The sequence below is a fragment of the Gobius niger genome, assembly GCF_951799975.1.
Source record: "Gobius niger genome assembly, chromosome: 2".
NCBI classification, from domain to species: Eukaryota; Metazoa; Chordata; class Actinopteri; order Gobiiformes; family Gobiidae; genus Gobius; species Gobius niger.
In genome coordinates this window covers 11,653,782-11,797,960 of record NC_136853.1, presented here as the reverse complement: position 1 = coordinate 11,797,960, position 144,179 = coordinate 11,653,782, and the positions used below count along the sequence as shown (strand labels likewise).

General features: G+C 40.9%; 4 protein-coding genes across 5 annotated transcripts; 3 read left to right on the top strand and 1 right to left on the bottom strand.

Moving 5' to 3' along the window:
• The first annotated feature begins 35,577 nt into the window (after positions 1 to 35,577).
• Positions 35,578 to 105,953, top strand: phf24 (PHD finger protein 24). 2 transcript variants are annotated; one of them, XM_079582622.1, is made up of 9 exons: positions 35,578 to 36,136; positions 70,673 to 71,103; positions 81,688 to 81,873; positions 92,904 to 92,982; positions 94,342 to 94,544; positions 95,854 to 96,020; positions 98,930 to 98,962; positions 101,998 to 102,075; positions 105,269 to 105,953. In XM_079582622.1, exons 2-9 carry the CDS (start codon positions 70,675 to 70,677, stop codon positions 105,363 to 105,365), a joined length of 1,272 nt encoding a protein of 423 aa, XP_079438748.1. In that variant the 5' UTR covers positions 35,578 to 36,136; positions 70,673 to 70,674; the 3' UTR covers positions 105,366 to 105,953. The 2 variants fall into 2 exon arrangements, with proteins under 2 accessions (XP_079438748.1, XP_079438749.1); XM_079582623.1 differs by lacking the exon at positions 98,930 to 98,962 and having other exon boundaries at positions 35,584 to 36,136.
• A 14,905-nt stretch (positions 105,954 to 120,858) lies between these two features.
• Positions 120,859 to 128,844, top strand: prkab1a (protein kinase, AMP-activated, beta 1 non-catalytic subunit, a). Its single transcript, XM_079551879.1, has 8 exons — positions 120,859 to 120,906; positions 122,553 to 122,721; positions 122,787 to 122,956; positions 123,150 to 123,243; positions 124,169 to 124,283; positions 124,436 to 124,569; positions 126,053 to 126,121; positions 128,682 to 128,844. Exons 2-8 carry the CDS (start codon positions 122,572 to 122,574, stop codon positions 128,757 to 128,759), a joined length of 810 nt encoding a protein of 269 aa, XP_079408005.1. The 5' UTR covers positions 120,859 to 120,906; positions 122,553 to 122,571; the 3' UTR covers positions 128,760 to 128,844.
• A 4,485-nt stretch (positions 128,845 to 133,329) lies between these two features.
• LOC306959844 (phospholipase A2-like) lies at positions 133,330 to 135,594 on the top strand. Its single transcript, XM_079552072.1, has 4 exons — positions 133,330 to 133,395; positions 133,543 to 133,690; positions 134,391 to 134,524; positions 135,229 to 135,594. Exons 1-4 carry the CDS (start codon positions 133,347 to 133,349, stop codon positions 135,345 to 135,347), a joined length of 450 nt encoding a protein of 149 aa, XP_079408198.1. The 5' UTR covers positions 133,330 to 133,346; the 3' UTR covers positions 135,348 to 135,594.
• A 3,323-nt stretch (positions 135,595 to 138,917) lies between these two features.
• ppp1r3c2a (protein phosphatase 1 regulatory subunit 3C2, duplicate a) lies at positions 138,918 to 141,135 on the bottom strand. Its single transcript, XM_079582644.1, has 3 exons — positions 141,034 to 141,135; positions 140,847 to 140,943; positions 138,918 to 140,188 (listed from the first exon to the last, which is right to left on the bottom strand). The coding sequence occupies exons 2-3, from the start codon at positions 140,864 to 140,866 to the stop codon at positions 139,213 to 139,215; spliced, it is 996 nt and encodes a 331-aa protein (XP_079438770.1). The 5' UTR covers positions 140,867 to 140,943; positions 141,034 to 141,135; the 3' UTR covers positions 138,918 to 139,212.
• Between the last annotated feature and the right edge of the window lie 3,044 nt (positions 141,136 to 144,179).

Sequence of the window (144,179 nt, the reverse complement as noted above, 5' to 3'; positions counted from 1 at the left end):
AATCAATTTTCCCCTTCCCCTGTTTTATTTTTGTTTATATTCTAACTAAACCCTTAAGACCATCAGGGTCTTAAAGGGGGGGTATCATGCAAAATCGACTTTTTCAAGCTTTACATCATGTTATTATGTCATTTCCCTCATTAAAAACATGCCTGAAGTATTGCCTTGGCACATTCACGTATTTTTGAGTAATCTGTAAAAACTCTGATGGCAGCCATTTTAGGGATAGGTTTGCCTGAGTCCTCCTAGGAACGCCCCCACCTCCTGGAGACGCCTCCGAGCTTTCGTCACCAGCCGAGTAACCAACCACTGCTCCTCAGCAGAACCCCCTCCCCACTGATGCCACAGACACAGAGGTTCTTAAAGAGACAGAGGCCTATTTCAAGACATTCACTACAGCCATTTTGAGAGAGCAATTTTATACAAGGCAGTTATTCTAATTTACTGCATTTACAGACCAACAGAAGGTTTGGTCATCATTGTAGTGTGCTATAGACTGGTGCTATGTGATTGAAAAAAGCATAATACCCCCTCTTTAAGCTCTCTTTACTATAGCACGGACAGCCTGTCGTTTAGCCTTCTCTTCAAATGCATTTTCAAATAAATATGCTTTCAAAAATCTCCCTTTCATCTTCAATTCAGAGCCTCTTCCGTAAAAGTCATACTTGACACATGTATGCAGCCATGTCCCACTTCAGCACTTCAATTAATCTTGTAACAAGCAGTGTACTTGTTAAGCCTGAGGGGTTACAACAAAACATCATTTACTAGCTGTGACCCAGCTAGGCTCCACATTTGATGTTCTGAGCTTAGTACAAAAAAGAAACCGATGGCCGCGTATATCTCCGTGTATACCCTATCCAACGTAATCACTGACACTTCCGTAGACCGCACAGCGTGTCGGGGAAAACGCTCAATCCCACCGGCACTGCCCAACCCAGAAACTGCACCAGGCAAATGCGGTTTACATGATAAGATTACTGAATGTGGCGTAGAGTCCAGCTTGCCTTTAACCCCCTTTAAGTGGGGCTCAGACTGAAATGAGTTGCTGTAAGAGCTGCACTCGGCACCTTTGGGACCATGCACACAGTTGAAGGCTGCTCGTCGTACTCTATGATCAGATTGTTCTTTGAATTGGCGGCATTGAACACTGATGCGAAACTTCATTTTAAACCGAGCATCCACACCTGGACTATATATTGCAGTAATGTCAAAGATGTGCACAGCGGTGGATTAATGTGGGAGATCTTCCAGCTGGGATTCTATCAGCCCGCAGTCTGCCCCCATTATTGCACAGTGGCAATAAATTCACTCAAACCTGTGGCATTTTTAATTAAATTCAGAGCCCAAGCTGTCAGGCTGTGGGTTCCCTCTTAATGGATGTTTGTGGTCCATGATGTGCACAGGTGCCACCATTGCACTGTTGGCTCTGCAACAACAGGATGAAGATGAGATTATAGATACATTCACAGGGAGGTATATGGATAAATGTGCTGCATATGGCTACAACACACATACAGGACACTTAGACAGCTTCTTTTGCCCTTTAAAGCTCTCTATTCATTGTATATTAAATACCTCTCGTTATTATTGCTCGATTGCACATTGTCTATTTTGCCCCCCCTGAGTGTTTCTTGAGAGCTGATGGAAAAAAATGAATTTCTCCATTCCATTCTCCAACGTCCAGCTACGCTCTTGGCCATGAACATACAGGTGAAGGTCTGTAGAAGGCATCCAATATGGTTTCAGGCAGGACACCTCATGGGGACTGAAGGATTGGTCAAATCTCAAGAACAAATTTCATACTGTAACCGAGTGCTATGGTAGGAGAGGTTGCCAGAGCGCCACTGGACCATAAGAATACAGAAAATAACCTTCAGCATAAAGGACACACAGGTTGGACTCATTGAGGAGAGGCATGATCAGCTAAGTAGATCATTTATTAAATAGTTCTTGGTTTGAAGTTCTCAAGTTTATTTGTTTCATGGCAGATGTCCATATCATCAGCATTGAGCATAGAAACAAAGAGTCCAATTGGAACGGTTCAAATAAATGCATATGTTGATATGATGTAGGCAACAGACATAGCCCCCGAGCAAGGTCGTACTCCACACCTATTTGTCTAACCCATAGACTGTAAAAAATAATGGGCGTCTTCTCCTCACTCCTCCCCGTTTACCATAATGACCACGGTCGAGGGGGAATTCATGGAGGATTTACAGACTCCCCCTCCCCAACTCTGACGAAGCATGTTCTTAAAAATCGCATAAGGGCGGGATCTTCACCGTAGACTCAGTCCTTGCGTGACGTGTTGCTCGCGCTGCTCCAAAGCTAACAGTCCGAGCCAAATTAAGTACGAGATTTCAAAAATTCTTCTTACGAAAACCAGCCTGGTTTCATTAATTGTGACTAACCCAGCGTTATCTCAGGAGGAATATCTAGTCTAGTGTTGAAAAAATTGAAACCAGGCGTTAAAGTTGTTTTTAAGGTGTCTAATTTCCAATGCTTCAATGGGGGCCTGGCAATATGCAACAACTCTGCAGAAAATGCCACCAGACCTCCACTCCATTGCCAGATTGTTCCGTCACTCATGCATTGATCGTCTCTCAGGCTATTTTGAACTATTTTCTTGTACCTTTTTGATTTTTGAATTAACCTGCATTTTTCCGTGTCCTTTTCAGTTTTGGAGCATGTTCCTGCATCACCACCATCCGTCCTCTGTCTTTGTCTTTGTCTTGATTCCCCACCACCTACCTCCCCTCCGCTGCCGCCCAGGATCACTTACCTTCCTTGCCGTCCAGGATCACCCATGCCCCCCCCATCCGCTTACTTACTTACTTGCATTTTGGGTCTGTCAGTTCTTGTTCACGACAAACCCTGGTGTTAACCTAGCTTGTCCAAGGTGAACTCTGTTGAACTTACATTCACCTTATTCAGGGACCATCTTGTGTTCATGGCCAGAGAGCAGGTCTAACGTAAGCTGACATTGGCTTGAATTGTCACGTTTCTGAGGGTGTAAATAATATATATTGTTTGGCTTTGGTTCTTTACAGATCCTCAAAAACCGTCAAACCGTTAGAGTGTGTTAAAATATTGCTATATAATCGGAGGTCACTTTTTCTTGCTGTCTTCCCACTCTGATCATTCTGAGGCTGCGCAAACGTATTTCCTGTGAGCTTTATCATGATTTTTCTGTTTTTTTTTTCCAAAAAGCTGAATTTGAAACAGGACGTGTTTTTATTCCCCACAAAAAACGTCTGTAAACCAGCACTGCAACCTGTGTTCAGCCCTCGCCCGACGCGGAATAGTCAGCTCGGGATGGACAGTCTTTTGTGATTTTGGATAGACAGGATTTGATTTGTCTAAAAATGTAAATGACCCTAATCCTTGACCTAGCCCAAACCCTGATGCTAATACATTCCTGTCCCTCGTAGCTGTGCCATCATGGCCAGAGACCCAGCTGAGAGGATGATAAGGCGCACTGAGGCTGTTGTATTGTGGGAATTCATCAAATGTTGGTGTTCCTGGACGTTGGGTTGGCCACATTTGAGTGGTGTAGCTATGGTCACCAACCGTCGATTCCGGTGGATGGTGAACCGATCCTTTCCGAGATCAATTGCTCCCGCTTCTCTACCTTTGTGTTTGTGTCATCTGCAGCTAGAGAGCGCCCATGTTCACCTCAGGCACATGGTCCAATCACTCCACAGAGTCGTAAAGAGGGATTGCATATTAGCCGACATGCCTTCAGAAAGCATCAAGGTAAATATGTCTGAGTTAGCACAATAGCTTTGTCCTAAGGCAGATAACTACAGTACAATAGACATTAACCAACACATAGTAGATAATACATAATACAGATAGTTCAGAAACAACGTGTAGTTACAACAAACAGAGATATTTCAAAGGCTGTGTAGGTGCCACAGTTCCTTGTGTGACCTGAACCAAAGGACACACAGATAAGGATTTGTAAAAATAGAGGCAGAGACAGTGCTTTTAAAATATGTAATTAAAAGTTTATTTAAAAGGACCATGTTAAAAGTGCAAATCACAAATAAAACCTTGCAGCCCCTGGGCCAGCACCAAAGGAAATCTGAAAACACAAATAAACGTTAGAAAATAACCAAACATGAATGGCTTGAGAGGGGGTAGCCCCACCCCAAACAAAACGGAAAGTGCTCCCCACAAACACACACACACACTAAATAACAAAAATCCCAAGTAAAACAGAGAGAACGGGCCGAATCCCCCACCCAAGCACATCCAAGGGAACTGAAATCTAAAGACTAAAAGATCCAGGGACTGCTATACAAAACTGGTGCAAGAGCTAAAAGGGTTTAAAAAGCTACAACAACAAACTCAAATGCAACCAAAATAAACCCTAAAACGAACTCTAAACAAAACAGTAGCAGGCTAAAATCTTAAAACTGCTCTAAAAACGGGGAGAAAAAAAGCCGCCACCGGAGTACGTTAAAAAGCTCTGTCACCAGCCAGCAGCAGTCGAGAGTGAGTGCCAGGCGCGGGGGAGATTTAAAGAGGCCGCTTCCGCCATTAGGCAGCAAGCGGCCTCACCCAATAGTTTCGGGAGGGAGCCCCCTACTCGCATGAGCACCTACTCAATAAAATGTATTTGATTAATTGGTTTATTTGGTCGGGACGATGCATGTTAATGAACACATCACCGGATTGTAAGGATTCATCAGATTCTTCTCACCCTCTACCCATCAAGCAAATGACTCACAAGCTCACACATGACAGGCAATTACTAACCCGCTGTATAAACAATGCCTATATACGACATCAAAGAAATCCCCTAATCCGCCTCCTCCAATGTCCCATGTTCTGCTGCACGATTCAGAAAAAAGAACGAGGAGCCGGCATAAATCGACAGATCAGCCTGACGTGATGACAAAGACCCCGGTCTCAGCACGCGAGATAACTCCCTGTGTTTCTATGGAGAGCTGATGGACAGGTGGATTAGAGATTAGCATTCAGCACTGCCATATATTGGATTTCGGGACCAGATGAGAATCCAATTATCACTAGCTCTATCGCGTCACACAGAGGTGTGCGGTGAGGAATAAGGCACCGTGGGAGTTGTTAAAGAGAAAACAAACATTCAGTTTGGAGTGATGATTTGTTATAAGCGCATAGTAAACTATTCCCAGCATGGGAGTCGCAGTAAAGGGATTGTGGGGTTTTGAATCCACTTTAATTTGATCATCGAAAATGGTTTCAAGTCGTCATTTGTAAAAAGTTGTTGGAAGATGTTTCGCCTCGGGGAAGATTCATCTCTAGTTCAGCTGACCTTTTGTCCCCTTTATAGTGACACCTGCTTTAGCTACACCTTGTTAAAGTGCCTCATTGTTCTGTTGTTCTGAGGTAAGTATCAGCTACTTTTTTAATTTTTTTATTTCACATAAGTTGCCAACATACAACACAATCTATGTGGTTTTACCCCTCATAGCCCACTCACTTCCCTTTAACAAAACACACCAAAATAAATAAAGCAAAAATAACAATAATAAAAAAGGAAAATAAATAAAAAATAAATAAATGGGGGGGAAAAAAGCATTGTTACACTATAAATAGCAGTAATAATGTAGGGATGTCATGGTCATTTTTTTGGTTTTGTTTTTCCTTTCTTTACACCATTATTATTATTATCAATGTATTACTATTATGTTAATAAAAAATATTGTTTTATTGTTTTTCTCTTCAATTTCATTCCATTGTTTCATTCCACTTTCTTTCTTTCTTTCTTGATGTCTTTCTTTTTGTTTACTTCTTTTCTTTTCAATTGAGTTGAAATTTGTCGTCCTAATTGAAATTTAGTTTTCGCTCGTTTACCATTAACAGGAATCTGTTTGTTAAAGCGGCACTGAAGACCAAAACTCCGCCCACATTTGCCGTTTGAAATTGCCACCGATGTGGGTCAAGGCGTTACCCGAGTGCCCCGAGAAACCGCCGTAGGCACAGAAAATTCTCACGCAGCGCAGCAGAATAGCTGACATATACCTATGTTTCCACTTCCTCCTTTGCAGGGCATGATTGGGGAAGGATCCGCTTATCAGATCGCCGTGTGCTCATGATGTGAACCTCTACTTTTAGAGAAGCTTCCACCAAAAGAAAACCATATTTTTAGCCACAGGGGGCAGTACACACAGGGTTTTGGACTATATAAGTGCAAAATACACTAGTTTGCACAAAAATTACCAGTTGGAAGAGTACACAAGACTCTAACAGCATAATATAAACAGTTTATCAGCAGAACAAGTTGTTTGGCCTTTAATTGCACTTTAACTTGCTATTTTCACAACCTGGGGTGCTTCTGAGATTATGCGCATGTCATTGATGATTTGAAGAGGGAGACGCTTGGAAGATTTTAGCGAATATATTTCAGATTATGTAAGACCGACCTCATTATCTAACGGGAGAAAATTCCAGGTTTTACGTTGCTACGTCACAAGTTCAACCACATTGTTGTGAAAAGCGTGTTGATAACAAACATGCCAGTGTTGCCAAACCTGCTCTTAATGCTCAACTGGACCATCCATATCCATAAATCTCCTCATTAGTTGACAGTGCTTTCTCAACCACAGCTCGCGGCGCCTTCTTACCATTCGATGCTATAAACTGGCGTGCAACGTCTTTCAGAGTAGAACTTTAAAGAACAGACTATTAAAGAAGCACTTGATACCTCATCTTCAGCTCCTTATACCTCCGGGCCAAGTTGCGGAGTCAGAGTACTGCTATTACAGAGTTAGCAGGATGAGCATTTCCTCTCCTAATGCTTGAATCGTGTGTCATCCTCTAACACAATTACTGGAGATCTACTTGAGCAGGAGCCAGGGCCGTTTCCTCCCATTAACAGCTCTGCTCTCTGTCCATTGTACTTTAATTGAAGCACCTATGCCGAATGAGCGTTTTTCTTACTTTGTGTTCCCTCATAAAAACATACAAATACATAGACTTTCACTTTGTAACGGTCATGCATGTTGAAAACACTGTCTAATCTATCGTTTTTATCATTATTTCCAATCAATCAAATCTTTATTTCCATAGCACATTTAAAACAACTTGTCAGAGAAAAACAAAACAAAGACACAAGATAAAATTACCAATGTACGTTGAACATAACAGTCAAGGACACCTTTTTTTTTTTAGTCCGAACGCGTTTTAAGCAGTGTTAAAATGCTCCAGTGCCGGTGCAGCTCTAATGTGCTGTAAACCCAAATTTTCTTTCACATAATAAGTTAAGCTATTATTACTAATCTTTTCATTATTTTACAAAAGGCGGGACCATTACTAAAACAAATGTGAATTGTAAACTACTTAAAATTAGTATTTGCTATACTAATGACTCTGAGCAGAGATACCTCACATTTGCATGTTTTTACCGATTTTGGGAGGGGCTTCACCGGTGAATTCAAACAGGAGCACGCCTCTTCAGACTGTTGGCTGCAGATTGACAGTACCAGAGCTTATGAGATGAAGTGGATGAATCAACGGCAGTCTGGTTCATAATAGTTTATCAACGCATGGTAAGTGCACACATTTGGTTCCGTTAGCAGCATAATATTTCAACTTGCTTAGTAAAGTAACATTTTCGACGCACGTACCTAAGACAATGTCAACCTCGCCCTAACCTGCGTTATAAGTCAATCATATCTGAGAGTCCTTTGTAGTTTTCTTTTCTTTTGTGACTGAAAAGTGCTTGTAGTGAACATAAGGCTTACTGCCACCAACAGACAACGGCTAATGCTAAGTGGTAGCCATCGGTAATGTTAGCTTGCTGTTGTGTACAGAGCCATCCATGGTACAGAGTCATTTATTACATGCTTTACATTTTTCGTAACTTTGACAGACAGGGAACAGTGCAAACAATGATTCCTGGCGCTGTTGCCATACATTTTGCTTTAGCATAAAAGCATTCATACAAGTGAAGAGTTCTCCTTACATACATAATGCAAAATCTGATGTGACTTCTTTCCTCTAGATGACGGCACCTGAGAAAAGGACCATGAGGGCCATCTTTACTGAAGCTGATGCACTAGAACTGACACTGGAAACCAGACCCACAGAATCTTCCCCAATAGAGAGTGGTGCTGTGAGTGGGGACCTGGTCTGCAGGTATACACAACTATTCTGTATGGTCATTTGCTCTCTAGTTGTACAGCACACTAACTTCTTTCTTCTTCTTTTTTACATTTATCTGGAATTCCAAAGGATTGTGGGAAATTGTCAACATTTGGCACAGCTTTTGCAGCAAATGCAGGTAACACTTTATAATCGGGACAACACAACAAAGCACAAATTGTCTTGTATGTTTGTGTCTCTGTTTGAGTGTTTGAGATACTACTTTTTCTTTTAAAGTATCATGCTTTCTGTCTTACAGTCACTGGATCCCTCTGGGAAACAAAGAACAGTTTCACTGAGAGGACTTCATCACCTACTCTGAGACAATCACTGAGTTCTTCAAATCTAGCTTTGTAAGTATACATTTAGTTTGTAATAGGCATCTTTAATAATTTGACATTCATTGTCTAATTTGAACAAGCCAAAATTAGCCTTTGTTAGGAGCTCCAGCCATTCCATAAATATTCTTAATTTAACACAAAACAAAAAGCGAGATAACCTTTCGACATAACCAAAATTAATAATGATTGCAAACAATTTGAAGTATCTGCCACCTGCTTGCTATATGAAACCGCACCCTTAGACACCTCACAGGTCGTCTTTAACTAGTTCCTGTTCTTGTAAGTCTTAATGGTGGTCTGTTGTAGCTGAGTAATTTTTTTTCAATAATGGTTATATTTCTGGCAATGTTTTTTGTTTATCTTTAGGACGGTGATGAGTGCTTTGGCCAAATGGACGTTGGGATCTTGTTGGTGAATCCAGAAGATGCCTCTCCCTCAACATCAGATCTTCACCCAGCAAGCCTGAAAATCATCAATGAGGACAAAGTTGTGGAAAAGCTGACGACCCTGCCAGAAGCTGTCAGCCTCCTTTTTGAACTCACACATGGACTCCACCTAAACTACCCCATGAAAATCTGAAATACCCTCCAGTTCATTCAACAGGTATTTTATAAAGCGACTTCAAACACTGAAAAATCTATTGCTTATGTAAAATAGTGCCGGTCCTATTTTTTTGGCTAGACAGAAAAAGTCAACAAAAAGTTTGGTGTTTTGAAAATGTATTTAGCAGCTAGAAGTTTGAATTTTAAAAGGTGGCTACAAATATATTCAGCAGTACATATTTCATTAAAATGTGAAGTGAGTTAAAATGTATGTTTACCTGTCTAAGCCATTCCTGGGTTCCATAGTCTTTTGACCACATTAAAGATGTAAATGATGTACTTTACTGTACTTTACTGTACTTATTTTTGTTTTATATTAATGTTAAAAATGTGTAACGCTTTGCTTATTGGTTACAGAAGTCTGGAATACTTACATTTAAATGTTTAAAATGTTACTATTGCACTATTTTTACAAAAAAAATTGTGGAAAATAAAATGAAATAGTCTTTTTTATGTAAGAAACAACGGATATACAGTCTATTATTGTGTAATGTAAAATTAAAAACATGATTATGATTTACATTTAATAATTCTAATAAACAAGGGTAATACATTCTCATGAATATGATGCATAAATACTCATAAACATGATAAATAAATAATGATAAACATGTATAATGATTACTAATATACACGGGTAATGGTGAAGTTGATTACTCGTAAACATTTGTTTTAAAAGCTTAAGTTCTTTAGTTATGAATTATCTTGGACACAAGACTTTACGTGAACAGAGCTTGATTTGTTAGGTTTTGGATTTTGTAAAAACTAGACATCCCAGTGCAATCACTTACCATGCGCGGCTTTAGTAATGATTACTAATTTGGGTTTACAGTGTGGAAGGTCATTCCAAAGTGTAGGTGCAGCCACAGAAAAGGCCCTGTCTACTCCAGACCCTCCACCGCCACCCCTGCTGGCGGTGGAGAGAAGACTTTTTTCTTCAAGTTCTCTTTCAGGGATTCATCTCTTTGCTCTGCTCAGAATGCGAAGCTGGGAAAGAAATGGATTGCTTTTCAAATTTAAAATGGGAATCAATAAAGAATCCATGTTTTTTGGATAGAGGTATTTTAACTGCGTCTCTGCAGCCCATGTGACCTATGCTGGCAACAGTAATTAGTGTTGAAAGTGTAGAAATTAAAACCAAGTTACAGCAATGTGTTTTCCAGGCATTATTTAGCATCAGAACAGCACAGGATTTCAGCAGAGCCAAGAGCCCAGACAGGTAGACAGGGCAAGACAGGCCATTGGGAGTACCAGGAGTTTTCCCGGTGGGCCGACACACCGTACCGGATATTGACTGTTGGTGTGCTCCTCATTATTTGGATGCAATTACACAGTATGACCACTTGATGTATTTTGTGCTTTTCCTACCCCTCCGTTTGCATCCTTTCTTGAGTCATGGGTCCCATGATAATCTCGTATGAGATTATCATACGAGATAATGGACCCCTCGGATAAAATATTACTCCTACCCTCACATCATTTGCCATTATATGTAAAAAAAACTTTATTGTAACAGCCTTCAGGACCAACATTTTAGACAAATGTATATAAAGAAGTGCATGTTAAGAGTTGTTTGGAAAAAGCTTCTGGTGTACACTGAAAGGATTTACAATGTTTTGGCCTTTTTGGGATTTCTATTTTCACTCCACACCGCACCAATCCCGTGGATGCTGCGGGGCTGGAGTACCTCGGTCAGAACCCACTCAAATCTTTGGGCACCCAGGCGAATTTGCCCTAATTCTAAAATGATTCAATAAGTAGCTATTGCCTAACCAGTAAAACCTCTACTCCATTTTCTGCAAAAACACGAGCATGGGGCGGTTCATGTACATGCGGCAGCTGTCTAATGCTCTGCTTGTTTAGCTCCATAGGTAGAGTGCCGTGCTCATATCCACGAGATTGTAAGATCAATCCTGACCCCTCCCCACTGGGAAGAACATGAATCAGCGTTTATGGTATGAATGATTTTACAGAGGGCCAGGCTTGACCCAAAAGTCCAGGGCCAATGTTTTCTGCCAGCCCAGCCCTGAGCCCAGAGCAGAGGTCATTTTGACCTTGCTCATACTTATAGTTAAAGAAATGCACCTCAAACATGAACTTACATTTATTGAGTTAGATTGTTTTGCCACGTAAATCATTTGAAACCATTAATAGATTAAACATATACAGTAGGGGAAAAAATATTGCTTCTAGAACAGCAGGATGCCACTCACTGCAATTTAAAAGCCTGTTTTCGTGTGATTTTGTGTACATCATGAGACCAAACGACCACATGCTGTTTTGATGGCCTAATGATTTTGACCTGTTGGTAATTTTGATGACCTACATTGTTCTCATTGCCGTGCAGTTCCAGTATGTTTCAACTGGTTGCCAAATAACTTCAAGGTTTTTGATGAAGAAACAAAAAGTTACCTAAAATGTTTAATGTGACATTGGGTAATATTGTTTTTTGTGAGTCACGTGACAAAAACGCAACCCACTGCCATATTGGACAGTGTTTCTATTTAAAAAAAAATGTCAAACTCAGCTCAAATTTCAATCACAAAGCTACCAATTGCCCATCTATCCCACCTTTCTCTCTTTAAAAAAAAAAAGAATATCCCCAATTTAAAATCCCACAAAAAAAATGCTTTCAAGACAATCGCAATGCAATGGATCAGTCGCCAGGCAACACAGTATCTCATATCAACTGGTTATTCACACGTACTTGTACAGAATAGGAACACTCTGCCAAATCATATGGACTTCGTTGGGTCATTTGCATCCAAAGAAGACAGATATTTGCCAGAGTTTTTGAAGCTTTTGAAGAGAGTCCAAGTCGCTGGTTAAGCTGATCCAACTGGAACATCCGCATCATCATCCGCTGGCCTCACTCTGGAGATTTCAGAGCCCTGCAGTTATTTTCACTCTACGCACGGATGAATAAATATTTGGATAATGTGCATTTCAGAATTCATCAGAACACGCTCCACATTAACCTTGATTTCCACTTGCAGTTTCATTTGTGCCACCATTGGGCAAAATACTGGCGTGTTTCAACTGATCTCATCGCTAAAACATATCAAAATGTTGGATGTTTGACAACCTTTTCATCCACCCCATAGATACAGACGGCATCTCTGGAATCGCACATATATGGTCATTTTTGAAAACAGTTAAGGGGGAAAACAATTTTGAAAAAATGAACATTTTCTCTATTATTCAAAAACTACTTTAACAAAAAGATACAAAGACATGGAGAGGAGGAAAGTGGTTCAACAGCCCATAAATACATGAATAACGGAGAATGCTAACTTGATGCTACATGTTAGCATCGGGCTAATGCTAACGGTTAGCTAGCTACAACTGCCGTTTTTTCACTTCTACAGAACAATCTGCTGTGAGAAAATATCCATATGGGCCCGATTTACACCTGACTTTATTTATATGATAAATAAGTTAATATTCCACCAGAAAATGGCTAAAAAGAATCTCTAAAGATTCTATTTTCCCCCTCGGCGAAGCCACGCCCCCTTCTATGACGAGATGCCGTCTGTATCTATGCATGTCCTGTGTTGGGTCATGGGCAGCTCCTGTTTAAATGAGTTGGATTTGCCCTTGGTGGTTTTGCAAAACGCATTACGACAGTGTCTTGGACAAGGATACAGTGTCCACTGCTGTAAGCCTTGCATGGTCACCTGGAAGTCAATTTCGACCCAATGACAGGCAGATATTTCTGTTTTTATGTCCACACACCCTTAGGTCTGCCTCTGACACTATTCCTTTGTTTTGATCTAATACAAGGACAAAGAAAGGGAATTACAAGATCAAGTGTCTTTTTGCAAAAACAAGAAACCCATGCATAAACATGACTTTGGGGCAATCTGTGGCAACGAGATTAGAGAGGGCGCCTGCTGCTTGGGTAATTGCTGCAACATAAGGGCTATCTATACAAGTGCAAGTTCCAGAGCTGCACATTAGATTAATGGAGAGGTCTGGTATGGTTTTATAATGCACTATTATTTGCCGTGGTCCAATGTCTCCAATCATCATCGTATTATTTCACTTAAAGGGGCAAGATGCAAGTTCGCCATTTTATACTCACTACTGCCACCTCAGGTCATATGTGTAGCTGCACCTTCTATATTAAGCTCATGCATGACGGCAATTCGGACCTGAAGTAACACCTTTTTGAGTGACAGTGCAGGATTTTAGAGGCAGTTGTGGTGAACAGGTCTGGGCTCATTCTACAAATTAGGACATGGCTGGAACATGTAGGGGGAGGAAAATACATTATTTTAACATTTTTAAACCCTTTAGTCCCTTTAAAGCAGAACTAAGTAACTCATGCCCCTAGAGGCCTTAAGCACCACTGCAGGTGTCGTAGCATGTTGCGTTTTTTTTGAAAATTATATTGTGCATTATGCCACAGCCCAATTACACAATGGAGATATTTTTTTCACTGAAACTTGGCTGAAAATATTATTTAAGTGGCGCTAGCCCACAGTTAGCTTTGCCCGTTAGCTTCTTCGTGATTCCATTAGTGTGTATTGTGCAAGGGTGGCTTTCTGGACAGAGACACCAGGGGGAGATGAAAGACCCCCAATCATGCCATTAACACTTGTATTACCCCTAGAGGGACTACGAGATTTATTGAGGTAAACAAGTTACGTAGTTTTGCTTGAAAATAGCAACGACCCTCCTTGCTTGTAATGAGTGCATGTTCTTCTAAAATGTCTTTTATTTGTTTTCTTCCCAACATTATTTTTGTACCTCAGCTAGTGCCGCGCTGTTTTTGGCATTTAGCTGTTGAGTGCCAACTGACCATTTTCATGATATTTGTAGCACCACAACCTATTCTATGTAAAAGCCCGTTTGAAAGGTGAGAATCTACGCTCTCCGTAGGTGAAAACAGTTTAATTCTACGTGCCTCGGTTCCTGAGAAATCCTAAGAGGCAAGTTAAATCAAAATCATAGTTTTTTTTTCTAGATTTGAAGATTATTAAGGTTTTATCCAACACTCTCCTTTCTGATTAAATCCTTTCTTCAACTCTTTCCTCCTCTCTCCTCCTCCCTCCTCTCTGGACGGACACTAATGTTATATGAAGAGGCAAATGCCTAAATATCTCTGTTTCATGTCAACATTATTGACAAGTATTGAAACACTGCGTGTTCTGTGTGCATTTCCATGGGAAGCTGCTCTGCTTTGTCAAACACGCTCCAGAGAGCGAGAGAGAAGTGTCGGCTTTACAGCTTCGCTACACAACACCACGTCCCCTCGGACTAAAAAGAGAGAAAAGAAACCATAATATATAAAATTTCCGGATTGTGACTTCACAAGTTTTTGATCGTCATTTATTTCACTTCTGTTCATCACAGAGTTACCTAAATCACACATAAAGTGTATTAGAGTGTGTAGTTTTGTAATAATAAAAACCAACAACGCAAAAACAAGTTTTTCCGTTTTTGGCACTTAATGTGTTTAGGAAATGCACACTGGAGCGCTTCAGCTGTAGAAGAAAAAAAGATTACCACAATTATAATATTATAAAATGTTTGAAACAACCAAAATTTAGATTCTGTGTTCTCTTCAATTCGCACATGCAAGATGACAGCTTTGTTTCTGGACCAATGCTGTTCTAGCGCCAGACGGAAGATCAAGCACATGCAGTTAGTAGAGATCCAACATACTGAACAAACATCTTTGGTCTTTTTTGACTGACTGCTTCTAGACCTTGATGATGCTGAGGAAAGCACACACTGGCGACAGCGAGGGGACATGCTGTGTGTACATACAGACGTGATATTGCATGAATAATGTATGAATGTAACATCAGAGGCACAATGCAGAGCTGTATGAGGGAGGAGTACCTGAGCCAGCAGAAAGAAACATGAGCCTGCAGGAGAACATGACAGAGCTGGATGAATATGGTAATGCAGATATTGTAGTCCAAGAAGGTTTTGTACTCTGTATTCATGCTAAGGGGGGAACATTTTCAGGGATGAATTCAATCATTGTGAAGTGTTATGATAATCAAAATATGGATTATGTTTGGACATACACTACTGCTCAAAAGTTTGGGGTCATCCAGTCCAGTTCTCTAGCTTTTCTCATCAGCACAACAGTTTCAGCAGTTTTCTAATCATCATTTACCCTCTAACACGATTAGCTAACACTATGTACCATTAGAACAGTGGAGCGATGGTTGCCAGACATGCACCTCTGCACACCTATAGACCCTAGATCTTCAGCTGGAGGCAGGAAGTGATCAAGAGAAATAAGATTCAAGTAAAACTAGCGATTATAAGTGTAAACTACAACTTCAAAAATGTGGTCCTGTTGTGGTTTAAGGTGCAAGAACAAGAGGAATGACATTTGAGACGATAAAATAAGGTTTATCTGATATTTCCAACAACAGTTTACAGTAGACATTTGTTTATCGTTACTATGACAACAGCAACAATGGAAATAGATTGGTGTATAGATTAATATACTTATAGATTAATAAAGGGTCTATAGGTTTTCCATTAAAAGTCCCCCATTTCCAGCTAGAATGAGGATTCACAACATTAACAATGTCTAGACTGTATTTCTGATTGATGTAATGTTATCCTCATTAGAAACATCAGGAAAGGCCACATGTATTGTTTTATCATCAAAACTAAAAAACAAAGAATCGAAAAGCAAGATCGATCAATATGGGGAAAATGGCGATCATTTTCAACCTCATGTGAACCATCTGGATTGTACCTTGTTTAGCTTCATGGGTTTTTTCTGGCACTTTGGAACGGAATACTTTTACTTGACCAATCCATGGGAGAAACAACACCCACTGACCCAGACAACACTCTGTCACTTCACTGACCTGTTTCTAATTACCACTAATTGCTCCAATTTGCTGCAGATTGCTCCTAAATGTTCCACCAGCTGTCCTCAAGCATCTTCTGCCTCTTTTTCAGCATCAGCACAGGAGGGACTGGACGCGGGGAGGGGGGGTTGTTATATGGATCCCTCACGTTGGTGCATTTGACCGATAATTGTCAACTGAATTCGTCTCCCTGAGTTTCTTAAAATGTGTTGTTTTGATGATGTATTGTGCTCATTTAATGCTCAGATCAACAATAATACATGGTAAAAATAGAGTTTCTAATAATTATATTTATTAATAGTTGTTTTAGTTACGATCTCTCACTCTATCATGATGGCTTGTCCAATCGCCATTCCAGTCGAGAACCAGTTTTAGAGAAAATGTAAAGAGAAATTTGATGCAGGATGAGTCTCATGGTTTTTCGTTTTTTTGTTTTTGCCCCCTAAACCCCAGAAAAAAAAATATTTGACAAAAAGTTCCAAAGCCCTTATACTCTTTGAACAGCATTCCTGGTTTGGTTAGAAATTACATTTTTCTTCTACTGGTCTTGGAAACCTTACAGTTTCTCCCACTGCTGGAGTAAACACATTATTAATTACTCATGTTATTGAGTTTCCTCTAATCCGTTTCTCTGTGCGATACTAAAATCTGTGTTAAGCCCAGAGGTTTAGCACAGAGGTGGGAGTATAAGGGTGCTAAACTTTAAACAACAATTCAAACGCTTGCACCAGTGTTAATTTCGTCAACTAAAATATTTAGTCTTAATTTTAGTCAAAGTGATATTTTTGATGACTAAAATTGGACTAAAACTAAATTAAAAGTTTCTCATGAGAATAAAACTATGACTAAAATGTCCAGATATTTTAGTCGACTAAAATAAGACTAAATAAAAATGAAAAGGAGAGACTAAAATCAGCCAAACTTTCTATTGACCGTCTGAAAGAGCCTCATATCATTTAAATTCTCTGCCAAAGGATCAGCTCTGAGCTTTGTTCATGTGGAGCAGCTCCATGAAGCAGAGGAACAAGATTAAATATGATTATAATGAATATTATCAATGCAAAGTCTTAAATTTAGTCGACTAAATTGACATGCACTAAACAAAAAAACTAAACAAAAATTGAAGACGTTTTTTTTGACTAAATCTCGACTAAAATTAAATTACATTTTAGTTAAAAGACTAAGACTAAAACTAAAATAAAATATGTTGTCAAAATTAACACTGGCTTGCACTTCCTGATATATATTTTTTTAACAAACAGTATTTCAGAAGCAGGAGATTTCATGCATGAATGAAAAAAAAAAAAAAAAGGCTCATAAATGTCAATTTTGTGTCACATCCCCTTATAAAAAACAAGCCTTATTAACATTATTAGTTGTACATCTTTCACAGTGTGTTGTTTCTGTTTCGGGTCATCACTGAAACCAAAGGAATAGAAAGACTGTGGTACAATTGCCTCAACATGGCCAATCAGGGTGCTTCACTGCACACTTAGATCATCAGTCAAACTCCAGACCTGTTGTTAGTCCCTAAAGTGCAGCAAACAGGTCAAAGTAAATCAGCGCAGCTCAAAGGGCCATGATTGCAGTAATCCAATTCCAAAGCAGATCTATGGGAAAGGAGCCCATTTTCACTTCAGCAGGACTGCGAGCAGCCCATTACCAAAGAGACAGAGAGGCCCTTCCACTTTCTAAAAAGCTGCCAAAGGTAGATGTGGTTCTCCATCCTCAATTTAGTCAGGCGAAATGTTCATGAGATGACTGAAGAAGTGTGTTAAGTGGTTCACTTTGGCTGGATTTTCAGTATGATCATTCTACAGGTCTGTTCTGTTTACCAGAGATAAGGGCCCAAATTCAATTCAGTTGTTATGTTGCTACAGGTTTGCAGCTGGGTAGACGTACAAGTATGTACAGTAACTCCTCAAGACTTCCCCCCGCTCACTTCCGTCAATAACCTTTAGGAGTTACTGCGCGGACGTTTTGCTCCTCGTATCATTACGCCTCACAATATAGTACCCCTTTTTATCTGCTTACAAAATCGACATGTTACATTTCTGTGTAAATATACTTCGCATGAAAACACTTCACGTAACTTTATTTAAATAGGGAACACGTGGAAGAGCTTGGTAGCTTCTATCGTGAGCTTTTTTAGAGCTATATGACATGTGGGAGAGGCTGCGTATGTGCTCAGTTTGTGTGACAGAGCGCACGGACAAAGACCAGACGGGGATATATTAACTCGGCTAAGGTTAGGTAAGAACATATCTCAGTATGTAAAAACGGTGGCCTATTCCTTTAAGGTGCTTTATTTTAGAGGACCGGGCTGTGCTTCTTTGTTTGTTTGTACCTTGCAAATAAAACATGAGATGGACCAGCCAGGTAACTTCTAGCTAACTTCAGCGCTGTTGTTACCATTCTGTGCAGCTTGGTCTTACTCTGAACTGTCAGGGAGCCAAACCACACAGCCATACCAAATCTCACAATGCGTGCCATAACTGCATTGTAGAATGTGGCCCAGATCTCTGCACTCCAAACTTTGAGCTAATCTGCTGCATAAGTACAGTCTACACTTTCACCCCAGCTCAAGTTGTTCGACGCCATCAGGCCTAAGTATTTGCATGAGGGCACTTGTTACTGTTGCCAAATTATTACCTCTTTAGTTTTCTTTATTTTTAACACTAATAATGATCATCACACGGAGATTTAAAAGTGTCGATCTTCCTGAAATACGTTGTGCCTCGCAGGGTGGGAATGATGGTGCCATCAGAGGGTGGGTACTCTTACACTCATTTGTATACAGTGTATAGAGAAGTGGGAAGCAAACACAACCCTGTGGAACACCTACTCCGTTTGATGTTGAACCATTGGCTATAACCTGCTGTGACCGGTTTGACAGAAATGAGTAGAACCATTTCACTATGAGATGAATAGCATTCAAATCAGCCAATTTTTGTATAATCCAATGTGGCTTGACCGTGTTAAAGGTGGCGCCTGCGAATACAACAGTAGGGAATCGAGGCTGCCACCTACCTCTGATTTAAGCATGTTAACCACAATTCTTTCAAAGCATTTCATTATTATGGACCACAGGCCTATAGTCATTGGGCACAGCTGGACATGAAACTTTTGGTACCGGCACAATTACAGATTTTTTTCCATAATTGAGGTACAGTGTGACTGTTAAGTGACATTTCAAAGCTGTCCTGAAGCATCCAGGTAAATGAAATCCCTGACTGTAAAAGGACTGGCCCAATGAGGTCTCAGCACACCACCGCTTATGGACCTACGGCCGTAGTTTCAGCTTTCTCTTTATGGATTAAAAGATGGCGTGAGACAGTTATGTAGAAAAAGATGTGCATGTTGAAGGCGCTGACCAAGCACAAAATCAATGCTTAATTCTATTGGAAGAGGAAGCAGCAGTGGTCTGGTTGGCTGCTTTCTCTAAATCAGCCGGTTTCTTGACAGAGGACAGTGAGTCCATCGTGGTAGAGGGTATGGCAACAGAATGACTATGCCGTGAGGATGTGCACATACACCAGTGTCAAAGCAAATAATAACACACTAGACTTGTCACGCATTGAGTTGCCTTGTGTATGAACTGAAAAAGTTGCCTTGCCTTGCCATTTGATCGTTATAGGTCATGCTGTTGCTAGTTTGAGAGTGAATATAAGTCCCCCATATGCATGTATATAAAAACATTTAGTCAGGCCATCAAGGATCATGTTAATGGTCGCAATTAGCAAAGCACAAAACTGTCAATTGTTGAGGCAGAGCAATCCTGTTTTGGAGACAACACAATGTTTTGTCTCTTTAAGCTTGTATGGAAAATAAAGCCTGCTGAGTTCAGACCTCAAAAGAATAATTACGCTCTCTCCACTGCCCCTGGTAATGATTATAAACTAGACATTTTTATGGCTGTCTTGTATCTTCCAATGCCAGACTGTGTGTAGGTGTTGGTGAGTGGTGTGACCTTCTAAGACCAAGCAAAACACTTGAATTAACAGCTAAGGGTCATGCCACAACTGCTTGGTTTATATGCAATTCTATCTATCCAGGGCATGCAATTTAGAAGGTTGTTCAGAGTTCAGAAGCATTTGGTACAGATTTCCTTGCCTGACTGGAGGAGCCACCTGGCAAACTCTATACACTTCTGCCACTATTCCATAAAGATTGGATTTCCAAGTAGAACTAAGAGGCCCAGGATAAACTCGGTACCGGCAGTTCTGAAAATGCCTCTTGAGCCACTTCTCTCAGAGCCTATTCCATTTTTATCATAGTTTATATGCACTTAGTATCATTATATTGTCCTTTAGTGGCAACAAAACCTGCCTCTACTGAAAGTTGAGAGAATACACAGACTACAAGAGGCCTGCAGCAAATGTACATTTTCCCCCAGACGCAACGCATTTGTATCCTTTTTAAATTTTCATTCCCCTCAGCACAGTTGCAAGTTACTGGAGTGGGTGTCTGGAGTTATAGGTCTTACCTGTAGGACCCATCAAAATGACTACACTTTCAGGATATGAATCAGAGACCCTTCAATCCCAGTCAAATGCTTAAACCAATTTACCAGTAAGCCCCCAGTTCCCTTTTCCAGCATAGAAATACACAGAAGAAGGATTCTTTTAATCAGACACAATGATTAGAGATGTCTTTCTGCCTGTTATGATAGTAGTTTACCACCACCAAGTATGGAGTGAATGAATAATGCAATGTAAAGTGTCTATGAATGTCCAGAAAAAGCGCTATTAAAAAACAATGCAAAAATGTTTCCGTCTCACATTCAGTTTGGTGCTCCCTTTTTTTTTTTCTCTAAAATGTATGTATGTTGACTTACATAAAATACACAGAATTTCATATATTTATTATTGCTTATATTTTGAGGATGGCCCATAGATAGTGGCGAAAACATCAAAGGTAAAGGGAAATGAACATCTCTAATCCGACTGACTAACTAAAAGAACCTTGAAAGTTGTGTAACAAGTAGACACATTGAACGTTGCCAAGCACAAAGGAGAAGGCATTTTTGCCGCTTTCTATACAAACCAATGCCACACTACAAACAATCAGTATGGCCGTCTTGGAAGAACTCCAGGTATCACTTAGCGCTGTGCGCACATTTGATGCATTTCACGTGAAAGATGCTGACACGGTGCAGATGCTGAAGTGATAAGTGAAACCGCTGACGGAGACCCTCGCCGGAAGAATTGCAGAAAGGCTGCAGGAATGAAGGAATGCAACATGCAACATTTATCCACCATTTATCAAATTACTTTTTATTGGTATGAAGGTGTAACAATGCCTGTGTATGAAGTAATGGTGTGAAGGTGAATGGACTATAGGAGTTTTTCCTGAAAAAGCACAACAACTCAAGATTGACTGAAGGAATAGGTTTACACACGTGACGTCAATTTGACTATAAAACAGAAGCCTCATACTGTGTTGAGGTATGTACAGTACACTAGAATGTAAACTAGCGTTTTGAGACTATCATGCAGGATTACTGAAACATGCACGGATTAAACCAAACACCACTCCAGGTTTTTTGCTTTTTAATTAGAATCAGAAGATGGTTAAAGCTCAAGCACCAATTTTGCACTTTTTATTTATGAAACTCCTGAGGGTAAGTTTGAATACAGCTGGCCTCGATAACTTGACCAACGTATTCTTTAATTTTTTTGATTAAAATGGGTATTGGGTTTGTGTGCGCATACATATAACCAGTCAAATTAAATCCAGCCCACAGCACCAAGCTGTCCTCTCTCATACAACCTTTGTATTGTTGTTAGACTTCTCTGTAGCAATAATGTGTGGCCTGACCTTGTCACACCTTTGAGCAGCTACTGGAGATAAAATGAAATCTGCATTTCCACCCAATTCCAAGCTGCAAAGAAGTAAAAATCTTAAAACTACTCAAAAAAGACTCCCAACCCCCATGTAATAATAATAATATTCTCTTCGTACATGCATAATCAGCTATAAACATTTCATTTCATTTTACTGCACAGACTTATGGACCTTGGTGTTAATGGAGGGAGAAACAAGTGGGTCAGAGACTTTTTGTCCGATCGTCCTCAAAAAGTCCTACTTGGTTATGACATCTCAGAAGAGCCTGTGCTAAATGCAGGTGCACCTCAAGGGACAATTTTGTCTCCTTTGCTTTTTTTCTCTTTACACAAATGCTTTTAATATGCCGATGATATGGCGCCGGTCGCTTTACTGCAGAAAGGGAACAATGTGATGGAGAGTCTGTATTTTAAACACCTGTCCATGTTTCAACAGTGATGTGTGGACACCTTTTTAGAGCTAAACGCTCTTCAGACAAAGGAGCTCATTGGTCAATCCATGGTCAAAAGGTTGAGATTGTTGACTTATACTCTATTGCTTCAAATACCTCAGCCCATACATATAGATGGAGCTCTTGCTTTTCTTGAGAACACTGACTTTATTTTTGAAGAACTGCTCACAATGTAGTACGGCAACCTCAGAGTGACGAATAAGAGTAAACTCCAGAGGCGCGTGAACATGAACGTAGCGCCACATGATACACAGCGTTTTGGACGCCGGATGTTGATGTGTTTTATGTGTCTTAAAGGGACTATACGGAGTTTAAAAATGTTAAAACTATGTATTTTCCTCCCCCTACATGTTCCAGCCATAATGTGCAGAATGAGCTCAGACCTGTTCACCACAACTGCCTCTAAAATCCTGCTGTCACTGGGTCCGAAGTGCCGTCATGCACGAGCATAAAGGGGGGGTATTATGCAAAATCGACTTTTTCAAGCTTTACATCATGTTATTATGTCATTCCCTCATTAAAAACATGCCTGAAATGTTGCCTTTGCACATTCACGTATTTTTGAGTAATCTGTAAAAACTCTGATGGCGGCCATTTTAGGGATAGGTTTGCCTGAGTCCTCCTAGGAACGCCCCCACCTCCTGGAGACGCCTCCGAGCTTTCGTCACCAGCCGAGTAACCAACCACTGCTCCTCAGCAGAACCCCCTCCCCACTGATGCCACAGACAGCGTGTGGAGGGGGCGTTTCGGAAAGGATCAGAGGTTCTTAAAGAGACAGAGGCCTATTTCAAGACATTCACTACAGCCATTTTGAGAGAGCAATTTTATACAAGGCAGTTATTCTAATTTACTGCAGTTACAGACCAACAGAAGGTTTCGTCATCATTGTAGTGTGCTATAGACTGGTGCTATGTGATTGAAAAAAGCATAATACCCCCTCTTTAATTTACAAATGACTTTGGCAGGGGCAATAATACAAGAAACGTAGTGCCACGTGATACACAGCGTTTTGGACACCGGATGTTGATATGTTTTGTGTGTCTTAAAGGGACTATACGGAGTTTAAAAATGTTAAAACTAAGTATTTTCCTCCCCCTACATGTTCCAGCCATAATGTGTAGAATGAGCTCAGACCTGTTCACCACAACTGCCTCTAAAATCCTGCACTGTCACTCAAAAAGGTGTTCATTCGGGTCCGACGAGCTTAATATAGAAGGTGCAGTTACACGTATGACCTGAGGGGGCAGTAGTGAGCAAAAAATGGCCAACTCTCATTTAGCCCCTATAAGGTGATACCAAACCTAATACAGTTTTCGTATTCATATTCGTAACTCCACTTGCTGACGTCACAAGATGGTGCTCTTCTTCACTGGGAGATGCTTCTACGTTTTACTGTACAGTCGGTCCTTTCAGCGCTCGCATTGTCATCACTACAAAATCAATCTAAAATCGAAAAAATCTTTACCACCTCGTCACCATGGAGGCAAGGAGCTCAGAAAATCAAATGATCTCACATTGCGTCTCCTCCAAAATCCACAATTTGACCGTCCCGCTTTCTATCTAATACCTCACAAAGCCGCCGGCTGCTTCCTGGAGAGGTGTTTGGAGAGCGCATATTTAGATGTGTTGCTCTAATGTCCCAGCAGAAGAATGGAGAGCCCGAGTGAAAGCTTCGCTCAGAGTCATTTTTAAATCCGCACTAATTGAACATTTGCTGCGTGCATCTACAGTACCTCCATCACTGTGAATGGACCTGCTGGCACAAATAAATCCTTTCCATCAGCCACAAAAGAACCATTTAAGCGCTCTATTGATTGCAGTACCTGGAAAAAACATCTTATTAGGACGGAGCTGAATAGTCCTTTATTCCATTTTGTAGTCTGGTAGGGAAGGTCAGCCGTCCGCAATGCAGATGGACATTGCACGGTTGTAGCATGACATATAAGGCAGGAGGAAAAAGACATAAAATAACATGGCGGCACGGGAAACCAGTTTTTCATGTAATGGAAATAGGGAAAGATTTTCTGAGTAAAACAAAAGACCACTCCAGAACGAAAGCCGATTTTGCATTAAGTAATAATCATGGCCTATATTGCCACCTAGTCAATATCATCATCAATCGTCATGCAGCACTGGTAGCATTTATCATATCTTTTTTTTTCTGAAAGTTTTCATGGCATTCCACCATTTTCTTTTTTTTTTTGTTTCCATTCATTATTCTAGTTCTCCGGCGATGACGACGGACAGGGAGCACTGTAATAAATAATATAGCAATTTAACTTAAAATTCTATGTTAAATTTCTGCCATAAAGATTTGAGCTCACTGAAGGTACCGATATTGTTTCAATCAAGTAAAACCAGTAAGTTATAAATGGTCCATAAAGCATTGCTATAAATTGTTTCAACTTAACAGTTTCAGTTTTAACAAACCAACATGTTTTGTTGTGCCAACCATAAACTTGTATTGCTTCTTCATATTAACGCAAGTGTGTGTGTTTTTTAAACTCACGAGGCTAAGTTAAAAACATCTTTGACTTATAATTGAATGTCAAAAGAAAACAATGTTTTGAGCTCTATGAACATATCAGGTTAAGTTATGAACAGATTTCAACTCATTCACTGCAGTTGAATGAAACCAAATATATTTGCTACTATAACACAAAATACTACTTTTTTAAATAATGGTACCATTTACAGTCTAATGTTAAAAGAACTCAGATGTTTATGGCAGAAATTGCATAAACACTAGTAAGTTAACAGAACATCTACTTGTAATTCCTGTTAACACAGATACAAGTGACAAGAGACAATTATAGTCAAGGCATTTTAATTTTCCAGTAAAAAATATATACAAGTGCTTATAAAGTTACAAATGTTAAAATCTGATGAAACTTACAAATTTTGTTTACACATTTAAGCAAATACATGTATATTTTTTTTATGCTCTTGTGTAGGCCTGTCACAAAAGTTCATATATATATCAACTTATTGGTTGTTGAAGATCTTAACACGTACTTTTAGAACAACTGCTTTCTGAGATTTTGTTTTAGTCGCATCAAGTGGTCCACAGTATCATTCATGGCAATATTTTTTTTCAATATAATGAATTTAATTGTGTGATTGTGACAGGCCTACACTTGTGTTGTAGACAAAGGGTTAGTCTCACGATCCCACCTCCTGAAAGTGCACACTGTTGTTGTGTCCTTGAGCAAGACACATTGCCCCCAGTGTCTGCGTACATCGGTGTATGAATGAGAGTATGATCCTTGCTGTGAAGCGCTTTGAGTGCCTAATGTAAGTGGAAAAGCGCTTTATAAGTTGAGACCATTTACAATTTTCAGTTTTAGCCACGTTGGTGTAATGTACCATGACCTTTGACCTGGGAAAGTGGAATCTACCTTGTAACCTAGCAACAGGTCATATTCCAAAATGTGTCATGACACATTCCTTCCTGCTCCATATGGAATGCTGTGTCTGTTGCTATGGTGAGTACAGGTCATTTCTGCCAAACTGCTTGTTTAGTTCACATTGCGACATCGTCTTAGCAAACGCTCAGCACTTTCTCACAGTTTTGATCGACTTTTACAAACATTTGTGACATTAGCAAGATGGAAAACGCCCAAGACACTTCCTACAGTGTTACAGAAGGAGCTGAAGCTTTTTCTGAAAAAGACAAACTCAAACAAAAGATCCAGGAGCTCCATGACAGAGAGCGTCAGTGGAGAGAGGAGAGATCAGTTCTCCTTCAGAGAGAAAGATGGAGCGTGACGGGCTCTGGCTGTCGTTCTTTCATGCCAGAGAACGACCGTGGTCAGAGACGCAATTTGAGAATGAAAGACGTTGGTGTGAAAGTCACAGTTACAAGACTTTGAAAGCGCCGCAAGAGAGTCTGCAGTACGTGAGGAGCTTCTCTTGAACGTGTTAAAAGAGGATGAAAGGCATCTCATCATCGAAACTGAAAGAACATCAGAAATATTCATCCCTCAGACGACGAACACACAAGGTTCAGGAGCAGAAAACGTCCAGCAAACATTTGAGCCAGCGAACAGCGCCAACATGAGCCAAGGCTACAATAACCACGCTTTGCTCACATTTGGGATTTTCCCCCAGAACAAGAACAATTTCTGAACGATCCTTCAGTGACAGTTGTAGAAATGGTGCCACTAAGACCAAAGCATCAACAAATTAATATGTAAATAGGTCAAAATTACTTAAACTCAAAACTTTACTATAACTTTTACTATTAAGTCAAATGAAAACTGTGTCTTCTAAAATAAGATAAGATAAGATGATACTTTATTGATCTTACAGATGGAGAAATTGCATAAAATATGAAGATATTCTTCTCAGGGATAAACACACATCTCAGCTCTCGTTGGTTTCCTCTGCAGGCCGGAGCACTGAGGCACCAGGCGGCCATCCCAGGAGGAGAGCGCCCCCTACAGGAGACCAGGGCCCAGACAACGTTGAGCTGAGGAAACAACTTAATGCAGGTGCAAGGACGATGCTGCAAGGACGATGCTGCTCGAACGACAGCGGGCCACAGAGCGAGGACCTGCAGCTGCGTCTGGAAGCCTCTGACCCCGGGGTCCCGCACGGTGGGGTGGGAGGGGCCTCTGCGGCGAGCGGACCCTACGAAAAGCTCATTAGTCGTCAGGGAGGTAAATTTGCTGCCATTGGTGTGACAGGGCCGGTGTTAGGACAGGGCGGTGGTTGTAGGACTTGAGGGCGGGGGGAGGATTAGGACAGGACGGTGGTCACAGGAGTAGGGGGGAGGGGAGGTTTAGGACAGGACGGTGGTTACAGGAGTAGGGGGGGGGGATTAGGACAGGACGGTGGTTACAGGAGTAGGGGGGGGGGCGGTTCTCTCACATCAGTGGCATAAAATTTGCTTTTACTGAGCTCAGTTTGGTAGAGATTTGATAGTCCAGGGTGGGACGGCATGGGGTAAATTAGCGAGGGGTAGGACATTGCGCGAGGGCTAGGACATCGCGCGGGGCACTACCGAGGGGTAGGACATTGCGCGGCCTTTAGCGAGGGCTAGGACATCGCGAGGGCTAGGACATCGCGTGGCCTTTAGCGAGGGCTAGGACATCGCGTGGCCTTTAGCGAGGGCTAGGACATCGTGAGGGCTAGGACATCGCGAGGGCTAGGACATCGCGCAGCCTTTAGCGAGGGCTAGGACATCGCGAGAGAGGATAGGGCGTGACAGTATGGGCCGTGAGGGTACTGTGTGTAACTGGACTGGGCAGCGACAAGATAGCTTTTCTGAGTTCAGCTCTGGGACAGATGAGTCACCAAACCCCCCCATGTGCAGGACCCGGGGCAGGGCTCCACGCAGCTGCAGTGGACCTCGTTCTGTGGCTGCTGTCGCGGGCAGCGTCGCTTTGTACCTGCATTTAGGTTGTTTCTTCAGATCAACGTTGTCTGGGCCCTGGTCTCCTGTAGGGGGCGCTCTCCTCCTGAGACGGCCACTTGTTGCCTCAGAGCTCAGGCCTGCAGAGTAAAATAAGGGGAACAGCTGGTGTGAGTTTAATCACTCCTTCCCTCTTAAACTCTGTACAGTTTGGGTAAGAGAGTAAGAATGTATGACAAATGTTTAGAGGTGATCAGGAACTGTCTGTTTTTGAAGTTACAAAGATGCTTTTACTCAAGTAAAGTGCTTGAACTTATTTTAATAGTAAAAGTTGTTCGGTCAAATGAAAAATGTGTCTTCTAAAATATGAATATATTCTTCTCAGGGATAAACACACATCTCAGCTCCCGTTGGTTTCCTCTGCAGGCCGGAGCACTAAGGCACCAGGCGGCCGTCCCAGGAGGAGAGCGCCCCCTACAGGAGACCAGGGCCCAGACAGCGTTGAGCTGAGGAAACAGCTTAATGCAGGTGCAAGGACGACGCTGCTCGAACGACAGCGGGCCACAGAGCGAGGACCTGCAGCTGCGTCTGGAAGCCTCTGACCCCGGGGTCCCGCACGGTGGGGTGGGAGGGGCCTCTGCGGCGAGCGGACCCTACGAAAAGCTCATTAGTCGTCAGGGAGGTAAATTTGCTGCCATTGGTGTGACAGGGCCGGTGTTAGGACAGGGCGGTGGTTGTAGGACTTGAGGGCGGGGGGAGGATTAGGACAGGATGGTGGTCACAGGAGTAGGGGGAGGGGGGAGGTTTAGGACGGGACGGTGGTTACAGGAGTAGGGGGGGGGCGGTTCTCTCACATCAATGGCATAAAATTTGCTTTTACTGAGCTCAGTTTGGTAGAGATTTGATAGTCCAGGATGGGACGGCATGGGCTAAATTAGCGAGGGCTAGGACATCGCGCGGGGCATCAGCGAGGGCTAGGACATCGCGTGGCCTTTAGCGAGGGCTAGGACATCGCGAGAGAGGATAGGGCGTGACATTATGAGGCGTGAGGGTTCTGCGTGTAACCAGACTGAGCAGCGACAAGATAGCTTTTCTGAGTTCAGCTCTGGGACAGATGTGTCCCCAAACCCCCCCATGTGCAGGACCCGGGGCAGGGCTCCACGCAGCTGCAGTGGACCTCGTTCTGTGGCTGCTGTCGCGGGCAGCATCGCTTTGTACCTGCATTTAGGTTGTTTCTTCAGCTCAACGGTCTCGGCTCAAGTCTCCTGTGTTGGGACACTCTCCTCCTGGGACGGCCATGTGTTGCCTCAGAGCTCAGGCCTGCAGAGGGAAATAAGGGGAACAGCTGGTGTGAGTTTATTCACTCCTTCCCTCTTACCCAAACTGTACAGAGTTTAAGAACGTATGACAAATGCTTAGAGGTGATCCGGAACTGGGTCGTCTTCAGAAGTTTACCGTCATATTTTTGAAGTTACAAAGATGCTTTTACTCAAGTCATGACATAGCATAATGAATTCTTTGGGACTGAACTTAGAATTAAACTCCTCGGATCTAATCCACAAGATGGATGACTTCCATCCTCTCCAGACTGGCACTCCTTTGTTTCTCCTTTTGCCAGAAGCAAGACCCCCACTGGGATGGCAAGGAACCCGCCAAAGGTAAAAACAGGAACTGACACTAATGTTAAAACTCATTCACAAAGATGAAACTTCCTTGAGCTTTTAACATCTGCTGAAAAGCCACACTCCTCTGGATTCAGGATTGAAACCAACATCTTGGCCTTTTGTTTAAGCTCAGACAAAGTTCCCCCCACAGACATTGGATTTCCATGCAAAGACTGTCCTATCACAAAGAAAGAAACAGATTTCAACTATTTGTTTCTTTTATGACACTCATGAAACAAGTCTGAAGCTGCTGCTGGCCATGGACCCTCTGGACGAGACCAAAGACTCTTTACTGACAATGTGACTAATGTACATATTAACTGCCTCACTATGTGTGTCACACAAATGTTTTACTCTTTGTTCAATATTTATCAGTAATTGATGGAGTGTTAATGTTGCCTTCAAAATTAGAGGTACGGCCTGATCTCGCTCTCTTATAAAACTTCTCTTTGTTGTGGTGACCATCCTCGTGGTCACGCTCGTCTTCCCTCCATTTCAAACCTCGTGTTTCTCATTTATTTTTCTTTAAAAATATATACATTTTTGAGCTCAGTATAACGCTCCTTTTAAATCGACAATTTACCATTTGGAGCAAATCCTGGTAAAAAAAAATAGCTTTACAAATTTAATTTTGTCTTTAATTTTGTAATTAATTAATTAATTGTTTTATTTGGTCAGGACAGTGCGTGTTAATTAACATACATGGGTCTCGTGCATGTAAACATGCCACACTGGATTGCAGCCTTGGGCTAATTCCATCCGTTTTTAGTGGTAGGGGAAACTGTTTTTTGATGACAATTGTTAAAAGCACTTTTTGCAACATAATGAAGCCCTGGACGGGCTCGACCAAGCGCCGGCCGCAGTAGCTTTAAAGAGCAGCTCAGCGCGGCTCCACGAGAGTACCCGCGCTGGGCCTGAGCGAGTATACTGGAGAGCCTCTGGGGACCCACACAAGGAGAGAAGTGGTCAAACCAGGCGCACCTGGCTCCTCTCGGGCGCCACCAGGCTGACCACCACGGTGCCAAACCCGTCCTCCAAAACAAGTGCTGTCCACCTCCATGGCCTCCAGGTGAAAGATCGCCTCCATCCTGCGGTGTCTGTCGGCTTGGTGTTGAGCGCAGGCTACTCCAGCTCTGCCCAAAATGTCCCCTTTGACCTCGCCATCGCCATCCGTAACTCCGGCCAATGATTATCTCCCGACATGTTTCGTGTGGGTCTGATCTCAGTGGCCGCGTTACATCGGTTGATTTTCAACCTACCAATCAGCGAGCAGGGGAGGCGGGGCTTGTAGGTGTAGCATTTGATCGCTCTCTTCACTCACTCGGGCGCATTACATCACCTACGTGAAATCAGATCCAATCGTCTCAAACTATAAAAGGAGTTCACCCCTACCACCTGAAAATGGAGCTCAATTGTGAAGATCCAGACCCTCTGTATGAAATGAGTACGAGGTAAGACCAGGCTACCTTTGACAATTTTTATTACATTACTTTTAAAAACCCTTTGTAAATCGATCAGGCCAAACCGTATTAAAGATAATTAGACCAATGTAACAAAGATACTCCATCCACTACTGTAATTGTCATTCACCCCATTTAAGACCTGTTATAAATTAAACCTTAATGATGTTGATGCTGAAGTGTGTGTGTGACCTAAACTTTTTAATAAATATTCACATTTGCATTTAAAAGTTTGGGTTTCTACGTGTTATTGTGCTTTGATTTCGTCAGTATAGTTAAAAGATTCAAGATTTCATTCCTTCAGATATGTGTTAATAGATTTATATAAGACTTTCTTCCTGAATGTCCATATTACTCTGTGAAAGAACAGAGTTTGAGCGATAGTGTTCTAGGGTTTGTTAGGATCTGGTTCTTTTGTATCACGTGAGAACAGTTATTTGGATAGTTATTGGATAGTTAACAGTTATTTTGGAAAGCAGACACTGGAGATAGAAGTGGTCTCAAAGAAAAGGCTTTTACTGCCATTGTTCCAGTTACAAAGAAGTAAAACCAGTTGGTGACTTCAGAGAAAGAGAAGTCCAGACCTTTTATCTCCTTTTATCCCAGTCTTGCTCCTCTGTGCTGAGAGGGTGACTGTCTATCTGTGAGTCAGTTGTTTGTGTCTATGTGTTTGCAGATTATCTGTACTTTACGTTATGTTCACAATGGTCACGTTCAAACCTCCGTACGGAGCACGGGGCTTTACCAGCCCAGTGACCGAGACGGGTCTGCGGCCAGATACACTTGCAGTGACCGCAGAGCGTGGCCTGTTCTTGGGCTTGAACTGCGCTAGCTTAGCTTAGCTTAGCACCCCTGCTAGTTTAGCTTAGCACTGCCGCTCCACTAAGCAGAGAAAAGTGGCGCGCAGCGTTGCACAACACAAATAATAACGTAATGCGGAAATTATCGGCAGCAAAGTCATTGCTTGAGCGGTTAAAGTACTTGCTAAACAGTTAAATGACAGCCTTAGTACTAGTTTACCTTTGCACAGACACGAACTCAGATGAAACCTGTGGCATGGCTAGCCCAGTAGCTCCCCTCTCTTCCTTGTCTCTCTCCTTTCTGGGAGACTGGCCTGGACTTCACCTGCTGCCTGCTGTGTTACACGAGAAAATATTACCACGAAGAAGCTTTTAGAGCAAATTAAAAACCACACTCTAAGACAACTTTCTTCAAATAGCCCACCCCTTTTGAAGCTAGCTTTAGCACCGCATGGCTTACTTTACAAAAATATATATCCATATGTATATATATGGGCAAGACATGGCTTAGGGTGATATTGAACATATATTTTATTTGGCTAAAACACAAGTGAAAGATTGTTTCCTTACTTTAGAGCGATCCTCAGTGAAGAAACGTCCACTTCATTTGAAAACAAAACTGTTGAAATGTACCGTAGGACGGACTGATGTGGATCGTATTCTTCCGCCAGTTTTGTCCAGATTGATTTTTACCAACAACATTTCTTAAGCTGTTACAGTAAGAGTTATTATTAAAAATAAGTATTCACTCTCAAAAAAGCTGAATATTATTTTATATTATTTTCTAGCACTATATGTGTGGCGCAGTAATATGGTTGTGGGGTTACAAGATCCGGTGTCTATCTAAAAATTACCAAACTAAGTCAAGTTCATATTTAAATGTTACCCCAACACACCTCAAAGAGTTTTTCACATTTGAACTTACTGACATAAGTTAAACATTTAAAACGATCATTGTCATGTGAAGACAAACTACACTCTTACATTACAATAACAAAATGGGCATACGACTTTTAACAGTGAGGGCTTGTTGTTGTTTTCCATCACAAATCACAAAGTTATGTGGCCATGTTGTAGATGAAACAACAAAAGTGCAATTTGGCGTCCCCTCCAGCACGCCCCCTGCTGCGATCTGTAGATGTGACAGCAAAGACATCACCCCATTGTGGTTTGGTAATAATTAGTCCCCCTGATGGAATTGTGCAACACGTAAAATCCAACAAGACGGACAGAAGGACTAACACCCCCCCACATGGAGACTGCATGTGATATGAGCATGTGGACACATTAACATTCCACCAACATGTTTAGTCTATGGACATGATGTGTGACGCCTGTGTATTACTCTGTAGCAGATTCTTTAACAACATAGACATTCTTATGATTTGCCTGTTGTAGAAATGCTTTTTTCAATAGTATATGTTACAAAAATACCCTCTCCAGTTTGAAAATTGTTGCTGTATTATTCTGATGTGATTACAATTAATTACAATCCCTCATCCTTCCATACTTTAGCTATTGTTTGGAAATATGGGGGAATACCTATAAAACTAATATACAACCTATCTTTTTATTGCAAAAGAAAGGAGTTAGAGTGATCAGCCATGCAGAATACTTGGCTCCAACAAATCCACTTTTTATTAGACTAAATATCTTGAAATTGCATGATCTTGTTGATGTTTACACAGTAGTTGTGATGTACAAAGCTCACAATCTCAGGCTCCCTCAGTGTTTACAGGAGATGTTTCAAACTAGAGAATCTATACACAACCTTAGAGGAATTGATCTGCTACTAAAACCTATGGCGCACAGTAACACTAAGAGGAGGTGTTTGTCAGTCAAAGGCGTTGATCTATGGAACGGTTTATCTATTCAACTTAAGGGCTCCAAAACTATTAAAGCATTTAAGAAAACGTATAAGTTAAACATGATAGAGAAGTATAGAACACTTGAATGAAGACCGTTAGAAAAGAAGTCGATCGAGGATACATAGCATAATTTCTGATTGTTGAAGTTGAAGTTTTGTGCTTAAAGAACAACTAACCATCGTTGGTGTTAGAGAAAGTGTATAATGTGTCATCTTCGGACACAGAGTCACAGTTGTAAAAGGGGTTAGGCAGAATAAGTCTTGGCTTCAGCCTAAACCCCTTTTGGTCAGGCATCATTTAGATTAAGGCGAGACACTGCAGGTGAATAGGGGAAAAAATGTAGATTTACAGATATCAATTTGAAACTTTTGCTGTAGATTACTGGCATAAATGTGAGGAAAAAAAAAAAAATTTATTCATATAAGAACAAGGTGTTTTATGCCTAAAAATGCCCCAAATTTCCCATCTTTTCTGCGACAAAATCTGAATAATGGATAGAGCTACATTCAAATTTATTGTTTCATTTTATTGATAAATTAGTTGCCAAGACTTTTTCAGAGGGGATTTTGGATTTCCTTCTTAGTTTTAAAATAAGTTGTTTTTTTAGTGGAAAAAATTGTAAAAATGTAATTTTCGCCTTATATTTTGACACTCAAAACTCAATAAATGGGGCCAGGGATTAGATAATAAAAAATCCCTCTGAAAAAATTTTACACATATTGTTCAGTCCAAGGCTGGAAAATCTGAAGTCTTTAGGTCCGACTGACGTGGACATAGTGTCGCCACAATGACAGAAAAATGTGTTTTGAGAAAAAGGCCCTTGAAATTGCATTCTCCCATATAAGTCTATGGGGGAACATTGAATCAGCGCAATATTTCAACATGTTATTGTGAAGATTAGGCATATTTTCTGTTTCCGGGTGAAAGCTTCAATGTTCAGAGACCAATTTGGCCAAAAAACCTGAAAACTGAAAAAATTGAGTTTTGCCTGTAGTGTCTCCCCTTAGCTTCTTAATGTATGTGGTTTCTAATTGTATAATGTCTAAGATCTTTGGAAAACTTGTGACATGTGAATTAAATGTTCATGATGACCGAAGAAAATAAATGAACTAACTAACTAGCTAACTAAGATGTACAACACTTCATCATTTAGCTCATGCAGCAAAAGCAAATATCTCACCTAAGGCTATGGAAAAGGTTTGATTTTTAGACTCCAGTGTGCGTTTCATCTCATAAAAAACACTAAATGTGGCACCTTGACACCCCGACCAAGAACTTCAATAATGCGCTCGCTTGATAAGCCAAATGTACTGCCACCAAATTCACAAGTGCGCACACTATCCCCATAGCCTACACCCCCAAACAAACCCCATTCACTGTTATCCCTCCAGCAGCCCGCTCCAGGGCTGGCCATATGTCCATTCTGGAAGAGCACAGAAGGGCCACTGGCTCTAGGGCCACCGGTCCTGCCACAACCGAGCTTTACCCAAATCTAAAAGCTAAAAAGAAAAGCATCAAAATAGCGAGAAAAAGAGGATGAAAAGTCAACAAAAACATGAGAAAAACACGGACAAAAAAACCCTACAAAAACGTGAGAAAAACACAACAAAAAATGATAGAAAAAATGATTTAAAAAAACAACAAAAATATGACAAAAATGTGGCGACGGGACGAAAAGTTTCCATCACTTTTGTAGGTCTTAGCTTTCAAATGAGGCGTTACATTGTTGATCTCCAGTCGAGAAGCTTTTAGATTTGGGTAAAGCCCAGTATAAAAAAACATGAATCTAAAAGGAATTCCGTGGAGTATGGCGTGCCACAAGGTTCAATATTGGGACCATTATTATTTATATTAATGATTTTGCTTCTGTTTCTACGACCACGTTTCTCGTTCTTTTTGCTGATGATACCAGTCAAAAAAATAATAATAAAAAGCCAAACTGGGGAAAATGCACTCGTTAATGTTAAGGCGGGTGGTAAAAGGTTAAAATATGTATTTGTGGAAGTGGCACAATTACGCTAATTTGGGCCAGGCTGGTCAGAGTCCAGGGCTGTTTTTCAGTCCCAGTCCGCCCCTGCTTGACACCCTAACCAAGAACTTCAATAACGCGCTCGCTTGATAAGCCAAATGTACTGCCACCAAATTCACAAGTGCGCACACTATCCCCACAGCCTATACCCCCAAACAAACCCCATTCACTGTCATCCCTCCAGCAGCCCGCTCCCCTCAAGCAGAACATAATTGGCTGCTGGCGTCGCGCGTCTCCCCTTTACGTCATGTCTTCGACTTCAGCAGGTTCCCGTCCAATCAACACTATCGTCCGGGCTTGAGGCGCAGAACCACGAGTTATCACCTGCCTGGTCACGGTGCGTAGCCGTGTGGAGAGAGAGAGAGAGAGGGAGAGAGGGGGGACATTCGGCGTGGAGGGGCAGTAGGAGGAGCAGCCTGCAACTGTCATGCTCGTAAAAGCAACCGATTTAACTTGAGTGCGCGCACACACACCGAGATCGTCTCCCACACTGCAGCCAGACCAAGGAAGCGGCGAAGGAGAATTCAGCACCGGAGCTGTCCATCCGCGGAGAAAAAACGGGACAGTGCGCTGCGTCCAACGACGTCTTTTTTGGGAATAACAGACCGCGCGTGACTGTGCCATTTCATCCTCGCGCCTTGAACACTTTCTGCGCTCGCGTAAAGTGTCTCCTTGCCATGCTGAGAGGGTAAAGTCTCTCCAAGTCTGTAACCTCAGCCTACACCCTTTACACGGTGAGTATCCTGCGTGGCTTCTTCAACGATCTCGCGTGCTGTCCCAAAAATGTTACGTAAGCGCGAAAGGGGGGTTAAGTAGTTTTGGGGTGTTTTTTTTTTGGTGATGAAAGCTTCAGGGCGGTGTGTGCGGGGAATGGAAGCCTCGATACAGATGCTTGCATGGGAAGAAGAATATTTAGGTCACATGGGTGTGGATGCTGTTTTTTTTTTTACGCACCACTTCGGGCAACCTCTCGAGTCTCTACACTTTTGAAATGAGGGGCTCGCTGTTTGTGGTTGTTGTTCCTCTTGTTGTGCCACAAATTAGATGTTGAGGTTGTGTTGGCAAGGGGGGAGCACATCCAAAGAGATAAGACGATGTTTCTGTAAGGGGATCTTCTTTGAGGTGTTGCAGAACATTTTAGGATGAGCCAGCAAGTGCACACCTGCTCACTGGAGGGCTCTGTGATGATTTGGAAAGCGCTGTCATGATAGTGGAGTGTTTTTAGAAGCCTTGCCTTAAGACCGCTTTCTATTGCTTGTATGTGTTTATTTTTTTAATATTTATTAAAAAAAAATATATATATCATTATTTGTCCTGTTCCTTAAATTATTGTTGCTATTGTGCTTTTATTTATTGTTTCAATTGTGTTTAACTCACATGGAGATGCATGGATCGGAATGGGCACTCAGCTCTCTGTCTTGTAAAATGGGCTTTAGATATTGGAGAACTTTTTCCCAGCGTCACAGCCCGCCAGGCACTAAAACTGACAACGGACAGGCTTTGCAAGAGAGCTAACTTTGCTTCTGCTGAGGGCGCACAGTTGGAACCACCGACGATATGTTTTGAAATCGACTTTGAAATTATTGAGATGTTTTTCCCAAATTCACATTATATCATTGAAACCTCTCACTTTGAGAGACCATCCAAACTGTCCTCCTTTTAAATCTCTGATTTTAGTCACGCCCACTGAAGAGGGTGGTCGGGATAGGAGTTGACCTCTCTGTTCCATCAACTAATGGACTTTTTTACGATGTCCCATTTAAATTAATGCATAGTCGTTGAATATGATCAATAAATATAATATAAAACATATACCAATCAGTTGGCGTTTGATGCAGATTGATGAGCGATCATTGTGTAAACCGCAATGAATTTCAACCCAAACTGTTATGAATATTTTGAGTGCCAACCTATTACTTTGTTGAATGAGCTGTGTTCCTACATCCCAATGGAGGGTGCCTTTGCCTTGTCATGTTTTAGCTCCCAGCAATCTTTCAGAACTATCAGTGGATAGGAACATGTCACTGGTGGCCACACCAGTCTGCTGCCCGGTGGTCTCAGGAGAATCCCACCTCGAGCAGGTGAGAAAAGGGAGAAATCATGTGTTGTTTTGACTGATGATATAGGCCCTGTTATCTGATTTCAATGGACTCCATCCAGCATTTGGGTCTTATTGGTTTCTGATCCAATGACTGGCTCCTCATCCCAGTTCATGACATGACTCTATTTCTAAACTGGCCCTGAGAGGAAACATGTCATGGTAAAGAAGCATCCCTCGACTCGAGTGTCAAAACTAAAAGAAAAATAGCAGTCTCATAAGATAGAAGACACAAGGAACACTGTAAAGGTACTGTATCTCAAATACAGAGACATCACATTGCTGAAACGGTGATTGTATGCACATGAACAGAACATTCTAAAACAATGAATTGTCTCCTTAGTTCACAAAGCCCCACAATTTCATGATAACACACTTTTATATTGCTACATTTTCCAAGAACAATGCAAGACTTTTGATGTTGAAATTACAACCACAATGGGAGGCATTACTCCTGTGTACTCTTTCCGCTGGTCCATCTCTGCTCAGTCATTATGTATCTCCCTCAGCCTGCTCTGCCTGTCTCCTCACGTCAGCCCTGTCCCACAAGAGACCTCTGCTGCTGCTGCTGTTGCTGCTTGTGTCCATTAGCCTCACCATCTTTCTGTTTACAGTGCTATTGTACTCCCAGCCCTTATGTCTCCAATGCATTAGCCAAGAGTGGCTCGTGTTTTTCATGCTGTGCACTTACATGTAGCACTGACTATTACTACCTTAGTGGCAGCTTTACTCGCTGCAATTGGGCTATATAAAACGATGATTATATTCAAATTGTTTTTGTGGGTTTGGGTTTGGGAGGCAATGGAGCGGCTGAACGGCAATATATCATGTTGTAAAAGCCCAAATCATATTTAGCCAGAAGTGAGACCCACTGTGCAAAGTCAAAATACTCCCAATTTACCTGCTGTGCAAAGCTAATAATGTGGTTTTGGGGGGGTTGTTTTTGATTTTTGGAATGTCTCACTGGAGTCTATGTGCATTCAGCTGGTAATCATGACTATAAAGCTCTATATTTGGACATAAAAGGTGTTTCTAAAAAAAGGTTTCTACTGCCATACACCATGACATTTCATCCAATGAATAGATTTAAATACATAATATTTAATCCTTAATAATGTATATTAAAAATATACAATCCTTACTATGGGTGAACTCCGACAGTGAACCACATGGAGATGTTGATGCTTTGCTTCAACGACAGGAAGCCAATGATATGATTTAGGTCCCCTTCCAATTTCTATGTTTGCGTATTTAAAACAAACAAACCAAACGTAGCATTGTTGGTGTTAGGGTTGCCACCTGTCCCTTACAATATGCAATCGTCTCATATTTGGCAGTAGAATTACACGTCCCCCCGGTTTTAACCGATACGAGAGGTAAATTGTTCCCCATTTTTGTCACAGAGCTGAGCCTGGTTCTGCAGAGGTAGCTTATCTCTCTGAACAAACAAAGATTCTGGGCATTGTACTGATTTAAACATGTGCCTCAGCTTGTAATCTTCAAGACACTTTTTATTTGACGAAATCGGCTTAATATGTGTGATTATCTGCACTCCGCAGTCCAGTGAAAAGAGACAATGGCCCGCAGAGGCTGATCGCCTCTGAGCTCGTAGATCCACATCAGCGGAGAATACAGGCAGAGAACATGTGACTTCTCACAACATCCATGTGTTTAGGTTGCTTTAAAACATTGGAGCGGTAAAGTTCAGACGTTCTGACAAGTTTTGCTGCAGCTCTGTTGGAGCAGCTCTGAGTTCGCTGCCAGGAGCAGGGGCGGAATCACATTGCAGCCTGGGGCTTAGGTTATGGGGGGCCCAAAAACAACAAAAACACACAGGCTGATCAAATGAAGGCTACCAATTTATTTAAATGTAGGAGTGCATAAAGTAATAAGTGTAATCTGTTTAACCAGTACTTTTTAAATTCAAAGTAGCAAGATTATTTTAAACACTGGAGTTAATGAAATAGAAACTGAAGCATTTATGGCATTACTCATATTGTACAACTCAAAATAAGACCTAATTTCCACACATGTTCTAGGGGAGGACCTCCTGACCCTCCCAACATAGAATTACATTAGAGCAGTACTAAGTAACTTACTTACTAAATCCTCTTCGTAGTCCCTCTGGGGGTAATACAAGTGGTAATGGGATGATTGGGGGGTCTCACATCTCCTGTCTCTGGCCAGAAAACCACAATTGCAACTCCTCTGCCTACGGGTTGGAACCACCAATACACACTTAAAGAATCATGAAGAAGAAGCGAACAGGCTAATGGGCAAAGCTAGCTACAGGTTAGCGCCACTTAAACAGTATTTACAGCCAAATTTGAGTGAAAATAATTGTCTCCATTGTGTAATTGGATGTACAATATCCCTCTGTCCCTTTGTCTTTTTTCTCAGCGTAGTATTTACTCTCACGGACAATTAATGAATAAAAAAACGTAACATGCTACGACACTTGCAGTGGCGCTTATGGCCTCTAGGGGCATGAGTTACTTAGTTCGGCTTTTACTATTCGCATGAATTGATAATACGTTAGGCTATTTCCAGCTGTTGGTCACCAAGGAATAGTGTTCCTTAGTTTCCTGTGTTAGAAGTGGCAATCCTATTGATTTCCATCTGATCATTATAGGAGCATGTTTTGAACAGCTGATATGTTGATGTTTTGAGCTTCACACCAGATTGTTTGCTCTCGTGACATTGCAACATACAGTATAACCCAGACTGTTCCGCAGTGCAGCTTGAATTTTAGCATGAGCTTTTTCACCACCAGACCACAGTCTCCACTACACACCACTATGGAATTCCAGAAATCCATTTTCAGACATCTCAATCAAGGTGTATGCTGTATGTCCTTCTTAGCCGCCCATGTGTTGAGAGATAGATCGCTCTCTCTATGCTCCGTGCTTGTGGTCACACTGGCTTGGCACATGCTCATGCTCATTGGCCCGGCTCTCAACGTCTCAGTGCCAGCCTGGTGACTCTAGTCGCAGCAAGCATTGAGATTTAAATTCCTCCTCCATTCATCTGCAGTTCGTGTCTTTAGCTCCCAGGCCGAATTTGAACATTGTGAATGTTCGTAGCCCATAGCAAGTTGTACGGATAATCTGTTCAGGTGTAAAAGCAGCAGGGTTGCAGGAGCGAGAATCGTGATTGTCTGGTGTGAATAGTCTTCGAGTTGTGTTTATAATGAGACTGTTTTCTTATTTTTTCACAGTGAATACACTTTGTATAAACTGTAGTCTATCAGATGAGCAGATTTGAGTATCTATCAAAGGAATACATTTTGGTGCTTAGATCAGTGCTGGGAGAGCGCATTTATATCAACAGCTGGGGTATTGGTTGTTTCAATAAAGGAAAAACAGAACATTATTTTTGACAGGAAAAGCTATATTTTGCAGTAAATGTGTAGTTTTGGGAGAATGTTAGTGTTTGTTTTTAGAACAAACCACTGCTTTACCGCTTCACTTCCCCCATTGGATTTCAAAGCCGTGTCATTATATGTTTTCTCACTAAATCATTAGCTGTTTTGAAGGTGTTGGTCCTCTCTGAACAAGATTAATATGATATGTTTGATAAAAGTCAGTCATAAACATGAGCTCCCAGGGTATTCAATAACTTGGAGGTGGCCCAATAAAGCAGGGGCTTGTGAGCGTGCGGCTCTTATGGTAAATTTGTTCCATAGGCCATACACTCATTCTGAACCTCATGTGACTGTAGTGTTGGCTGCCCCGACAGACTGTTTCCCCCATACCACCAAACTCATAAAAAAAAAACACTTGAGCGAGTGTCTGTATCTCTCCCATCGCTCAATCCTGACGCGGCGTGGGGGACAGATGTATGTCCTGGCCGAGCCGCATCAGGCAAAGTCATACTCGGGTGTAACAACACCTGCAGGCAGCCAATGGAACAGGGTGGGTAAGAATAGATAGCTGTCATTAGGACGTACAGTACATGTAAGTTGAAAAAATATAGTAAAAGAAAATACACTTCAAAAATCTGTTGAGCTTGTGATTTATTTCTTTATTTTAAATCATGGGTACAAATCATAATATATGCATGGATTTTCTTCTGTGAAACAAACAAAAGTAAAAAAAATAAAAAAAAGTTCAGAATAGTCAAACCCAAATCCTTTCTAGATTGGCATCCTATTCAGAATAGTGTTGCTTCTTCGTATGTATTCCATAATGATATCCCTCATTCCTTCCATGCTGCGCGTCCTGTCGTCTCTATGGCCCTAATGCATGCTAATGGCTCCTCTGTGCCACTTAGAACAGTCCAAGTGAACTCGTTAGAGGCATTAGTTCCAGGCCTGTGCTCCCCTGGTCCGTGCGGGTGCAATCTTTCCCATTCCCACGAAAGAGCCAGCTTTGTGGGGCTCCTATTTAGAGCTGCCCCCCAACCCCATGGCCTCCATTTGCAAGCAAAGAATAGAAACTACTTAGGATTCTCACCAGTGCATAACAGTTAGGTTCTTCATAGGGGCTGAACCATTTGGGGCACAATCTCTAATCGCCATTTTGGAAGGATCGCAGTTGCAACCAGGTTTGTGGTGTATTTTTTTTTTAAATCATGGATTCAAATCAGACAAATTCAGCATCCAAAGCATGATGTCTCCATGAAGTCGTATTGTTTCTAAATTCTGCTAAACCTGCACTGTAAGAACTCCAGAGATGTGTTCTGAAAGGAATGCAATTCTTGAATTAGTTTAGCAGTTAGTTAGTTCCTTTAACTAACTAGATGTTAGTTAAAGGAACTAACTAGACAGAGTTAGTCCCTTTAACTAACTCTGTCTTTAACTAACTCTGTCTAGTTAAAGGAAAAATGCTAAAAGTATGCATTTTCTACCCCCTACTTCAGGGGCGGACTGGCCATATGTCCATTCTGGAAGAGCACAGAAGGGCCACTGGCTCTGGGGCCACCGGTCCCGCCTCAAGCTTTACCCAAATCTAAAAGCTAAAAAGAAAAGCATCAAAATAGCGAGAAAAAGAGGATGAAAAGTCAACAAAAACATGAGAAAAACACAGACAAAAAAAACCCTGCAAAAACATGAGAAAAACACAACAAAAAATGATGAAAAAAATAAAAATAAAAAAACAACAAAAATATGACAAAAATGTGGCGATGTGACGAAAAGTTTCCATCACTTTTGTAGGTCTTAGCTTTCAAATGAGGCGTTACATTGTTGATCTCCAGTCGAGAAGCTTTTAGATTTGGGTAAAGCCCAGTATAAAAAAACATGAATCTAAAAGGAATTCCGTGGAGTATGGTGTACCACAAGGTTCAATTTTGGGACCATTATTATTTATTATTTATATTAATGATTTTGCTCCTGTTTCTACGACCACCTTTCCTGTTCTTTTTGCTGATGATACCAGTCAAAAAAATAAATAATAAAAAGCCAAACTGGGGAAAATGCACTCATTATTGTTAGGGCGGGGGGTAAGAGGTTAAAATATGTATTTGTGGAAGTCACAATTACGCTAATTTGGGCCAGGCTGGTCAGAGTCCAGGGCTGTTTTTCAGTCCCAGTCCGCCCCTGCCCTACTTGCTCCAGCGATTTCTTAATGTGTAGAATGAGCCGCTAAAATCCTGCACTGACACTCAAAAGTTGTTACTTCGGGCTGAAACACCGTCATGTAAGAGCTTAATATAGAAACTGCAGTTACGCATAACACCTGAGGTGGCAGTAGTGAGTATAAAAATGACAACTTCCATCTAGTCCCTTAAAAGCACTGACTAAGGCCCTGCTGCTGGTTCTGTAAGAGTGAGAAGAAGAAAACATTCTCACCTCTCCCACCCTTGTCCAGTCCAGTCAACAATATTAATGATATTCTCTACAAGGATTATGGAGAAGGGATGCTGTTTGCTGACATATTTGCCATGTTTTATTAGGCAAATGCTGTACATGCTTCAAATTGTTATTCCTCAGTTGATCACGCCAACATGTTTGCAAATGAGAGGGGAGCCGTGACCCCCGCATTTTTAAGCAGACAAAATGCCACCGTTACATAACAGGAGTAAACAGTCATTGAGAGAGAAGCGCAGCACATGAAGCTTCGGATTAAGACCCACATGCAGCCGGGTCACTGGGAAATGTCACAGAAATGGTAAAGGTACTTCTTAAAATATATTGCACTGATGATATTCAAAAGTGTCTCCTCTTTCTTCTAGCCTTATTTAGAATTAACCAAGCTTGAATATTACAGCGATTAACTGAAGTAATACAATTTGGAGTGGCTCTTGTTTCAATTGTTTGAGATGAGTACAAACTTAGCGGAACATTTATCACCATAAATGTGAAATAAAAGAAGCCAAGGAACATAGAAATGTGACTAGGATGAAAACTAGCTTGTAGTAGTATAGTGTGCTAAACATCAACTTGTGACATGTATTTCTCTGGGCATTATGAAAGTTGTCTGTTGTCTTGTCCGGACGTCACAGAGTTGCTAAGAAATTGATTTAATTGTGTGAATGCAATAATAAAGGAATTCCAGTGACTGCACAAGGGTACGGTTTGTAAACTCTTGAGACAGCGCAGATGAACGAGGGCATTCATGTCAACAGACTGAATGCAGCTGGATAGATGGAAGTGGTAAAAACATAAATGACCTACTTTTACAGCAATTTTGATAATAACTGTGGTGCACAGTGAACACAAAAACACAAACAAACCATCTTCTGTTATGCATCTAAGCATTTCATTTGAAAGGATGTTAAGTTAGATATTCTTGTTTTGAAACAGCATATAACCTAGAACAGGGGTAGGCAACGTCAGGCCTGGGGGCCAAATTTGCATAAAACCTTTGGCCCCCAAGAGAATTTTGAAGAACATTTATTCATAAATCAGAGACCAAATACATGAAAAGGACTCTAAAATGTGGAAAATACTGTCAAAATGTTCACATTTCCGAGCAAAACACCCCACTAGGTCATATATTATGTGCAAGACTTATGTTTGTAGAAAATATGCTTTACTTTGGGCTACAATTGTGTTTTTTTCGGCCCTTGGTGTTTTGGCAATGAAGAAAATCGGCCCTCCATGACACAAACTTACCCTACCCTTACCCTAAACCTACCCTGACCTAGAATGTTCCACAGGGTGGCTTTTAGTGATAAAACATAATAAACACAACAACAACAACAGAAAACATTAGCTATTGGAACCATTGTTTACTGGTTCCAATAGCTAATGTTGGTTCCATATGCTTAAGTGCAGCGTTTGACACCATCGACCATCAGATCCTCCTCAAACACCTGGAACTTGTAGTTGGGCTACAGGGCACTGTCCTTAAATGGTTCAGTTCATACCTAAGAGACAGAACTTTTTCAGTCCAAGAAGGTGAGAATGTGTCCTCCCCTGCACCCATCACCTGTGGTTTGCCCCAAGGGTCAGTTTTATCGCCACTTTTATTTTCTTTGTACATGATACCCTTGGGTTCAAATCTGGAGTAGTATCACATTAATAACCATCTATATGTTGACGACACCCAGCTTTATCTTCCAGTCTCACCAAATGATGCCTCATCCCTGATCACCCTCCAAAATTGTCTGGCTGAAAATGAAAATGAAATTAAAACTGAAGTGATCCTATTTGGACCAAAATCGGACACCCTCATTGTTTCCCTTGGCTCCCTCTCTCAAAATTCTGGTAAATCTTGGTATTTTTATGGACTATTTTTAAATTTTGAGAAGCAGATTTCTTATGTTGTTAAAAATAGCTTCTTCCAGCTCAAACAGAACCAATTCTAACACAAAAGAACCTTGAAACATTAACACATGCCTTCATAGACTGGTCTACTGCAACTCATTGTACTCTGGATCAAAAAAGAGAGATCATATCACACCCATTCTCGCCCATCTCCACTGGCTACCTGTCAAATTCCGGATCCATTTGAACCGTAACGCAGTTTAAGACACTTTTAAAAACACATTTATTCAAACTGGCCTTTGACTCCCCCTGACAGTCTTACTAATGTGTTTAAACTTTCTTGGGATGTGTAAGAGTGTTTTGGTTGGACTGTCATGATGAACTTGTCAGATCATTGGTCACTTGCCTGGTCGAAATGATGAATATTATTTGTAGTACATGGCTCTCAATACATTTCCCCATGGTGATGATTGGAAGGCAGAGGGCTGAGTAATAATAGCCAGGCTTAGTTTTTCCCGATGGGCCCGGTCTTGCAGCAAGAAGACCTTGATTTTGTCAAGTACTTTATTGATCCCCATCCCTAATCTAAGGATGTGGGATGCATCTGCTGCTGACTGATTATTTGGACATCACCTATGTTTGGATATAATGTTTGCCTGGGTACTATATTTACTTGGACATTACATTGTTTTGTTTCATTGTTTTAATATTTGCCGCAGCCCTGTGAGGCAACTCCCCTTGGGTTATTGGACTACACAAACGATTGATTGATTGATTGATTGATTGATTGATTGTAACTTTTTCTAAATCAGCAAGCAGCTGTGAGCCCAAGACAAATTTCTCACAAGGGACAATGAGGTTTAATCTAATCTATAATGGAAGCATGTGAGAGCCCTTTGTGTAGGTCCTTAAAGCACCGCGCTGAGGGGATGGTCACGCTGCAGTCATAAGATGTTCCAGAATATGGATGTTGTCGCTGGTGTATCAGAGACGTGGGGAACCTGTGTTGGAATGGTTTGAGGTGTGTTGTCTGCAGTACAAAAAAGCATCCCAAAAATAGGGTTGACAATACTAATACAAAAACATTTCAAGGGGAGACACTACAGGCAAAACTAAATTTTTTCAGTTTTCAGGTTTTGGGCCAAATTGGTCTCTGAACATATAAACTTTCACCCGGAAACAGAAAACATACCTAATCTTCAGAATAACATGTTTAAATATTGCGCTGATTCAATGTTCCCCCATAGACTTATATGGGAGAACATAATTTCAAGGGCCTTTTTCTCAAAACACACTTTTCTGTCATTGTGGCGACACTATGTCCACGTCAGTCGGACCTAAAGACTTCAAATCTTCCAGCCTTGGACTGAACAATATTTGGAAGATTTTTTCAGAGGGATTTTTTATTATCTAATCCCTAAGCCCCATTTATTGAGTTTTTAATGTAAAAAAATAAGGCGAAAATTACATTTTTACAATTTTTTCCACTAAAAAGCAGCTTATTTTAAAACTAAACAAAATATCCAAAATCCCCTCTGAAAAAGTCTTGGCAACTCATTCATCAATAAAATGAAACAATAAATTTGAATGTAGCTCTATCCATTATTCACATTTCGTCGCCAAAAAGATGGGAAATTTGGGGCATTTTTAGGCATAAAACACCTTGTTCTATATGAAAAGATAAAATGACAGAAAACTTGCAATGTATTTTTTTCTCACATTTATGCCAGTGATCGACAGCAAAAGTTTCAAATTGATATCTGTAAATATACATTTTTTCCTTATTCACCTGCAGTGTCTCGCCTTAATCCATGCCATACATTTTGCATGATAAGTATGCGACAATAAACTATATAGAGGTTATCTGTTAAGTTGGCTGGAACAGTGCATGTTACTGAACACTAAACCGGACAAAAAGGATATTTATATAACAATTATTCTATACTCCTTTTATAAGGAGGATCCAGCAGGTGAGATGAGCCTCTGAGGCCATGGTTCTTGACTGGAAAACGATGGCATGCCCCGTTCAGGTCAATGAGGAGTCCCTGCCTCGAGTATCTTGGGGTCCTATTATACAGTATATATATATAGAGAGAGAGAAGGACTGACTTGATTTACTAGTGGATCTATGTTCCTACTCTCAACTATGACCTTGAACTGAGGGTTATGACTGGAAAGACACAGGGCCAAATTGAATTTCCTGGGATGGGTGGCTGAGGGGACCCTTAGATACAGGTGCAGCTTGCTCAATCAGGTTGCTTCTCCTCCACTTCAAGAAATACCACCTTAGGTAAACATAATGTCATGAGGAAGGGGCCTCCTGAACGCCTGACCTGCTTCCTCCTCTGCCAGTGGATCCAGCTCACCAAGATGGTGATTGGGTGTCAGCTCAACTCCTCTCTTCACAGTGGCCGAGACACGTGGACGGAGGTCAAATGACATGACAACAAAGTTGATCATCGACCTTGGGCCTAGGGTGCCGCCCTGGTGCCACATGCAGTTATGAACACCCTTGTGCTCGAACATGGTGTTTGTTATGGACAAACTAACTTGCACAGAATGACTGAGCATCACTCGGGTTCAGATAGGGGAGGCCGTTCTTCCCAATCACCCCGTCCAGGTCTCACTGTCGTTGTCCACGTGGGCATTGAAGTCTCTAGTAGAAAATGAGAGAGAGAAAAGGAAGAGTCTCCAGTCTCCTCCTAGGGACTCCTACTCTGATCTGATGTTGGGCCAGTAAGCCGAGACAGCATTGAGCTCAGGAACTATGAGCAGGCCCACACCAGCCTGTGGTGTCTCCCCTTGAGCAGCACCACAATGCGTCCAACCTCTGTCAAGGTGGCTCACGTTGTCCCTGAGCCCGGCCGTGTCCCGTGGACAAAGGTCCGACCAACATGTGCTCTGATATAAAGCCCAAGGTTTTGGTTTATTCCATATAACATCGTTATTAAAAAAATTCAACACTACCCTCAGAATTGTTACAGGAGGAAACACATCTGCTTTTGGAGCAGTCTTTGGAGTCGTTTTTGACACAAAATCCCAATTGGTTTCCTTGTTGTAGCAAATCTTCTGGAGTCGCCTCTCGCCACTAGGGGTGGTATTGCACTCCGCCCTAAGGATCAAAGAGAAGTGCTATCCTCGCCCACTGGTGGGCTGCCCCACCATGATAAGGGGGCAGTCCAAGGTGAAGTATACCTGTTTTGTTATTCACCTTAAGAAGACAATACAATATAATACAATATAATATAATACATCCATCCATCTATTTTCTTCCCCTTTTCCGGGGCCGGGTCGCGGAGGCAGCAGTCTCAGCAGAGATGCCCAGATAATATAATACAATACAATATAATATATTGTAATTTACTACAATATAATATAATATAATTACATTAATTACATTAATTACATTATATTATATTATATTATATTATATTATATTATATTATATTATATTACATATTATCATATAATACTGTATACACAGGCATAGGAATAACATTAATATCGTAGCCTTACATGCATTGTATATATTTTTTTATGTTTTGACTAACTGAATTCTCTATAGCAAAAGAGAGAAAGTCAGACAGATAAAAAGCATGATGGTGTCTCCTTCCTCTGAAATGATCAATATTTCATTAAACCAAGATGTTCTTGAGTGCACCATCATGTCTATCGCTGACATGTATCAAAAGACTGCACAAGTGTGATGAACCTATTATACTGTATTCAAACTCAAAGGCAAAAAGAGATGTGTGATGGAGGGTTGATTCAGTCCTCACTAAATAGACACTCATTGATTATGAAAATGCAGACAAAGAGCCGGGAGGCTGCTTTGAATACATTATGTGCTTGAGCATCTCTGAGAGAAGTGTTTGCGTACTCTGCCATGTGAGGTGGTGCCCCTGGAGTGGCCCTGTCTCCAGTTTCTATGGTCTAGTGTCTTTTTATAAACCAGGGGCATATAAATGATTTAGAAGGCTGTTCATGCAGATGCTACATGGGCAGCTACTGAACATTATGCCTTAGGGACTCATGCACGTCCCAGTCTAAAACATTGTCCAATCCAAAGTCACAATATAGAGGACATTGTGTATTACTAATGTCACATTGTCGAAAGAATTTCAAGCCTTTAAAGTCGTCATCTTCTAGACAGATGGATGTCATATTGACCTGCTTACTGTTGCTGTGTGCTCTGGCAAGGCACTTGCCTGCAGTATCTAGTTTGTGTTTATTTAATCAGGACAGTACATGTTAATGAACATACACCTCCCACCTCCTGAAAAGTGCACACTGTCGTTGTGTCCTTGGGCAAGACACTTCACCCACATTGCCCCCAGTGTCTGCGTACATTGGTGTGTGAATGGGTAAGTGGATCCTTGCTGTAAAGCGCTTTGAGTGCCTAATGTAGGTGGAAAAGCGCTATATAAGTTGAGACCATTTACCATTTACATGGGACTCATGCACACCACAGGGGACCAATGGGGAAACCATGCAAACTCCACACAGAAAGGCCCTGGGAATCGAACCCATGAACTTTGAGCTGTGAAGCATGACGCTAACCGCTCTGCCACTGTGGCGCCCATCTCACAAAAGTAAGTACACCCCTAACATTTCTGCAAATATTTCATTACATCTTTTCAAGAAACAATAATGTCACTTTGCTGCAATATAAAGTATGTGTTCAGCTTCTATCATTTTTAATATCCCATCAAAATCTCTCAATACACAGGCGTCAAAGTCAAAACACTCTTCAATGAAAATTTGTTTTGAGCTTCACAGGTCACCACTGGACCTCTCTTCCCCTCCTTCATGATGACCTCATGGACCTGGTGGAAAAAATAATAAATAAATAATTATTAGCTTATTCAAAAACTTAACAAGATCCACAATCCCCTCTGAAAAAAATCATCATTACTAATATGTGAACATACATAAACCATGTTTCACTTCATTTCATCTTTATTGTTATTTCACGTTCATGTCAACCTGGGCCTGTCCATTATTTCAATTTTGTCACTGAAAATATGTAAAAATTTTATATAACCTGCACTACATGTTTTCCCTCATATTTATATCAGTAATATCCAGCAAAAGATTCAAATTGATATTGCTAAATTTCCATTTGTTTTCCTATTCACCTGCAGTGTCTCACTTTAAATCACTTACTCAACATATTTATGAATATAATATAACTTTATATACCTTTTTGACTTGTTATATTCTGTAGTTTCATTGTTTTTTGTTATAGTTTGTCATTGTTTTTAAATTGTACTACGTATGTGGAGCATTTTGGAAACACTTTGTAAATTATATGTGCCACAGAAATAAAGTCGTTTGGAAAATATGGCAATTCATCATTCAGATATGTAGATTTGTGTAATATTTGTTATTGGAAGTTGACTGTCTCGAATAGAACACTGGAACTGATGTGTCCATTCTTCTCGGTATAACAACCCACTTTAATGTGACGGATGTCTTTTGCAGTTGAAAAGTCTGGCGTAGATGAACACATAACCATTTTCTGGGACATAGCGTGCGTCTGGCATGTGGATGTGCTGCCACTTCCAGCTGTTAGAAGACAAGAGACAGAAGATTGAACTACTCTGTCCTTGACAGGTGCCAGGCAGTACCTCATGAACTGTGCTATCACAGACATGCACTGGCCCGTTTCTGTCAGGCAGCTCGCAGAGGGAGTTAACAGGACCAAACAAAGAGAAGCTGAAGTTCAGGGTCAAAGAGTATAGGGATTATTGTAGGCTGTGAAGAAGTATTAAGTATTAGTTGACTGTAGTAGTAGTAGTTGTAGTAGTAGTAGTAGTATAAAACTTTACTGCTCCCTTGAAATCATTACAGTTTAATGTATCTGATAGTAATGTGGATGCTATTAGATTGTGTCAGCACTTCTAGAATATATGACGGTAGAAGCAATGCTAGATGTGGTCACCCAGGTTCATCCTGACCTGGGTGACCACATTGAGTCGCACTGAGTTGCCTTGTGTATGAAATGTGCGCTATAAATAATAGAGTATTTGGTATTAAACAGAAAAATTTGCTTTTTTTTTCATCATCGTGCTGTTATTGAAAGTGTACTCAGCGTGGTTTGGTGACTTAACAGTCAAAATAAAATCAGAAATCAGAAAAGGCACAAAAAGTGATGGGAGTAAAAGACGATTCATCATTACAGTATATATTTGAGTAGTGTTTTTTTTTTATTATTTTTTTTATGATTACCCAATATATGCACAAATATCCATCCATCCATCCCTTGTCTTCCACTTTTCCGTTGCCGGGTCGTGGGGGCAGCTGTTGGAGCTATATATTTATTTATATATGTTCAATAAATAAATGCTTAAGTTTTACAAATGGATGGGCTTTTCTCAGATACATATATAACACCAGACTAACCATATGAATGTCTGTGTCGATAGAATAATCTTTGGATTATAACTGACCTGAAGGATCGCATTTTGAGGGACTATTTTCTAGCAGATCACTCCGCCGCTGCGTAGCTTATACAACCACGAAGCTGATGCTGCTCAAATATAAGGTATTTTAAATGCAAAATGGTTGAAAAGGAAAAATCTCTCGCGCACTGTATACTTGCAACACCAGTGTTCTTTAATTAATGCAACGTTTCGGCCAGTGGCCTTCGTCAGGCAAAATGTTTTTTTGTGAATGAGAAGCATCCTTAAAATCCATCCTTAAATAGGGTGTGGCCTGCTGCATCACAGGAAGCAGTCATAACGGTCTACGGCTAAACATAGGCAGCATACAACATACATCCAATCACAGAAAAAACAAAGCCAGGATATAGTGAATAAAGCAGGCCAAAATATACATATATACAATAAAAATATATATACAGTAAAAAAAAATGCAAAATGGTTAAAATTACTCTATGGACACAGACATTTATATGGTTAGTCTGGTGTTATAAGTGATTTGCCTCAGGTGCTCTGTGGAGCGGGTCAGACTGTTTTTAATGCAGGCTAGCTGATACCATAGAAATGCACTAGCCTTGCATTAGCCGAGCGCCACGTAACTCTTCAAACAGAAGAACTGCATAAATTACAAAAAAATATCTCCAGAAATTAGCAACAATTTGGATAACTAGGAAATGAGGCCCTATGTCAAAAATCCTGAAATATCCCTTTAAGCCGACAATAGTTGTAGAAGCAGTTCAAATTGTCGCTGTTTGTAGAAGCTGCTGTAAGACTCACTAAATATTTCCCTAATAGTGGCTGAAGCAATTTCAGTGATAGTTGTTTTATTATGGTGGTTGTGTGCACAGCAGTATAGCAATAGTGGAAGTGTAATTTAAAACAAACCTGCAAGTATAATAAACTGGATTACCAAAGACGCGCAGTGACCCAAATCTGTCAGCGCTCATAAAATATAGCAAAGGCCTGATTATAAATTCATTTCTTAACCTGAAAATGACAAGGTCTTTGGAGCTGGCAGACGCTGCACATGCACCGCTGTTTACAAGCACATCGGGAGCTTCCTCTTGTCGTTTCCCCCCCTTTGCATTTCCCAAAACACGCACTCCCCCCATCCGAGCGTGACGTCCCATTCCAATCTATTACAACAACGACAAAAAAATGAGTGGAGGCCTTTGATTTATTAATAATTCAGAAAACGGGGCCCAGTGTTTCCGATCTCAATTTACTTTCTTGTTATGACCCCGATGCAGGCCTGGCAGGGTGACGCGGCTCCTTATTGACGGGTGCTGCGGCCCGTCTGGTCATGCCCCATTAGCATTCGCACCGTGGAGCGGAAGAGTGAGGCGACTGCATAATTAGGTGGAAAGTTTGATAAACGCGCAGACGTCACATCGGTTGCTAATGTTTCATCTCGCATGCATTACGAGTCGCTTTGTCCAAAATGTATTTCGGTCGGCAGCGCTTTGTTTGTTGATTGGCATCCGTGCACAGGCAGGGTGGGGGGTAGTGTCTTGCCCAAGGACACATTGACAGTATACGCGTGTGTCAAAATATAGCACGTATTTGCCGGAGTAAGAGTCTTAATTTAGTGCATTTTTTTAGGTGGCTGATAGAAACATTTCAAGAATATTTATGGCCTGATTTGAGTGAGGCTAATTTTAAAGCTGTGCCTTTTTGTCTTTGTTTTGTGGTAAAAGGATTAGATCTACAGCAGTTAAAACGCGCCGCTCGGTTCAATCAGAGAATGTCATTGTGTGACTTTTATCTCTCCTTGATAGAGCGGAGCTAAAAAGTCTCTCCACAATGATTTCAGCTGCAGCACAGTGTCGTCAGTATTTCTTTAAGTCTGTATTGTGCTCCTCCCCAGAGTATTTCTAATACTAAACTACCAACACCACAAAGTACGATCCAGCTTTTTTTGCTACCAACACCGATACTGATACTGGGTTTTGAGTAACTGCCGATATCCAATATTTACCAATAGGGCTGCTCGATTATTGAAAAAATAATAATCACGATTGTTTTTGTCATAATTGAAATCACGATTATTCAAACGATTATTTGTTGCCTTTAAAAAAAAAAGTCTATCTTTATTTTATTTATTTAGTAATCAAAACTCTATGATGATGTTTTATGTTTTCTGGACAGTCATAAAAGTACAAATGATTTCAAGTACGCCTTGATTAAGGAGAGGTCCCTGTTTCACGCCTGCCCCCTGCTGGCCAGCCCTCACACCTGCGCAAGTAAACTGAGCAGTGCGGCCTGATGACATCATCACACAGCGCTGTTTGTTTTTATGTCAGACAAAAGCGTGAGACATGGCACGTGAAAAGCGAAGGGAAAATAATCCCAGCGACCTGAAATAGCGCAAGTCTGCTCAGATTTTTTTTTAATCCTTTTTTTTGATGGGCAGTCATCTCATTTTTGTCAAATTTTCGTGACTTTTTTGTCACTTTTTCGTCAAATTATTCGCATTTTTTTGTCAAATTCTTATCACTTTTTTGTCACTTTTTTGTCCATTTTTTCTCAATTTTTCGTCAAATTTTGCTCACTTTTTTGTCCATTTTTTGTCATTTTTAGTCATTTTTTTGTACATTTTTTGTAAATTTTTGGTCACTTTTTCGTCAATTTTTTCTCACTTTTTCACATTTTCATCCTTGTTTTCGTCTCAGTTTTGTTGCTATTTTCACACCTTTTTTCCAGAAGTCTGCTTTTTTTGCGATTATGCTAATTTTGTAATCGTTAACTGTTGTAATCGAAATGGTGTCTTTCTCTGAGTTAAAAATTTAATTGACTCTTTTCTTCATTTTAAAGGTGCATTATGCAACTTTTTATATGAAGATAAAAGTTGATATTTGTGCATATTTTACCTTGTAGTGACCCAATGTTTGTATGAGATGAGTTTGTATGATCACGGTGGTCTCTACAAAGCTCCAGGATCAATTGTTCTTTTTGTAGGTTTTCTGGTGAGTGCAGCAGTCAGCAGTGAAAACCTTCCAAACAATTGATCCTGGAGGCGGGTAAGGTCCTGAAAGTAAAGGCACTGCATTGACCACTCATACAGCCACTGGGTCACAACAAGGTAAAATCTGCAAACATAAAAAGCTGCACCTTTAAGATCAAGATGAAGTCATATTTTATTGTCATGATATTGTGGATCAGCTGTCAATTCTATCTATAGATAAACTCACTAGACTTTTCTACTCTAAATATCCTGGGTATATGACAGGCTTTAGGTTACATTAATATAAACAACTCACATGAAGTGATCTGATCATGTTAGCTCAGTTATTTCTTAAGGCGAGACACTGCAGGTGAATAGGGAAAAAATGTATATTAACAGATATCAATTTGAAACTTTTGCTGTCGATCACTGGCATAAATGTGAGAAAAAAATACATTGCAAGTTTTCTGTCATTTTATCTTTTCATATAAGAACAAGGAGTTTTATGGCTAAAAAGGCCCCAAATTTCCCATCTTTTCGGCGACGAAATCTGAATAATGGATAGAGCTACATTCAAATTTATGGTTTCATTTTATTGATAAATGAGTTGACAAGACTTTTTCAGAGGGGATTTTGGTTTTAAAATAAGCTGTTTTTTAGTGGAAAAATTTGTAAAAATGTAATTTTCGCCTTATTTTTGGACATTCAAAACTCAATAAATGGGGCTTAAGGGATTAGATAATAAAAAATCCCTCTGAAAAAATCTTCCAAATATTGTTCAGTCCAAGGCTGGAAAATTTGAAGTCTTTAGGTCCGACTGACGTGGACATAGTGTCGCCACAATGACAGAAAAATGTGTTTTGAGAAAAAGGCCCTTGAAATTGTGTTCTCCCATATAAGTCTATGGGGGAACATTGAATCAGCGCAATATTTAAACATGTTATTGTGAAGATTAGGTATATTTTCTGTTTCCGGGTGAAAGCTTGTATGTTCAGAGACCAATTTGGCCCAAAACCTGAAAACTGAAAAAATTGAGGTTTGCCTGTAGCAAAACTAAAACTTAAACTAAAATACAAACACGTGGTTTCAGCAGTGGTTATTTTATTTTATTAGGCTTCTTTAGGTATTTCTATGTTAGTTTCTGTCGCAGCCTTGATTAGTTAGCATGCGGATGCTAACCGTGGCATTTTGCGCTGTGATCAAAAATAAGCTTCAAAATAAGGGCTCTTAGCTTTCCAGTGATAGATGCCCATATTCTCTTATGCTTTTAAGGCACTGAGAGCCAAAACTGGTATTGGTTCAGTATCGGATATTTGTAGCCTACACCCAATATCGTTTTTTTTTTCTGAATCGGCTCCGATATCCAGTACCAGTATTGGATTGGTTTATCCGTTTTGTTTTGTTTTTGGAATGGCATTATTTCTTTCACAATAACCAAACAGCAAAACTGTCGGGAGATTCAATGCCACCGAGTACAAAGAAGACTGAAATACAATCAGGCAGGCCCATGTGTGACGCAGCTGGGCAGTGACCGATTTTTGTTTGTGCCACAAGTTACAAAATCAGCGAGGCTTCTCTTCGAAAACAACCCATCTATTGTACTTTCCCCCCGCTTTCACAAATCTTTTATCCAGCTCAAAGATTTGGAAAACCAATTCTACCACAATTTCCCATTGTTAGCGGGCCACGAAATTTCTCTCAGCACCATTTGGCGGCAAGTCTGGCTAGTCTGTCCAGCTCAGAATCAGCCCAGTTATGCGTCAAAAACTTCAAAAGCGGTTCAGATGTTTAGACTGCTCCAGGCGAATCATCCTTCACTTCAACTTTTCTCGCAATGCATGACGCTATTTACTTTCCAAATCACTAATGCACACTGTATTCTACTTGTGTTGTTGTTGCAGCATTGATTTGAAAGCACATTTTGAAGCATGTAAGCACTTAGCTTACCATTATTGTTTCCTTAATCATCTCGACCTGCTCACTTAGGCAGCCATTAAAAGAGCAGTTTCTATATTGTTAATGAGCTCATTTCATCGGGCCATTTTCTACTCTGCCATATCATCCAGATCCAGCTCTCATGGTGAATTAACTCCCTAAATTTAAGCATTACATTATATACTATTTCCAGTGCAGTAAGAACAAAGTGCACTTCACAGGGAAGAGAAGCAGCACAACAAAAACAAGCTAAGAACAAAATGCTAATTTTAGATGGGAGGATGTGATAAGAACAAAGTTGGCCTATAGACTTTAAAGAATTATACACAGACGAGCTTCATGGATCGCTGTGTTCGACGTACACACAGGGCGGAAGAGGGAGACTGGCGAAAAATGTAGGATCACTGAAACAAAACACCACTTCACATGAATGTCGTAGATAGGATGACCAGATGAGTTGACCTGAAATTCGGGACGGGGTCCGCGCGGGGGGTGGTTGGGAGGGGGGGTTGTTGGTGGAGTGCAGTTTCTAAAGGCTTTAACAAAAGCACATGTTTTAATCATGTACCACATTTACAATCATTATGCACAACTGCGAATCAAACTAATGGAATACGGCGGGAATTCGGGCGTTCTGCTCTCCCAAAATTTCATCCGATGGGCGGGGGAGCGACTGAATTTTGCGGTGCATTATGGGTGACAGATAGTCTTTGCAAGTTCCGGTTCTGCTGGAGAGTTTTCGCTCGCTCTGCTGGCTTCATCTTCTGCTAAGAGAGGAATACAATTCTGTAGCTAATATTTTACGATGCAGACTTCGACTGTTCCGACTCCCTACATTTGGGGCTCGTACCTCCCGCCCGCCCTCCTGCCTTCAGCGGACACTTTTAGCCACGCACTGCCCCGCTGTACGGTCTCCCGCCCGGCTCGGAGCCTCGAAGCCTCGAAGGCTGGGCCGGATAACTAACCGTTGCCCCAGGGGTCTGTGAGCTGTCCCTGGGAGACTATAGTAAAAAGCAGCCATTTCATAAGCATTGACAGCCTCTGATTATCTCTCTGCCCAATACAACTTTATCGAGTCTGTGTTTTCAACGTGAGAAGATCAGGCATGTCAATAAATAAGTCCGTAGTCGAGCTGCTAACCGCTCGGCCGGAGCTAACTAGCTCCTTAGCAGCGCATAGCTCCGGTGAAAACAAGTATTATGCAATAATAACGTAAATACAGCCGGTAACTATATAAAGCAGCCTTTGAGATGATCACACACTGAGTCGGGCTTGATGCATTTGTGGTTTATTGCGGACTTTTCATCAACAATGAGCTGTAGGCGATTGTAACAAGCTAATGGGGCTAACCTGGAATAACCATTGTCCACTGGCACAAATAATAGTCCTTTATTCAGACATATGGGCTGGATATGTGCTTAAATACTAGGCAGATCCTTGTGCAGATCGTGTGTATAGCTATAGTTGAAGATCATTCATCATCACATTCTTCCCTCTCAGCTGAACTTCATTCACATTGTCACCGTCTTTCACTCGCACACACAGACATCTCCTTTCGTTTCCCCACACTCGAAATACCCTTTCTCTTCAACCTTTCACGCAATTCAGGCACTGTCAGTCACTTGTAAGCCATATTCGCCATTACATTAAATCAACCGGAAGTGAAATAGGCAACGACGGATGTTTTTTTTTATCGCTCCCCCCGCCCATCGGGTGGAATTTTGGGAGAGCAGCGAATTGAGTTTTCTGTAAGTATATATGATTCCATGTTCATGGTCCGCCACCGCCTATAGAACAAAAATAAGGAAGTTAGTGACGTAGTTCCCAAAGGTAAAAAAAAAATGCAACATTTAACTTCATTAAACCTGCATAAGTTGCGTCGAGGACCTGGCAGCAGCGAGCGGCCTCTTCTTCCCAAGGATATATTTATTGAAGCTCATGCAGCTCAACACCAGGTTCATTTTTATTAATATTTCTGCACAAATCAATTCCAGGGAGCATTTGTTGCGTAGCTACATCAATCCCTGCGCCCTTCATGATGGAGAACACTCACTCTGAGTAGCCTTGCTCATAGAGACGCTGAGGATAAAGGACAAGGAAACGTGGCGCTTGGGCCCAGAGCTGCTCTGCGTGTCCAGGTGCTTTAACGCTTTCTTCAGAGCACAAGAAAACTGTGCTATAAAGCTCGTCCAGATCAAGCTCCTCTTCCATTTAAAGAGCACACAACAGCGTCTTTGAGTGTACATTAGCAGATCTCTTTTGATTCTTTAATATTCATCAAAAAGGGAATCATTTAGATTGCCTTAGATTACTAAATAATCTAAAGTAATCTAAGGTGATTCTTAGATTACTCCAGCATCCGCGGGCCTTCTAAGCATCTGCACTTACTTTCTGCTCATTTACAGGCGCTATTTGAATGACTTAAAAGTGCATGATGCAACTTTTTCTGTAAAAATTAACATATATTTGTGGGTATTTGACCTTGTACTTACCCTGTGGCTGCATGAGTGGTCAGCATGGCACCATCACTTTCCAGCACAGTGGTCTCTAGGACGCTCCCGGATCAATTGTTTGGAAGGTTTTCAATGCAGACCAGAAAACCTACACATCACATTATCCTGGAGCGCTTTAGAGACCACAGAGATGGAAAGTAAAGGCACCATGCTGGCCACTCATGGGTCACTACAAGGTCAGATACGCGCAAATATCAGCTTATTTTTTGGCATTGAAAAAGTCACATTATGCAAGTATTTTCAACAGCAGATACTTCTGTACTTTAATAACGTTTATTTATTGGAGTGATAATAGTTGTATCTGTACTTTTACTTAAGTATTGAAATCAAGTGCTTTGACCACCACTACTTATGGCAATAAAGTATTTCAGTCCTGTCCCTTTGCACAATGAACACTGTAGTTATCAGCATATGGTGGTTTAAATAAGGCTACAAACAGCATGTTCAGCAACACAATGTTCTGTAATGAAGGAAATTTGAACACTGAAATAACCATGCGAAGGTGTATGCCGTGCTCTGAAGAGGTAACAACATAGAACCTTCAGGTAAACAATACATGCTAAAAATGTTGCCCTAAGCCAGTATTTCCCAAAATTAAAAAAAGATTCAACTAAAAAAAAGGTGAAACTGAGTAGAATTTAGTTTTCATGATGTTTTTCAGTAAAAGTGCTTACTTTTAGAGTATTGTAACCTCTTTACTCCCGCCTGAACCAAGAGCATTTTCTCCAGTTCAGCTTTACCCAAATCCTGTAGGCCAGTGTAACCTACAAAACTAAATTGATCTTTTTCCTCACATCATCAGATTTTATTTTAATCCCTTTTTTTGATGGGCACTGGGCAGTCATCTCATTTTTGTCAAATTTTCGGGACTTTTTTGTCACTTTTTCGTCAAGTTATTCGCATTTTTTTGTCAAATTCGTATCATTTTTTTGCTCACTTTTTTGTCAAATTTTTGTCAATTTTTGTCATTTTTTTGTACATTTTTTGTAAATTTTTGGTCACTTTTTCGCCAATTTTTTCTCACTTTTTCACATTTTCATCCTTGTTTTCGTCTCAGTTTTGTTGCTATTTTCACACCTTTTTTCCAGAAGCTTTTGGATTGGGATTAAGCTGGAGAAAATGTGCTCGGTTCAGGTGGGAGTTGAGGGGTTAAGCTACAGTATATTTTGAACATAACACCTTTGTTTAAATTTTGGCTTACAGGGGTACATGGGACAAGAAAGGTTGGGAACCACTGCCCTAAACTATAGTTATGAGCATAAGAGCATAAGGACGTTTTAGCAGCGTAACTTCCCATGGTCGGATTTGAAGAGGACATCTGCGGCATCGACAGGCTGCTGCTAATGTGATGTCGGTGCCAACTTGGCTCCCTGCTCCACTCCAGGGGTCATTTGAGGGGATAATTAAGTCCCCCATAATGATCATTCTTTTGGCTTCTGTTCTGTTTACAGTGTGATGCCGCCGAGGCCAGTCCTGTCTTGTATAATGGAATAAGTGTGCTTTGGTTTTGGACACAAGATGACAAAATCAACAAACTTTGAATGTGCTGCAAGAGAAAATGGATGACGGACACAGGGAGACAAACAACAGTGGGCGATTGATTTTCTGATGATTTCAAACAGTGTTCTGAGATTCTGACCACGCAGTTCTCTATAATGTTTACATCTCCAAATCAGACCTGGACCACTTATCATCTTCTTCCAAACACCATCGACTTTTTAGTGGCATATTGCTAATATGACTTTTCAAAATGCTTCGCCCATCTAATCGGAGCACTTGTAGCTTCTTCCCCTTTATCTCTACATTAATATCTCACATGGCCTCATGCACTTCCTTCAGCATTTAGGCTGCATCACTTTCAAGCTCTTAGAGGACAAACTAATGTAAATTCCAGACTATTGAGCACACCTAACTATAAGCCACACCAACAAAAATTATAAATATGTGTATTTGTTTTATTTTTATTTATTATACGGCTCTTCACAACGTAAGTAGAACGCTCCGTTGATTTGAATGGGATTTCCCAACGTTCTACCGGTCATTATTTTCTGATAAAAGACCTCTGAAAAAAATAATGACCGCTGCCGATGGCAACAGAGTTGGTGCTTTCATATCACTCCACGTGTACGTAGTAGCGACACTATCTCTGTCCCCGTCACTGCGAGAGAAGTCGGGGGAATTGCTCGTGAAGTTAGTGTGAGTCTGACTTTCAACTTACCCAGAGATTCACCACCATTCCTCCTTCTCCAACTGCGCCTTCAACTAAGTAGCTAGGCTAGCTACTAGCCTTGCTGATTCTAGCCTAGCAAAACGTTGCCGAGCAACGCGCAAACTTTTAGGAACTATTTGTCGCAGAAGTCATTAAATAAACCTTTCGACCTTCATAAAAGTGTACAAAGTTTATGTTGTGTGTGTTCAGTTGGCAAATGGCCGTATAATAAGCGGGATAATGTATAGAACGCTGGTCATTATCGGGAAAATAAGCACCTTAGGGGTGAAACAAGACCGGTGCGCCCTGTCGGTGCTTATTTTCCCGATAATGACCAGCGTTCTATACATTATCCCTTACATATATAGTCAGGTCCATAAATATTGGGTCATCGACTAATTTCTTATGTTTTTGGCCCTATAAACCACTGTTAGAGAAATAACAATGGTGTTCGAGAGGATAGATGAAAAACAGGCAGCAGTCTGGATGTCTTATGCGGGAGAAGTTTATTTACCATCAGTGCGGGACCCGGAGACATGAACTCATGACATTGTGCTAGTCCTACCATTCAAGTCTGTCTATGCTTTCACAGAAAAGGGATAAATACCCTCTCAGAGCGTCATACTGATAGTACGACTGTACAGCCTGACCCAGTATGATAAACAGCGATTTAATGTTGTCCTCAAGCAACCACCAAATCCATCCATCCATCTTCTTCCACTTTTCCATTTCCGGGTTGTGGGGGCAGCTGCCCAAATCACATTGCACCAGCCCCTTATGGCTCCTTCTGCAGGTGGTGGGTCCACAGAAGGAAGACCTCACGATTAAACAGGCCTGTTGGTCTCTCATAAGGGGCTTCTGAACCGCTCTTTGTCTGACCCGTCACCTTGGACCTGTTTTCCATGGGAGACCCTACCAGGGGCACCAAGACCCCGACAACAGAGCCCCCAGGATCATTCAGGTGCTCAAACCCCTCCACCACGTTAAGGTGGCGGTTCTAGGAGGGGTAAACCACCACAATGGATTTGAAATAAAACAAAAAAATTGGTTGTTAAACTGCAGACTTACAGATTTAATTTGAGGCGATTTACATCCAAATCAGATAAACAGTGAAGGAAGTACAAGCGTTTTTATGTGAGCCTCCCACTTTTCAAAGGACCAAAAGTAATGGGACAACAGCCTGCGGTGTAGAGGGCACAGACGTCACCAGACGCTGGGCTTCATCTCTGGTGATGCTCTCTCAGGTCTCTACTGCAAATGTCTTCAGTTCCTGCTTGTTGGTTTGTTTTGAATCATGAGCAGATCCTTCATCTCTCCATGTTTTTCACTTCAAATCACTCTGGTACAAGTTGATCTTTGTCTCATCTGTCCTAGGATGTTGTTTCAGAGGTGTAAAGGCATTTTAAGATGTTTTTCGGCACACTCTAACCAGCCTCCTGTTTGTGGTTAATGGTCTGTATTCTCTCTGGAGAAATTTTTATCTTGACTGATGACCTTGCCACACATACACCACCTCCTGGAGAGTGTTTTAATCTAGCCTGTTGCTTTGAAGGGGTTTTCTTCACCAGGGAAAGAATTCTTCGGTCATCCAGTTTATGTACATAAACTGTTTCATTTGAAATCGATTGTGGTGGTTTATAGAGTCAAAAATGTAATGATTGAGTTGATGTGAAAATATTTATGGACGTGACTGTACAAGCCACAACTGCACCATCAGCAGTTTTCTTTTTGTGCGCAGGCACATTTTAAGAGAAGAGATATTAAATTTAAATTTTAAATTTTGAAAAGAGAATGGTGGCCTACAGGAACATTTACTCTTATTAAAGTGTGTTAAAGAGGGGGTATTAGGCTTTCACATAGCACCAGTCTATATCACACTACAATGATGACCAAACCTTCTGTTGGTCTGTAAATATAGTAAATTAGAATAACTGCCTTGTATAAAATTGCTCTCTCAAAATGGCTGTAGTGAATGTCTTGAAATAGGCCTCTGTGTCTTTAAGAACCTCTGACCCTTTCCGACACGCCCCCTCCACACACTGTCTGTGGCATCAGTGGGGAGGGGGTTCTGCTGAGGAGCAGTGGTTGGTTACTCGGCTGGTGACGAAAGCTCGGAGGCGTCTCCAGGAGGTGGGGGCGTTCCTAGAACCTATCCCTAAAATGGCCGCCATCAGAGTTTTTACAGATTACGTGAATACGTGAATGTGCCAAGGCAACACTTCAGGCATGTTTTTGATGAGGGAATGACATAATAACATGATGTAAAGCTTGAAAAAGTCGATTTTGCATAATACCCCCCCTTTAAGAACTGAAGAAATGAAAAGATTTATATTATTTTTGAGCACACCATTGGCTCAAGTATTGAAGAACGCTGCTCGGGGATCTACACTTGGCAGAAACATGATGAAAACACCAGCACAAAACACCATCCATACCCACCACCCCCACTCCATGGAAAACATTGATCAATAGGAAGACAAATCTCGGGGAGGATCCACTGTTGTACATAACATTGCCATGGGTGTCTGTCCAGCCCAAGTACAGCCCCCGTTCAACCCACTTACTACGTTAAGTCTGGATCTGAAGATTTCACAGTGCGCCAATCGTCAGCGCAAAAGTCTAGTCTAAAGCTTGCATTAATAAGAAACACAAGATTGGGCCCTAAATGTGTCATTTTAGATGTGTAGTTAGCGCAGTCATAGCATTTATTACGCTCATTGGGAAGGACAGAAGGACGGGATACTCACATCGGATTTGCAGGGTGAGAATGTGTGCATTAGTTGGAGAGCTCTTACATTTTGGAAATGCAGTGTGTGCAGTTTAAGAGGGATTGGGCATGTCCAGAAGAGAGTTAGTGAACACGGTGGTAGAAAAAGTTAGAACAGATGTAGTGGGCCTAGAGGGATTGTACAAGTGAGATTTTGAACCTGCTGTGTGAGGATATAAAGTGGGACCAGATGACTCACACTGTAGTGCCCATGCAAAATTAATCCAAGTAAGAGATTGGTTATCATTTCCTTTTTTTATGTTGACACACTTATGCAATAATAATAGAAGAGCAATGCAATTATTCCCCCCATTTTTTATATTTTGCTTTTTAATGATATTTAAGGCCTTCATTTTGGCACAGTTTATTTATTGGCTTTTAATACTTAGGGGGGAGAAACCCTGCGTATTAAACACAGGAAATGTGCAGCAGTTGTTTTTCATTGTCGAACATTTTGAGAAGATATTTCTATAATACATATTTATTATAAATTGGCAGATGTAGACCCAAACCAGCTAATATGTGTCAGACAAGCGTATCCAATGTCACCAGTAATGTCACAAGCTATTCCTTTGTCCCTTCTTGCACCAGCTCGATGCTCTTTTTCACTCTCTCCGGCTTGTTGACCTATAGCTGAAAGTAGCACAGTATTATCTGAGAGTCCCTTCATGACCAGTTGCCTGAAGGTCCGGCTCTTTCAGCTGTGGTCACTTCCATTCCCCAAAGGAGTAGGCAAACAAAGACCATTTGGGATGCTGGGAGTCACCCATGCATATGAGAAAATGTAGCCTACTTTTCTTGGCCACTCAGCTCACCGTTGAAATGTCAGGTTTGCTTGCTCGGCGGCGTCAGCGCTGAAGCTGAAACTGAATGCATATCTTTGGTTTTGGCGATGAGGGGATGCTGTCCCCACCAACCCCACACCCCGTCTATGATTCTGCAGCGCAAAACAGTGCTCACTAGCTTACTTGAGATTGGGAAAAGCAGGCAAAGGTCCGCATGAATAATGAACAGCAGCTGCCAAAATCCTGACAAAAACTGACAAGTGCCTAAAGGGAGGACAGGCTTTCTTTGTCCGGACACAAGGCTTTAAAAGAACTGTCTGGTCACCTTAGAGCGAGTCAAAACAAGACTTAAAAATAGTGCTCAAGACAGAGCGAGTCAAAACAAGACTTAAAAATAGTGCTCAAGACTGAGCGAAATAGTGCTCAAGACAGAGCGAGTCCAAACAAGACTTAAAAATAGTGCTCAAGACAGAGTGAAATAGTGCTCAAGACAGAGCGAGTCAAAACAAGACTTAAAATAGTTCTCAAGACAGAGTGAAACAGTGCTCAAGACAGAGCGAGTCCAAACAAGACTTAAAAATAGTGCTCAAGACAGAGTGAAACAGTGCTCAAGACAGAGCGAGTGAAAACAAGACTTAAAATAGTTCTCAAGACAGAGTGAAATAGTGCTCAAGACAGAGCGAGTGAAAACAAGACTTAAAATAGTTCTCAAGACTGAGAGAAATAGTGCTCAAGACAGAGCGAGTCAAAACAAGACTTAAAATAGTTCTCAAGACAGAGTGAAATAGTGCTCAAGACAGAGCGAGTCAAAACAAGACTTAAAAATAGTGCTCAAGACTGAGTGAAATAGTGCTCAAGACAGAGCGAGTCAAAACAAGACTTAAAATAGTGCTCAAGACTGAGTGAAATAGTGCTCAAGACAGAGCGAGTCCAAACAAGACTTAAAAATAGTGCTCAAGACAGAGCGAAATAGTGCTCAAGAAAGAGCAAGTCAAAACAAGACTTAAAAATAGTGCTCAAGACTGAGTGAAATAGTGCTCAAGACAGAGTGAATCCAAACAAGACTTAAAAATGCATGCATTTCAATGCTGAAAGTATTTTATCTACACTCTTGCCTCTTACTGTAATTGATTAATTTCATGTTGATGTTTTTATTGATTGTATTTGTTTTCTTATATTTTATGCTGCTTTAACTGTGAAGCACTTTGAATTGCCTTGTGTATGAATTGTGCTCTACAAATAAACTTGCCTTGCCTTGCCTTGCCTTATTCATGTACTGTCAAGGTGGGTGAGATGTCGTGCGATAATGATACATTGCAATGTCTTACAACACTTAACACTTAAAGGGGAAAGTCTTCAATGTTTCAACAGCGATAATTTGTTCATGCGTTGTAGAGCCCTAACATAGTCTTTCTCTGTTCTAATTTCCCGCACTGTATTGTCTTTGACCTTCTTAAAAAAGTACCCAAAGTGAGACTGAATGAATCACCGCCCGGGACATAAGCAGCAGATTATATGTCTCAGTTGTTTTTATCTGCGCCGGCCTCTCTACCGCAAAGCTCGGTCTTTTAAGTCTATTTAAATGTGTGAAAGCAAAGGGGGAGACGCACTCAGTTGGTCTCGGGTCTTTGAGTCCTGTACACCCTATAAAGCAGGCTCGTCGACGGGAACATAAAGACGACCATGCTAATAGGGTTCAGGCCCGGGAGGAAGTGAAAGCCAATGAGTCCACTCCACTCCAGCTAAATGCGATTAAGTTTCACGAAGGCTCTTAACCCGGCGCGGATAGTGTTGCATCGGACTGCAAAGACCCATGCCCCATAAGTAGAATGTAATCAACTTCCACAACAAAGGTGCTTTCTCAGTAATAGAATTGGAGCCCTCGGTATTTGAAGAAATCTTTTTATTTTTTTCTCTCTGTCTCTCTCTGTCTCTCTCTCTCTCTACGAAGGCACCAAAAGCACCTTGTGATCGAACATGATGACAAAACAGACATAATAGGTAAGTGGTGTGGATCCATGCGGGTGGGCCACTTTTGTCTGAGGACCAGCCAGGACCCGTTACGACCCGGTGCATCTGGCTGTGTGTGTTTGTAAAAAGGTTGGTCAGAACAGTGTAGTATCGGGGATTTATCTGAGGCCGACAGCTGCGGATCTGCCCGAGTCTTTGTGGACAATGAGGACAAAAGAACCAAATCAGGAAGAACATCAGCCTCATTTTTGCCTGAACTACCCAGTTTTTTTTTTCGTGCCCCGACTCTTACAGAAGATTCTCGTGTGCGAATTGGAAGCAGTGATAAGCCCCCAGCTGCTCCTGCTTTGATGTAATAAAAATAGTCTCTTTTGCTTGATGGGTTCACTCGGCGGCCAATCAAATGTGGGGACAGATTGGGTGCTTTAAAGAAGAAAAGTTCAAGGTGCAGCATGGAACTGGTTAGCACGGTGGCTTTGGTTTGGAACGCAGTGGATTCTAGGTCAAAGACGATTTCTGTGAACAGAGAGTTTATTGGAACACACTAAAGGCTGGTTACACAGCAGTCCTCAATGAATTTAGTAGAAATGTCTTGTTTTTATCACGATGATGGACACTCATGGCCAGGAGTATTACTATTATTCTCTAAAAAATAATATTGTTATAGATCATGCTCTTTGGTGGAAGCTGAGGTCAAAAAAACCCTCAGGCAAATAGTTTTAAGACAATCACAAAGAGAAGAGATGGCACAACTAATAGAGACTGCAAAAAGTGCGGAAAGACAGGCAGGCCATACTTCAGGCAACAGTCCACTGCGGCCTTTGCTTTCGGATTGGAAAGTGATTGGATTTGCATTTGTTAGAAGATCTTGTGAGCAATAATTGATCATCTGACAACCCTTAAGTCTGAATGACCTAAAGAGAATTTTTAGTTCTAAATCAGAGACTCTTTTTGTCACCATGAGGAAAACATTTTCTCTATATTTGACCCATCCGTCCACCAATGCTGCAGTGTACCCTTCTCCTTTAGCTGAGATCTTTGCTGGTTGTATTAAGCTCACTGTGAATGGTTTAATTATTTGTGTCCAGAGTGGCCAGAATAGCATCATATAAAACCAAGTTTGCTCTGCAGATCCTGACTTGAAAGGGAAAGTCTACGCTACGTGAAGTTAAATAACCAGAATCCACTCCAATGAACAGTCTTTTTTTTTTTATAGCTGTTCATCCATGCAAGTGAAAAAACACAAAACACTGAGCAAAAGGCAAAAGTGTAAATGTACTGTACATACATAAGCAATGAAATAAACAAAAACTGCTTGTATATGTATAAATGTCTTAGTATTGTACATAGAGTTTTGAAAATATGCTTAACAAACAGTACATTTTGGCATAATATTCAAACCGCGTGAACATTTTATCTAACTTAATTTTTTTTTAACCTTAATGTTTTTTTTTCATAGTATAGACTCACAGAACGACATTTGTCCCTCACTGTCAGTCCTTCACTAAAGGTGAAGAAAGGTGTTTCTTTTTGCTGCTTTATTTGAGTGCTCTTCAAGGTTGAGGAGAGACGCGGCTCTGTTTGGTCCTGTGCACACTGACTGACATGAAGTCCCTGTGTATATTTGGACCTGGAAGGAATGAGTTGATTGAAACACCTCCGGGACAGCACACCTTACTACTATTGGGTTTTTATTTTTAAATCCAAATACGGTATTATACAAGGTGGACGTTAGTTGTGAAAAAGTTTGTGATTGCATTTTTAATTTGTAATTTTGCCCGCTTATTTGTATTTTATTTTTTTTATTTGACAGGGCCATTGCCCAACAAACGTGTTGCACAGACCAGAGACAGCTACAAGCTCATTTTCATCATCAAAGCTCCCCTTTTTAAGCCATTTTGAATTCCGGAGTTTGTCCCTTGTAAACCCCCTCATTTGAAACATTGCTGGTGTCGGCAGTTCGGGGAGAGATGCTCCATGGCGGTTGCCTTGCAGAAAGAGAATTTGCAGAATTAAGTGGGTGTAGCGTAAATGGCTCCCCTCCTCTGTGAGGCATGTTTTAATATGCCTTCTTCTCAGCCGTGATTGCGTTGGAAAATCGTGCAGTTGCGCCACGTTTGGCTGTTGGTTTTCTGTCATGTCACCAAAGCTGTGGTTGTAAACAGAAGTGGATGGGCACATTGCGGCTAGCTTTGGGTTGGAAGCATTAAGTGTGGATTAACTTAACAGTTGACACAGCACATACTGTAGCTTTCAAAAGGCTCATTTACATTTTTGAAAATCTTTGTATAGAAATAGATTTCATTGGGTACTTAAAATCCACGTTTTTTTAGGGGTGAAAAGTACCTCTTAAGAGTAAGTGTGTGTAGCATCGCAGCAACATAACAAAACATAATCCAGAAATGTTCCACAGACTGATAGTAATGGTAGTAAATAATGTCAGGGTATGGAAAACATGTTCCAGCAGAGCTTTTCAGTTTCACAAAGAATTATTTAATGGTGTAATAGTGAGGAGAGAAACATTTCAAAATAACTTGTTGTGATATGGCTAATCTTAACAGGATGCATGTAGTGAAGACAATGTAGGTGCTGAAAGGAGCAGAGTGATCACAGCCAGAAAAGATGAGCACTCCAAATCTAGAATTGGTTTCCATAGTTTTTGAAGTTGCAGGAGATGATAAAAATGCATTGCAGCTGATGTGGACCTCCTCATTGGGATCACATTGGGAGCAGCTGCCTTGAATCAAGCCAGACGGAGCATTGTCATGAACCACTTGACTAGATGGCGCCATATTAGACTAGGCAAAAGAAAAACAGAGCTCCATTCACTGCAATGCAAAAGACCCCAATGTGAGACTTAGTAGTTTCTACAGTCAGTGCATTCTATCACTAAAAATAAAAAAAGGATTTATGGGGCACACCCTCCGGACACAGTTAACAAGCTCGGTACTAAAAGAAACTTGGATTTCTGTGGTTCGGCCAATATACTTTAACTATACCCATTAGCATTTAGCCAAACATCACAAATTATGAATTATTATGTTTTCAGCTGTTGTCAACCCATTGACCTCATTTAGGTGATGTCAAAGCCTAGTGAGAAATAATTATTGAAATACTTAATATTGAACATGGCCACTAAACATCATCTAATAATATGTTATGGCCATTCATACCTCGCCATAGGGCCTTGCTTTTCCATTCCATACCATATACAGACGGCATTGCGTCATAGAAAGGGCGTGGTTTCGCCAAGGGGCGAAAGATAATTTTTTGATAATCTTTTGGGAAACACAATTTTCCACTCTTTTTAGCCATTTTCTGATGAAATATTAACTTATTTACCACACAAATAAAGTCAAGTCTAATTTGGGTCCATATGTATTTCTTTTTACAGCAGGTTGTTCAGTAGAATCAAAAAACGGCAGTCATAGCTGGCGCTAGCTAGTGTTAGCATGTAGCATGATGCTGACATGAAGCATCATGTTAGCATTCTCCATTATTTGTGTATTTATGGGCTGTTGAACAACTTTGCTCTATATGTCTTTGTAGCTTTATTTAGAAGAAAACTATATTCATGATTCAACATTTGTTTAAGCAGTTTTTGAATAATTAGAGAAAGTTTAGATTTTTCTCCAAATTGTTTTTCCCCCTCAACTGCTTTCAATCATGACCATATATGGGCGATTCCAGAAATGCCATCTATGTTAAGAGAAAGCTCATTAAACAGGTCCGTGAAGCCGTTCATAACTGCACATTTGTAGGAACATGCTGTGATGGGCGTTTAGAACTACTCGATTAGCTTACCCTACTCGAGCTTTGTAGCTTAGCGAGTACGTCACACACACACAGATTCTCGTCTAACTCAATGGGTCAGATGCAAAGGACATTTTTTCTCTGTGTACAATAAACTTAATTACTCATGTGCTCTCTCTCTCTCTCTCTTTCTCTTCACAGCCATGGGAGTGCTTATGTCCAAGAAGCAGCAGGTGGAGAAGGTGCAAAAGTGTAACGCCGTGGTCTCTGCCTTCCAGTCAGGCCTTAAGGAGCGTCCGGCCTTCGCTAAACCTGCGGAGGAACCTGAAGAGAGCCACAAACCTGAACCAACTCCAAGCGACCCCGCGGGGGAGAAGAAGTCGGAGGAGCAGTCCGAACAAAACGAAACGGACCAGGGTGCCGCTCCATCCACCTCCCAACAGTGCTCGCTTCCTGGTCGGGAGGAGTGCAAAGTCAACCAGGAGTCGTGGTCAAGGTTGCGGGACGGGAAGGGGGTGGAGCCAGAGGAGCTGGACAAGAGCTATCAGCTGACCCCGCCGGCTTACGTCAGGCCCAAAAGAGAAGCGGATGATGACCAGCCGGTGGAGATCGAGCTGGTGACGAGGGAGCAGGTACGGGCTAAACAACATAATATTGTCGACTGGACTGGGTTGAGTAAGTTTAGCAGCTTTTGGGCAAAACATAACATGTGGTTTTGTACATAAAAACGCCAACGTCAAGCATTAGTGTCTGCGACTTTGAATTTACGCTTTAGTTAATCTTTTGCTGACATTTTCTCAGCATATTCTCATGGTGCAAACCTGTAATGATCAGTCAGAGCTGCACAAATCTTGGTGTGTTGGGAGTTTTCATACCTCCCCAGCCAACCACCATCTTTCATGTCAGAGCTACACATATATAGGATAATGGCAGCTGAAAGGTCTGTGAAGCGCCTGTCAGTCAACGTGAAGCAAATCTGACGTTTGCCCCCATTTATAAGATAAGAACTGCTTCTGGGTTGCACAGTTTTATATGACGTTGTATGGATGTTTTGAAATAAACATTCCGAGCCTTGTTAAATCAAGCCAAAGAAAACAAACAAAAAAAGAACCAGGCAATAATTATAAAAAAGCGAGCATCCAATTAGTCACTTCTTTTCCCTTTTTTCTTTTTGTTTTCTCCTATTCTTCAATGTTATTTAATATGCAGAGTACGACCATGAAACAAATATATTTGAGATAGCATCTGCCAAATAACAGGTTTTTTTGAAACTTTACATGTGTTGCATGGTGCACGTTCCACTTGACATTTCCTGGTTGCCGCTTGGAAATGCTTGGAAAGCAGCGTAACTGACAAAAAAAACATACCAACTTTATTTATAATGCACATTAAAAACTAAAAACTGTTTTAAGCCCTATTGATGGTGAGGAGTTGGAACTACAAATCGTGCTGTTACTCTATACAGCATTTCAAATTATTATGCAAATTATATTTCTGTGCCATCAAGGTAAAAAAAATAAAAACATTCAATGAAACTCATGGATGGTATTGTGTCTCTGGGCTCTTTGAATCACTGACATTGATCTCAGAGACCTGTGATGATTAGTTTTCCGGTTAAGCCCAGTTAAATGAAAAACTACTGAAAAAGGACGTAACAGATTATTAAGCAACTATGGGAAAGAAAAAGGATCTCTCTGCTGTTGAAAAGCGTGAAATAGATGAATGCCTTTGGTCTAGGTGTGAAAACCTTCGATATTTCAGAAAAGATGAAGTGTAATCATCATACTGTTATAGATTTGTGGCTGATTCAGAGCACACTCGGGTTTTCTTCCACATGTTACAACTGGGAATGTTAACAGTCTCATATTAGAATGTCTTCCATACACAAACCACTTGCCCACAAAGCTCTGTCCCTCTGTTCTGATTCTGTTCTTGGCTAAACACTTTCCTGCACAGACTAACATTTTTCCTCGGGGCTATCATTGTTTCAAGTCTGATTTGTTTTTTGTTTTGTTTTTTTGTAATGTGTCCAAAAGTTATTTAAAAAAAAACTGAATAATGGATCATAAGATTTTGGATTCCGCACTAGCCTTTATTAGAACGAAGCGAAATGAAGTCTCGCTCACCAAAAAGGAGCCAGTCAAAAACACCTTCTCCTTTGACACAGCACTTTCGGTCCCAAGTGGGGCAGATTAAAGAGATGTGAGATGTCAGAGTGTCTCCATGGCAACAGCGCTCCCCCCACCTCTCTCTCTCTCTCTCCTCCAATCTCTCCCGGTGGAGGGGTAGAAAGGGATTCCTGTTTGAAGGTGTGGAAGATGGTACTGAAGAAATTCTCTTTTTTTTCCTGTATTTCCACTGTAGCTGAAAGGTGTTGTTTGTGCACAAGGGCCCTTCACAGCATGTAGGTGGGGAGCTATAGTGTTGCAAGAGCGGTGACCGGCGCCAGATCGCGGCGCCGCGAGTCTATGGAGAGAAGATAATGTAAATGTTTACAGAAAAAAAGTCGCAGGGTTATAGAGCTGCACTTGTAGTTTGCATAGTTTTCTTTTTTATACAGAACAGTATACAGTTTTGTAGTGGTTCTCAACGGTTCCCAATCAAATATTATTCATATAGTACCTCATATAAACTAATAACACAATATATATATTTTTAAAAAACGAAACAAAAACAAGTATTAAATAAGATGTGATTTAAAAACAGCAAATGATCGATTGCTGGACTTTTTTATCAGCCCCAGATGACTGAGCCGCACCCTGACAGTATTTTAGCTCCCTTCAACCTATGATAACAATCCAAGCTATTTGCACTATTTGCATTTCGACCTCATATCATCCCACATTTTGGATCTTGACTAAGCAGTTGAAAATCATGGATCCAAACACTGTGAAGACTGTTTGAGCGAACCCTCCCATCCATTCATTTTCTTGTGCTTCATCCTGGGCCGGGTCGCGGGGGCATGTTTGAGTGACCCGCTGTTTGTGATGTCGCTGTCAGTCAGCGCCCGGGCAGCCTCGGCCACAGAGGGCCCATAAACCGTGCGTATTAATGATTGACTCAAATAACCCTGACAGGTGTAATATCATTGAAAGTCAGAAGGACAACTGAATCAATTCATTTTTGTACTAATATCAAAACAGGGTTAGGCTTCAGCAAATTTGAAATCAACAATGAGACAGTGAAATAAACAAGCAGATGGGAAACAATCTATGTATCATTCGTTCAATCAATTTCCACATTCAAAACAGAAACGAAATTACTTCTAAATGGCTTAAATATTCAAATTTCGATCTGTTGCTTAAATAGAAAGTTAGATTTTGAAAGAATGGGCTCAGTGCAATAAATCAATCATGATTTATTCGTTTGCCACAGCCATTCGCTAGACTGTTTATATGATAATTATGCGCGAGCGGCCTGCTGTCGCATGGGCCTATACTGTCGCATGGGCCTATAACGCAGTGCGTAGTATACCAAGGTACGCAGAGCTTATGAAAACAGGGCTAAGCGCTGTCCCCATGTCAAACAGTGACTGCCCACACCTTTGGTATGGGCCCTTTATACTTGTTGTTGCTGGAAAATGAATGTGGGTCTATGGCCAACTGTCATGCGGAGCGTGTGGACAGTGGTCATCGAAGTCCAGTGCTGCTTGTGAAATAAAGAAGATTTTGGACACGCTCCATTAATCACATGGAGAGGCTAAAATGTAGTTTTGATTTTTTCTGACAACGATTTATAGCGCCCTCGGTTACAGAGGTGTTGTATTGGAGGCATGGCCCGCGAGGGCCGTTCGATGCCGCTTGCAGCTTTAATTTATCTTGTTTTAGCTGCAGACCTGTATTCTGCAGAAGCGTCACAGCCCCGGGCTGGGGTTATTAAACTAGGCTACGCTTCTCCATAAGACGAGAAGCTGCGCGCAAAAACAAGCCAAAGAAAACAAACAAAAAAAGAAACAGGCGATAATTATAAAAAAGAGAGTTTCCAATTAGTTACTTCTTTTCCCTTTTTTTCTTTTTCTTTTTTCCTGTTCTTCAATATTGTTTAATATACAGGGACTATGACCATGTAACTAATATATTTGAGACAGCATCTGCCATATAACAGGGTTTTTTGAAACTTTGCATTTGTTGCATGGTGCACGTTCCACTTGACATTTCCTGGTTGCCGCTTAGAAATTCTGAGCTCTGAGATCTGAGATTTTTAAGCCCTATTGATGGAGAGGAGTTGGAACTACAAATCGTGTTGTTACTCTACACTGCATTTCAAATTATTATGCAAATTGTATTTCAGTGCCATTAAGGTAAAAAAAAATATGTTTTTCAATGAAACTCATGGATGGTATTGTGTCTCTGGGCTCTTTGAATCACTGACATTAATCTCAGAGACCTGGGATGATTAGTTGTCAGGTTAAGCCCAGTTAAACGAAAAACTACTGAAAAAGACGTTCCATATTATTAAGCAATATGGGAAAGACCCTGGATGGTCAGATGGATGGAGTAGTGGATGGTTGGTGAATGACCACAATGTCCCAACAAGGCTGTGACGTCAGTAAGGAGGGGGCGGAGTCATGTTTTGGGCCAGAATCATGGGGAGAGAGCCGGTCGGCCGCTTTAGGATCCCTGAAGGTGTGAAAATGACCTTTGAAAAATATGTGGAGTTTCTGACTGACCACTGTCTTCTATGCTACAAAAAGAAGAGCCGTGCTTTCCCGAACAAGATCATCTTTATCATGACAACACACCATGTCCTGCTGTAAAGAATACCTCTGCATCACTGGCTGCTATGGGCATAAAAGGAGAGAAACTCATGATGTGGACCCCCTCCTCTCCTGACCTCAACCCTATTGAGAACCTTTGGAGCCTCAACAAAAAAAAACTTCTGTGAGGGTGGGAGGCAGTTTTCATCCAAACAGCAGCTCTGGGAGGCTATTTTAACATCCTGCAAAGAAATCCAAGCAGAAACTCACAATTTTAATTTATTTAAGAATTTTGAAGCTGCTATCAAAGAAGGGCTCCTATGTTAAAATATAACTTGAACTGTTATGATGTTTTTTGGATTGAAATAGCTTTTGATTTCAGTAAATATGACCTCCTCATGCTACAAATTAAATTTTCAGTTCTTTACAACCTATAAAATGTATTGAAACTATGAGCATAATAATTTGGAGTTGTTTATTGTACATTTTTTTGGAATAAAATACTGTTTTCTCTGGGAGGTTTTTTCAGTCACATTCATATGATCCTCTAACAGTTAAAGGCTTGAAAATCATGCTGACTCTCATTTGAGTTGACAATTTAGAAAATCTTGTACTAATCTTATACTAATCTTACTAATCTTATACTATACCTATACTTGGTTTGTTAAATGGCTCACGCCCTGTCCTGCAAACAGGATAGAACTGTATATAGGTCACCATTAATGATGGGTGAAAGACTGGGTTTATTCTCAAAGATTGCTTCTTTCACTCACCTCTTTTTTTCTTGTGATCTACTCCCGCTTTCCTTCAACAGCCAGTGCAACAAAAATTACATTGACACTTTCGGCGAACACTGCACTTGTTTTATGTTCTAGTGACAGCTCCTTCAATCAGCATTACACAGAGCGCAGGCCCCGAAGCACAGTGATGGACAGGGCCTTAATAATCCGCTACAGTAGTGCAATCGATTTTTGGGAAAAACCTGAGAGAAGACTCGTTGTGCTGCAGAAAGAAGCAGATGGGAACAGAAATGTTTTTGTTTGAGCTGTCCATGTGTGAACAATGGAATTAAAATGAATCTACACATTTTGTTCTGCTTTGTTTCTGCTCGAGCAAACTCAAACAGACCCGTGAAATCAATGTGTTTATTAATGCAGAGCCGCTAATAACCACTCCACAACAACAACACACCGCCCTTTGCTGATTGGCTTACCCCTCCTCCTATGCTCTGCTCCGGAAATGTGCTTGATGCCGACAGTTACCAGCCTCAACTCCACCCACCTCTGTCAATGACTGTGCTCTGTTTTCTCTGTTAACCAGCCAGTTGTTAAGAATTCGGAAATCTTAAAGGGGATGCAAAATCGACTTTTTCAAGCTTTACATCATGTCATTATGTCATTCCCTCATTAAAAACATGCCTGAAGTGTTGCCTTAGCACATTCGCGTACTTTTGAGTAATCTGTAAAAACTCTGATGGCGGCCATTTTAGGGATAGGTTTGCCTGAGTTCTCCTTGGAACGCCCCCACCTCCTGGAGACGCCTCCGAGCTTTCGTCACCAGCCGAGTAACCAACCACTGCTCCTCAGCAGAACCCCCTCCCCACTGATGCCACAGACAGCGTGTGGAGGGGGCGTGTCGGAAAGGGTCAGAGGCTCTTAAAGAGACAGAGGCCTATTTCAAGACATTCACTACAGCCATTTTGAGAGAGCAATTTTATACAAGGCAGTTATTCTAATTTACTGCATTTACAGACCAACAGAAGGTTTGGTCATCATTGTAGTGTGTTATAGACTGGTGCTATGTGATTGAAAAAAGCATAACACCCCCTCTTTAAAGGAATAGGCCACTGCTTTTACATACTGAGATATGTTCTTACCTTAGCCAAGGCAAGGCAAGTTTATTTGTAGAGCACAATTCATACACAAGGCAATTCAAAGTGCTTCACAGTTGCATAAATTAATAGCTTAGCTTTGACGAGGACCTGTCTGGTCTTCCTCCGTGCCTTCAATCACGTAAACACAGCGCAGACGGCGTTAATTATACCAGGAGTAGTATGGCATCCGCACAGTAAAGTGAAGATTACTGCGCGGATTTCGAACTACTCCTGGTATTATTACGCCTTACAATATAGTTCCCCCTTTTATCCGCTTAGAAAATCCACATTGTTTAATTTTGTGTAATTATACTTTGTAGTGTAACACTTCACATAACCATATTTAAATAGGGAAAACGTGGAAGAGCTTGGTAGCTTCTATCTTGACCTGTTTTGGAGCTATAGTGGAGAGAGGGAGAGGCTAAATGCTAACGCCGTCTGCGCTGTGTTTACGTGATTGAAGGTACGGGGGAAGACCAGACAGGTCCTAAAGAACTCGTCAAAGCTCAGGTAAGAACATATCTCAGTATGTAAAAACGGTGGCCTATTCTTTTAAAGGAGCCATACATCATGCAAAATGTACTTTTTTGTTGAGGTTTTAATCATAGTATAATGTTAAAACCCTATCAATTAAGAAAGAGAGGGAACACAGAGGTGCAGATATGGAGGAAAAGATCATTCATACAATACAATTATTTGAAGGAGGCTCTGCTGACGCGTGATTAATAAAGATAAAGGTCACTTTTGACATAGGCTTCCCAAGTGTGTTTTGAAAACCCTCATCAGTAACATACAAGAAGTGGTGTTTTGTTTCAGTCTCGTGTGTCAGTTATCCTCCATATTTACTTTGCACTCAAAACGCTTCCCCCCACTCCAACATACGTCACAGAGAGATGCTAAATGGCTTCACCAAAGTTCTTCTGATACATAGTTGTTTTTTGCTACTCTTGCTTTGCTCTGGGCTCGGATCACTGGTGCACAAAAGGAGGAAGTGTGCCCTATTCTGGCTTCAAACGCACAGTTATTTTAAGTCACGGTACAAAAAATATCAATGCTAAGGGGTATGAAGCAGTGGAGAAAGTCAGAACCTTCTCAACAGGAGTTAAAAATAATTTCATGAGGGGGTATAATCTTTTATGAGGTGGTCTTGATGTGAAAAGTGAAAACAAGTGGATAACACAGTGGATTTGTAAGGGGATTATTACAGAGCAAGACAGGACATTTCAGTGCATGCGTCACTGCCTGGAGCAGAGACCGTGTTGTTCTGGATCACATATCTGACGTCAGTTGACCGTTGTAACCTGTTCACTTTCTCACCTTTCAAAAAAAAAAATCTCACAGCTGTTAAATATAGCCATGCATCTTGGTCGTGTGTGTGTCTTTTCCAGCCAGTGCACTCTCCTGTCAGCTCAGTGAAAATGACTGTGAAATGCTCCACTGGTTAACCACACGCAAACCCTGTCAGAACCTCTGCGCTCTGTTTCATGATCATTTTAGAGGTGTCATGCGTCCAGGCTCGGCTTGTTTTATAGATTGATTTCACTTTATTTGACCTCGATGTTTCAGCTCCTGGTTTGTTAAAGGAATAGGCCACCGTTTTTACATACTAAGATATGTTCTTACCTCACTTTAGACGTGTTAATATATCCCCGTCTGGTCTTTGTCCGTGCGCTCTGCCAGGCAAACGGAGCACATACGCAGCCTCTCCCACATGTCACATAGCTCCGAAAAAGCTCACGATAGAAGCTACCAAGCTCTTCCATGTGTTCCCTATTTAAATAAAGTTACGTGAAGTGTTTTCATGCGAAGTATATTTACACAGAAATGTAACGTGTCGATTTTATAAGCAAATAAAAAGGGGGACTATATTGTGAGGCGTAATGATATGAGGAGCACAGCGTCCGCGCAGTAACTCCTAAAGACTTCCCCCCGCTCACTTCCGTCAATAACCTTTAGGAGTTACTGCGCGGACGTTTTGCTCCTCGTATCATTACGCCTCACAATATAGTCCCCCTTTTTATTTGCTTATAAAATCGACATGCTACATTTCTGTGTAAATATACTTCGCATGAAAACACTTCACGTAACTTTATTTAAATAGGGAACACGTGGAAGAGCTTGGTAGCTTCTATCGTGAGCTTTTTTGGAGCTATGTGACATGTGGGAGAGGCTGCGTATGTGCTCCGTTTGCCTGACAGAGCGCACGGACAAAGACCAGACGGGGATATATTAACTCGACTAAAGTGAGGTAAGAACATATTTTAGTATGTAAAAACGGTGGCCTATTCCTTTAAATGTCCTATTTTATGGCTTATCCGGGATTTAACAACTATTTTGAAAAACTTGTTACAAATATTTCTGAATTAATGCATGTCTCGAAAATACAGCTCAGACTCTACGTTATTAAGTGTATATACAAAAGGGGACCTGCTCGTTCATTTATTTAGTTGTGAAGTTGTTAATAATTAATGTGTGTGGTATGCTCTCTCTGTGGTTCATAAAAGGTACTGTAATCTCCTGCCTCAATCTCACAATGATCAGAATTCAATCACTGAGTTAACTAATGGTGCTGCGGTGCCGGAACTTTGGAAGCGAGAGAGTCCTTTTCTGTTTATTGAAAACTGTTTTCAGCTAAACCAAAGAACCAAAGCAAACATGTCAATATAAACTCATCATGCAAAATGTGTTTGTTAATAAATCCACAGAGTCTTTCAAAGCACTACAGTGTCGTCATTTTTCATTCACTTCATGCTCAGTAGTGGTAAGCTACTGTTGTAGCCACAGCTGCCCTGGGGTAGATTGAGAGTGAGGCTACCACACACTACATTCACCCAGGCCTCCTGGTGTTCCCGAACCTTTGCCCTCCAAGTACCAGCAAGCAAGGCTGGACTGGCAGAAAAAATCGACCCGGGACTTTTGGGTCAAGACCGGCCCTAAAAAAAAACAAAACAGTCATATTCAATGCAATAGTCGAGGTGATGAGCAAAACAATAAGCCCTTGGCTTGAACTAAAACAATATAAGCTACGAATCGAGGACAATAGTTGCATTTTGTTTCTGCCAAATTCAAGCTAACACCTCATAGCACTCACTTTAATCTTGTCATTTATAACTTGAAGGAACCAACCAAATGATCCCACTGTAGATTTAGATAATGAAATGGTCAAACTCACCACGGAGTTAGAGAGGTGTGGAGTGAAATAGAAGTCCCAAAAAGGCCAAACATTGTAAATCCTTTTAATGGAAACTAGAAGATTTCCAAACTGTACTGACGACGAGGGGCAAGACTGAGTCACCTGACAACTTAACTCCCAGCATGCACTTCTTTGCAAACATTTGTCTAAAATGTACAAAAAATAGAGATCTAAGGTTCTGTGGGTCCTGGAGGGAGTTACAATAAACTATTTCCTCTTATATTCGCAATGTGAGGGGCATGAGTGTTATGTCCCAGAGGCCCATTGCTCATTATACGAGATTATCTGGGAACCATGACTCAAGAAAGCGTACCACTAGAGGGGTATAAAAGGCATCACATCCCTCTAGAGAAGGAGTTGTGTAATTGCATAAATGTAATGATAGAGATTCTGATGGCTTTCCCCGTTAATTGTGGGCCGGTGTGAGGTATTATGGGCCTTATTTCAGTGTGATTGGCCCATCCGGCCCAAAAGTACGTCGGCCCACCGGGAAAACTCCCGAATATCCCGATGGCCAGCCCAGCCCTGCCAGCCAGGCCCTTCCTGACGGGATCGGGCAGAGAAAAAGCCGTATGGCTGATGACTAATATTGATAACTGATCATAATAATATTTATACCTCTGTGACTTCAGAGTGATTGTCATCATGCGCACATCCCTATTCATCAGCGCAAAAAAAACAAAACAAGAACAATACATTACTGAAGCTGTGGCTATATAAACAAAATCACCCACAAAATGGCGAAAGAAAAGAAAACATTGTGCAAACAGTCTCAAAATGTTAGCTTTGCAGCATGTCGGGCTTTAAGGATGATGTTACGAGAGAGATCGAGGAAGCCTTTCATCTCGTTCCCAATTTCATGGCTGCAGTTCTTAAAATACATTCAGTGTCACTGAAAAGTTTCAGCACAAACTTCCCAGCAAACAATTCTTATAAAGAAGGACAAAAATTACAGCTGAATGTTGGTCTGCTATAGCTGCGTGACTGTGCCCCAATGCAGTACATCATTTGCAGACATCAAAACAACCAGAACCAGTAGCTCAAGAGTTACCAGTAGCTCCCCTTAGGCTTCCTTTATTTCTACAAAAGCTTTGAGGTGCAATTTCTTTTTGCTCTGACTATTTTAACCACAATCTCCAAACATTTACAATAACGGAGTTAGGGGGATTATGCTTTTTCGTCGTTATTTGCTCATCTTTTCACATCTTGATCACCGTCCTATACAAAATACTAATCTGATCCAAAAAAAAAAAAAAAGATTAATTCTATCTCTGTGTCAAAGCCCCCTCACTCCCCTTCAATGCAAAGCTGGGTTTTAAAGAGGTTATACAGAGAAAACTGGTCTCATAGTTATAGGTATCAACGTAAAAGTAGCTCATATAGTAGTAGGCTTTATATGCTGTTCCACAAGCACACGTGCGTCACCCTGACCTCTCCTCTGCTCGCGTCCACAGCCCCCCAGTGACGAGATGTGTGACGTGTGTGAGGTGTGGACGGCTGATGACTTGTACCCCTGCCGGATCTGTGCAAGAGTTTTTCACGACGGCTGCCTCCGCGGGCTGAGCTATCTGAGCACCGAGGCCCTGCAGGAGATGAGAGACATCGCCCACACCGTGACTGGATGGAGCTGCTACTACTGCGTGAGTACTACTACACCGCTAGTACTTCAAGTGTTGGGCTGTGACCAGTGTTCATTTTGACAACATATTTCAAATTAGGTTTAGTTTTTGACTAACTAAAATGCTAGTACTACAAGTGTTGGGCTGTGCGTGGTATGTTGAGGAGTACTTCTTGGTACGTATTGTGGTACTTACAGTGGTACTTACAGTGGTAATTACAGTGGTACTTCTTGGTACTTATTGTGGTACTTACAGTGGTACTTACAGTGGTAATTACAGTGGTAATTCTAGGTTATTATTGTTTTTTGTTTTGTTTGTATACTTTATTGTCCCCGTAGGGAAATTTGTCCTATTGGTTTTTATTGTGGTACTAAAAGTCATAATTACTAGTCATTAGGTTTAGGGGTTAGGGTGAGGGAGACAGAGTTACCACTGTATCTCTCATTACTAATACATACAGTGGTAACTCTTAGTAATGAAGGTCATACTTCTATGTTCTTTGATACTTTAAATGATAGTTTCTAGTAGTTACAGTGATGCATCTATGGTACTTATTGGTAATTCAAGGATACTACAGCAGTAATTCATAAGTAGTAAATGTGGTACTTCTACATACAGAAGTAATTTCTAGGATTGTGTGACTATAAAACAACATAAAACAGCATTAGAGAAAACAAGAAGTACAACCTTCATTACTAAGAGTTACCACTGTATCTAGAAGTAGATACCTGGTAATTCTCACTATAGTATCCTTTAAGTACCACAATAAGTACCTAGAATTACCACTGTAATTACCACCATAAGTACCATTGTAAGTACCACCGTAAGTACCAGTGTAAGAACCACAATAAGTACCTAGAATTACCACTGTAATTACCACTGTAAGTACCAAGGACTTACCGGCCCGTAATTTAAAGTGCTACCCAAATGGTAATAATGATAATAATAAAAAATAAAAAAAGTAAGGCAGCTCTGTTAAGATAAACCGATATATAATGACATGTCCACTTAAGTTAGGCTTAAAGGGGCTAGATGCAAGTCAGCCATTTTATACTCACTACTGCCACCTCAGGTCACATGCGTAACTGCAGCTTCCATATTAAGCTTGTGCATGACGGCAATTCGGACCCGAAGTAAAACTTTTGTGACAGTGCAGGATTTCAGAGGCAGTTGTGATGAACAGGTCTGAGCTCATTCTACACATTAGGACATGGCTGGAACATGTAGGCCAAGGGCCAAATCCGGCCCTTCAGCACAGAACCTCTGGCCCTCAAGATGATTTTGAGAAACATTATTACACAAATCAGAGAGTACTTTTAACATTATTAGGTCTTATTATACGGCTCTTCACAACGTAAGTAGAACGCTCCGTTGATTTGAATGGGATTTCCAAACGTTCTACTGGTCATTATTTTCGGATAAAGGACCTCTGAAAAAAATAATGACCGCTGCCAATGGCAACGGAGTTGGTGCTTTCATATCACTCCGCATGTACGTAGTAGCGGACACTATCTCTGTCCCCGTCACTGCGAGAGAAGTTGGGGGAATCGCTCGTGAAGTTAGCGTGAGTCTGACTTTCAACTTACCCAGAGATTCACCACCATTCCTCCTTCTCCAACTGCGCCTTCAACTAAGTAGCTAGGCTAGCTACTAGCCTTGCTGCTTCTAGCCTAGCAAAACATTGCCGAGCAACGCGCAAACTTTTGGGAACTATTTGTTGCGGAAGTCATTAAATAAACCTTTCGACCTTCATAAAAGTGTACGAAGTTTATGTTGTGTGTTCAGTTGGCAAATGGCCGTATAATAAGCGGGATAATGTATAGAACGCTGGTCATTATCGGTAAAATAAGCACCGACAGGGCGAACCGGACTTGTTTCGCCCTGAACATTATCCCTTACATTATCCCTTACATATATTATGTACAACACTGGCATTTGAAGGAAGTGCACTGGAAAAAGAATGATCGTTTTAAGGAAGAAATTACATAAATCTACCGTACTTGAATTAAGAGATTACATCTAATGTTTGAGTAGATTTGGTCTGGTCTTAGATGAGATAAAACCTCTAGTAGTAGTAGTTATTCACTTAATTATTTGTCTGATTTCAAGTGGGTTTTATTCTTGTTCCATTGGCATTTGTATCTTGGATTAGTTCAAACCGACTCAAATTCAACATAGAATTTGATTAATTCAAGCCATTTTAAGTCAATTATCTCATTTAAGATGGTCATTTTTCCAGTGTTGTGCTTCACTTTGGGCTAATAATCATAATAATCAGCGCCCTCGCCCCTCTGTCTAATAAAGAAAATCGTCCCTCCCCTAAGAATACTTGCCTACCCCTGATGTAGGGGGAGGAAAATACTTCATTTTAACATTTTTAAACTTTGTATAGTCCCTTTAAATCACGAGCAAGTTCATCGAGGGTTAATGACAGTCAAAATAATCTTTGAGGGTGTTCACAGAATGTAAAAAAAAGAAAAGAAAAGAAGACGAAGCAAAAAAAAAAAAAGCAAGCTAAAAAAGGCCATCACGAAGAGTACGTGGGCACGCCTTCAGAATCCTACAACAGTGCCGATCCCGTGGGTGCTGCGGGGCTCGAGCACCCACTCAAATCTTTGTGAATATCTCCAGTGTGAGATCAATAAAGGCTTATCTTATCCCAGGCGAATTTGCCCTAATTACAAAACGATTTAATAGATATAACCTGTAAATCATGAGCTGTCCTTTCCACTTATTTAGCTCTATGAGGAGAGCGCCCGGCTCATGAGCACGAGTTTGGCAGATTGATCCTGACCCTTGTCTTTTTTTGACCAGGCACCCACAGTGAGAAACATCAGTCAGCACCTATGATTAGACATACAGCTTACGTCCCACTGCATGGCTTACCCGAGTGCAAACAAAGAGATCCAGAGTGCAGCTTATTCCCACCGATAGAACCAGGGAAATACAAACACATTAGTCCAGTGCTCAGAGTCAGGACTAAACACGGCGCAGCTGAAATGTGAAACTGTCCTACTGCAGATATCAATAGTCAAAACAAGGCTCTCAATGCAGTATTTAACGAGAAGAATGAAACACAAAATCATGCCCTGTGGTGCTTGTTTGTGCATCATCTTTGCTTCCAATTGCTGAATTCTCGCCAACCCTTGACCCCAAAAAAACACAAATAAACATGATTTCCCGCACTTTGTAATGGAAAGACGATGAGCGTTTACACATTCTGGTGGTTCACTTGGCAGTCAAGGAAAATGTGTGAAACTATTCCAAATAGCTTATGCACAACAACGGCAGCTATTAACATTCTGTCAGCTATTAACATTCTGTCGTGTGGGAGGGCATTTCAAAAAATCCAAATAAAAAAATCTCATCACAAATTCAAATCTTTTGCCAAAACAAATAGACAGGTCCCTGTGGTCGGGCAGATCAAGAGGTTGGTTCAGTCCAGTGAGTGCCTTTGCAAGGGAACACTTCATTGCGGAGCACGGGGTCTGGTGATTTGGTTATTTTGCCAAACTCGCTGAGGGTGCTCTCCGTGAGTCTGGGAAAGGCCAAGTGAGGTCAGCTAAATAAAACAAACACAAATAACACAGAGTTTTGTCTTTTGTAGTGTAGTTTAATCACTGTATTGATATTAAATATACTATAAAGGCCAAGCTGCTTTATTTTAATCATAAGTTGAATTTGTTATAATTTCATTTTCGAATTTTGATCAGTTTGTCATGATTCTCTGAATGTGCTTAGTGTCTGTCTTCATACAGGCCTCATTATATAGGTATGTTAAAAAGAAAAAAGGCAGGTGTAAGTTTTGGGAAACACAGTATTGCAGCCATTAAAGTGTAGCTCATCTTCCAGGTGGAGGCAGATTTACAGATTCTAGTTCATATTTTATATTAAAGCAATAAAATAGTCTTAAATAGGTTTGCCCAATAGGCTTAACCCTTTATAGGGCACTCATTGAAATACTTTGAAATAAACAATTTCAGCTGGAGAGTGTTGTTGGGGGACATAACATAAGTGTATTTCTGTTGCAACATTTTTCTAAATTTTTCGTCCCTGATGGTAAAAATAATAATAATTTAAAAAAAAATACTGTTACCATATTTAAAGTTACCATATTTAGTTTCTTGTCCTTTAAGGGGTAAAAAAAAATAGTAAGGTTTATATGTAAAATATACAAAAAGTACTTCCAGGTCTCGGGGGTGCTGGTACATAGGTTGCATTTTGTGATATTGATGTTTGAATGATCACACCTGTCATAGGCGAGAGCTTTTGTAATGTGATTGAGCTTTACGTGCAGTGGGCGGGGTCAGTCACCTCCAGTATTGTTTGCCTAAAAATGTTTCTAAAAATAACCTTTGGAAACATAAAAACATATAGTTCTAAGGTTTATTGGTTCTTTTGTCTTTAAGTGAACAGGGTGTACGATCAAATATGGTGCCTTCCATTTTCATGCTGTAATTTCACTTATTTCACTAAAACCAACACATTATATCATCACAATTATTCACCAATACAATGTGTGAGTTTCATCAACTTGCCATAGTTAGTTTTCAAGTTATGTAAAGAAATGTACCATAAAGTTAGCCGGACTTGGGTCTTTTTCAGACTTCAGAGAAAACAGGAAGTTGAGAGTGCGACCGGTCTCTGCTGATTGGTCAAATGCCTCAGAGGTGGGATCTGTGATGCTAGCCTGGCATAAAGCCAGACTGACTTTATTCATGTATTTATAAACAATTCCAGTCTGTATCCCCATGTACCTCTTAACATGGGGGATCTGACTGGCTCGTGCCACTGTGATGTCGTGTGATCTCTTCTGATTGGCTGAATGAAGACTATGTGCTTCTTTACCTTATCCTGATGTGCAGCAGGAAGGCCATGTGTAAAGTGTGCGGAAATTACCAAAAATAGTCACTTTTCCTATAAAGGGTTAAGGTGGTTTGAAGATTTTTGTCTGCTGTGCTTTAGATCTCCAAAATATTACTATCGCGATTGGCTGCACTTCATCCCATCAGTCTGCCCCAGTGCAGCTGTGGCTACGCAAGCTGGAGAGTGAATAATCAATGAACCTTTGTGAAGCGCTTCGTGACATATGCAAAAGGCTCTATTCAGAACTAAATCCCCTCTTCCTCCCCTTATAGATACAGACGGCATCTCTGGAATCACCCATATATGGTCATGTTTGAAAACAGTTAAGGGGGAAAACAATTTGGAGAAAAATCTAAACATTCTCTAATTATTCAAAAACTACTTTAACAAATGCTGAATTATGAATATAGTTTTCTAATAAATATAAATACAAAGACATGGAGAGGAGCAAAGTGGTTCAACGGCCCATAGATACGTAAAAAAACGGAGAATGCTAACCTGATGCTACATGTTAGCATCGGGCTAATGCTAACGGTTAGCTAGCGCTAGCTACAACTGCCGTTTTTTCACTTCTACTGAACAATCTGCTGTAAGAAAATATCCAAATGGGCCCGATTTACACCTGACTTTACTTATGTGTGATAAATAAGTTCATTTTCCACCAGAAAGTGGCTAAAAAGAGTGATAATTGTGTTTCTCTAAAGATTCTATTTTCCCCCTCGGCGAAGCCACGCCCCTTCTGGGCAAACATTTCAAGGGTTTTTCCACTTGCCAGATGGGCAGAGCCTGTAGGGGTTATGCGGATGCCATTCCAGTTTATTTGTAATGGTTTTTGTCAGTTAACACAGTGGCTATAGTTTTCAGTGGTGGTTATAATCAGAACTGGTCAGGCTTAAATGCTGCGGGACGGATCGAATAGCTGAACGAGTCACATTTATCCCCCTGGACCTTAGTCCCTCCCCTCACATACCTCAGCGATTGGAATATCTTTGTGACAGAGCAACACATTTTTATTAGTTCTGAAAGCTGAACCGACTAAGTTTTACTTTCTGCATCCCTGACTTCCATGTACTTGTGTCCTCAATAGAGCTGTGTGGACACAAGCTTTCGTTAAATCACTTGCTTATAACAATTTCTAAAAAAAAAAAAATGGAGCCAAGTTGTGCAATTATTCTTTGGCTGTGTGCAACTTTTGAGTTACCTAAATTACGTGTCATGCAGTTTGAGGCTGCTTTATAAACAGCTCGCACTGTCACTTTTCCCCAAATGCAGTGAGAATAAGGACGTATGCAAGCTGCCACCGTACGATAAGAGGGCATTGTTATAATTGTGCTCTCACCATAGGACCTCTCCTAAGCTATTTATTTACAAGTGCTGTCACAAGGCAATGTATTATTCACATATGCGGCTTCTCTCCAATTCTCTCACAAACCATTGGCTTTTCACATTTCATAACTTGAAGCAACACTGCGTTTTACCTAATAAATACAATTATACGAATTAACAGATATTTTCATCATTGAAAAATGTACAAACAAACATGTGCTTTTGGTGTGGGCGGCTCAGCTCTCCTAAGACATGACTGTAACTTTACCAGGAGGGGGGAACGTCTCCAGCTCGTCTCCATGGAGATGTGACTAAAGTCAGCAGAATTTGAGGTTTAAACAGGTTAGGTTCTCATCTAAATCCATTCTTTGATTACCCATTCGAGCTGGACATTAGGAGCATGTTTTGTGTTAATGGCAATAGTTACGCAGTGTACCTTTAAAATAATAACAGGTTTGGAAGCAGGTGTTGTACGTTCTTCCTTGTTTTTATTTTAAAGAATAATACTACAGTTTGCCGGCAGAGACCAGAGTGACGGACTGGATATGTTGAGTACATGAATAAAACAAAAATAACGTCAGGCAAGGAAATATAAATATGACTAAAAACTATACAGTAAATTTAGCATGTATAAAATACATTTAATAGCAGGTGATGACATTCTTGTAATTATTTTTGCTGAGATTTGATGAGACTTATATTTCCAGAGAATGATATCTGGCAAAGAGACGCTGAGGAGCAGGCGGAGAGGAGATAACACAACGTGAGGAAAGTTATTAAAATTCACAATCACTTCTCAATTTTGGGTGACAATAGCACACTGAATGGCAGGGGAGAAGTGTAAAAATCACTGCAAGAAAATATTCATTTGCAAGCAAGGAATCATTGCTAAAGAAAACAGTAAACATAACGTATATATATATGTTGGTACTTACTCCCACATGACGAATGAGCTGTCTATTGTTGAAATTGCATTCCATAAATTACCATATAAGATTTGTCATTTCACATATTATGTTTTACTGTCTGAAGTGGTGCATTTAAAAGTGCTTTAGTCTTATGTATGTATCCTATGTGCTGCAGCTTTAATATAAACAAAAGGTGTTTATAGGAAATTTAGACGTAATAGTAAGCAGTGTTCATTTTGAAAACATATTTGAATGTAGTTTTAGTCTTAAGGCTCATTCACACTTAAGACACATAAGACGCAAGAACTTTGTTCTCACACCGAGAGCTGCAAGAACAAAATGAAGTCATTTTTGCCTCAATTACAAAACGTTTCCATGGCTACAGGGCAAAAATGACTTCCTTTTGTTCTTGTGTCTTATGAAGTCTGAATGAGCCTTTGGTCTTCTGACGAAAACGTCTTTTCTTTTTTTATCAAGATTTAGTCAAATAATTGTCTTCAATTTGAGTCTAGTTTTAGTCGACTATAATGTAAGATACATAATATTTCATATTTTCATATTTAATCACGGTCCTCTGCATCATGTTTATTCCTCCCACATGACCAAAGCACAGAGCGGTTCCTTTGGCCGTGAATTTAAATGATATGAGAATAAGTCATTTTAAGTCATCTTTTAGTCGACAGAAACATCTGGACATTTTAGTTATAATTTTAGTTTCATAAACAACTTTTTGTTTAGGAAAAAACTAGACAAAGTGCTCAGGAGTCAGTGGCCAAATTAGATTTTTTGGGATGGGAGAAGGTGCTCTTTGGCTGAGACTCAAAAGAAAAACGTTTAATTTAGTTTTAATCTTTATAGCCAGCAAGAAAATGTCTTTGACTAAAACGATGACGAAATATTTAACACGGACTGTAGTTAAGTAAATAGCCTTTCTGTGGCATCACATGAGGACCACCTGCTCATGTGTACACAACACAAAGATCTCTGAGAAAGACTCTTCTCATTGTCTTGGTCGTAGTTGTTGGACGACCGTTCAGATTAACCTTTACTCGCTCCCTCTTTCATTGTTTTCATTCTACAATAGTCAAAAATAACTTGCAGAGCCTCCTCCCAATACAAGCAGGTGCAGACATTTAAATGCAATACTCCAATAACTCTGTACTGAGGCCATGTGTCACGCTACCAATGCGTGAATGAAACATAGCAATTACAATCCACGAGAATTCATTCCCTGTACAAAGCAACTGCCTATTACTGTGGTGCAAGGGAAACTGCTGCATTTTTTCAGACGAGTTAATTGCAGGAGGCGTAAATGGGACTCCAACATGGTGTTGTGCTGTTTATAGATGCAACAGGGTCTTTGCAAGAGGGTTTGTTTAGCCCTAAAGGACAAGAGGGGTTCTCACATGCAATAAGAAAGCAGTTATTAAAGTTATTATGCAATACTTCATTGTCCAGTGGGGAATTTTTTGTGTGTGGCCTCACAGACAGACACTGGGCCCTGTATCTCCTCCCTGACACCGAGAGATAAAAGCGAGTTGGAGACAATCTAATGAGTCAATGATTATTATTGCCTATTATATTTCCATTAAATTAGAAGTGACATTAAAACTTTAACCACTTTATAACTTAATAGCTTAATATTTTTAACAAAATTTGACAATGAAATCAGCGGAAGGGTGTTAAAGGATCTATATCATGCTATTTTAGCCATGCCAAAGCAAAGTATAGGCATTTATATGATATATTGTACCTCTACCGCTATGGAGCACTATTTTTTGTGAGAAATATAAGTATTTTCTGGGGGTATTTTGCAAACCCGGATGACAAAACGCTTCGATTCAGTTAACTTCGCCCCCTCTCTCTGAGCGGATCTGCCCATGCATTATTAGCAGTAAAATAAATATAAATATCACAGCAATAAGTGAAGTTACTTCACAATACAGTGTTAAGGAGTTGACATCTGCAACACAGCTTCATAAATGGCTAACACACAAGCTAACACACAAGCTAACACACACGCTAACACACAAACTAACACACATGCCAACACACATGCTAACACACAAGCTAACACACACGCTAACACACATGATAACACACAAGCTAACACACACGCTAACACACACGCTAACACACACACTAACACACACGCTAACACACAAGCTAACACACAAGCTAACACACACGCTAACACACATGCTAACACACATGCTAACACACAAGCTACACACACGCTAACACACAAGCTAACACACAAGCTAACACACACGCTAACACACATGCTAACACACAAGCTAACACACAAGCTAACACACACGCTAACACACATGCTAACACACAAGCTAACACACATGCTAACACACACGCTAACACACAAACTAACACACATGCTAACACACAAGCTAACACACATGCTAACACACAAGCTAACACACACACGCTAACACACACGCTAACACACACGCTAACACACAAACTAACACACACGATAACACACATGCTAACACACAAGCTAACACACACGCTAACACACATGCTAAAACACACGCTAACACACATGGTAACACACAAGCTAACACACACGCTAACACACATGCTAAAACACACGCTAACACACATGGTAACACACAAGCTAACACACACGCTAACACACATACTAACACACATGCTAACACACAAGCTAACACACAAGCTAACACACACACGCTAACACACACGCTAACACACACGCTAACACACAAACTAACACACACGATAACACACATGCTAACACACAAGCTAACACACACGCTAACACACATGCTAAAACACACGCTAACACACATGGTAACACACAAGCTAACACACACGCTAACACACATGCTAAAACACACGCTAACACACATGGTAACACACAAGCTAACACACACGCTAACACACATACTAACACACATGCTAACACACAAGCTAACACACAAGCTAACACACACACTAACACACACTCTAACACACACGCTAACACACATGCTAACACACGTTTTGACTCACCACCGCTCTGTCCTGGCCTCTCCATCACATTGGGGACTCGTGTCGGTCATAAAAGTTAATCCACTTTGAGAAGATTCATCAAACATCCATCAGAGACAGTCACAGAAAAACACAATTTTGGTGATAGTCACTGAATCCCGGAAAGAAATTCCAACTAGTGAGTGGCCTCTTCTTTAGGAAGGTTAAAAACACGCTTTTCTCTGCAACATCATCTATATATTATTCTTATTAGGTAAGAATAAAGAACAGGTGTGTCCAGAATAGTTTAGAAAGAGCTCCATCTTCACATCCTTCAGTGCAAACATGACATCTGTTCAGACGCTCAAGGGTGCGTTTGTTTTGTGTTTGTTTTCAGCCCTGACCTGGAAGCGCTTCCTTTTTTTTAATTTAAAGCTGTTTTATAAATTAAAATCAGGCTGTAAGACATTACATTACAGAAGTTGTGCTCTTCCTATTTGACACTATGACGTCAGTGTCACAACTCAGTCGTTCACCAGCAGAGAAAATGTATCAGAGAGCAGGATTCAGGAGGATTGCTTAGAACTGTGTGAATGAAGCCAAAAAACACTCTGGGGATGTTTTTGATAAGGAAATAGATAACAACATGGCTAACAGCTCCAAAAAGTCGATTTTGCATGATATAGGATAAAAAACAGAGTGGAAAAATAATAATCCTTCACTGTGTTCAAAGGATCCGATTCAGGAACATGACAAACCACAGCGCAAATTTCCAAAGCAAAAAAAAAGTTATCTTACTACCTTCTTTCTTACAGCCTCCGTGTGCACACTCTCATTTAAAGGTTTCGCCATGCATTTAGCTACACTGATATATTAACGCTGCATCTTTACGCCTACTTATAGCGACCTGTGCATGTTTGTTGAATATAACTTTGCATTGTCTGTTTATTTTCCTTTGTGCAGGACAATCTGAATCTGCTGTTGACAGAGGAGGAGATGTACAGCCTTATGGAGACGTTCAAGCAGTGCAAGATCATTCCAGGTCAGAAACAACAATGCACTTCATTAAATATTAAAATGTTGCTGTTTCCGGGGGCTCGGTCAGAGGTTATTGAATATAAAACAAATATGAAATCACCTTCGGTTAACAATGGTGGATTCTTCTGCTTCCACACTTTGAGAAGTTAAAATGCGAGTGTATGGAAACAAGAAACTCGGATTGAAGCTCTGGTTGAAGCAATTACAACCCAAGGAGACCACAGGCAGAAAACTTGAACACTAAGTCAAAAGCTAAGGAGACTTAATGGAATATAAAAGAAACAACAATGTTCATGTCCCTTCTAGAGGCAGCCTTTAAGAGAATTCAATAAACTTACAACATACAGTGATGTAGAGATTGTGTTGTCATAACTGCATCAAACACTCATTAGGTGTAACACTAAACCAATGGGGCTCTTAATGAAAAACAAAAATTGAGTTAGCCGTCACGTTTGATCATTTTATACTGTGGTGTGTTAAATGCATGTCAGCCTGCTGTTTTATCAACTCCAATGAGTAATGCGTTTTATATGTAGTAACCGACAGATAATTTATTGATTTGTAGCCTTCATGCCATCCACATTTTCTTTTTCCGCTCACTTCTGCTGGACTGGCCATGGGGAGACGGGAATTTTCCAGAGAGTGCCCGGGCCGGTCAGATCAGATGAAAGAGAACAGTCCCAAAGTCACGCTTCCAATGCTCAGCCACATCAAGTTCTTCCAAACGTTATATGGTTTATAGATCTAATCCACTGCCCCAGCACAGAGCCCGGGCTGGGACCATGGGGCTGAGCCAATAGGACAATATGGAATGAGAAGTGAGCGGAGAGGGTGACCGCTGCTGTTGTTATTTATCTGTGTCCTTCTCACGTCAGTTATGAGAGTTATAGAACAGTGAAGGGAGGGGTAAAAAACACCCTTTCACTCTCAGGTTTGATCACATGATCCTTTTGGGAGTCTCGCGTGTGAATCTTTAAACGGGAAGTGTGTAGTCTGGCATCATCTGTTACATTCATCAGAAAAGTGCGTCCCGGGTCTTTGCTCCTGGCAAAGCTCAGGTGTCACACACTCACCAACCTGTCCAAATAAAGTGGAGATATTGTGACTTTTCAAATGACTCTCCGGCTTTCCTTTCCGCCGTTTTAGCCCCCAAGCCTGCCTCACTTTATCCTTAAAATCCTGTGCATCTCCAAATGTGACACCTGAACAATCTACAATCTGAAACAAGCAATTGCTTTGGCATCCATAGTTCAGCTCGGCACAGAGTGATCCGCACAGTAGGTTAATTACACCTGTAAGATTGCTCTGTCTGTAATTATCTCCGCTGCACTGTGACATGAAAACATTGTTCTTCCCTTCACAGAGTCGTGCCTGGTGTCAGACGAGCTTTTGCAGTACCGCCACTTTGCCTCTAAGCAGCAGTTTGACAAGGACCTGACAGACGAGCAGGAGGAGGAGGTTCTGGCCCAGTTTTCAGCCCTGGACCCTGACAAGAAGGGCCACATCGAATGGTCTGACTTCCTCTACTTCGAGTCTCTGGCTGTGCTGAGGAAACTGCGCTCCGAGGTGAATACGTGTCAGAGTTCAGTGCTTTGTTAAAGAGTGACTCAGGAACTATTGTTTCAACCTCAATTCAAACTGTCAAACAGACAAAAGCAGCCATTAGAAGGATTTATTTATTTATATATATTTATATATATATATATATATATATATATATATATATATATATATATATATATATATATATATATATATATTTAGCGATCAGACCCCAGCAGTAGACATTGATATATGAAATATGAACGAAAGTGAGTATGGATGGGTAGGTTAACATTAGGGATGTTTTCCCCCGGTGCCTGGACACTGGTGGTGGTATGGGAGACCGGTGAAGGATGCAGCTGGGTGAAGCTCTGGACAGAAGAGGAGGTGATGGGGTGGAGGCGGGTCGCAGCACAGCTGGGAAGCTGATGAGTCATGAACACTGGAGGCTTAATAGCAGAACCAAGGGCGATGATTGGCTGCGACGAAAGTGAGGCTCAGCGCTCATAGGCTGAGGTGGAGGTGTGGACCTTGCAGACACGATAAATGAAGCCTAGGCGTTAATTCAACCTGGGAGACTAATTTCAGCATCACATACCTCCTGCCAATGATCGCTTCCGAGAGGGCCACACCTCCACCTCAGCCATCAGCGTCAGAGCCGCACCTCCGTAGCAGCCAATCATCGCCCTCGGTCCCGCTTTTAAGCCCCAGCAATCATGGTTCGTTCGCTTCCCAGCTGTGCTGTGACCCGCCTCCACCCCATCTCCACCTCTTCCGTCCGCGGCTTCTCCCTGCTGCATCTTCACGGGTCTTCAATACCACCACCAGTGTCCAGGCTCCGGGGAAGACATCCCTAACTACAAGCTGTTCATCCATACTGACTTTCATACATCGATGTTACCGCCGGGGTCTGATCGCCAAAACTAATATACATGTCAATAAATCTTCCTAATCGCTGCTTTTGTCTGTTTGAGTCTATCCAGGTTGAATTGATTCTATATTCTTGTTTGCGTTTTTGAAAATGTTCAAGTAGAAAAAAAAAGGGTGTAGCGTGTCTGTACCCACATTTAAAAAAAACAACAACCTTGTCCCACTTACTGGGGGCCCACCTCAGGCCCCAACACAGCTAGCTACTGAACAACATTATTAGTTGGTCAAAACTTGCCCACTGCTCCTTACGGGTTGCCCCAGTGGCATCGAAGGATGGGTTAAATGCAGAGGACAAATTATCCTACGGGGACAACAAAGTATACAAACAAAACAAACAAAACCTGAAAAACTCAGCTGAGCATTCAAATCCAGCACCTCTAATCATTTGAGTGTCTTCTCGCAGAACTCCTTGGTGCGTCTGATGACCGGGAAAGAGAGGGACAAGGCGCGCTCCATCTTCCAGAGTCTGGACTTGGACAAAGACGGAGTGATCACACAAGGAGAGTGTCGTCAGGCTCAACAGTCCTGGTTCCAGAAGGGAAACAAGGACTCGCAATCTTGCAACGTCAGGTGAGTTCCAAGCACCAAAAACACCACCAAATATCTCTCCTTACAGCAGCATATGTTTTTTTTTTCAAAAGCCGTGTTGATATTCAGTGCTAAACCTGATCATGCTTACTACTAGAGGCTCTCATATTACTCAAGTGTGGTTGAGTGGTTGTCAGTGGCCGAAATGGTCAGGATTATTCATACCTTGAATAATCAATGAATAATCACACTCTACTGAAAATGTATCAGAGCCAATTCTCAATCTTTCGGTACCAGAATCCGCACAGTCTGTGTACAAACACTGGAGGAGTCTGTACAGAGTGAGCGACATTCTCATGAGTCATGCACAGTGTGTCTACTACACTGTCAAATATCCACATGCAGGCACAGACCAGTCAGTCAGGATTTAGTTTCCAATTTCATTTGTGTTGAGACTATGGATTTACTCATTCTTAGATAGTGTTAGATGCGTTCTTGGGGTAAGGATTTATTTAGAGGTAATTATAAACCTACAGATAGGGTTTGGAGCTCAGTGTAAAGACAATAAAGTCAGGAGGAACCGGCTGAGGAGACCCTAGAATCTGGTCGGACTCCATGAGTTTTTCAACAATAGGTGTGTAACAATAGAAATAAATGCCTGGTTGAATAAATTATGCGATGATTTTCTACAAGATCCATTATATTTTTGATGGACATTTCTGAACAATAATCTGCACCAGTTAAATTACCACAAAAAACTTTAACCCTAAAACTTTGAGATGTGATTTTCTGCCAAAATCCTCCGCTGTGATTTCCGCAAGACATCGCTTTAAAGCAGTTGAACGAGAGGCTGTGTTGTTTTTCTCTCATTAATTGCTGCCACCACTTTGTAGCTAAAAATATGCCCCACTGTTTGGCTCCAAGACAAAACGCTCCCATTGTTTGTCTGTCTCCCTCCAAGAACTTGTTCGAAACACCTCAGAAGAGTGCCCACTAATGAAGCCTGCAATCAAACACTTGATTACATTGTTACAATTTGAAGCTTTAATCAAAACACATGCATTTCTTTTCCTTGGTTTCCTCGCCTCTTTCCCCGTCCTGCAACCGTCCTTTATTTTTAGTCCGCTGAAATACGACTGCCGTTCAGTTGTCATTGCCAGTGGCTTTAAAAGGAACAAACTCTATAAATAATTCTTTTGAAGAAACAAAGACAGAGCCACTTTAAACTGCAAATTCTCCAAAAATAGATGTTTTTGCACAGTGGAGCGACACAGTTACAGTCTTTTGAAACAAAGGTGACGCGTGATGATCAATTTTGTACAAGCAAATGCAACCAACACTCTCATATACCTGCATCCTGCGAGTGTTTTGACAATCCTTTGGTCCATAAAGCATCAAAGCCAAGTCAGAATGTTAGAACACAGAGGAGATTTAGAAGTGAGGAAAAACAACAGAAAAATGTGTTTTAGTATCACGATAAAAGAGGTTTAATTTGAGTTTGGGCTGTAACCTGATTGTGCTTACAGTGCAAAGAACATAACCACTTACTTCATTTTTGCTCTCATGCTGTGTTCACTGGAGAGATGGGTGGTTAGCCTTGCACCTTTACTTTCCATCCCACTGGTCTCTAGGACACTCCAGGATCAATTCTTTTGTCGGTTTTCTGGTGGTTGGCAGTGAAAACCCTCCAAGAGACCACTGTGATAGAAAGTAAAGGCGCCATGCGGACCACTCACACATATATAAAGCTGCATGATACATCTTTAAGTTGTGTACTACATCAAAATCCAAGGTCTAATGTTGCAAAAGCCCTAAAGAAGCACAATATAGGAGAGAGTCTTTAATTCACTCGTGCTGACAGAGAAGACGCCATTCACTGTTCCAGGTTTAAATTTATGTGGTTTCACCCAAAATACTGGTACTGGAAAAGGAAAAGGATCACTGCTGCTACATAACATCGCCGTGAGTGTCTGTCCAGCCCCGTTCATAATGTGCCATGAAACCGAGGATTTCAGAGAGTGCTCTCCGAACGGGCAAAAGTCCAGTCTCGGGTTTAGAAACATAAGATTACGCCTTTACCACATATTTAAACCATGGGCTCTTTAGGAGCACAACCTACAGTATGTGATACACTCCACCTCCAATGTGTGTTTTGAGAATTCTATTTACATAAGGCCTTAAACCAAGGCTGAATATAAGAACATGTCAAATGCTTAGAATTATGACCAAAAGTCCAAGTTGCATTGTCGAAATATTAAGACATTGCGATTGCTTCATTGACTGTATCGTATGCAGTTTTATGTATTATGTACTCCTGAACTCGGCTCCCTCCTCTGGCTCCCTGTCAGTTACAGGATTGATTTTAAGAATTTTATGCCCGCTTTCAAATCCCTGAATGGTCTTGCTCCTGAGTACCTCTCTGAGCTCTTATCTGTTTATGTCTCTGTCAGATTTTGGAGGTCAGCTTTTAACCGTGACCAGATTCTGCAAATCAGAATTTCGGGGTGTGGCTGCTCCCAAACTCTGGAACAGCCAGAGTTGTTCCATCTTTAGAAACATGTACAACTGCTTTCATTTGATTCAAGCTGAGCTGCATTTTTATTCTCTATTGTTAAACTGCTAATAACAGATTCTACCTCCACATATGCTGAAGCTCAGTCTTCCTCAAATTCTAGCACTATGGCACAAGATATTGAACCCCATTGCCCTCAGTTGCTATATTGAAGCTGGATGTGAGTGGGCATTCAGCTTTTTTCTTTTTTTTTTAAGCCCCCAAATCACCAAAGGAAAGCAGCTGAATAGGAAAAAAAAAGAAGAAATAAACATATTCATTGCCCTCACCTGTCCTTCGCTGTAAATGCATTCACCTGTTGTATCACTAACGTCTATGTCCTTCATCTCCCACTCTTCCCTTATCTTTCATCTTCATCACCTGCACCCTGCCTCTTTAGATTCATGGCGATCTGCTCTCCAATGTTTTGTGGGTGAGTGTGACTTAAAGCTTTTGCACGGCGCCTCCATCCACTCTTATTTCACCCTCCTTTCGACCACCTTTAAACCGCATGAATAAGCGCAATGGACTCAAAGTAGCAATCTGGTAGCATTCAGCAAATCGTATGGCTGCCATTTTACTCCATCATTGCCAGGACTCATCGGGCTCATCCTTTTCACACACGGATTGGCCGCCACAGAGTCCAGCTCTCAACCCCATTGACAATCTTTGGTACGTGCTGGAGAAGGCTTTGATAAACACTGGGCCCGATCTTCCGCCTGGCGCAGCAACAGCGTCGGAGCAGAAGAGCCCCGACCGCCATCCCCCGCAACCTTGGTCTGTCGGAAGAAAAGGCTCACTGTAATCGAAATATAGATATATATAAGAGCGTTTGAAAGGGTGTTATGTGTAAAACTTGCCCACAGTTCACACCTCAGCAAACGTGTTCCGAAATGCATGTGATTCTTGTATTTATTACAGTCCGTTTTCCAGTCTTTTCTCAAATGTTAATGCTCCCATGCATGTTTGAAATGTGCACCCGAGGTTGAATCTTGCTTTTGAATAATCAGCTTTTCAACAACCGTATATGACATTTTGTGGAAAAGTATTCTGGCAAAATGACCCGTCAAGCTTTTTTATTCCCCACATTGATCAGGTAAGGCAGCAACCTGAAGGGGCCTGAAAACTGGGGTCTTATATTTAGATCAGTGCCGACTAATTATAGGGTTCAAAGAAAGCTGTTTGCCAAGCTTTGTGAACTGTGCACTGGAGGTCTTAACATGAAAGTCGCTCTCACTAAATGGCATATAAAAACCAAAAGACTGGAAAAAACTCAGCTCCCTTTAATCTAGCATGCGCAATTTGGCTCTACCGGGCGTAATGGTTTTAATAGCTGCGCTCAAAGGTGTGCTAATGAGTGGATGTTCCAGTGGAGAACTTCTCAAACTTTCAAGCACCACTCAAAAAAGTTTCAAAAGTTGGCCGTCCAAGAGCCACTAGAGATATCTCCAGATCTAAACTAGCATTAAACCAGGTCCAAAAGTAGATGTATAAACCATGATCTAAGCAGTCTGTGCATAACAAAACATAAATGCTTTAGAAAAAATGATTATTTCAACTGTTGAGTCTATTAAGACGTTTAAGACAGTCTCAAAGACAACTGATGACGACAGTTGAAACGTCTTCATTGATAAAACATTGAATCAAAACTTGAAGTCCAGCTGAAACAATTATTTTTCTAAAGCATGATCTAAGTAGACTTCATGTCCACATTTTGTACATATCTGTGTGTTTGTAGCGTACACAATCTGCAAACAAACCATTGCTGCGTTTTTGTTTTCCTATTTCTTCTTATGTCCAGCCTGGGTTAAAGAACCACCAGAGGGGACTGGAAATCGGTAGGATGTTTCGCGTCTATTCACAGAAGCTTCTTCTTAGCTCTCGCGGTCAGAACGAGACACTGGAAAGCAAACCTGAGCGATCCTATACAAGACTCAGGCCTTTCCCAGGAGGAGAGAACCAAAAATGCCAACATCCACCTGTTCAAGTTGTTTATAGCATCACTCAATTAGCAAGTCTTTGTTATGCTCTTTCACTGAGCCAATGGGTAGAGACGGCACATTCGTAATAACAAAAGAGGGCTTCACGGCAATTTGATGATGTCATAAACTCTGATGAAGAAATCTAAAAATTTGAACCTGATCATTATTTGGTTGTGATTGGATCAACAAACCATACTAACGTACTAATCTTCTGACTGAAAGTGCTTTCAACTGGTCAACATCAAGCACATATTTCTCTTTAGGACACCATTATGAGAAAATTGTTTGTGCTGGCAGACAAGACATTGAACTTCATGATAGTTTTTGTTTAGAAGTATGATACTGTAAGCCTGATCAAAACCACCAATGTACAATTCTTAGCTTTCCACCACGTCAAACTGTAAGCTCTTCTGAACGTTGTGATGCAATGTGAACGGAATGGCTTCTGTTTAAATTAGAGGATGGACTTTAAGCATTTAGCCAATCTCAGCCAAGTCTTAAAACAAGCAATTCAAGGGTCAGTCTGTAAAAATGTCGTGAGTGTTTGCAACTACGCAACAACGTGTCACCATCGTGTTGTTAATAAGTTGCGAAAAGGAGTTCCACCCACCCATTCATTACGATTTGTCGTGGATGGCGGCATATTGACATGTACACAGCATGGGGGGGCGCACGTTCACCTGGGTATATTTAAGAGGTTTAAACCGTTCCACACACTTTTATTTATGCTTGGAACCGTAATACTCGCTCTGTCTCACAGTAAATGTTCCTTTTTGATGTTTTGATTGTGCGGAATTATTAACATGGCAGTAAAATGAACCATCTCTGGAGATCGTAGAAAAGGTTGAATCATCGGCTGGACTAGGCTTTGGTAAGGTTTCACTTCTAGTCACAGAAGGTTTTTCTTTATGGGTTCAAAAAGACACTTTTACCCAAACTGAAGCGGTCTATATCGAGGGGAGGACTGAGGCACGCCTTGTCCCAGCTCTATGGAGATCAGGTGAACGACCCTCTTGTGTTGAGATGGGTCGTCTATGCACATTGACTCAGCAGCAGAGCAGAACAAAGACCCGCTAGTTGAGTGACAAGTTGAGTAGGAATGTTTGGCAGTTTTGGCTCCCTCTTCCTGGGAGGAGCCTGAGTTGCTCCAGTTTGGGTAAAAGGGTCTTTTCTGACTTAAAGAGCTAAGAAGAAGCCTCTGTGACTAGAAGCGAAACATCCTGAAGTTTACCAAAACCCAGTCCAGTCGGTGATTTAACCTTTTCTACGATGGATGCTCCCTTCACAAACACATCTCTGGAGAAGTGTGCCAATAAAGAAGCTTGAGGGCCACCGACAATTTGAATACTAGACCTGCAGGACTTCCCATGTAATCCCATGTGCTTTTGTTAAGAAACATTGTCCGAAATCAAATGGGCTTAAACGATGTTACAAATCCAGACCTTTGGCTAACGTTCTGTGTTTCTTTGATTCTTGTTGAATACAGCATTAGTCACGTTGGACCCATTTGTGAGAGCAGCCCGACCAGTTCAGGGAGTGACAGGAGCAAGACGGATGACAGCAGGTGGGTCTCACTTTCCTGGATGTGTCGTGTTGGCACAAATATACGAGACGAGTGAATGGTGATTTGTCTCGTGTTTTATTACATCATACTCTAAAAGTGGTTGTTAGCAGTAATGACACAGATTCATGTAATACTACCTTCCCAGACATTCATCCATACTTTCTGTACCCTGCCTTAATTCCAAAGTTATTGCGATAGGACTTAATACTATTCCTGATCAAGAGGGACGTCAATACAGTGTCATTTCATCAACCCAAACGCCTTTGAGAGAACTTTTAAAACTCACAATTTGATGTGAGCCAACTGGGGCATTGTGACAGATCAAATAAGCAGCGGAGAAGGTCCTTTAATTAAAATCTTGATTAAAGTCCAACAGCCCTTTCTCTACACTTTTACTTTGTAGTTGGAATAATCTAGCTTCAGAGCCTTTCTGAATTTGAAAATACAAAAACTTAGGAACACCTGGACAACAACACAGACCAACCAAAGCCCCTTATCTATCATATTATCCCTAGAATTGTATGCTGAAACAATGTTTAGCCTGTTTGAGAGGAAATAAACTTCTTAAATGAGTTATGATGGGTACACGATTGGACAAGATGACTGATACCGTACATCCACTCCGAAATGAATCAAGATTTGTCTTTCGTCTGTTTATGTCACGTTAGTTTCTGAAGAAAACACACCAGTAGCGGCACCAGGTTCTGAATTGGGTAGCGAAAAAAGCTGGTGGGCCAGTAAAAATACAGTCGAAGAGGGGGGGTAGTAGAGTTGCGGAAGCGGTGTTCGCCTCTGAACATCTCTGTACATCTTGCATCTCGGCCAATGCCCGCTGGCTTCTCTGCTTCATGACCACAACACTAGAGGCCACTATTGCTCCGCCATTGCTGCATATATATAGCCACTAGTCTCCCATTAGAAATCATTACACTTTAGACACGTTAAAAACAACTTTAGAGCCTGGTGCCTAATTTTTCGGAACTTTCTACAGCTCGATATTGCTCCTGTGATAACGCTAGGTTAGTTACAGTTAAAGGGACCAGGCTGGTTTTCGTAAGAAACATTTTAGAAATCTTGTACGAGGGTCGGACTGTGAGCATTGGAGCAGTGCGGCTATGACCGAAATACATGTCACGCAAGGGCCGAGTCTACAGTGAAGATCCCGCCCTTACGCCCTTTTTAGGAAGATGCTTCGTCAGAGCTGGGGAGGGGGAGTCTGTAAATACGCCATGATTTCCCCCTCGAACATGGTCATTATGGTAAACGGGGAGGAGTGAGGAGGAGTAGTCCATTCTTTTTAACAGTCTACGGTCTCAGCAATGGCCCTGGTGTCCTGCTGAAATGTGCACCCTTGTCGAGATGACCTTGCGCGTCTTCACTCCACTCCTCCACTGACCAACGATCATCAACTCGATGCACGGACACGTTCTGAACTGAACAGATAGTCAGATGTACACGGCAGGTCCTGCAGACAATAATGCAAAGGCAGAGTACAGTTCTTCTCACTCTGTGATGCGGAACTGACATGGTGAAACAAAATGCAGGTCATTAAACAAGACAGGTGCTACATTCTGTGTTCAAGCTGGAAAATACCATGTAGTTATTTGTGGGCCTGTTGCAACCTTATTGACAATTTGACATCGCTGGTATTATAGGGCTCCAAATCTGATATGTCAATTACAGAATGATGCATAAGCAAAAAAAAACTGTGCAAATGACTTTGCTGCTGATCCACTTTTGCACGCTCTACTCGTTTTGCCCATGAGCAAATTCTTGGTAATTGACCCAAATCAATCTTCAATAAAAGTAATAATAATAATACCATAATGGGAAAGCTTTAGAATGACTAGTTTGAGACTGCAAGTCAAAATGGCTCAAATCTCTGGAGAGCGGGGCTGCTGGGATCTGCAATTACAGCCGACGAACAGCCCTGAGTCAAATTAAGAACAATTACTCATTAACTTTGACAGCGGCCCCACTATTACAATTGCATAATTACTTTTGCAAAATCAGCATGGGGTGAATGCAACGGCTTCATTTTAATGTGGAATTATGAGCGCTGCAATAAGTCGTCCCGGAGAACAAACTGCGTCTGTTACGCATGTGTTGGCTTGTTTAGCAGTCAGTACGTTCTGTCTATGATCCAAATGTCAAGAGGCTTACTTGAGCAAACCAATTCTGTTGCACGTGTTGTGACAGTAAAGGTGTTTTGCCTTCTATTATTCACTTTAACTTTAACTACTGTATGTTTTACTTCACTTTAACTTCAGCAACAAAATGAAACAAGCCAATAATCAAACAAACCAACAAAAGGATGAAGAGAAATTCCTTTATTTGGCGACACCCGTTATTAAAATCAAATCTCATTCTTGTGCATTCCTCATCCATTGAGCTTCCTCATGGCACATGCACTGTAGAAAATATAGCATTTAACAACTAAATAAACATAAAACAAAACCATGTATGAAAACATTACTAAAACGTATGACGCTCAAACTGTTCTTCTAGCAAGACATTAGGTTGTAACAAAGAAGTTAATTGACCTTATGTGTTTCAAAGATGTGTAAAAATACTTGTATGTGGTGGTCACTGGAGAGGTGATCCCTATGTGTGCTCTCATCGCTGTTGATGGATCTTATTCCTCACTTTCTGATCCCAGTTGTCTCCTGGATCCAGCGCTTGTTCTTGTGCTCTTCTGTCCCCACAGTCCTCGGCCTGCAAATGATTTTCTCCTTTAAAGTGATCAGATATTGCCGATTTAAAGGGATATTTCAGGATTTTTGACATAGGGCCTCATTTCAGACTGTTTTTAATGCGGGCTAGCTGATACCATAGAAATGCGCAAGCCTAGCACAAGCCTAACACCACGGAACTCTTCAAATATAAGAACTGCATGAATTACAAAAATCAGCAACACTCTGGATAACTAGGAAATGAGGCCCTATGTCAAAAATCCTGAAATATCCCTTTAAGGTTCTCCTGCGTGGCCTTTTGTTTTATGGATCTGGTTACACACGCACATACGCACAAGGGACTCCCTTCTCCAGTTACCACCACACAGTGGCTGGCGTGGCCACCCTGACAGAAGCAAGAAAACTATCAGTGTGGTCACGGCTAAAACCAATGTCACTTTTGTGCCTGAAAAACAACGAGTTATTCTATTGTTATAATAAAACGTTGATCTTCTCTCCAGGCCGGTGAGCTGGGCAGACTTCCTGAAGGAGAGTGCCATTTACATCTTGGCGGCCCGTCCCAATAGTTCTGCCATGCACATCCGCATGCCCCTATAGTCCAGGGGCCACCACTGCACCCAACGTACAGAGAGAGAGAGAGGAAGAGTGGGTACAGCCCACACGATGTTTGACCAGACATGTACGCGATGACAAGATGACACCACTGTGGTCCTGTTGCTCCACAGAAGTGTCCGGGGCATTGAGAGACACGCTCATTCTCTCCTCCTCTGCAACACCTTCATATTCACATATGACGCAAGAATAACAGCAGCCTCCGACATGTGAGAAGAGGGACAGAAGACAATCACCCACTCCAGGAGCAGGCAATGACTTTACCCTGTTACTGCTGGTGGAAGCACGGACTCAACATCGGAGGCACTGTTAGAATAAAGATCATGCGCTACATTTTCTCACTTGGTAAATTCATGTCTTTATGTGCAAGTGTATAGTGACAGCTCCTCATTCCTATGTTTCTTTTAGGGTCCTTCTAATTAAATGATGAAAATCCTTTAAATAGTTTTGTGTTGTTACCTTGTATTTTTTATGATGCCGTTTGGGGAAGCAGACAGTTGTGGTCACTTGAGTCCGGAAGAAAGTCACATTTTACAATTAGAAATGAGCATGTTGCAATGGGTTATTAACAACTGCCAATAAGACGACTCAAGTGCAAATACATTCAGGGTTATATCCAGGGAGAAAAACATTTAGAGCCAAGTACAAGGCAAAAGTTACACTGGATCAGGGCTGTGCTAAAATGGAAGAATGCTAGGCTTTTCAAACAATGAGCTTCATTCATGAATGTTGTCATCAGAAATGCCCCAAACTTAAATGGCCACTTTTTACTTATTTTTTATTTATGTATATATTGTTTTAAAGTAAATACAGTATTTTAGCTAAAGTACCAAATAAATAAAGGATTTGCAGACATAAGAAATTAAACATGAAAGGGTCCATTTTAATCTAAAACTGCTGATTTTGTGTCTGCACAAATGTTGTGAGGATTTGCTCTCCCAGAAGAACGCTTTCAGGTTAGAACATTGAATGGTAAAAAAAAAAAATCTTCAAAAGAATGTCTCAAGAACAAAGATGTCGGATGAATGTTTCATAAATGAGGCACATTGTCTTCACTAACTATAGAGTCGTCATCATTTTCATTCTTACCTGAAACATCAATGTTCAAGACTGAGTGTCAAAAGAAATATTTCAACATTGATGTCACATGTTTGAATCTGATTAAACAACTATTGGACCTCAGGTTATCCGTGCTGATAGACAATGGCGTTGAATTTCGTGGCAGTTTTTCTTTTTGTTTTCCTGTGGATAGGCCCCTGTATTACTGAGATATTAACCATACACAAAACAAAACTTCTATGACAGTTATCATAGTCACCACCATAGCATTAGCAGCTGCCCACCATCTCAATGTTAAACTATAGGCCTTTTAGGACATTCTAGTGAAGGCAAACCGTCACAGAGCTCAAGAGCGGGTCTGGGACACTGCTTAATATGAGTCTTTCAGGCACTGTTCGTTCACTCCATATTGGCGGCTAATGCTCTACTATTGAACTGAGTCAGTAAAGGGAAAAAAAGCAAAACAAGGCTGACCATTGTGCCATCACTGCCCTCGTGTGCTGTCTGCTTCTTCAAACTCTACAGCTAATGTGTGTAATATAAAGCTCTTATACATTCCCATTTGCAACCACCAAGCTATCCCTTTAAACCACTGACGAAAAAAAAATCCACATATTCACTTTGTCAAGACTCATGGATGGGTGCATTAATGTCACAGTTGTCCTTACTGTATGCCACACGGGAATGAAAGCTACCTGCCTACACAGTATTATAAGGAACTGCTATACATGCTGGTGTAATGGAACGCAAAGCTCTATTTATTCCTCTGCCATATCCTGCTCCCATTCCGTTCCTTTGGACTACTAACTGTGAAAATGGACGCTAATGAAAGCTAACCCCATGTGATACTGTGTGTACATACTGCCATGTAGTATCTTTTGTTTCCATGTTGTGCTCTCATGGCTGCATAAGGGGAGCACATGCTTGCTCCGGTGTCGTTAGTTGCACTGTGACGCTGGTAAATAAACGAGCTGCTGTAATAGGGAAAAAAATATGTAAAAGATGGATGCAATGTGCTTACTGTTCAGATGTTAAGATGCTGATTAAAGATTATGATGCACAGCCGGCTCTAAGATCACTGGTGGTATACAATTAGTAGGGCTGGGTACCATTAAACGATAACAGTATTGAAAGAAGGTATTGAAAAGACCTTTAGTGATCATATTTTGACGCCTGTTGGGTCCATGGACAGCAGTAAAGGAAGTTACTTGGTTGTTTCACCTTAAAGCAGGACTAAGTAACCATAAGCGCCACTCCAGGGGTCATAGCATGTTGCGCTTTTTTTTTTACCGTGAGAGTAAATACTACACTGACAGAAAAGAAAAAGGATAGGGATATTGTACATCCGATTACACAATGGAGATAATTTTTCTCTCTCAAACATGGCTGTAAATACTGTTTAAGTGGCGCTAGCCCGCAGTTAGCTTTGCCTGTTATCTTCTTCTTTGTAATTCTATTAGTGTGTATTGGTGACTCCGACCCGGTGGCAGCGAACTTGCAATTGTGGTTTTCTGGCCATAGACACCAGGGGGAGATGAAAGACCCCAAATCATCTCATTAATACTTGTATTACCCCAGAGGGACTACGAAAAGCATTTATTAAGGTAAATAAGTTAGTACTTAGTACTGCTTTAAATATTATTACTAAATGCTATTCATTATTTAAGTAAATAGTCTTTTATAGAAGAAATACACATTATTGCTATATTTTCTGGTTCTAGCGGGCACATAATTTAGGTAAGAAGTATTCTTAAAGTAACAGTATTTAATGGCACCCAGCTCTAACAATCAGACTATTATATTGTAAAGAACTATTGATGATGTGATGTGATATGCTGGGTTTGTCAGTTAAAAAAAAGGTTTGGGACAGTTTGGAGAATGCAAAAGCACTGAAATAAATGAATAAATGCATGGCATTTTCCTCCTCGACATTCATGGTCTGGTGTCATCTCTTATGCTCAGAAGTGAGTAGTGTAGCAAATATTTTAAAGCAGTCAAATGAATAATCTATCAAAACTAACCTTATAGGGTGATTCTCTGCTCAGATAGAGACTCTCAGTTTTGGGGGCCTACTATAATAACGTCTGTTTTATCTGAAGGATAATTAATTCACTGTCAAGCCTGTCTAATGAAGCAGTTTGACCTTCAAGTTTTATAAACGTGTGACATCTGTGTGACTGGAACACAACTTACATCACATTTGCCGTCCCTTACCCGAATCAAAACCTTAACTCCCCATCAGGGGGGCAGCAAGTAACAGATTCATTGAATTGGATCTCAAAGACAAGTCGACGTTTTTACAATACTCTAGTGATATAGTATTGTACAGTCTACAGTTATAAATGTAATTGTGATCTAAAACTTCAGATGGAGAAAATGATTCTACAGCTGGATTTTGCTCAGGGCTGCAAGAGGGAAGCTTTTCATTCGTTTTATCTCTAATAGCTGTGATTTTATCAATAAAAGGATGTAAGGTTCTACAGTGCGTAGACCTTGAACTACAGTGTTATATAAAAACTTAGGGATATTCTTGTTTAAGAGCAGTACATTGTTTTTTGCTTTGCTCATGGTTTGCTTTTCAGTGAGTAAACAATTTCTCCAAGATCTCAGAGATTGCTCAGAACTAGATTTCTGTTTCAGTGGAGCCACTACATCAAGGGCTGTTGTTAGAGAGTGCATAACAATGTCAACACACGTATCACTTTTGTTTAAACCGATAAGTGAGCTATTGTTTATAGTCACATGAAACCGTAGCACCCGGAGGAAACCTGGCTGGCTGCCTTCAGTGCTCCTTTGATCCGGAAAAAACTTGTATTATAATTAAAAAATGTGAGGTTCTGAGGGAGAACGTTTCGGTCACTAAACTCAATCCCATATGTTAAAACAAGATCAAGGGTGTGCTTGTGACTGTGGGTTTACTCACATTTTGTGTAAAGACAACACCACAGAGTAAGGCACAGAAAGCTTTGCTCAGACTATTGCAGTTATTATCATCATGAATATTTGAACACTTCGGAATAGGGGCCAGGAGGCCGATAAACGATAGCTATGATACAGCTCAAGTTGGGACAAGTAAGCGAAAGTTTAGCTTACTTTTGGAAATTTAGAACAAGATTAGAGTGTGATATCACTACAAGCCCTCCACCTCGGCCTGTGGTTCTAGCAGTCTGAAAATCACAAGGTGGGGTAGATCAACATCATCATCCTGCTGAAGCCATGTTTCAGTTAGAGCCAGAAAGTCAATGTCAAGTCCAAGCAGATAAAGAATGAAGAATGATAAATGATGAAACAATTCTCCAAATCATGACTTGTGCACTGCCCACCCGACTAGGATACAGCCAACATCGGAACAAGCGCTCCTTCTCCTCTTCCTGCTCATGCCTGTAATCAAACCCGCCTGCACACTCCCATTGTCCCATCCCAACACAAAGACAAAGACCTTCAGCCCAATACTCCAACCAAAGACACTACTGGCATGAATAATAACCATGGACAATATCACCTCACCAGTGTTTCACCCACATCATTAATATTATATTGTATTATTTGACGTCTTATGTAGTAAAAACCTTAGTAAAAAAAAACATGAATTATGTGGGAAATAGGTTAAAACCTGAGTTAAAATAAAAAACCTATTGTGTTTTAAGATAACAACCATGATTTGGTAAAATGTATGATTTCAATATATGTTTAAAATACAAGTAAATGTGGTTTAAAACAATTCATTATAAAGTTTAAAAACCCCAAACTAACAAACAAAACTGGTTCAAGAAGTAATTGTCGTGTCACTTAAGCCTCATGTGATGTATTTACTACTCCTCAACCAAAAGAAAAGAAAGGAAAATGAAAGACAATTTGGCAAATGGAGTTGAGTTGTCCCAGAGTCCTTCTGTCCGGAGTCAGGCCTTTTTGCATGTTATTATAAGTTATTTCTGATCGAATGCCAGTATTTGTTATTTTTTATAGCTTTTGATATTTTAGTGCTTGTTACACGGGGGACAAACACAGTCCCAGTGAAACTAAACACTTATTTACTTGTGACAATCCGGGAGCAAGGTCAGTGGCAAAAGCAACAGAGGAGTGGGTCATTCGCTGTTGAACTATATCAAGCTAATTGGGTGAATTTGGACAATCCGCGCCTGCATTAAAATCACTCAAACACTAGAATAGATTGTACAATGATCAACCTTTTAGCCCTGCTGACAATGCCGCAACAATTAGCATTTGAGTCGGCATTTCGGTAGCAATTAACTTGAATCAAAATGCCTCTGCCGAAAGCGTTATGAAACAATTATATAACAGGCTCAGGCAAATCAGTCCCCTCTCCCACGTACATATCCTCGTCTATTCTCTGCCTGTTTTGTCTTTCTGTTTTTGGCAGCCTGTCTGCCACTGTGGGCTGCCTCTTTTCACAGTGTTTACTGTTTGACCTTAGGTTTAACTTTCTCTTTTAACGGTCTAACAAAACAGTGCAGTCTTTGTTGTGCAGTGTTCAGGATTCTTTTTTACTGAACATATAGGACTATTTCTGGACTCCTCAGCTTTGATATTTTTAGGTTCTACACTACAGCTTAAAATAACATGGAAAACAGGAACAAATGTAGAGAAGACGACAATGGAGCTAACGGCGGCAGAAATAATGCTAAAATTAACAACATTGATCGGAAATGTCTTTGTAGTGAAGGCAACTTGAGCGCTCAAATGGTCATGGTCGTCAGATCTCAAAATACAGAGGAGCACCATCTCATGACATCAGTCCGTGGAACCAAGCATTTTGAGCTTTGAGAAGAAGAGTTAAAGCAGAACTAAGTAACTCTTCCCCCTAGAGGCCATAAGCGCAACTGCAGGTGTAGTAGCAAGTTACGATTTTTTAACTTATTAATTGTCTTGGAGAGTAAATACTATACGCAGCCAGAAAAGACGAAGGGAGAGAGGGATATTGTACATCCAATTACACAATGGAAATAATTTGTTTCACTCAAACTTGGCTGTAAATACTGTTTAAAGTGAGGTTAGCCCGCAGTTAGCTTTGCCCATTAGCATGTTAGCTTCTTCTTCGTGATTCCATTAGTGTGCATTGCTTGCTCCGGTCCGGTGGCAGTCAAGTTGCAAACATGGTTTTCTGGCCAAAGACACCAGGGGGAGATGAAAGACCCTTCAATCATCCCATTAACACTTGTACTACCCCCACAGGGACTACGAAAAGGATTTATTAAGGTAAACACGTTACTTAGTATTGCTTTAAAACACGAAGAATAATTCAAACATGCACAATTGAACATTACTGTAACTTAGTCAAATGCACTACAGTATTTAGAATGATATTGGGCAGTAAAAATGCAAAATGCACAGGTAACAACTTTAGTTCAAGAGCAATTTTGAGCTGTAGTACTGTCTAGTGCCCCTTAACCTGCTGGAGAATGCACTTCCAGGTTGTATAATAGAAGAGGTGTCAGGGGTGCACGGGGGATAATGAGACTCTTTGTCCTTGACACATATTTTGCTGTCAGAGGTCTCAGAATTGCTACTGCCACCCAATGCAATGTGACCCCCTTGACACCAGTGATGGGGTTCATGGCCGACGACTGTATATGTAATCAGTCTTAAGGTATGTCTATGTAGTTGCTTCTGACAACAGTTATAGTTTTACATTTAAATTGATAGAATGATGCGAACTAATACCCTGGCCTAAAATGGACATGTATCAAGATAATAATGCTGCATTCCAGTTGTCCTGGCAGGTTGTCAATATAAGGCGAGACTCTTTGGGTAAAACATTAAATGTAAAATGTTCTGTCGTTTTATGTTTTTATATAAAAGGCCTTTAATGTGTAAGAACAATATTGTTGACATATAAGTTACAAAATTTGTTCAAAGGGCATTTTCGAAAATCTTGTTTAGTTTTTGAATAAGCTTATTGTTAGTGTGAGGGAAACCAAAATCTGTGAATTTGCCTTGCTTTTGGGGGGTTTTAAAACTCTGTAATGTCCTGACAAAATCCAAAGCTCAAGTCAACAAAATGTTATCATCGAAAAGGGTGAGTTTGGTCTATTTTTACTTTGACATGAGAACGTTATGGGAGAAACTTAGCCAAAGCTGTCAAACATAAACCACTGCATGAAAATGTTATATCTGTATATGTATATAAAATGGAACCAATTCCCACCTGGCGTTATGACTGATTAAAAACGATTATATTTTTATGACACTCCTCGTCACTGCTGCCCCCCTGCTGAATGTCACCCTTCCACACAGCAGTTGAACATCTGTCTGTCTGCTTTGGGAAGCTAGGGATGACGTCCACCACAGGCTAAAGATAACAAGAGCAAGCTGTTCCCTCGGATTGACTAAAAATATGTATACACGTCAACGCAATCGCAGTGTTTATAAAATCAGTTCATTTGGTCCATGTTCTCTGTGCAGCCTCACCGCCTAAAACGCATTTGTCTCACTGTCGGTAAACTCTCCAATTTAACAAATGGAACACAGCAACTCGGATAAAATGACTTCGTAAACTCTGACTTCCAGCCCCCGAGGACAAATTGAATGCAGCCTCTGTAACTAATTGCTTTTTTGCATGTCAAATATACAATATATACAAGCAGCCTTGAGCAGGAACAGTAGAGCAGGTATGTCCTTGTTTCTGAGCTGTAGTGAATGGGATGTGCTTGATAATGGCCAGCCGAAAGGACGTTTAGCCAAAGGATGCTCACTCCTAAACCTCACGGACAGCCATCCCTGCAGTTGAAGCTGTTTTTAGCTACAAAGAGTGGACCAACGTCAAACCATATAGATTAGAACGGGCTGTCACTTAACCATTGTTCTGATTTTTGCAGCAGGTATTTGATCATCTCAAACATATCTTTACACTATCTTGTAGAACATGCAACATTGATCTAAAACAGCTGCACGGCTGTTTTAATAAAGCCTTGTGGCAGAGCATTTTGTGGAATAGGAGGAGCTTTTTGGGGAGCTGCCAGGGACGGCCACTTGTGAAGATCCAAATATGATTCAAATATGTGCGAGGGGCTCGAAACACAACTCCACGAGAGATTTGGTTTGAGAGAACGACATTGTAAAAGTATTAGGTAGGTAGGTGTGCAGATACTTTTGGATATACACTGCGTTCCAAATTATTATGCAAATTGGATTTTTGTGTCAAAAAGGTAAAAAAAAAACAATAATAATGAAACTCATGGATGGTGTCGTGTCTTGGGGCTCTATGAATCACTGACATTAATCTCAGAGACCTGGGATAATTAGTTGTCGGGTTAAGCCCAGTTAAGGGAAAAACTACTGAAAAAGGGTGTTCCACTTTATTATGCAGATCATCATTTTTAAGCAATATGGCAAAGAAAAAGGGACTTTCTGCTGATGAAAAGCGTGAAATAGTTGAATGCCTTGGTCTAAGTATGAAAACCTTCGATATTTCATGAAAGATTAAGTGTAATCATCATACTGATAAGAGATTTGTGGATGATTCAGAGCAAACTCCATTTTGTGCCGATAAAGGCACAATATGGACGGTTTCTGCCGGACAAACACATCAGATTAGGAGAACAGCTGCCACAAAGCAGCAGACAGGTATTTGAAGCTGCTGGTGCCTCTGGAGTCCCCCAAACATCAAGGTGTAGGACCCTCCAGAGGCTGCAGTTGTGCATAAACCTTCTATCCGGGCCTCCCCTAAACGGTTAATTGAATGCTGATGAACAGAAACGGCTGCAGTGGCTCAGAAATACATGAGGACTCATTTTCAAACAGTCTTGTTCACTGATGAGCGCCGTGTAGCCCTGGATGGTCAAATCAATGGAGTAGTAGATAGTTGGTGAATGACCACAATGTCCCAACAAGGCTGTGACGTCAGTAAAGAGGTGGCGGAGACATGTTTTTGGCCAGAATCATGGGGAGAGAGCTGGTCGGCCCCATTAGGCCCTTTTAGGCTCCCTGAAGGTGTGAAAATGACCTTTGAAAAATATGTGGAGTTTCTGACTGACCACTGTCTTCTATGCTACAAAAAGAAGAGCCGTGCTTTCCCGAACAAAATCCTCTTCATGCATGACAACGCACCATGTCATACTGCAAAGAAAACCTCTGCATCACTGGCTGCTATGGGCAGAAAAGGAGAGAAACTCATGATGTGGATCCCCTCCTCCCCTGACCTCAACCCTGTTGAGAACATTTGGAGCCTCAACAAAAAAAACTTCTATGAGGGTGGGAGGCAGTTTTCATCCAAACGGCAGCTCTGGGAGGTTATTCTGACATCATGCAAACAAATCCAAGCAGAAACTGTCCAAAAACGTACAATTTTAATGGATTTAAGCATTTTAAAGCTGCTATCACACAAGGGCTCCTATGGTCAAATATAACTTGACCTGTTAATATTTTTTTGATTGAAATAGCTTCTGATTTCAGTAAATATGACCTCCTAATGCTACAAATACAACAAATGACCATTTTCAGTTAACTACAAGCTTTAAAATGTATTGAAACGATGAGTTGCATAATAACTTGGAACAGTGGATTTTGAGGTTTTTACTATATTTATTTTTGAAAAAAATACTGTTATCACTAGGAAATTTTTTCCACCACATTTAAATGATCCTCTACCAGGTAAAGACTTAAAAATTATGCTGACTCTCATTTGAGTTGACAATTTCGAAAATCTTAGAAAAATGTCATTTGCATAATAATTTGGAACGCAGTGTACAGTGGGAAATGCATATGAACGCTTTGGAATTTCTCACATTTCTGCCTAAATTGGTCATAAATTGTGGTCTGATCTTCATCAAAATCATAAGAATGAATAAACAGTGTCTGCTTAAACTTATAACACCCAAACAATTACACCAACACCAACATTCACAGGACATGGAGGAGAAAGTATTTACTAGATATTTTGCAGAAAAACCTGAGACATTCACAACAGCGTGGAGTAAGTATGTGAACCATTGTTTATAGTTTATTGTTTAGTTTATTACATAACAAAATTAAATATTAAATAGCTGGCTGACCCTTCTTTTGGATGAATCTTGGACCATTCCTCTTTACAAAACTGCTCAGCAAGATTCATGGGTTCACTTACTTTTTCCTTCCTGTCCTGTGAATGTTTTGGCCATTAAAATATGATAACATGTAAATGTTTGGGTGGTATAAGTTTAAGCAGACACTGTTTATTCATTCTTATGATTTTGATGAAGATCAGACTATATTTTGCCTAAATTACCAATTTAGGCAGAAATGTGAGAAATTCCAAAGCGTTATATTTACCTCCCACAGTATAACCAAGAAATCCCCTTATTCTGATGACATTGAAGATATTTATTTCCTTTGATGTTTGACTTTGAGAACTAGACCCATTTACAGACCAGTTAATCCCTCGTCTGAAACATGTTCACACTGTTCAAAAGACAATTTAAAAATCTAATTTCACTGATTATCACCAACCGTTTCTTTGAAGTGTTGGACAAGTCACTGCATGCACAGAGTTAAGTAAGAGATAATAGTTGAGAGAGACACACACAGAGAATGACAGCAGGAGAGTGAAAGAGAATGTGAAAAAAAGCCAATAGATGAAAAGGCTGATTACCACTGACTAGACGAAGATACAGGACACAATGCAACGACGCTCGCCTGAAATGAGCTTTTTAATATCCCATGCAATAGCCACTGAACAAACACACATTCAAAATTGTGCATTTCAGAATATTTGCAATGCATATAAATGTAGCACATTCTTATCGATTGCCCACATGCATGTAAGTGACTAAAGCAGCACAATTTATGTCTGTGCCAGTCTTCACTGCTGTGCTTCACCGTCTGCTAAAGCTGTACATTCACCTGTACGTGAGAGCATGAACAGAGTTTTGGCAGCGTCTCCAAACAAGCTTAAGTTTATGGTCAAGCTACTTTATTTGTCATTATACAACAACTGTAAACAGTGGCAGCGCAGCTCAGGACTTACTTACGTACAATGACTGCACAACTGTACAACTGTACAATGTCCTCTGCATTTCCTCCATCCTTCGCCGGCGCTGGGACGACCCGTAAGGAGCAGTGGGCATCGGCAGTCCTGCGCCCGGGGGGGATTCACCTGGCTGGATCACAGGTTTATAGTGGTAGGGGAAACCGGAGTACCCGGAGGAAACCTACGCAGACACGGGGACAATAATACAGAATAAACCAGAAAGGCCCTGTCCAGGTGGGAACCGAACCCGGGACCTTCTAAGGTGTGAAGCACGAGTACTAACCGCTGCACTATACTGTGCTGCCCCTACCTCTAGCTATTTTTTTCTCTTTTTTTCCCCCCAGAAACAGATTAAAAAATAAATAAACACATAAAATATAACCCAACCAGAATTTCTTGTTCGATGAGATAAAACTGAACTTTCAGCCTCTCGGGCCCCTTAGAGGTTTGAGCATTGAGCGCATAGAAACGGCTCTGCAATAATAACGCCTTGTGTGAGATTGCAGATACAGACGCAGTATATCAAAGGAATCGTTCTATACTGACAACACAGAAGACATATAATTCCTTTGGTGCTTGACCTTTAGAACTGGATCCATATACAGCTGTAGAAATCTAGACGGAGCGCATATAGGACACCAGTTAATCACACGTCTGACACGTTGAGGCAGAAATCCATTCTCACTCAGCGTCTCTTCAAAAGACAATTTAAAATCATTACTTGCCATGCCATCAACCCGTTTCTCTGGCGTCTATCACTGGTCACCACAGGCACAGCTGGAACTGGGTGATCTGACAGAGCGAGAATAAACTTTAGCTGCTCTATACTGTATGTGCCAGCAGACAAATGGATGAAAACACTGATTGCAGCTGGTTAAGGATACAGGACACAATGCAAGTGCTTCTTTTATGCTCTGCAATTGCAAAGCTAAACAAACTGTGGATGTCAGACCGCTGCGCCTGTAAGAGCTAGAAACAAGTTGGGGCAGAAGTTAAAGGTTTGAGTTCCACTACTCCCTCCTTTCAAGGTTCGATAGCATTAACAATAAAAGAAATACACCCAGATTTAAAAAAAAACTACAAATATTACAGATTGAAAACTCTAAACCCTTTTAAATGCAACACTTTTGGCAGAGTGGACTTTTTAAATGATGAATACACTCGGACTCTGTTTAGAAAATGTGGAGTTTTGTATGTTCTACCCATACCAGCTCCACCAGAGCTTTTAAACCCAACCCTAGGCTTTTGACAAACTTTTCATTGACAGTTTGACACTTACATTTCTGCATTCTGATATGGTCATTTTCCTATATTGGTTTGTTTGGTGATGAATTGGTAAAATTGTATTGAACTTTTTCAGTGTGTTTAGAATGTCTTTAAACCCCAAAGAGGTACTCCTGTTGGTGAAAAATACCTCAAATATGTTCAGGCTTGACAAGTTTGTTTCTGTTTTGATATCTACAGCTTTTGTAATTTATAATCTGAAATGTTCCCCGTGGCATTAAGTGAAGTGTGCGTGCGGGCATGAGTCATCTACCTCCCTGTGTGTAAAGACTGTCTTGTAAAGGTTATCAGGCAGAGAGTGGACAGTGACCCGAGGATGGGCTGAGGAGGTGACGGGAGGTGCTGCACCCGACCAGCTGGGATGGCAACACATCTGTATGGATGAGCAAACACCTGGGGCTTTGCGTGGCCCGCTCCCACAATGCACTCCTGCTAAAATGTCATCGTGTCCGTCACAATGTCTGGAAGGTCAGCACAGATTTGTGATAAAATAAGACACATAATGAGACTGGGAAGCCTGAGATTTGCTTTGATAAAAGATAAACTGTGTTTGTTCAGTGCAAAGTAGATTTTGGAAAGTAAATTAGAGCTTGGAATGATTTTTAGCAACATCTATTATTCAAAAGGGTGTTGATCATTATAAAAGCAATTCCCCATGCTTCATTAAAACATTAAATAACAATAGAGAAAATAGTCTGTTAAACCTTTTTATTCTAATCCATAATTTAAAAAATAAAAAAAGGATTTTTTTAATACCACGGTGAATAATATTTTTTTATATGTGGGTAGAAAAGACTATTTGAAGGACAATAAATTTATTCCACTCTGTTTGTCTCTCTCACATGTACTTTGCTCGAAACCCTTTATCACACACCTCAGCTAAGTGTCACAAACCACCACCCAGCTAAGCATCCCTGCAACTGTTAACTCGTGAATTTTTAGATCCACCTCCGCAAGCGCTGTATAGCAGCCAGACCAACTTATTTCAGTCCCCATAGCTGACAGCCGCCAATTGCAGCGAGTCTGCACATCCAGGACACATGCGGGCCTCTTGCTTTAAAGCCTATCTGATCAAAGATTTGATACTTGGCCAGCATCCCAAAGCCAGTCTCAGCCCACGCAAAACACACATGAAAGCGTCTCAGTTGTTACATTTATGGTGGATGTTCCATGCAAGACGTCTGTGCATAACGAAGCATCATGAAACAACAGGGATGTGGCCTCTGCAGATTTGTTGTTTAACTGCACATTTAATGGTCTTTATCTCAGCTTTAACCATGCACTGTTCCCTTATCTACATTCATTCTTCGGCACTTAGCGTCTCAGGGCTTGCAGCCCTGTTACAGTCTCTGCAATAACAGAGAGCGCTTGATCTCTCAAGAAATCCAACGCGGTTTCCCTTTCTGGGAGGATCACTTTGCGGCTCTTGGAGGTCGAAGGAAAGCATGCAATGGGGGGGCGAAGAACCGGGGAGGGGCAGCAGGAGGAAGAACCAGAGCTACTGACCTTAGGTCTATTTCCAGGAAGAGGTAAGTCAGAGTGCTTAGGGCTCAGAGGTGATGTGAGGCTGCAAAGATAGCAGTCAGGAGAGCCGGAGTCAGGGCTGAATCTTTGAGACATAGAGGAAGAAACAGAGCTGGGGCTAGAGGAGGAAGAGTCAAACAGGAGGCTCCAGGGATAAGAGCAGGAACTTGGGGGAGAACCACAAAAGTAGAGTAGTGGTCCAATGGAGTTTTTGTGACTTGCATAACCTATGGCCAGGGATCCTGCACAGAGAGACATGAGGGATGCCACCAGGGTTTGGGGCCAGCTCATGGTCCAGGTGCCCTGTAAACAGATACATAGAGTCAGAAAGGCCTTTGGGATTGGGCAGAGGGAGCAGTAGATGTGCTGGAGATGGGGAACCAGGCCTGGATGTTTGAGGCAGACGGTCCAGTCACAGCGTTGGGCCATGGGAGAGCAGATCAGTGCGGAGAGAGGCTTCTAGCACATACTTGAGTCACTCACTAGGGTTTTTTTTTTTTTTTTTTTATTTTTTTTTTTAGAACAGGTTTTGCCCTGATTTAATCTCAATCTATTCTAGACCACCAGGACCATATCTTTTTGGCACTGACACATTCTTAACACATTCACTTTCAGTAAGATCTTACCTTTAGTCCTACCTGTGAGACTCTTTCGCAGTGAAAAAAATAATGAAAATCTAAATGCAGTGTCATGGATAAGTGACAGCACAAACAAGGACATGTATAATTAGCTAGGCTGCGTTTTGATCCTCCATGGTGACCTGCTTTGCCATTTTACAGCCGAGTCTGGGAACATGTCCTGCCTTCTACTGCCATCTGGTGGCCACTTGGCGAAATCAAAACTGGCTAATTCCAGTTTGGCTCAGTGCGCATGCGCCATTCCCCGGTGTTTTGACTGATCCGATGTTTATGTTTTTCTGCTGGGAAGAAATGGGCTGGAGGAGAAGCTAGCATCCCACCGACTCTCTCAAGGTGAAGGACTGCACATGTTTATGCGTTTACGAGTCTGCATGTACAATCTTCCCCTTAATATCTCCCTTGGTTTCTTTAAAAAAGCTTGTTCTTCACCCGCTGGAGTCTGAGCCGCGAGCTAGCTTGTATTAGCTCATATCTTGATCTGAAATTCTGAGTTTGACCTCCCCTGTTATGTCAAAAACATGCCGTTATCGAATCTCCCAAAAGTGTCTCTTCTCGATAGACTTATGTTACAAATAATGACCTAAAGTTATACAGTTGAATGTTCAGCAACTAACTTACACTGCGATAATCGTGTCTTCTAATGTTTACTAAGAGGTTGTGACGTCACAATATCATAAAGCGGTAAATGAACTTGATTTTACACTTTAAAAGCCTACTTTAGCTTCAAAATCATTGGTGAATTGAATTGCAAAGCTACAAATTTGAGCCAAAACTAACGTTCCTAAAGGTTTCAGTCTTGACTTTAGCAACACATTAACTCGTTGTTACTTATTATAAGCTAAACCTGGACACATTCACTCCCAGGCCCTCTCTCTCGTCCTTCAAGCACCTTGCACATTAATGGTCATTGTTGAATACCTAACCTGCTTCCTCTCGTGACTGACAGAGTTTGTGTTTCAATAGTTGACGAGTTGACTTTAACCTCAAATCTTTTGTTTGTGTACAGGCTGATGCGAGTCACGTCCTGCAAGGATCTTTAGTGTTAAACATCTTGCAGGTAAGTGATGTCTTGGTCAGCTTATTTTAATTACTTATAGATTGGTATTTTATTTGATCATATCTTTTGCCTCATACCTCATCTTTATTGCACAGCATGTACACATTAACATTACATCCTAATACCGCCTTCTGCTATGGCCGATCCCGTCAGATCTCAGAAGCCAAGCAGGGTAGGGCCACCCTGGTACTTGGATGGGAGACTGTTTGGGAACTCCAGGAAGAAAGAGTGAGTGAGTGAGTGAGTGAGTGAGTGAGTGAGTGAGTGAGTGAGTGAGTGAGTGAGTGAGTTAGTTAGTTAGTTAATGGTACCTAAAGCATCTTTTTCCCTGAAACACTGGTACACTAGCTCTAAGACTGTTTTTCCACCAAAGCTTTTAAACCCAACCCAAGGCTTTTGACAAACTTTTTATTGACAATTCAACACTTACATTCTGCATTCTAATATGGTCATTTTCCTATAATTGTTTGTTTGAATTAGTAAAAGTGTAATAATTGTACTGGTTGCCACAGAGTCGGCTCCAGCTTGGCAACCAGTGTTTCAGTTATCGATCGACACATGCACGGTTCCCACAGCATGGAAAACTTCTCATATTAAACCACTGCATCAACAGAGTTCAGATGGTCGAAGTAAATGATACACTCTCCTCTGCCATCATAGCCTGGCCTTAGCCATCCGTAAACTCCGGTCAATTATCATTTCCCTACATGTACGTCTGGGCTTGATCTCAGTGGCCGCGTTACATCGGTTGAATTTCAACCTTCCATTCAGCGAGCGGGGGAGGCGGGGGTTGTAGTTGATGTCAAGTATTTGCGCTGCATTTGCTGTCAAACACTGACAGTCCTGGGCTGCACCAGCAGGGCGTCGACAAGGTTATGATGTGGAGCAAAAACAGCCCTCTGGAAATAAACACCAAAAAACAGAGGAGGTGGTATTTAGTTTAAAACCGGTAACTACAGCTCTCAGTATCATCAACAACGAGCAAATCAAACAGGTGGAATCCTTCAAATATCTGGGTGTGGTGTTAGACTGTTCCTTGTCTTGGAAACACCACATTGACTTCATCTGTAAAAAGACTAAACAAAGAATATATTTCCTCTGTTACCTGCGGTCTTTCAGAGCGTCTCGTCCAGTGCTGCTTCTGTTCTTCACTTCTGTGATTAGTAAGCATCCTGCAGTACTGTAACTCTGTGTGGTACAGCTGTCTCTCTGTCACTGCCAAATCTGGACTGAGACACTTGATTAAAATCTGCTCAAAGATTGTAAGACAGCCTGGATGGACTGTACGAGGCCGCCTAGCATAACAACACATTGCGGCTGGCTCAGAACATCACCTCAGACCCCATTTCTGAACCCTGAATATGTGCTGTTACCATCAGGGCGGTGGTACCGTGTGCCACACTTTAATAAGGTCAGATAGAGAAACTCCTTTGTTCATCTGTCCACCCTGAAACCAAATGAGGAGCTTAAGTCATAAAATCAAGGTGTGTGATGGTGAATTGTTTATAATGTCTTTGTGAATTGTCTTACATTTGTATGTCTTGTCTGTATTCTGTGTTGATACGGAGTGCTGAACTGCAAAACAAATTTCAGACCCTTGCATCTGACAATGAAGTATTTATCAATCTGTTATCCATCTATTCCAGTGACTTTCTCATCACAGCTATGGGGAACACCAGCAGTGAACGTGCAGCTCTGGGCCATCATGGAGAAAAGGGCCGGAGAGACAGCCGTGGGCACAAAGAGGGAGAGAGGCCCAAAATCCTAATGGACAGCCCGGAGGATGCAGACATCTTTCATACGGAAGACATAAAAGTAAGTGTGATTTTCTATAAAACATGTAACAGTGATAATATTAACACATGTTTCTTTGTGTGCAGGCCCCATTAGAGAAAGAAGAGTTTTTAGCATGGCAGCAAGATATAGAAGCCGACGATAAAGATCCAACTTTAGACCGACCAACAGTTTTTCGGTGGAAAGGGGAAGGGAAGGAGGTTTACATCTCTGGATCCTTCGACAACTGGTCAAACAAGATTCCCCTGATAAGAAGGTAAAACAAAGATTCAAGATCTTGGTGAAAACTTAATGCAACACTGGACAGTAATAAATCTTGTGACATTGCAGAAGCTTTTTAAAACAGCGCCACAGCGAATGTGTGCCGTAAATTAACGCTGAAGGTGTTTTGCCCAGGCAGTGTTTTTTTAATTATGTCCAACATGAACTGTATTTGTCATTCGTTCCAGTCAGAACACCTTTGTGGCCATCGTTGATCTTCCGGAGGGAGAGCACCAGTACAAGTTTTATGTGGATGGACAGTGGACCCATGACCCAGCTGAGGTGAGCTGTTAAGTTGATTAAGTTTAGCTTCTCCTAATGTTCCAAAAACTAGCTCAATATCCCTAATCGAAAATTACATTAAAGGGGGGGTATTATGCAAAATGGACTTTTTCAAGCTTTACATCATGTTATTATGTCATTCCCTCATTAAAAACATGCCTGAAGTGTTGCCTTGGCACGTTCACGTATTTTTGAGTAATCTGTAAAAACTCTGATGGCAGCCATTTTAGGGATAGGTTTGCCTGAGTCCTCCTAGGAACGCCCCCACCTCCTGGAGACGCCTCCGAGCTTTCGTCACCAGCCGAGTAACCAACCACTGCTCCTCAGCAGAACCCCCTCCCCACTGATGCCACAGACAGCGTGTGGAGGGGGCGTGTCAGAAAGGGTCAGAGGTTCTTAAAGAGACAGAGGCCTATTTCAAGACATTCACTACAGCCATTTTGAGAGAGCAATTTTATACAAGGCAGTTATTCTAATTTACTGCATTTACAGACCAACAGAAGGTTTGGTCATCATTTTAGTGTGATATAGACTGGTGCTATGTGATTGAAAAAAGCATAATACACACCCTCTTTAAAGTACATACAGTAGCTACAATCTGCTCTGGATCAGGCTAGTAGTGCCCCTAACCTAACTTCTTACAGAGTGAGTAATTGCAAAATGGGTGAAGTGTCTTGCCCGAGAGCACAATGGCATGAGGTATTACAATCACCAGCTTTTTTAGAGAAAAAGCCACAAAAAGGTATAAAAACGTGACAAAAACATAGCGAAAAAAGAAAAAAAACTGCAGTCATGCACACAGGTGTCTCACTACGTAACCACGTCACCAAAGCAATCCAGGTCTCTGGTCCAACTGAAAAGTACATGACCCTGGACAGAAGCTGAAACAGTAGCATTTAAAACATGCTTTATGATACTGTTCTAGCCCGTCATAACCAGCCAGCTTGGCACGGTCAACAACATCATCCAGGTGAAGAAAACTGACTTTGAGGTGTTCGACGCTCTCATGGTGGACTCCCAGAAATGCTCCGATATGTCAGGCAAGTGCTTACACAGCGTTTCCAAAATATGAAAACATAAAATTCAGCTCCGTTTCTGATCATTCATATAAGCTTAGCACTGAGGTAAAAACAGATGGGTTGTTATGTGTGCTCCCTGAACTTACAGCAGCTGTTTGTGTTTACACCATTAGATCTCTCCAGCTCTCCGCCCGGGCCGTATCATCAGGACGCCTATGTGCCCAAAGTGGAGGAAAAGTTTAAATCGCCACCTATACTTCCTCCTCATCTTCTGCAGGTCATCCTCAACAGAGACACTGGGATTTCAGTAAGTACGGGGGATATCGATTTCCAATTTGTGTAAGAACACTGTATTTTCCACAAGTCTTAGTTCACATTAGTTGGTCTACCAGAACTTGGCTGACTTTCAGAAATCGTTCCGTAAGTATAGGGTTTAGCGCAGCGATATTGACCTGCAAACGCTCTGTGGAGATTTTTTTGGCATCTGTGTTGTGTTGGTGTTGATAAACTTTGCTGATATATGATCTCAGTGTACCTCTAGGCGCACATTGGTTTTATCTGCACTTCACCCACCTCTGCAGCCTGCTTTGCTTGGATCTATAGCTTATTTTGTTCCTAGTTGGTTCTTTCCTTGTTTTTCAATTTTTTGTAATTGCCGAAGAACACAAGAGTTGGTGTGTATTCACCGGCTGCTCAAACATATCGGATTTTCCCAAGAAATGCTTGAAATAGCCTAAATGTGAACAGTGATGTGAATGGTAACGGTCAAGCTTATTAAGGTTTCATTTGGTCCAGCTTGATGGACCTGGAGACACACAGAGGACGTGGGGCCAACTCAGCTTTTTCCAAGTAATTTATTTGTTTTCAGCAGGTTGAAAACCTTAAAGGGGAGACAAGAAGAGAAATAAATTAGATACTATTACTAGCAGATAAACTAATAAATCTACTAAAATCTAATGGTCTTCAAAGTTCCACCCTTTGTGATTGTGTTTACGTTTTTAAAGCAACTGTTTTTAAGGTTTTAATCCACTATTTTTAACTAACTTTTACTCAATCAAAATATCCAATGGTTTTAAACCATAAACAATAATGTTTAGTTTTTACACCTCCAATATTAATTCCGTCACTGTAAACCAAGCGACCTGTGCTTAACTTAGGGAAAGCCTACACTTCAGCCTCTGCAGCCATTTTAGTGTTAGGCCCAATTACTGTGTATGCTGTGAAAGGAAATCTCGGTCAGTCTCCTAGACCAGCACTCATAAACTATTGCAGCTTAAACAATTCTTAGGGGATCATGTCCCTAATGTAAATCCGAACCTAAACATTCATTAATAAGCGAACTAAACTTAGAGGAACTCATTTCTCATTTCATTTACTGGGTGTGTGCAGTCACACTTGTATTGGGTCTGGCCATTAGTGCAGTGGGAACGTTTATGCCTCCATCTAGTGTGGTTGTAAGGGAATGCACCTACACTAGGTAAAGAGGGAATGACAGAGAAAAGAAGAAAAATAAAGAATAAGAGAGTGAGCTCTGAGAGAGTGAGAATTGGCACAACAGTAACTTAAAATGTACGCAAGTTCAGTTTCTTTTGCTTTGTTTTGGTCCTCATTTTGTAATTTTTGCTAATGATGTGTGTTTGCGTTGAATGAGGAAAAGGACTTATTTTTTCTTCTCTTGTGCAGCCCTAAATGAGCACCTTTTATCACAATTTTGATCTGATTGCATTTTGATACATTGTTGTTTATAGAACAATTGAAAATCTTTTTCTGTGTTTTGTTGTTTCATACAGTGTGATCCTGCACTTTTACCAGAGCCCAATCACGTGATGCTCAACCATCTCTATGCTCTTTCCATCAAGGTAAGGGAAGCATTCACAACCCAGATCCCAGTGGTTCCTAACAAGTAATTCTAGATAAACTTGCTGGCGTACATTCTATCTTTCCGACAAAAGCAAGAAACATATTTAAGTGAAAAGCAGCAATTTGTTCAGATTGGTGAGTACAAATCTACTCCATGACATATTTCCTAAGGGGTACCTCAGGGTTCTATACTCGGTCCAAAGTTGTTTTTGCTTTACATAAATGACTTATGTGAAGCATCAGAGAACACAGCAGCTGATGTTTGAAGTGAACGTAGAACTTCATAGGACTAAACAATGTATGACACAAGTAAATTATCTCTGAGCTTAAAGAAAACTAAACTAATGGTATTTGGAGCTAATAAAATCGATGTGCACATACAAAAATGACTATAAATAATGAAGTGACAAATGCAGTTTTTTGGGAGTACTGGATCAAAAACTCAGTTGGAGATCCCACATAACTAATATTAAATAAAAATTGGCTAAGAGCATTTCACTAATAGGTAAAGTAAAACATATATTAGATAGTTAATCCCTATAAACTCTTTATTGTACTCTTGCATTGCCTCATATAAGTTAATCAAATTCAAAACTCTCCTGATATTGGATAAAGTCGAACATAATCAGCTTCCTTCAAATATTCAGATGTTCAGCAACTGAGACTTTAAAGGTCCTATATCATGCAAAATCGACTTTTTGGAGCTTTTAGCCATGTTGTTATGCTATTTCCTTATCAAAAACACCCCCAGAGTGGTTTGTGGCTTCATTCACGCAGCTCTCAGTAATCCTCCTGAATCCTGCTCTCTGAGCAGCTGCTCCTCCCTCTCCTGGTGAACGACTGAGTGTTCAGTTGTGTTGTAACAGCGGAACGGAAGTGCTCGACGTCTGTAATTTAATGTCTTAATTCTATGCTTACGGCCTGATTTTAATTTGTAAAACAGCTTTTTCATTATTTCTGTCGTAAGAGAGAAACAAAGAGTAAAAAATGTTAAAAAAAAAAAAGAAAAAGAAAAAAAAAAAAAAGGATGTGCCCGAGGTGCTTCCAGGTCAGCTGTGGCCAAAACAAACACATCGCGTCTGAACAGATCAGTCATGTTTGCGCTGCAGCTGTGAAGATGGAGCTCGTTATAATTGGACACACCTGTTCTTATTCTTACCTAACGATAATGTCACGGAGAAAAAGAAGCGCGTTTGGCTACGAGGACGAGGAGTTTATATTCAACCCTTTTCAAGAAGAGGCCACTCAGCTGTTTTTTTCTCCGGGAAACAGCGACTATCAGCCAAAATATTGTTTTTCTGTGACTGTTTCTGATGGATGTTTGGGGAACCTTCGCCAGAACCAAAGTGGATTAACTTTTATAACCAACGCGAGTCCCACATTGTAAACAGCGATGGAGCAGAGTGGTGAGTCAATCCAAACGCGGGTTAGCTTGTGTGTTAGCATATTAGCATGTGTGTTAGCCATTTATGAAGCTGTGTTGCAGATGTCAACTCCGTATAACTGCATCGTGAAGTAACTTCACTTATTGCTGTTTATTTATATTACGGTAAAGTTGTATGTGCGGAGAGAGGGGGCGGAGTTAACTGAATCGAAGCGTTGTGTCTTCCGGGTTTGAAAAATACCTCCAGAAAACACTTATATTTATCACAAAAATTAGTGCTCCATAATGATAGAGGTACAATATATCATATAAATGCCTATACTTAACTTTGGAATGGCTAAAATAGCATGATATAGCTCCTTTAAAAAAACAATATGCTACTGACAAATGACCTAAAATGTTGCATATTTGCATCTTAATAATGTGCTCGTATGCATAAGGACTTTATTGTAGTCACGATCTACTATGAATTGTATCAACAAAATGAAATGAATGTCAACAGCTATGTTTTGACAATATATTTATAGATTAGGCATTTATACGTTTTCTTCCGCCTACTACTAATGTTGTTGTAACGAATATAATGACTATCTGTGACCTTGCAGCCCAAATAAACCAAACTAAACTAAACTAAACTACTACATGTGGTGGTTACTCAGCTGCTCCATTCACACACACTTTCTCAATCCATGTTGCTTTCATTTGAATTATGGAAGTTTCTGTTTTCCGGAGAGCACGCCTTGTTTTTATGGGAAATATCTTTGTTGATCAGAGTAAAACAAGTTTTTATGATTGAAGTAATTTCTGTTTTTTGTTTTTTGAAATCAATGCTCAAAACCCACCTCTCCAAACTGGATTTTTCTTAAAACTGTTTCGTTTGTCTTCTATAGTGAAGCGTTTTTCCGAGTTAAAAAGTTCTGCTTTTGGCATCTAACAGTATTAATGCTGTTAGGCTTTATAGATCTACGCTTAGGCTTCAGACGGTGGGAGTTTCAGCTGAGATTTTTGTATCATCTGTTCAATTAAGTTTCTTGGATGGGACCAATGTTTTTATAAATCAAAATAACTCCTCAGCACAACAATGTTAACAACAACAATAATAGTAAATGCACAATGAGAGAACTGTATATTTCCAAATCATCATCACACACAAATGCTTTCTCTCTGTGTTACAGGATGGGGTGATGGTGCTGAGTGCAACACACCGTTACAAAAAGAAGTACGTGACCACCTTACTCTACAAACCCATCTGAACGTGCTGCGTGAGGGTGAGAGAGGGCACAGAGTTCAACTTTCTCTCTCACCCCATCATACTGCTGAGGGAGGCATTATAATGTTGCATCATCTGTAGAGGGAACACGCTGTCACTGCAGCAATGATACACTTGCTTTAGACCTTGTGTCATGAAGCACATGTAGAGGAGTATGTTCAGTTTTAAATGAAAATACACTAAATTAGATTATCTGTAAAACATGTTTCTAATGCTATGAATTTATCATGTAGACAAGGCAAATTTATATGTAGAGCAAAACTTGTCAAAAGCACTTTGCAGAACAGGAATGTAGGCTACATAAAATTGTACATATTCCTTTAAGTGTCTAGTCTACATATTATGGTCATTCTCTTTTGTGAATGAGGTTTATATTTGGCTGTACAGTACATGCTCCAACACACAGTGTGAACACTAATGTGAAAAGGTCCTCAGTGATCTGCAACAACCCTCTGGTATGACATGTTCACATTCCTATATTTTACATATTGTTGCATATCTTGTCATCACTATAGCACTCTAAATCACGCATTTTGAATCATTTCTCACTTGACATCATTTCACTGACATCCGACAATGTGATGAACTGACATTACTACTTTATCATGTGATGCTTCCACAGTGACAGACATCACAGGTGATCGAGTACAGATTAGCACTAGACGAGACGCACTGAATCGCTGCACTTCTCCACTGACGTTACTTGTAGCTTGTTTACCTCAATCATCTATGCTTTGTATAGAATATTTATATTAGAGTTGTTTTATTATTTATTTACTATTTAGTTTGTTGTTAATTAACGTGTAAATGCACTTTTGTGGTCAAGACAATTCAAATCCAATGTTATTCCCCCCCCCACAGTTTAATAATAGCACACATAATATATCAAGTATGAAGTATCGACAGTATGTCGAGTTTAATGCATAACATGATCTTTGCGTACCATTTTGGCAAACAGGTATTGTGTATGTTCTAATGTTCCTGTTACCTCTGTTTCTAGTTCATGGTCACTGGTCCATTTCATATAGTTACATGTATTTACATTTGAATGTATTTAACGCTAAAAGTTGTAACATTTCACTTTGACCATTTAACTACAGTTGAACTCAAAAGTTTACGTACCCTGGCAGAATCTTTGACTATTTTTCAAAGAATATGAAAGATAACACAAAAAGCTTCACTCATAGTTAGTGTTTATGTGAAGCCATTTATGGTGAAACCGAGTTTGCTATTTTTAAATCATAATGAAAAAAAGTACAAAAATGACCCTGAGCAAAAGTTTACATACCCCAGTTTTTAATACTGTGTATTGCCCTATTTAAAGGAACAGGCCACCGTTTTTCCATACTGAGATAATGTTCTTACCTGAGCTTAGACGAGCTCATGCGTAACTGTCTGGTCTTTGTGAGTGCCCTCAGGCAGACATTGTTGGCATTTAGCGTCTCCCAGCTATTCCTATAGCATATTCCTATAGCTCCAAACTAGTCTAGATACACAAAATTAAACCCGTTGATTTTCTCGTGACTTGGATCGTGTATCTTTTCATGTAACTTTATTTAAATAGGGAAAACGTGGAAGAGCTTGGTAGCTTCTAACTGCACCTCAGTTTGGAGCTATAGGAATATGCTGGGAGAGGCTAAATGCTACCAACATCTTTGGTCTATTTGCGTGACTCAACAGGGGGCAATACACAGTATTAAAAACTGGGGAATGTAAACTTTTGATCAGGGTCATTTTGATACTTTATTTTTTTCATTATGGTTTAAAAACTGTAAACTTAGCTGTTTTGCCATAAATTAGTGAGTTGTGTTATCTTTCATATTCTCCAAAAATAGTGAAAACTTAAAAAAATCTGCCAGGGCATGTAAACTTTTGAGCACAACTATACAAATTGCATAGTCGCTTCTATTTTAAGGATTAGTGCTGCTGTTGCTCCAAAAAGCACATTTCCAATAAATGTGACAAAGGCAATGTGAAGTCTGTCAGGGACAATCCTCTGAAGCTGGTGATGTTTCAGTTACACATATGAAGAATTCTGTTTTCGTTTTTTAGTTGTAAAAATGTTAAATTATGCTGATAATTAATTATGCTGTATATTTTTGCTTTAGTTATTGATTTGAAATACATTTATATTAAAGGATACGTCAACTAAATGTGCTTTGAGTTTATTATTATTTAGTGGGGTTTCCAGTCGAGAACATCAGAAAAATATGTATTTATATAATATGTTTATTTATGGTATACTGGAGATAAGAACAGGCAAGGCAACTTTATTGATACCGTGCATTTTGTACACAAGACAACTCACTGCGCCTGTACACTTGTGTTTCTAGTTGTTGTACAGGGTCTGTGTACTCAATGATTATTTGATCTTTATCTAATAATAAAATATACATTTTAGTTTTAGTGTGTGTCTTTATTTCTCGAAATCCTGAAAAATATCAGATCATGATAAAATATTGAAGCAATTATATAAAAAGAGGTCAGAAAGCTGCAGCTCTCTCCCGTGAATGCCTGTGCATGTGCACACCCGCAAGATCATCAGGTCCAAGGCAAATGTCCACATCTAATCATGTAATGGAAAATCCATGTGTAAAGTCGGTCCTGATGTACTTTTTGTGGGACTTTCCGTCCCTTCACACAGGTGCTGCCAAACGGAAGTGTGGAGAGGATTTTAAATGTTTACGCTTGGTAAGATTACATAAGAATCTATAAATAGTCATTTAAACTTTCATGTGTTTGATATAAAAGCAGTGGCGTAGCAAAGGTTGCCTGGGGCCCAAGCAAAAGTTCACAGGGGGCCCTATGTTGTATTTATTAAGGCTGCTAGATACATTCAGTACAGTAATTGACTAGAAACCATTACCACTAGTGAGAATAGAAAATACTTTCAATGGAAATCCAAATCCAAAAACAGCACCTACTCATCCATCTATGTACGGGGAGAGTGGACGAGGAGCTGGTCACCTCACAACTCCCTTTTCTCAGAACAAAAGACTGATGTGCTTTAGGGCATGATGGGTGTTACAATAAATTGGTTTCACTTATATTGGCAAATATAATGTAGTGGAGTTTTGTGTAAAAAGTATGTCCACTGCTCATTCTAGTTAATATTGAAGTCATAACTCACCAAAGGGGTGTAAATGGCTCTAGACAGTTGGGGGCCCCAAGCAGATGTCTACCTTGTGTAGGGTATGAGGGTTTATTAATCAATTAATTTGTTTATTAATTAATTAATAGGTTGTAGCCTTAAAAATTTAACGGGGCACCAGTTCGAAAAAGCAAACAAAATAAAAGTAAGAATGGGAGGCTAAACTACAGATTTATCTGAAGGAAGTAATTTCTTGAACAATACACATTGACCCTTAGTCTGAAATAATAAACACAGACATTACCAAAGCAAACTGTGGTTTATGGAGGTTTAATGATCAAAATCAATTAACAGACGGCATTAAATATTAAAGTGCAAACAGGATAACCTAGAAGGCTTACAGACAATACAATATGATTCAGTCCGTAACTTGATATGATTGGGGCCCAAGTCACGGTGGGATGGGAGGAAGGATTATCTTAGGAGAGAATTCAGGAAATACATTTCTATTGTAATAAACACATTAACAACTTCACAAACTTTCCAAATGCATTACCGACATTTCGACAGAATGTTTGTACATTGCATCTTTGTTGACCTTGGGAAGAATTCATCATTAGAACAGATTGGTTGAGTTCATTCTCACTGTCCATGAATTAAAGAACTGGCTTATTACTCAAATCGGATGTTTGAGATTCAGTCTTTAGTCCAATTTGAAGGTCATTAAAGAGTTCTCATCTGGTTGTGAGGGTTAAAGAATAAGATCGTCACAGTCTTCATTTGTCCTGAACTGTGTTTGATCTGATCAGCCATTCACAAGACAGGAAGTGAAGAAATTCCAATGCCATAAAATGGTCTGGGGGTTTTGGAGTGGGGGTTTTGCTCATCTCTGGTATGCGGTAACCATGGCGATAAGGCATAGGTCACCCTCACATGCTACACCTGCCAATCATCAAAGGAATCAATTACATATAGTTTATATACTCAAGCAATTATGAAACAGAACAATAAGAGAATAGCACAAGCAATGAACAAGAAAGTGCAATGTTGTCTCATCATAATAAATGATTTCGTCAAACCTCACACAGATTGTCTTAGTCAAGACATTTAGCTCACATTGTCTTTCCCCAGCAACATCGTAACAGTTTATGTGGCTATTCTTAAATGGACAGAGCATCTTGTTTGGGCAATTCAAGATGAATAAAGGCATAAGCAAAAAGTGTTTTTGAAAGACATTTTGAAAGCACCTAAATATAGCATACATTCATATTGACTTGGCCTCAGTCTGAGTAACATACTGTAACAGACTGGGACTTTTATCTCCTGGGACATTTATCTCCTGGGTCACCTGCTCAAGTTGTAAGAGTTTGAGCCCTGTGCAAAATAAACGTGTGCAGCTGATACGGGTCCTGAGAGAATAAAAGCGAGGCCCTCCCCAGAAAAGGCCACTCAGACAGTCAGCACTACTGCGGCCGCATTATGAAGACCCTCCTGGCTCTGTGTCTCGTGGCTCTAAGTCTCTCCTTTGGTGAGTTTAACATGGGCTTTCTCATGGTGTATATCCTTGAGACACAGCCCTGATCGAGCCTGATGAGGACTGGAATGAATGATAAATAACCACTTGATGCATTTTGCGTATAGGGCAATAAACATATTATGCATTGTTGTATTTCAGCTCAGGCCTTGGACTACAAGGCCCTCAACCAGTTCCGTAACATGATTCTGTGCATGATGCCGGACAGCTGGCCGGTGTTTGACTATGCAGACTACGGCTGCTACTGCGGAAAGGGCGGCTCTGGCACACCTGTGGACGATCTCGACAGGTATGCACTCTGCTTTTCAGCAACTCTGTCCACTGTGTTATATATAGATATCTCCTCAACATATACACATGCCCATAACTGGTCTAAACTGTCTACTTCAGTCATAACCTTAGATAGAATAGATGTTTTATTATTGTAGGAAATACCATATTTTGCATATTGGTTTCAGGTATTTGCTTATTTTCTATTTCTATATCATCAGTATTAAAAATAAGCTATACATTGAAACAATTATTTAGTATTTGAGTTGTATTTTCATAAGTACCTCAGTAGTTTTTACTTTTATGCAATTGGCTGACTTTTTTTTTGGTCTAAAATTGAGGTGGTGCAGCAAATTATTCTGACTTATTCTTTAAGTCTTTATGGGTAGTTTCTCAGTAGTTATTGGCTCTGTCCCGTACATGTCAAGCTTTGGATTTGGAAATAAGGGACATTTTCTGGCACCTGCTGTGAGCCGTCCCATGACCACAACCAGGCTCCAAGATTGGGTAAAAAAAATGCTTGTTTTGGCAGCATTTTTCGCGAGTCTAGAGTTCATTTTGGAGAGGCAGATGAATCTTTTATTATTATTATTTTGTTATAATAAATAAAAAATTACATTATTATAACATATATTGTGTATGAAATTGCCACCAGAATTGGACCCCCACATCACACTATTGCCCGATAAAGAAAAATAATTATGTAACTGTTCCTCCAGATGTTGCCAGGTGCACGACCAGTGCTACACTGATGCCATGCAGCACTCGGAGTGCTGGCCCATCCTGGACAACCCCTACACAGAGTTCTACGCCTACACTTGTGACGAGGCGAACAAGAAGATCACCTGCACCAGTGAGTGACACCCAGCATGATACATAACAGCCCGTGGGAGCCGAGCAGGCTTTCTCAGAAGCACACCTGCCAAACGCTGCTCATGCAGACTCATGAGTCAGCGGTTGCTTAGTACCTACAGTGGGTTGCACAAGTATCGGCACCCTTTAACTTTTACACATTTTGCCAGGCTATGGACCACAAACATAAATATATTTAACTGACATTTTATGTGAAAGACACACACACTAAGTGACACATAATCGTGATGTGCATAAGTACCGGTCTACCTTTCCTTTTAGTGCAACCAATTGCCTTCAGAAGTTTAGTTTAGTTTAGTTTAGTTTATTTGAGCAACAGATGCATACAGGTATAGTATACATATAACATACAGAATTAAATATAACATAAGAGGTATTAGTGCTGCTCAAAGGGAGTAGGAAGAAGTTAGTTATAACTTATAAGGCCTTACCCCTCCTAAGTTGCCATATCCAACTACTAAAACCAGAAAGCAGTAATTCTAAAAGAACTCTCTTTGTTATCTACTAAATGCTTGGAGCCAAATTCCCTTTTTCAAAAAACAGTAACTCACACCACATACTTTTCCGCTCTTCCTCGGGTGACTATACGGATGGGATGACTGCTTTTTTACGTGACTGCGTATTTCCACTCTGCCCTCCGCTGCTTTTTGGTTTTGTTTGACATATTACACTGCTGTCGTCTAGGTGACAACAACGAGTGTGAGATGTTCATCTGTGAGTGTGACAGGAAGGCCGCAGAGTGTTTTGCCAGATCTCCATGGATCCCGGAGCACGAGCACCTGCCCAGCGACCAGTGCCGGTGAACGCACCAGCGCTCGCTTCACATCACAAAGAGAAATGGAAAAGGTCTTTTCATTGGCCTTCGGTCATTATACAGATAACAACTTTTTACTTCTACCAGAAGTAAAAACCACAATCACAACAGAATGATTTACTGTATGGATAATGTTCAAAACTTTTCAATGTGTGCTGTCATTGTCCACTGGGAAAACGTATGCCAATAAAATTAAAAAAATAATCGTTTGGACATATATGACCCCACTGTGGCCTTTTTTTTCCTGTGGTATTTATTTCTTAAACGGATATTTGTAAATTAAACAACTAAACCCATATGCCAAATATATTGCTTTTAGTCTTTTTATTTTAAAGAGGTATTTTAACAGGTGCAAAAGCCTTTATTTTAGATTTTTAACAAGATCAAAAAGCCAACGTATTTCGGTTCAAATTAAAGAAAGCCTTCTCACCCTCCAGAGGTGATCTGACGTAGAGGGTGAGGAGGGAAATTGTTTACATGCCCAAAGTTTAAGACCGATCACTCATGCATTTACATAACCACTCGATGTAATGCATAAAATTACAAACAAATCTATTCATAAACCTAAATGTATTCTATACCTTGGACTCATTAAAGTAGCCACCTTTGGACTTGTCTTGTCTGGGCCTAGTTGAAATGAAATATTCATGAGAGGGATTTTCCCAAGTCTGTTGCAGAAGTTCCCATAAATGTGTGCCACTGTTGGCTGCTTTGCTTTCAAGTCTTCATTCCAGTCCATCAAGTTTCTTCAGCTTTAATCGGATACTGTTCATGTTGTATTTATTTACTCAATGCTTTTATTTCAGACTCCAGAGAGACCACTGTCCTCTATCAACTCTCCAAATCGTCTGAACCAGCTTAGCCTCAGTAACCTATCTCACCATAAGAGGGCACTCCACTTCTCTCCCATTGTTTGCTTTTTTGTTGCTGTGCTGAGGGAACACACTTACTGACTGGTGTTTCTGATCATTTCTTGCACAACTGCAAACCGATCTTTTGGATGAGTGTCATTTCACTGCGCTCTGACGAACTTTACCTGTCTTTGCAGCCTTGCTGTTTTGAACTGACACCTGACACCAACACCGTGCCAACAACTTCTAAGTGAAAGCTATGGGGAACTTGTCGGGGCCTTTTCAGAATGTAGCTTTGACGTCAGACTAAACAACTTGCCGCACTAGAAGTGGAGCAGTATCCCATGATAATGTCCACACCCATTGAAGACACAGGACTCTCTTTATGAATACTTCCCCATGGTAAACTGCTGTTCTGGCCTGGCTGGGTAGTTTTGGGAGTGGTTCACACGCTCTCATCCTGCAGTATATAAACTGATCTTACTGACCTATTGTGTCTGGTATGTGTGACGCACGACGGGTAAAAAAAACATACCGGGTTTTATGAGCTAGAAGGTATTGTGAAAGCTCAAAGACGATGTGTTTGAGAAAGTAAATAATGCCCTGACTTCATTCCAATGCAAGTTTATTATGGGTTACTTTACTGGGAAAACTCTAGGAAAAGGTCAAAGGAAAGGACAAATTGCAGCATTTAGTGATTTAGTTAAAACAATGATTATAGTATACAAAACTAGACACTGAATGTTACTTTACAATTTGGTGCGTTGTTTATTTTCCACCGTTCAGTTGTTTCTATAACCCTTTTGTGAGATGATCACACACTCATGCTGACAACACCTAGTTACACCTGAAGTGTCTTGACGAAATGAAATACAGTCACACCAGGTCACAGCTTTTCAAAGTGCTGAGCCAAGAAGGAGCAGCCTCTAAACCAGAGCAGCTTCTCAACGGGCGGGTCTTGACTCAGAGGTTGTTTGCAGGATAACATTCAGTGAGCTGCGGGTGAGGCGTTATTTACGTCAACATTACAAACACTGGTTAGTTTAGTTTAAAAGGGACCATGTACAATGATAACATAAATGTTGCCGTTTGATGCATTGCACCAGAGGTTGCCTGAGGCTAGTTTAAATCTGTCCCTGGCAATGAACGGACAACCCATGGCAAAAAAAACAAGACACGGGGTTGACCAAGAAAGACAAACCACATACAACATGACAGATTCAATAAAAACCCTTCGCCCTCCCCACATACAACAAGACAAGACACATCTACAACCCGAATACAAACAAACTAATAGGGTTTCATTTTTGGCCACTTTTTTCAGTTTAGTTTTTATAATACTACTAGAAAATGTCATGTTTCACAACCGTGGAAAGTAAAGAAAGCAAAGCATGTTTATGGTTGTGGGCCGTTTCTGAACTACATCAACATCTGGTTGATGATTGTGATGTTTCCGTTGGAACCACCTCTCTAAACCGGTTACATGATCAATAGAGTGCTAGTTTCTACACAAAGGTGTCCTCCCAGTTTGTTTGACAGAAGGATTAGCAGAGTATGTAGTCATGTACAAGTTAAGTAATAAAAAACATTGCTCATGATGGAATAAGACAGATACCAATGATACTTAACAGTATACACCTTTAAAATGATCATAACTTTTATTGTTGCAACCGTTTTCTCTGCCTAGAATACATTTAACTACTGCCCTAAAGTAAATGTTTTATTAGTTTACTTAAGAAAAAATAATGAAACATATATTTTGACAGCAATGGCTCAGTAAAATCAACTATTCGTGCGATAGCAAGACTTGTTTCAACACATGGATTTAATCTTTGCCTGTGAGGCATGTGCCACACTGGAACTGGGTCATTAGGGAATGTTAATGAATTCTATTGAAATCCATTGTCCCACACTCACACTCTCATTCAACTTGGCCTATTGTGCATGTTTTTTGTGGTAGGGGTAACCAGAGTATCCGGAGGAAACCTACGCAGACATGGGGAGAACATGCAAACTCCACACAGAAAGGCCCTGTCCAGGTGGGAATCGAACCCAGGACCTTCAAACTGTGAAACACAAATGCTAACTGCTAACCGTAACAGCACACAAAGCGGGCGGCACGGTAGCGCAGCGTTTAGTGCTCTCGCTTCACGGCTAAAAGGTCCGGGTTCGATTCCCGCCTGGACGGGGGTCTTTCTGTGTGGAGTTTGCATGTTCTCCCCATGTCTGCAGGTTTCCTCCGGATACTCTGGTTTCCCCTACCACTAAAAACATGCACAATAGGCCAGGTTGAATGATGTAATAGGCCAGGTTGAATGATGTGTGTGAATGTATGGTGGTGGTCAGAGAGACCGTTGGCGCAGTCGCGAAAGTGCTTCTGTCAGTCTGCCCCAGGGGAAACTGAAGCTACAAAAGTAGTTTACCACCACAGAGTATGCATTGAATGTACAATTGTCTCATGTAAAGCGCTTTGTGACTATGTCTGTGAAAGGCGCTATATAAATAAAGACCTTCTTCTTCTTCTCTATGCTCTAAATGTGTGAAAAATGATGGTGTTGTGTATATTAAGTAACCAGACCCAGGCAACAATTGAAAAGTCACATTGCATTTATTAAGAACACAATTTAAAATTATTATGTACATTAAAAAAAGATAATATTAACAATGTTAAACATTCTGAAATGTGCAATGAAATGATCAGGGATGTGACATCAGTCTGCAATATTTAGAGCTAGGCAACCTATTATTAAGCCCAATTTTAATATCTTAAAAAAACCAAAAGAAAGCTTTGTATTAAACCAATGTAAAATAAAAGCCGTAGCATCTTAAAGTGTTGAACACAGTAGTTTGCTACAGTTGTACATTGCAAATTCTTAATGAAACAAACTAATCCTCAGTCCCTGACTCTGTAGTGCAATACGTAAGTTGATATTTTAAGTCCATGTTATTTCAAATATTATACATTATACATTATACATATATTCACAATTTCATCTCCATGAGCTATTTGACGGTGCACATGCCCCACTCTGCCGCGCTGTGCCACAACGCTCTTAGATGTGGCAGCTCTGCATAGCTTCTTACGTCCACTGGAGTCATATTATATGCAAGTGTGGGCGGCGCCCGGTATCGTGACATTGTTGGTGAACCTGATGGGACCACATCAACCTGCTCCATGCTGTCCTTTTCTACGTGTATCCTATAGTTTTGCCCTCTGTTGTCATCCCACAAGGCCCCTTCATTGGTCCTCGAAGATACACCAAACTCTATGCCATGGATGGCGTCAAGATTCAGGGGAAGGCTTAATTCGAAAGAATAAATGTCTGTCTCCATTGCTGCGAATCTCTGCTTGTGCAAGAAAGTGCAAGGAATGTCGTGATGGCTTCTCCAAGAGTCAAAGCTCATCCTGACATACACAGTTTGTTCCGATCCAAATTGCGACACCCTTACCCGACCTCTCAAGCAGTATTCTGTCACGCTACAGCTCTCCAACTGCAGTCCCACTTCGAACTGACGAGACATGAACACCTTGAAATCGAGAGACGGTTGCGTGAAAGCCAGCCGCAGCTTGCACGGCGGTTTCCTGGCTGCTGGGACAGCCTCCTGCTTGGCTTGGAACTTCCGCATCATCATTGAAGGCAAGGTATTGTGGCACGGCGTCGATGACGCCGCAGCCGTCGCAGCTTCCGGGATGAACAGGCGGACCGCGGTTAGCGCCAAACCTCTAGCGTCGGCGAAGGAGACACGTTTCTTCAGCCCCCAGTAGTCTCGCCGAAAGCAGCTTCGCGGCTCAGATGGCGAGGCGGGAGAGGGGGAGGCGGGACGGTGTAGGGTGTGGGAGGAGGTGCTGGACAGGCGTTGCGTGGCTGTCCGCACAGGAGAAAGCAGTGGGTGTAGAGGCTGACGCAGAGACAGGCAGGCGGCCAGGTCTATGGGCATCATGCCCGAGGGAGGGTGGCTGCCCAGAGCATGTAGCACCCTGAGGAAAACAAGTAGGACATGCATGAGTGACCGGTGTCTGTCTGTCTGTCTATCTGTCTGTCTGTCTGTCTGTCTGTCTGTCTGTCTGTCTGTCTGTCTGTCTGTCTGTCTGTCTGTCTGTCTGTCTGTCTGTCTGTCTGTCTGTCTGTCTATATCTATCTATCTATCTATCTATCTATCTATCTATCTATCTATCTATCTATCTATCTATCTATCTATCTATCTATCTATCTATCTATCTATCTATCTATCTATCTGTCTATCTGTCTGTCTATCTGTCTATCCCTAACCACTTAACCTTAACATTTCCCACAATATTAAGGTTAGGTCCATTCTTTTTTGTGTTCTTGAATAAGGGTAAGTTGAGTCAGTGCAGAAGTGCAGGCATGTTTAGATCTGCCTTCCTACGGGCTATAGAGCCAATAAGATTGCTACAAAATGAAAATAGATTTTCTGTGCCTTTAAATGAGCATCGACAGTATGTAAGTAGTTACTTTACATGTTGTACCCTATGTGACACCCTACATGTGGAGAGTCGCAGAAGTACAGTACATATACAAAACTTTCTTTCTTGTTCAACACTTATAGCACACTATTCACATTAAAACGCTTTAACTATCGTGAATCGTAATAATAAGAAGGTTCTTATGTCTTACCTTGTGCAGTTCATTGTCATTTTTCGAGCGTCCTCAAATCTTGTTGTTCCCTTTTTGTGTTTGCCAATACCACGCCTCTCTGCCGATCTCAGTTCATCTACAAAAGCGAGCGAGCACACGCAGACACAGTCAACATCAACCACTTGTTCCATTATTTAGGAGTCAGATGAGGACATCCAATACTCACCGAATGCAGAGTTCCATGTCCTTTGCTCAAATATTGATGTGTCCAGGAAAAACAAACAGAGGATTACGGGCGGCTTGCCTCCGTCACCGGATCTTATGAGTGGAGGAGTAAGAAGCCAGAGCTTTTATGGCAGTGTGTGTGTCCCTCCCAGCCAATAGGAGACGGTGGTTTGTGTTTATGTCTCGCCCCCACAGTTAGGTGCCAGAAGGGTGCCGATATGTGCAGGCTCCTCTGACGCAAGAGCCGCTGACTATTTGTTGTTGGCTGAAAGCTTTTCCAAGTATACTGTCCGTGTGGTGTTTTAGCTTGCCGAAATGAGGGGATTAAAAAGGCGTTATCATCTTATGCACAGTGCGGCATTGTCCTAAGTCTTATCAGAAATGTTTCTTGGAAAGTTTTTGGGAGTAATTGGCAAATGCAACTCACTCAAACAGTTTATTAGGTGTTATTTTGCAGCACCCACACTAGATGTGCTGTTGAACTGTGATGTGGAGCTCCCCGTGCCCTCATAAGGCAGTGTTTAGGCAAGGAAAGAACTTTATTTGTGTAGCGCCTTTCACAGACATGGTCACAAAGCAGTTTTACATGGAACAGACACAGGGAGAAGGTGCAAACTCCACACAGCCGGGCCCCGTCCTGGTGGGAGCCGCTGCATCACTGTGCATTCTCCACATAAAGGCATGGTATGTGAAGAATGCACCACGAAACCCGCCTCTGAGTATGTTAATACAAGTGAGTGGACAGACATTCACTGATGATGTCACCCAGTAGTAATGCAGAGGTGTTTGTTGTATACAAATACCAGAAGCATCTGTCCTCACCTAATTACATTGTACTCAACTCATTGTTCTGATTGTACAGCAATAAAGTTCAACTGCGTCACAACTTTTGGCACAGGTTGCGAGCCTGTCTTTGCTACAGCCTGTCTTAGTTACCTTAGCTCAGGTCATATCACCTCTAGATCTGACCGTTTTTCTGCTCCTTTAGCCAAGACAGCTTAGCCACAGTGACTGTAGTGCATAGGCATGGAGATGTATGCGCAACTATACAACAAAGGAGGCTTCGGTGTTCAAATAATGAAACTGGGCTATTCTCAGTATTTTTGCTATATTCAATATAAAGTAAAACAGAGCAATGTGGTTTACTCAATTCAGTAAAAAAGAACAGTGCAAAGAGAGTATTGGAGATGTTAAACTGTGCATTACCGCCTGTGACCACACCTTTGAGCACAGTGTACCAGAAGTTTAACCACATAAAAGAATTGGTTTGAGAAAGGTGTGAATGTCATGTCTCTGAAGAAGGAAAACTCTGTAATGAAACATGGTGGTTATAGAATAAACTTCTCCATGCCAAGGCAAGAACACAACATCAAGGACACTATTATGCTGAGTCTGAGGGTGCTTTCATGCATGTTGGAGCGCCTTGTGGGCCGGCCTGAGATCGCTCTAGTTTCAGTGGTATTAGTGTTCGTGTTAGTTAAACTAAAGTTGCACCATCAGCCACAACAATCAGCTCCGAACGTTTCCCATGACGATGGGCGTCAAACGATCCGAACCCTGTGAGCGTGGGCTTCCCTGAAATGATACCGTGGTCATTTCTCTGTTGTGGCTAAAGACAGTGAGACTGATGCATGTTATGGGTTGATGGAGGAAACTGGGGCACACGGGTAGAACATGCTATCTCCACACAGGAAGGCGCACAGTCCAGGAATCAAACTTGCTGTAAGGGCAAGAGTCGAACCACTCAGCCACTGGAAGCAAAGCGATGTTGGGCCTATTACCTACATGGGAGACCCTATGTTCAAGGTCTAAAAGAGCATGGTGCAGAGAGTTAAACTAGATAAATATTTGACCTGGATCAAGATCAAATCACCCTCCACACCAAAAACAAAGGAACATGCAGCGCCCATGGGCCAAGTGCAGTTCAGTCACTGGGCTGTTCCGAAACTGTTCTCTCCTACCTTCCCCCACACCCTTCCACTCAGGCCTCAGTGAGGGCACCTTCACAAGTTCACTCATCAGAGAAATTTGAGCTGTGACTTTCAGACACGCTCTCACAGCCCATAATGTTGCAAAAATCACAAGTTCGACTGATCATACTTGTAAATGAAAAAAATAAATGTTAATAGTAGTAAGTAATTCAGATTCAAATATGTTGTATTTCCATTATATAATTTTGCTCTCCCAATATAATCATATTAAGTCTCCGTGTCGCTTTCTATGTCATTTATAAATGTCTATATGACGATAAAGTTGTTCAAATGAACACTTAGATGCTCCAGTCGGAACTGCTGTTGTCTGTTGCGTGTTGCTCGTGGGACTGGTCTCCAGTGTAACACACACCTGTTAAGCCAGCAGAAAAGGAGCTTTTCACCCACTTTCACTCACTGAGGTCTGTTCCAGACAGGACTCCACTCCGCGGACACACGCAAACTGATGCTGCGTCCAAAGCCAGTAAATTGGTAAGAGGTCTTACTCCAAACCAGATGTGTGTCAGTGTCCGCCATGATAAGAAGCATCCAAATTGGGCTGTCAGTTAGGAAGTACTTAGGGAAAGAAGCCTCAATGCTAACTATCATAGCCACTTTAGCATAGGGACCTCTGGTGGTCCCTTACCGGCGATTAGCAGCTATGTGCCATCCCATAAGCCACTGTGCCAATCCCCCACCCCCCTCGGCCCCACCCTCGAGTGATTCATGCGTAACCACTGTGACAGGAGCACATTTAATAATAAAAATAATAATAATAAACACGATTCTGCACAAGCCAAACTTTTTAAAAGTGACAAAATCCATGTTGTCGTCTCCACAGCTCAGTCACATGTCAGTGTTAAAGAGCCGCCTCAGTACGGATTAAAGGAAGACAGTTTGTGCTTTTGCTTTCATTTAATAGAATCTGAAGCCACATGGCTAATGAGATAAAATAACGCTGAAAGGAAATGTATGGCTCACTTGGATTTTTTTTACTCCTTAAATGTATGTTTTAGCTGGAGATGTATGGCTCATTTGGTTTTTTTTCTCCTTAAATGTATGTTTTAGCTGGAAATGTTTGGCTCATTTGGATTTTTTTCTCCTAAATGTCTGTTTGGACTGGAAATGTATGGCTCACTTAGATTTTTTTTCTCCTTAAATGTATGTTTTAGCTGGA

Bases quoted from the DNA above. Each gene is read 5' to 3' on its own strand.
- phf24 (XM_079582622.1), top strand. From the start codon at position 70,675: ATGGGAGTGCTTATGTCCAAGAAGCAGCAGGTGGAGAAGGTGCAAAAG. The intron at 92,983-94,341 runs GTCAGAAACAAC...TTCCCTTCACAG, and splicing joins GCAGTGCAAGATCATTCCAG to AGTCGTGCCTGGTGTCAGAC. The intron at 96,021-98,929 runs GTGAGTTCCAAG...CTGCCTCTTTAG, and splicing joins TCGCAATCTTGCAACGTCAG to ATTCATGGCGATCTGCTCTC.
- prkab1a (XM_079551879.1), top strand. From the start codon at position 122,572: ATGGGGAACACCAGCAGTGAACGTGCAGCTCTGGGCCATCATGGAGAA. The intron at 122,722-122,786 runs GTAAGTGTGATT...CTTTGTGTGCAG, and splicing joins TTCATACGGAAGACATAAAA to GCCCCATTAGAGAAAGAAGA. The intron at 123,244-124,168 runs GTGAGCTGTTAA...ATACTGTTCTAG, and splicing joins GGACCCATGACCCAGCTGAG to CCCGTCATAACCAGCCAGCT.
- LOC306959844 (XM_079552072.1), top strand. From the start codon at position 133,347: ATGAAGACCCTCCTGGCTCTGTGTCTCGTGGCTCTAAGTCTCTCCTTT. The intron at 133,691-134,390 runs GTATGCACTCTG...CTGTTCCTCCAG, and splicing joins CCTGTGGACGATCTCGACAG to ATGTTGCCAGGTGCACGACC. The intron at 134,525-135,228 runs GTGAGTGACACC...GCTGTCGTCTAG, and splicing joins CAAGAAGATCACCTGCACCA to GTGACAACAACGAGTGTGAG.
- ppp1r3c2a (XM_079582644.1), bottom strand. From the start codon at position 140,866: ATGACAATGAACTGCACAAG. The intron at 140,189-140,846 runs GTAAGACATAAG...TGTTTTCCTCAG, and splicing joins ATGACAATGAACTGCACAAG to GGTGCTACATGCTCTGGGCA.